Source organism: Lynx rufus, unplaced genomic scaffold (genome assembly GCF_022079265.1).
Source record: "Lynx rufus isolate CCGP_SWC_20201006 ecotype Redwood Valley unplaced genomic scaffold, mLynRuf1.p SCAF_2, whole genome shotgun sequence".
In the NCBI taxonomy this organism is placed as follows: domain Eukaryota; kingdom Metazoa; phylum Chordata; class Mammalia; order Carnivora; family Felidae; genus Lynx; species Lynx rufus.
Window position 1 is genome coordinate 34,785,910 of NW_025814834.1, and position 112,570 is coordinate 34,898,479.

At 38.2% G+C, this 112,570-nt stretch overlaps 4 protein-coding genes across 6 annotated transcripts; 3 read left to right on the top strand and 1 right to left on the bottom strand.

The window, feature by feature from the left end:
- The first annotated feature begins 883 nt into the window (after positions 1-883).
- On the top strand, positions 884-45,313 carry ORC2 (origin recognition complex subunit 2). Of its 2 annotated transcripts, XM_047084312.1 has the most exons (18): positions 884-1,368; positions 4,527-4,575; positions 5,527-5,630; positions 6,099-6,242; positions 14,951-15,040; positions 18,656-18,748; positions 19,174-19,205; positions 22,041-22,101; positions 24,227-24,420; positions 25,430-25,528; positions 29,020-29,129; positions 31,392-31,524; positions 32,302-32,398; positions 35,564-35,710; positions 36,329-36,500; positions 40,256-40,317; positions 41,444-41,562; positions 43,562-45,313. In XM_047084312.1, exons 3-18 carry the CDS (start codon positions 5,534-5,536, stop codon positions 43,646-43,648), a joined length of 1,737 nt encoding a protein of 578 aa, XP_046940268.1. In that variant the 5' UTR covers positions 884-1,368; positions 4,527-4,575; positions 5,527-5,533; the 3' UTR covers positions 43,649-45,313. The 2 variants fall into 2 exon arrangements, with proteins under 2 accessions (XP_046940268.1, XP_046940267.1); XM_047084311.1 differs by lacking the exons at positions 884-1,368; positions 4,527-4,575; positions 43,562-45,313 and adding an exon at positions 4,608-4,658 and having other exon boundaries at positions 41,444-41,757.
- A 3,867-nt stretch (positions 45,314-49,180) lies between these two features.
- Positions 49,181-69,494, bottom strand: NIF3L1 (NGG1 interacting factor 3 like 1). Of its 2 annotated transcripts, XM_047082552.1 has the most exons (6): positions 68,968-69,494; positions 67,992-68,154; positions 64,765-64,891; positions 62,733-62,871; positions 53,444-53,527; positions 49,181-49,592 (listed from the first exon to the last, which is right to left on the bottom strand). In XM_047082552.1, the coding sequence occupies exons 1-6, from the start codon at positions 69,398-69,400 to the stop codon at positions 49,408-49,410; spliced, it is 1,131 nt and encodes a 376-aa protein (XP_046938508.1). In that variant the 5' UTR covers positions 69,401-69,494; the 3' UTR covers positions 49,181-49,407. The 2 variants fall into 2 exon arrangements, with proteins under 2 accessions (XP_046938508.1, XP_046938509.1); XM_047082553.1 differs by lacking the exon at positions 62,733-62,871 and having other exon boundaries at positions 49,506-49,592.
- A 2,386-nt stretch (positions 69,495-71,880) lies between these two features.
- PPIL3 (peptidylprolyl isomerase like 3) lies at positions 71,881-84,191 on the top strand. The gene is made up of 7 exons (XM_047082554.1): positions 71,881-72,150; positions 72,707-72,785; positions 74,057-74,131; positions 75,605-75,698; positions 76,607-76,674; positions 79,907-80,025; positions 83,344-84,191. The coding sequence occupies exons 2-7, from the start codon at positions 72,783-72,785 to the stop codon at positions 83,468-83,470; spliced, it is 486 nt and encodes a 161-aa protein (XP_046938510.1). The 5' UTR covers positions 71,881-72,150; positions 72,707-72,782; the 3' UTR covers positions 83,471-84,191.
- A 4,430-nt stretch (positions 84,192-88,621) lies between these two features.
- CLK1 (CDC like kinase 1) lies at positions 88,622-96,682 on the top strand. The gene is made up of 13 exons (XM_047082551.1): positions 88,622-88,700; positions 90,525-90,685; positions 90,979-91,207; positions 92,187-92,277; positions 92,676-92,742; positions 93,831-93,947; positions 94,034-94,200; positions 94,727-94,821; positions 94,918-95,047; positions 95,191-95,273; positions 95,765-95,844; positions 96,080-96,170; positions 96,302-96,682. Exons 2-13 carry the CDS (start codon positions 90,525-90,527, stop codon positions 96,443-96,445), a joined length of 1,455 nt encoding a protein of 484 aa, XP_046938507.1. The 5' UTR covers positions 88,622-88,700; the 3' UTR covers positions 96,446-96,682.
- Positions 96,683-112,570: the final 15,888 nt, after the last annotated feature.

The window sequence follows — 112,570 nt, forward strand, 5'->3', positions numbered from 1 at the left end:
CATTTAACTTCTCATATGGTAGCATTTTTCTCATTGTCCCTTCATTATCTTCTCCTACAGTATTTACTGTGACAGCAGAGATCGTGTTTGTCTCAATAGTATATCGTTATCTAGTATGCAGGGTATTCTGTAGTGCTTTTTGTTTTGAATAAATGCATCTAAACGAAATATATTCTGTTAGTGGGTAATACCGTATCTTAGTAGGTCCAATCCTTTTCTTCTTCAGTATCTCTTTGTATATACTCGTTCTATTTTACCAGTATCTCCATCCCATTAGGAGTCCGATCCGGATCATCTCCGTATTCAGTGCCCCGGCCCTAATTCTCTTGTTTACAGAGAAGACTGTCTCCCTCTCCCCTACCCCCAAACCTTAAGATGTACGCAATCCTACCTTTCACCCCAAACGAAATAAATGTTTAAAAACGACATAGGGGCGCTTGGGTGGCTCAGTCACCTCACGGTCCCTGAGTTCGAGCCCCGCGTCGGGCTCTGTGCTGACAGCTCAGAGCCTGGAGCCTGTTTCGGAGTCTGTGTCTCCCTCTTTCTCTGACCCTCCCCAGTTCATGCTCTGTCTCTATCTCAAAAATAAATAAACGTTAAAAAAAAAAAAAATTTAAAAACCGCAAACTCATTCCCATTATCTTTTTGCTCAAAAGAAGGTGTCTAGAGAAAACAATGAAGGCTTTTAAGATTGTCTCAGGGCAGACCGCTCAACCTGCTACACCTCTACAAATGCCTCCAGGTGTAAGCAACACTTCCTTCTCCTTTCCCCGGAAACGGAAAGAGACTAGGAAAGGCCCAGAACCCGAGTTTAGGGATTCGTTTTCCTCAGGTTTCTTGATGGGCGGGGCCGGCAGGCCGAAACCGACTGGCGGGCAGAGACGTCGCTCTCGGCTGACTACGCTTTCTATTGGCTTTCCTGGACTCCGCCCATGGACAGGGCGGGAGATTCGGTGTGCCCAGGCAGGACCCCCATCCCCCAGCCGTCCTCCCGGCTTCCCTCCTCGTCTCTACGACTCTGAGACCCTGCGACCCTGCTCCGGCTGTGCTTAACAGGCATCTGGCTTTTCCTGCTGGGGCCGTAGCCACCTCACCTGGAGTGTCCAGTCAGCGGGGTACCGCCGGCAGGTGCTGGGCGGCCCGAGCGGCGCCTGGCGGAGACCTAGCGTTGAGTGGTGGGACGACTGGGCAGCCCGCTTCCCTCTCCCGCTTAACTCGGGGTTTGTGAGGTGAGTCCGGTGGCGTCCAGCTCCGCAGTCTGAGCTGGGGTACTCGTCTCGAAGAGGGCTCCCCCTCGGCTCTCCGGGCTGGGTCGTTGCCCTCCCCACGCAGCCCGAAGGCCCCGAGGACCCCCGGCGCGGCCAACTGGTAAGTGGCTCGAGGCCCGGGCCAAAGTCCATAAATACTTGTTGGGGTGACAGCCTCTTTCTGGAAGTACCGTTGGTCGGTTTCTCCAGCAGTGATAGGCCTTCTGTGCAAGGGGCGCGTTGCCAACGTATCAGTTTCTCGGCTTAAAGAGCCTTGTGCTCGTAAAGAGAGAACTGTGAAAATCAGTAACGAAAGTGTAAAGTGACCAGAGAGGAGCAGGCACAACGAGGAACAGATTTCGTCCCAGAACTGCCACAGGAGTGAGAACCTTTGATGGCATCCCAGCCCGGATGCCCCAAATGAATCCTGCTGCCTGGTCGGTCACCCTGGCACCATGCTTGGTTGTAAAATGTTGATGAACCAGGCTCTTCTGGTAGAGCTTTTTACATTAAAAGGATGTTGATGCATTAGTTTTCGTCTTACAACTGAAATCCTAACAAAACCATCATACCTACACCCTAGTTAAATGGCAATCTGAAGGAAAAATAGCATGGCTCTACTACACCGTTGTGTATTGGCACTGCACGTTAAATAGATATCATTTATTTGTCATTTACTGAGCACCTTTTCTATTAGACGAGATGTAGGGATGTCAAGAAATCTACATGGTTAAGTTGAAGTTAAAAAAAAAACAGTGATAAGGAACATTTAATTAGTATTTTCATATGCCATGCACATGAGCTCATTTAATCGTTTTGTCCACAGTTGTGAGTGTGGAGTTAAGATCAGAACCTAGGCTTATCTGATATCAAAATTAGTGCTAATCTATGCCACCTTTTTTTTAAGGATTATGATTTTAAAAATTGTAGCAAATCCTTTATTTGCTCTCAGAGGAGAGTGTTTTGCCATTAATACGCCATTGGTGCTGCTGTATTACCTGACTGGTTAACTCCTTGTAAGGAGTCCACTTAAAATTCAGCACCCAAAGACAGTGCCTTGAAGAGTAAATGGTCACTAAAAATTTGCATTTTATTGTGTGGTTGTCAAGTAGTGGATTTTGTTTGTTGTTGTTTTGTTGTTTTCAGAAATCTTTGGAAAAAGAAGGAAAGATTTCTTTCAAAGTCTTTATAGAAGTTTCTTCAGTTTGGTGATTCAGTACTGTGTAATAAGATGGCTTAAAATCTAGAAAAGGAAATGCTTTCAGCCACAAACAATATTAAGTTAGGACGCCTCTGTCCAGGCAATTCTTACGTAAAATACCATAGGGAAATTGCGAAAGACGATATTCAGTTGTCTAAAATTTTTGTTTTTAAATTTTCCTTGAAAATCTTTCCCCAAAGGAACTACTAAACTTTTGTGAATGAGAATTATGCAACTGACCTTTATTCCTTTTTCACTTTGGCTGCCAGTTAGCTCCGAGCCACTGTTCTTTGTATGATGTATTTTCTGCTTTCTTTGTATTTTCCTGGATCCAGACTCCTATTACTATTACAGTTTGTCGTTTGTTTTATTGCATTTGCTTATTGTCAGTATTTCAAATCCTTTGTAGAACATAGCTGTTTATATTTTAAACAGTTGTTTATATTATGTTTAAACATAGCTGTTTATATTTTAAAACAATATACATTAGAGTGAATCTGGCCATGCTCCTAAAAATATGCTTGATAGGGGCGTCCGGGTGGCTCACTCGGTTAAACGTCTGACTTCGGCTCAGGTCATGGTCTCATGGTTCTCACGGTTCATGAGTTCAAGCTCCATGTCAGGTTCTGTGCTGACAGCACAGAGCCTGCTATGGATCCTCTGTCTCTCTGCCCCTCCTCTACGCTTGTGCACCCACTCCCATTGTCTCTTAAAATTAAACAAACATTTTAAAAAAAGAGATTAAAAACATGTATGCTCGATAGAACTAGGGGTGTTTAACTTAATGAACTGGAAACCTGGAGGAACTGTAGAAATCTTTGGATGTTTGAACTGCCAGATGGGAAAATGACTAGATATATGATGAATAGTTTCCAGAGGTCAAAACAAGCATTCAGGATAACAGATTTGTATTTAATGGCAGGAAAAGTGTGTAGTAGCATGATCAAGGACTTTGGAATCAAACTTGGGTTTTAGCCCTTAAGACACTTTCTAGTTGCATGAATTTGGATGAGTAAGAGGATTTAATGGTCTACTATACATGAAAGTACCTAATAGAGTGCCTGACAAACAGCCCCTCAGAAAAACTTTATTTTATACATATATAAAGAAATCATAAGTTTCTTTATTATATACAAATGTCATGTAGATGGGGGCACCTGGGTGGCTCAGTCAGTTAAGCATCCAACTTCAGCTCAGGTCATGATCTTCTGGTCTGTGAGTTCAAGCCCTGAGTCGGGCTCTGTGCTGACAGCTCAGAGCCTGGAGCCTGCTTCAGATTCTATGTCTCTCTCTCTCCCCGTCCCCCACTCACGCTTTGTCTCTGTCTCTGAAAAATGAATAAACCTTTTTTTTTTTTTTTTTTTTTAAATTTTTTTTTCAACGTTTATTTTTGGGACAGAGAGAGACAGAGCATGAACGGGGGAGGGGCAGAGAGAGAAGGAGACACAGAATCGGAAACAGGCTCCAGGCTCCGAGCCATCAGCCCAGAGCCCGACGCGGGGCTCGAACTCAAGGACCGCGAGATCGTGACCTGGCTGAAGTCGGACGCTTAACCGACTGCGCCACCCAGGCGCCCCTGAATAAACCTTTAAAAAAAATTTTTTTTTAATATGTCATGTAGATGCATTAAACTTTTTCTGTAATATGTCCAAATTCCCCATGGTAGAAAGCAGTATCATGACTAGAAAAATGGCCCAAAACGATATGGTCTGCTGGCAGTGGTCATATAAATTATAGATGAAGTATTATCTTTATACACAAAAACCTAATAGAGTTGGTGAGTGTTAAATGAGAATATGTATAGAATATTCAAAACTGTGTCCAGCATATAGTAAGTGCTCAAATTTTGGCCTCCTCTCTCCAGCCACCTGCCCCCGTGGTCCAGATCTTCTCATCTAGTACTTCCTGGCCAAAATACTGATGGCTGTTTTGCCCTTTCCTATGCCTTCATAATAACGTTTGACTTTGTAAGAACTGTATTTATGTATTCATCTTGTTTGTTAAAACTCATGAACTTGTTTGTTTCTTTTATTTCCTATTAGCTGACCTTGACCAAGTTCTTTTTTTTCCAATTGCAGGGGACTCTACCTGAATTTTCCAGCTGCAGAATGTGTAATACCTTTAAAGGTAAATGAAAATAGAGACAAGTCAAAAAAAAGAAAATAGAGACAAGTCATTTAAGTGTGCAGAAGAAAATTTCTCAGCATTTAGTAAGTTATCTTCACGCAAGTAACTGACTCATGAGTGATGTAGTCAGCCTCTTATTAGGAGAAAAGACAAAAATAGGATTTATAGAAGAAGGAGGAGAGAAAAAAAATTCACTTTTTGGGTAAACCAATGAGCTAGCAGCTAGTTAGAATCACAGTTGGTTTCAGGCCATTAGTATTATAAGTTCTGAAATTAAGTTTTTTCAGAGTAGGCAGAGTTGATCAAGGTTTTGCTTGCCAAACTCTGAAGTTTGATCAGTGAAGAAGTGACTATCAAGTATTAGAAAGATTCATGTTTAGTGTTTAGTTGCCATGATACCCAGAAAGCCACGTTCATAATTGTGAAGTTTGGTAAGCATGCAATAATAGTACAGAGAGGTGCTTGAGGATTGTTTGATCCAGGTTTGGTATAACAGTGAAGTACATAGACTTTCGCCAGTGGACTATTTATCTCCAATGAATAGATACTAAAATCTACCAAACCATTATTCTTTGCTTGGCTGTCCCTTTTCTAAACTGTCATGTATTAACCACCCCCTTTCTGATAATGTTATCATTCTGTAGATTGGTTATAGCTTTCTTTACAGGAAGCATTGGTTCCCTGTTATTATACTTTAGTTGCCTTGTTTGGATTGAATTTGTTTTTTTTCCAACTGTCAGTTGCCTCTTCCTGTCTTTTCCATTTTTCAGATAAAGAACTGAGTTACCTATTATCAAAAAAACAGTATTAATACAATAATGTATAATATATTTTTCATACTTAAGACTTTAAGTGTTTTGTACAAATACGTGTGTTTGTTACGTGAATGTTTATTTGGCTGTTGATAATGAATTTTTCATCACTTTGTAGTGCTTTATTGCTTTTGTTTAGGTTGGCAATGATGAGTAAACTGGAATTAAAAGAAGACAAGATGCTGGAGGTTCAATTTGTGGGAGATGATGACGTTCTTAATCACATTCTTGATAGAGAAGGAGGTACAGAGTGATTATACAATTGAAGAGATGCTTATGTGATGGTTATGGATTATTTCACTTTTTAAAATATTTTAACCTTCTATTTTGAATATATAGCACAAAGTATTTGATCTAGTAAGACTAAATAAAAACCACTTTTTTAGTTTACTCCAAACTTTTGACAATTAAAAATAATAAAGCTTTATCTGATATGAAATGCTTAATAATAGGGATAAATGATAACTACCCATTGTAATTAAAATGTGTAGTTATTTTGACCCCCCCAAAATAATACACTTTCAGGGTTTTTTTTTTAAATTATATAAACTGTAGTGAAGAGTGGTATATACTTTCATCAAAGAGAAAACAGTGAATTTTCTTCCAGATTTTAAATAATGACAATATAAGTAGTACAGTTTACTTATTTAAATGTAATATTTAGAAAGAATTTATACCTGTCATGTCCTAATTCTTTGGATGTTCTTATAGGAGCTAAATTAAAAAAGGAGCGAGCTCAGCTTTTGATCAACACAAAAAAAATAATAAAGAAGCCAGAATATGATTTGGAAGAAGGTGACCAGGAAGTCTTAAAAGATCAGAACTATGTGGAAGTTTTAGGACAAGATATTCAAGGTATTTTGGGGACTGGGGAAAGGGAATGTACACTCAAATTTCTGCTAGTAGCTAAAATTGCTTTGCAGGATACATAAAAATAGTCTGGTAGGTTAGGCAGTGGTGTACCATATTATTATTTTCTAATTGTAAACTACATATAATATAAACTTTACCATCTGTAACATTTTTAAGTGTATAGCTCAGTTGTATTAAATGCATTCATAACGTTGTGCTACTATCACCACCATCCATCTCCAGAAGTCTTTTCGTCACGCATGCTATATTATTTTATTTCTCATCAGAAAAGCACTTGCTTCAGTTTTTTATGTACAGTTGGAAAAGTTGGAAGCACTGAGTTTCCATTACATTTTTTTCTTCAGTTTTTTTCCCCCACAAGCAACCAGTCCTGCATTTAATTATTTTTAGAAAAATTCTACAGACCAATCTAAAGTTATTTTTTAAGATACCTATATATTTTTAATTAATTTGAAATAATTTCATAAAGCAAGTCACTTCATTATTACTTTGGTCTTTTTTTTTTTTTTTAATGTTTGTTTATTTTTAAGAGAGAGAGACAGAGCACAAGTGGGGGAGGGCAGAGAGAGAGGGAGACACAGAATCCAAAACAGGCTCCAGGCTCCAAGCTCTCAGCACAGAGCCTGATGTGGGGCTCAAACTCACAGACCATGAGATCATGACCTGAGCTGAAGTGGGACACTTAACTGACTGAACCACCCAAGTGCCCAATTTGGTCTTCTTTATAGAAATAGAAGGGACATTCCAAGAAGTAATGTTTGAATGTAGGCATGCTGATGTTCTGGGTTTTTTTTGCTTTTTGTTTTTTGTTTTTTACATCTAAACCAGATTCCTGCCAGATTATATTTTAAAAATTCTAGGCTTATTATCTTATAGTTAGGGCTCAAGGAACACAGATCTACTTAAGTTGGCTTAGTAAATAAAGACTAAGGAACAAAATCAGTATTGTTGGGCACTAGGGGCATTGGAACTGAGACAACATTAAAAACCTAGGGACTTTGCTTTCATAGATCTCCCAGTCTCCCTCATGTCATCTCCGTGCATCTGTTCTCTTTGTATGCCACCTGTCTCTCTCGTGTATGTGTTTTTTACTCTCTCATACTTGGCTTATAAATGGTCATCTTCACTACTCCTGACCTTTTTGTCACTTCTTGAGTAATAACACCTCTGGTTTAGTTCCCACTGTTAAATGGCATGATACAAAAAATGACTGTTGTTCCTCAATAGACTAAGTGGACAGAGTAGATTCTTTTAAAAGTTTCCCCAATGGGATAGTTGACATTTTTAGGGCATGTTCTGAATAGAACTTTGAATTCTTGACTCCTATTACGCTAGACCTAAGAAGAGATTGAAAGTGTTTTTGTTTTATTTCTTGTTGTAAAAGTAATACATATTTGTGGGGCACCTGGCTGTGACTCTTGATCTTGGGGTTGTAAGTTTGAGCCCTACGTTGAGTGTAGAAATTACATTAAAAAAATAAATAAAATCTTAAAAAAAAAATACATATTTGTAGTAGAAACTCGGTGCTTCCAAGCTTTTTCACTTAATAGCACTTACAGCAAATGATATTTGGAAGCACACTGGAATAAATGGAGGAGAATGCCCCAGACCAGGACAAATGCCCTCGGGCTTCTAACCCTTATTCCTGCTCTTTCTGCAAGCCCTGACTGGCATCCACAGAGGCCTGAGAGGATCATTACTCAGCCTACCTATAACCTATGCCTTTAATTTTGCACACTTAATGGGAATCTTTGCCTTAGAGCAGTGTTTCTCAGCCTATTTTTTACTATCATCCCCAAAAGAGCCTTCTTTTAGACATTTTCTCCTAATTGCCCCCACCCATGAATTTTTGATACTATATATATGATATATATCTGTTTACATATCTGTTTGCATATCTGTGGCTCTTTGGAGGACCACAGACCATTGTAATATCTAAGATGTTTTTCACATTTTCACATTCTTCCTCCCACCGAGAGCCAATTTTTAATCCATCTGGAGCAATATATTCCTGTTGAGAATGCATGCTTTAGAGAACCTGGAACTGTTAACAGTTGGCTGTGTATTTTCTGTCTGTATGTGCAAGACAAGTCTATAACTTCACGATTAAGTCTCACAGACGTGACTCTTTCTGTTTTGATTTTTTTCTTGTTTGCCAAAATGTGTATTGGGGAGAATGGTGTTCCAGTTATGGTATAGGAAGGAGAGTTTTTTGTTTTTTTTTGTTTTTTTTTTTTTTAGTTTTTTTTTTTTTTTTAACAGTTATTTATTTTTGAGACAGAGACAGAACATGAACGGGGGAGGGTCAGAGAGAGTGGGAGACACAGAATCTGAAACAGGCTCCAGGCTCTGAGCTGTCAGCACAGAGCCCGATGCGGGGCTCAAACTCACAGACCACGAGATCATGACCTGAGCCAAAGTCAGATGCTTAACCAACTGAGCCGTCCAGGCGCCCCTAGGAAGAAGAGTTTTTTAATGTTTTCTTCAGAGTGGAAATGGTGACATCTATTACAGTCTTCTTTAGCCTCCTTTGAGATAATGAACAATAAGCTTCTTTCTAATCTTTTATTGTAATAGAAAACAAATGTGCATTTTTTTTAAGTTAGTTTATTTATTTTGAGAGAGAGAGAGAGAGAGAGCACAAGCAGTGGAGGGGCAGAGAGGAGAGACAATCCCAAGTAGGCTCCACACCATCAGTGCAGAGCCCGATGCGGGACTTGAACCCACCAACCATGAGATCATGACCTGAGCCTAGATCAAGAGTCGAATGCTTGGGGTGCCTGGGTGGCTCAGTTGGTTAAGCATCCGACTTCAGCTCAGATCATGATCTCCTGGTTCATGAGTTCAAGCCCCTCATCAGGCTCTGTGCTGACAGCTCAGAGCCTGGAGCCTGCTTCAGATTCTGTCTTTGTCTCTCTCTCTCTCTCTCTCAAAAATAAACATTAAAAAAAAAAAAGTCCAATGCTTGACTGACTGTGTCACCCAGGTGCCCCCATATGCATTATTTTTAAAATATAGAAGGACATTTGGCAAAGAATCCTTAGGAATAGTTAAAGAAAACAACCTTTCAACAATGACCTCTAAATATTTTATTAATCCCTTTACTTACTATCAAAGTGTAAACTGCTTCTTATAAAAAGCACACATCTTGACATACCTGGCGTCATTCTTAGCCTGTTAATCACATCTAGTCTGTAGAATAGTCACTGCATAGAGGTGCTAGGTGATCTCAGCCTTAAATAGAAGATTTTTCCCAAAGATCTCTCAAAGCAATTAGGTGTCCTCAAGAGCAATTTGTCTTATTGATGCTTCTCCTGAACAATTGGTTTGTTTTTTAGTCTTAGCAACAGTGTAACTCTATAATTGATTCTTTGTTAGTTGACTACTAGAAAATTCTTGGAAAACCTCTTCTTAGAAATGTGAGAAAAAAATAAAAATTGTGGTAAAATACATGTAATATAAAACTTATGATCTTAAAGTGTATAGTTTAGTATTAAGTACATTCACATTGTTTTGCAGTCTCCAGAACTCTTTGCATTTTACAAAACTGAAATTCTACCCATTAAACAACTCCCCAGTCCCTTCTCCTTATAGCCCCTGACAACCACCATTGTACTTTCTATGAATTTGACTACTCCAGGTACCTCATGTTAAGTGGAATCATACAGTATTTTTGCGTGTGTAACTGGCTTATTTCACTTAGCATAATGTTCTCAAGGTTCATCCATGTTGTAGTGTCAGAATTTTCATCCTTTTTGAGGCTGAATAATATTGCATTGTATGCATATACCATATTTTGTTTTTCCATTCGTCTGTCAATGGACTTTTGGGTGGCTTCGACCTTTTGGCTACTGTGAATAATGCTGCTATGAACATGGGTGTACAAATATCTTTTTGAGGCCCTGATTTGAATTCTTTTGGATATATTCCCAGAAGTGGAATTGCTGGATCATATGGTAATTCTATTTTTAATTTTTTGAAGAATCTCCATACTATTTTCCACAACAGCTACACCAATTTACTTTTCTACTAACAGGACACAACACAAGTGTTCTAGTTTCTCTGTATGCATACCAACACATGTTTTTCTTTTTAAATTGTTTTTTAATGTTTATTTATTTTTGAGAGAGAGAAAGAGAGCGTGAGCAGGGGAGAGGCAGAGAGAGAGGGAGACACAGAATCCAAAGCAGGCTCCAGGCTCCGAGCTATCAGCACAGAGCCCAATGCAGGGCTCAAATCCACGAACTGCAAGATCACGACCTGAGCCAAAGTCGGACACTTAACTGACTAAGCCACCCAGGTGCCCCTGTTTTTCTTTTTTAATAGCCATGCTAATGGGTGTGAAATGGTGTATTACAGAAATAACATTGCATTCTGATATATAAACAACATAGTTGGCCTTTATTAGACTTTTGGATTGTTTCTAACTTTTTATTTTAACTAATACAGTAGTGATTACCCTGGGACATAAATCTTTGTTTAGATCTCTTATTTCTTCATAAGAGAGTCCTAGAAGTAGAATTACTGGTGAAAGTGTATGAACTTTATAAAGCATACATGTTGCCAAATTGCTTTCTAGAAGGATTGTATCAACTAGTATTAGGATCCCTCATCAGAATTAAGTATTTTTTGTTACATTTATTACCCACTTTAATTTCTTTTGTGTTTTGTATATTCATAGTTTTTTCAGTTTTGTGCATTTTGAGTCATTTAAAACTTATTAAAAAGTTTTATATGTGGGAGACTTGGGTGATACAGTCAGTTGAGTGTCCGACTTGAGCTCAGGTCGCACTCTTGTGGTTCATGGTTTCAAGCCCTGTGTCAGGCTTGCTGTTGTCAGCGCCGAGCCTGCTCAGATCTTCTGTCCCCCTCTCTCTGCACCTCCCCACTCACGCTCTCTTCACATAAGCATGCTCTCTCTCTCTCTCTCTCTCTCTCTCTGTCTCTCAAAAATAAATAAACATTAAGAAAATAGTGTCCTTTAAAAAAAGAAAAATTCTATATATAGTAAAAACCTTCTTGGACAATATGATTAGAATCATTGTTAGTCAATCAAAATATCAGAACCAGAAAATCATAAAAATACTCTAAACATTTTGTTTTATATATAAGCATATATATACACACATATACACACACATACACAAACACATACCCACCAGAGTCTTTTCTTTCAATAGAAGTTTGCTAGAAGTCAGCTGGTTGAAGAACAGCATCACCTTTTGATTTTGGTGTTGGGTTTTTTTTAGACCGCATATCCATAATGCACCATTTGGGATTTCAGGTTTCATTTCCCTCCATTAGATTGTACATTTAAAGACACTTTTGATGCAGTATCAGTGTAGTGTGCTTTTGTGTTTTTTCAAATTTTTTCTTAAATCTTTTATGATTTCTCACCCATATCTGATTTGAAACTAACTCTGCTTACTAATAACTTTAATCAAATATTTCTAAAGCATTTAATTTAGTTTACATAGAAACTACTCAGTATCTTTAAATTCATATTTCGTCTCTGCCCCAGACACTTAAGGTACATAAGTACAGGTTTGCCATAAACAGACTTAAATGTATGTGAAAATTAGATATAAGAGAGAGGCAGCATTGCAGATCACTCTGCTAAGGATGAACTGGTCAGTAAACAGTGTTGGGACAATGGAGTATCATAATGAAAAAAAGAATTTGATCTCTACCTCCCATCTTAAACAAGTTAATTACCTTAATTTAAGATTTACGTATGAAAAGCAAATTGTAAATGCTTTTACAAGAAAATATAAGAATATGGTTTTGACTTGATTATAGATTAATTTCTTTTAATGTAATTAAAAAAGGTTGACACATTCACCTTATTAAAATTCAGCACTTCTCAGGAAGACAAACCACAGATTAGGAGAAAATATTTGCAAAAGACATCTGTTGAAGAAGTGTTACCCAGAATACACAAAGAGCTCTTAAAACTCAACAGTGAGAAAATGGATAGCCTGATTTAAAAATGAGCAGAGGCTCTGAACAGGACATCTCACCTAAGAAGATATACAGATGGCAACTAGTGATTTGTATTTACTCAACTCAGAATATACTCAACATTATATGTTATTTAAAAATTGCAGATTTTGGGGCGCCTGGGTGGCGCAGTCGGTTAAGCGTCCGACTTCAGCCAGGTCACGATCTCACGGTCCGTGAGTTCGAGCCCCGCGTCAGGCTCTGGGCTGATGGCTCGGAGCCTGGATCCTGTTTCCGATTCTGTGTCTCCCTCTCTCTCTGCCCCTCCCCCGTTCATGCTCTGTCTCTCTCTGTTCCAAAAATAAAAAAAAAATTAAAAAAAAAAAAATTGCAGATTTAAACAACGATGAGATTGCCACTTACACACCTATTAGAATGGCCAAAATTCAAAACACTGACAGCACCAAATGCTAGCAAAGCTGTGGAACAAGAGGAGTTCTCATTTATTACACAATGGTACTGCTCTTTGAATGACAGTTTGGCAGTTTCTTACAAATTAAACATATTCTTACAATATCATCTAGCAATTGTTCTTCTTTGTATTTACTCATATGAGTTGAAAACTTATATCCATTCAGAAACCTACGCGCATGCATGCACACACACACACACACACACACACACACACACACACACACTCTGCACACAGATGTTTACAGAAGCTTTGTTCATAACTGCCGTGGCTTGGAAACAACCAAAAAGTTAACCAAGAATAAATTGATATATCCATACAGTGGAATATTATTCATCATTAAAAAAAAAACATACCAAGGCATGAAAAGATGTGGAGGAACCTTAAATGCATATTACTGAGTGAAAGAAGCCAATCTGAAAAGAAGCCAATAGCTATGATTCCAACTGTGTGACATTATGGGAAAGGCAAAACTGTGGAGACAGTGAAGAGATCACTGCTTGCCAGTGGTTAGAGGATGGGAGGTCTGAATTGGTTGAGTACAGAGGATTTTTAGGGCATTGAAACTATTCTGTATATTATATTACAGTGGTGGATACATGTCATCATACTTCTTTCAAAGTCTATAGAATGTACCACATCAAGAATGAACCTTAATATAAGCTGTGGACTTGAGGTGATAATGAAGTGTCAGTGTAGGTTCAAGATTGTAACAAATCTACCACTGTGGGGTGAGATGTTGATAGTGGGGGAGGCTGTGCGTTTGTGAGGACAGGAGGTATATAGGAAATCTCTGTACCTTGTATTCAGGTTGGCTCTAGACCTAAAACTGCTCTAAAACATAAAGTCTATTTGAAAAAGTATTCAGTACTTCTCTTCATCAAATGACACCCTAAAGAAGTGAAAAGACAAGTCATAGGATAGAGAAAAAGATATTTCCTCTTTAGAAATAACAAACATGTGAAAAGACGTTCAACCTCATTAGCAATTAGGGAAAGGGAAATTAAAACAACTGGCCCCATATGATTCATTTTATACCCACTCAATTGGCAAAGATTAAGGAGTTAAGATAATGCCGAGTATTAGGGCATAGACAGTGGGTACTCTTAAATAGTAAGGATAGTAAACATCAACTTCGGAACAGTCTGGCACTGTTTTATAATAACAATAATAAAATCCATTAGATGTTAACCTGAATTACATATATTTAGATTTGAAAAACAACTATTTCCAAAAAGAAAATTAGTGAAGAAGTCCTTGTTTTACATTTTTGCAAATCTCTTTAATGTCTGGCTTAATAGAAGACAGCTGAATTTTCATATCTGCTTCACACATTCCATTAGCCCACAGGATGGTGTTGTCATCACACATCATGTAGTCTCTGGGATACCTATGATCTACTCTTGATTGCGAAAAAATCGAATAATATCTTAGTGTTGTTATGAAATAGTTTTGGCCCCCAGTCCCCCATCACACTTTGAGAATTACTATGCCAGAGAGTAGGCTACTAGCGATGAGTATCCGGTATGTTGTAGGTAGCTGTTGTTATTAAAAGGGATGATTGAATGGGGCTCCTGGGTGGCTTGGTCAGTCAAGCGTCTGACTTTGGCTCAGGTCATGATCTCACGGTCCGTGAGTTCAAGCCCTGCGTCGGGCTCTGTGCTGACAGCTCAGAGCCTGGAGCCTGTTTCAGATTCTGTGTCTCCCTCTCTCTCTGCTCCTCCCCTGTTCATGCTCTGTCTCTCTCTGTCTCAAAAATAAATAAACATTAAAAAAAAAATAAAAAAAAAAAAGGATGATTGAAGAATGAAAATTAGGTCATAGTCTTGATAGTAAGAGAGCTTCCACCATGTAACAACTGTTACCTGTCTCAGTGTCAATTAACTGAATTGTACTTGGCAGTGTTTACTTCAAGAAGAAAACAACTAATAGAGCCCCTTCTGTTTTCCCTCAGGGGCAGCAGTATCATGAATTGAATGCATATACCTCTAGTCTGGAGGGTTTGGGGAGGAGGGGAGGTGGGGCGTGCATGCGTGCGTGCGTGTGTGTGTGTTTATATGTTTATTTTTGTGTACTTGTGAAGAATAATGTGTTTTCTGTGTTTCAGATTTATATAAACATAGTCTGTCATCTATTTTTAAATATTTTATGTATAAATATGTATTGTTAAACCTTTATGCAAGACAGGGGTATAGATCTTAAATTTTTAGTTAAAATTTTATTTTTTCTGTTAATTTTGCCTATTTTCCCAAAATGCATATTGCTTTTTCTCTTTCAGAATCTTTGAAAAATGGCTCTGCTGCAGATGGTGGGAATAAAGTTTATTCTTTTCAGAATAGAAAACACTCTGAAAAGATGGCTAAATTAGGTATGTTGTTTTTCTAAGAAGGTGTATTTAACTACATTCCCCACAGTTATCATCCTAATGCATTCCCTAAAAGAATGAGGGATATCGTTTTGTATCATATTTTCAAGCATATGTAAAACCAATTATTTTTCATACTCAGATGTTTTTTCTTTGTAATGTTTGTTTACTTTTGAGAGAGAGAGACAGAGTGCAAGTGGGGAAGGGGCAGAGAAAGAGAGACAGAGACAGAATCTGAAGCAGGCTCCAGGCTTGAAGCTGTCAGCACAGAGCCGGACGTGGAGCTCAAACTCACATACTGGAGATCATGACCTGAGCCGAAGTTGGATGCTTAACCCACTGAGCCACCCAGATGCTCCTGCTCAGATGTCTTCTGTTCTCAGCTAGATTTTAAGCTTCTCACAGTAGGAATCCTGTGTCTCTTTTCTTCCCACATCTAGCCATAGGTCCTGAACAAAGTTTTAAGTAAATGAGCGTCTTAAGTCACAGATAATCTGAATTTAATGACTAAGAATTTTATACCATATATAGAAAAATGTTTGTATTGTAGAAAACTGTATAAAATTGTTACAAATGGGCTGTTGTAATATTTTTTCTTACTCAAGTTACCACTTATACTAATTTTACATGGATTACTAATTTTCAGAAAACTAGACTAAAATAAATTACATACAACATTAAAATTAAACTATCAATTCAATTCTTTTAAAAAATTCAGATTGCACTTTATTTGGGTCCTGTGGTATGAGGGGTCATTTTTGAAAGCTTTGAGGAAAGGAAATAACATATGAAAGTAGTTTGAAAATTAGATCCATAAGTATATGAAGGTCTGGGAACAGCAAGAAGTCAAGACCAAGGGAACAATAATTATCCAGTAAAATGTCAAGTTGTATAATAGGGCTTATAATCTATAATTACAGAACACCGATATATGCAGTCATCCTGGCCAGTAACCAGGTAAACATTCAAGATCAAGTGAAAAACTTAAGTGTTTACATTGATGAGGGATATATAAGAATTATAACATCTGTGTTACTGAATATTAAACATTATAATATTTAATCATTTGCAGTATTCAGCTTTTCTGAAAAGTATAATATGAAATTCATTATTAATTCTGAACCTAACATGGTACATACAATAATTTACATGAATTGATCTGTTTCTTAATGTTCATAATGCACATTAAGAAATTAACAGTTTTTCAGTCTGTAAAAATGACTGCATTCTTTATAGGATCTTTGAGAAACCAGAGAAGAAATGCTAAAGTAATTATTAGAGAAAGGATCAGATAGACACCAAGACTAACCTGAAACCCCAAAACAATGAAACAGGACAAAGAACATTGGAGAAAGAGAACTAATAGTGAAGAGAGGAGCCCCAGAGGAGTAATCAAGTAGAAGTTCTTCAAGTAGATAATCCACATGCACATAATAACCATGATATATGTCTTATATTGTATGGGCTGCAAGAAACTTCAGTACTGTTATATTAGGCATTTCTGTCATCACAAATGAAAGAAATTCACAGTCACAAAAAGATGGCTTTCTGGATAATTTGAGACTGATGGTACTTTCCAAAATCTGTATTTAGTTTGGACTTGTGTTTAGTTGTGATTTTCTTTAAAGTGTATCCTTGGGCACCTGGGTGATTCAGTTGAGCATCCAACTCTTGATTTCGGCTCAGGTCATGATCCCAGGGTCGTGGGATCAAGCCCTACACTGGGCTCTGAACTGAACGTGGAGCCTGCTTAAGATTCTCTCTTTCTCTCTCTGTCTCTCCTCTCTCTCCCCCCACCTCCTGCCTCTCCCCTGCTTGTACGTTCCTAAAATTAAAAAAAAAAAGTTTCTTTGACTTATTTATTGTTGTTAATTGTGTTTACATCTAATTGTATCAATGAAGTAGAAGGCCTTAGTATTTTTAAAATAATTATAACCTGCCAGAAAATCACATGTTATTATGTATAAATGATTCAATATAATTGGTCTAACCAAGATACAGGTCTAGAAACACACTAGGAGTTAGATTGGGAATCTTTGTAAAATACATATCTGTGATGAGTTAATAAATGCAAACAAAAGAGCAAAGGTAGAAATACCAAGTAGAGAGGACAGTAAGGAGTTCACCAGCTTGGAGAAAGATGACTTTAGGGAAATTGAAAATAGATTGGTTGATAGGATCAAATAATAGCCTAATGAGAAGCTATCATTAGGCAAAGAGGATTTTAAAATTTTGTTTTAAAATTTCCAATATGGGGGCACCTGGGTGGCTCAGTTGGTTAAGCCTCTGACTCTTGATTTCGGCTCAGGTCATGATGTCACAGTTCATGGGATCAAGCCCCACATCAGGCTCTGCGCTGACAGCACGGAGCCTGTTTGGATTCTCTGTCTCCCTCTCTCTCTGCCCCTCCCTCACTCATTCTCTCTCAAAATGAATTTTAAAAACCTTTTTAAAAAAATAAAAAAAATATATTGTACTGTAGTTACTTTCTCAGTAGTGTGAGAGGCATGTGGAATGGAGCCTAACTAAGGAATAGATTTACATTTCCCAACTTAACACACACTGGAACATTGTTCACTGAGAAAAAAGGTATATTTTTGAATATATATGCTATTCAAGTTATATCCCTCTTTTTTAATAAAAAATATAGTTGAATTCATGTAAATTAAAGCCACTTTACTGACTCAAGCTCTTTCTAACTTGTTTCACACAATTTATCCTCCAGACTTGAAATTGATCCAAAATATGACAGTCCCCACAAATGTACTACCTTTTTTAATATGTTTATTTATTTTGAGAGAGAGAGAGAGAGAGAGCAGGGGAGGGGCAGAGACAGAGGAAGAGAAGAGAATCCCAAGCAGGCTCTGTGCTGTCAGCACAGAGCCCAACATGGGGCTCAAACTCACAAATCATGAGATCATTACCTGAGCCGAAATCAAGAATCAGATGCTTACCCGACTGAGCCACCCAGATGCCTCAAGAAAGTATTTTTAAAGGTAAAGATTATATTTTTCATATAAAATGGCCTTTTATGTTTAGAAGCCAACTTTTTAATCTGATGCTCCATTACAGAAACAGCTATCCACTCAATGCTATATTTTATACATTATTCACATGTATTATAGTTTTAGACACAAAATATACCACATGTTATGGGAGATTTAAGAGTTTTTAAAGTACAGTTTTAAATATACACAGCTTCCACTTGATTTAAATCCCATTTTCTGGCCATTCTTTCTTACCCTCTGACAAAGATATGCCTCAAGTATATATGATAAAGAAATTGAAGGAGTGTAAAATTATTGATGGAAAGGACAGGGAGAGAGAATGACAGTTTAGAAAGCAATAAGGTCAAAGCCTTATTTATTTATTTATTTATTTATTTAGACAACCTATAGATATTTGAAAGAAGATTTAAGGTAAAAGAGGCAGTACTCTTAATATAGATAGGTTTATTTATATTCCTGGTAGTAGTAGCAGGCAGGGTTTCCCCCCCCCCCGCCTAAGAATTTATATAAGTGAAATAAAGTGATTTCCCCCCTTCATCTGCTTAATCTTAATCCACCCCTTAATCATCTGTTAAAGATTGCTTTCTACATTTCTTTTGTCTGTTTACAGCTTCAGAACTAGCAAAAACACCAAGAAAAAATGTTTCAGTTAATTTGAAGAATGATCCTGAAATTATGATAAACATTCCTCAATGTAGCAAGGGTAAGATTTTACCTTGGTTCTTCGATAGTTTTCATAGTTGCTTCAAGTTATATATTTTTTACTTGTCTAAGTGTGTTTGTATATATTTTCTTCTTTTCTGTTCTGAAAATTTATTCAACCAAATGCAGTTAATACCCCCAATTTGTGCCTTCACATACCCATATTTAGCTATCAGTAAAAGGGGGAAATATCTGCTGATTGAAGTTGATTCATAGGGCCAATTAGAAACACCCTTAAAATCCTGTTATTTGCTTGAGTTACCCAAATGTTCATGGAAGATTTGCTTTGCCACATTCTATTTGAAATAAGGCTTTAGGGATTTGGAAGTCTTATAGTTTGTGGACAGTTGTGGGGCAGTTGAATGAAACTAGACTATGATGAAAAGTGAAGTATCATGGTAAGTAATGTCTTTTTTTATTTTTTAGGACATTCTGCTTCAGACAAAGTTCAGGTGAAGGTAAGCAATTGACTGAAACAAGCAAAAACCTTAGTGTTTCAAAGACATGAAAAATATCCACTTCATCTCTTAAATTATATAGTGCTTTATAATACACAGTATTTGCCAATTACACACCTTACATTAGATGAAGAATCTGAGGTTCAGAGAGGTGAAGTGACTGGTCTGAGTTCGTCTAACTGGGAAGGAGGAAAGCTGGAAAATGAAGCCAGGTCTTCTAGACCCAACTGTTGTGCTATTTCTATGTCAGAACTATCCCTATGTCAAGTTAGTGGAGCTGGCCTGGAAATATTACGGGTTTTGTTTTGTTCTGCTTTTATACATAATGTTCTCTTGTTTCTTGAGGGACTAATAGCAAGATCCATTAAATCCACCTTTCATAAGGTGGATTATTTATCCTTTCATAATTTACTTTTTTTCATAATTTACTTTTTTTTTTTTTTTTTTTTGAGACAGAGAGAGACAGAGCATGAGCAGGGGAGGGGCAGAGAGAGAGGGAGACACAGAGCCTGACATGGAGCTCGAACTCATGGACTGTGAGATCATGACCTGAGCTGAAATGGGACACTTAACCAACTGAGCCACCCAGAAGCCCCCATAATTTGCATTTGAAAACAAAGTTGGTTTTGGTAAACTCTTTCCAGGGTAGCTGAAAAAAAATGACAATTTTTATCCTCTCTTGTGTTTGTGTGATTTTGTTTTTTCATTATGCCTTGTCAAGTGGCCTGCCTGGATATGAGCAAACCCAGATGGGCATGAATGAATCCAGGGCAGTGAGTATGTGAGTGTGGAGTGTGTCCAGGCCTGGGTGCCTATAAATTTAGACATGCCTGGACTTATGTATAGGCTAAGTTTGGGGAACCCATTGTAAGAATGTGAGTGTAGACATTCAGGGCCATGGTTATGGCCTGTGACATGTGAATGTCTTGTTTAGGCAAGTCTAGATGTGAGATTAGACATGTCAGAGCCTCCTTTGTCTTTAACAATGCTTTTTTCCTGTATTATATCTTGTATACTGTATCACTATAAAAGAATAAAACCTATTCCCCTAATCCAGTCAAGAATTCAGAAATATTAGGGCGTCTGGGTGGCTCAGTCGGTTAAGCGTCCGACTTCGGCTCAGGCCATGGTCTCACAGTTTGAGTTCGAGCCCTGCATCGGGCTTTGTGCTGACAGCTCAGAGCCTGGAGCCTGCTTTGGATTCTGCATCTCCCCCTCTCTCTGCGCCTCCCACGCTCATGCTCTGTCTCTGTCTCTTGATAATAAGTAAACACTAAAAAAAAATAAGAAAAAAAAAGAATTTAGATATATTAATGCATTCTTTTTCAAGGTATGGATCACAGCACATTAGTGGATCTTGTCACTTCCCTAAGAAACCATCACAAAACCTACCACAATGAGAGACAACCTCTGTAACAGATTTAATGCACTGTCTTAGAAGGGAGAGTTCAGGAGAGAGTATGTATAGGGCTTGAGGATCTGGGCTTAAAAGGTTTAAGGCATGACTATCAAGATGGGGAATTGATCTGTATTAGACAAAATTCATTACATGTATTTGAGGATTGGTGGATGCAGTAAGGAGAGGGTCTTGAACTGCATCTTGATGAATGAACTATTATGTGATAAGCTGTTTGCCCTGTTGAGTAATCTATTATCTTGATTGGAGAACAGGTTACCCAAATTGTCTAGGTAAATCAGTTTGCAGAAATTTTTGTAGCAAACACTGAAGTAAGTTATAGCCTTACCTTTTTGAGCAAGAATTTTCTGAAACGGTTATTTTGACATTGGTGTTCTCAGACCTGATAATTAAGCTATATGGAGGCAGGCTGTCTCAACTCACGGTCTTGAGATGAGCTTAGTAGGACATGACCTACAGTTTAAAAAGTAAGAGACTGTAAAATTGAAAATTTCTATTTTGTAAGTATTACTTCATTATAATTTATTTCAGTTATATAACTGTGCACATGTGTACTGGATCAAGATGGCAAAATGTAAAAACATTTTTTAAGGATCTGGATCAAAAAAGTTTATGTTATATACTCATTGGGCTCAGTTCATTTATTATAATACTGTTCTTAGTATTCCCAAACCAGAATTCATTAACATTTGAAACTAGCACCAAGAACCTATCACAAGACAACAGACTTAAGTTTTTTGTCCCAATTTCATATTGCCAAAATAACACAGGGTACTTTATCTTTTTATCAGTATTGTTAAAAATTAACTTATATACAACAGTGGGCATTTTAATGTGCTAGCAGTTTACTGGTATTTAAGTATTATATTCTGTGAGGAAAAGAAAAATAGACTTTATACTTCTGTAAAGAATTTAAAAATTTTAAAATAATGACATAAAATGTATAGATCTCTGTTTCTCTCCTCCTCAAAGAAGGTAATACTTTACCACCAGTAAATTGCTAACACATTAAAAGGTCCATATGCATAGGTGTGCCTATTTTCTTGCTTACTCATTATCACTGGATATTATCCACTTTAAAAAAAAATATTTTCATCTGATGGGTGAAAATGGTTCAAAAGGCTCATATACATTTTTTCTTTACATACTTTATAGATGTCTGGCATTCAACTTGTAGAATTACTTTAAAGAATCCTTTGGAATTTGTTGTATTGTTTTGTTGCTGTACCGTTTTTTCCTGACAGATTAATTTGTCATTGTTTTCTACTTCTAGGAACTAGGCTCATCTAATTCAAAGGGAGTCTAATGAAAAGAAAATATTTTTCTTCTTTTCTAGCCTCTTCCAGTCATCCATCATTAATTTCTATGTCATCATTATTATTTGATAATTGAAACTATGTTGCTTTATTTTTAAACAGAACAACGATAAAAGCGAATTTCTATCAACAGCACCTAGTGGTATAAGGAAAAGATTAATAGGTATGTATTTCTTTTTAAACAAGAGTTTTTTGGGGCAACTGGCTAGCTCAGTCAGTTAAACATCCAGCTCTTGATTTTGGCTCAGGTCATGATCTCACGGTTTGTGAGTTCAAGCCCCGTATTGGTCTCTGCACTAAAGTTAAATATTTCAAAATCTCAAATCTGAGCTATTAGTGCAGAACCTGCTTGGGATTCTCATTTTCTCTCTCCCTCTCTCTCTGTCTCTCTCTCTCCCCCTCTTTCTCTCTCCTCCCCTCCCCCTCTTTCTCTCTCCCTCCCCACTTGCTTGTGTGGACACAGTCTCTCAAATAAACTTAAAAAAACAAAACAAAACTGAGTTTTTATAAAAAGAAGCACCTAAACGAGGAGCAGTAATAGTTAAGTATATAGGTTCTAGTCTTAGACTGCTTGCTTTTTATCTTCAGTCTGCCACTTAGAGACCTCTCTATGCTTGTTTTTTTCATTTGCAAAACAAGGACAATAATGGTACCAGCCCCATAGTTCTGAGAGTAATGGGAATAAAAGATGTCAAAAATACTTAGTATAGTGCTTGACTTTAATATGTGCTTAACAGGTGTTAGCTTTACTGTCTTTTTTTTTTTTTTTTTAAGTAAGCTCTGCACCCAACATGGGACTTGAACACCCCAAGATCAAGAGTCGCATGCTCTACTAACTGAGCCAGCCAGGCACCCTCCTATTAGTATCTGTTATTGTCACTACTTAACTTCTTTTCATGAAAAGATATGTTCATTTCTTCAAGTAAACTGTAGATTCCTTCAGGCCAAGAACTCTCTCTTATATTTTTAACTCCAACACTTAATACTTATGTCTTTTACATTATAGTCAATAGATATTAAGGTTAGTTAAAATGTCTCTCCAATAAAATAACACACCTTTTAGGGTTTTTTTGAGACAGTTTTGTAAGTGGTTTTATTGATTTGCTTAGAAATTTTATAATGAAACCAGTTTAAATATTCATAGTTGTACTGAATGCTATACAAAGCCAAGTAAACAGACATGGTCCTGCCTTCTAGGAAATTAAAAGTTATTTTAAGGGTGCTTAGGTGGCTCAGTCAGTTAAGCGTCCAACTCTTGATTTCAGTTCAGGTCATGATCTCACAGTTCGTGGGATTGAGCCCTTCATTGGGCTCTGTGCAGACAGTGGAGAGCTTGCTGGGAATTCTCTCTCCCTCCCTCCCTCCCTTTCTCTCTCTCTCTCTCTCTCTCTCTCTCTCTCTCAGAATAAATAAACTTAAGGAAAAGCAAAATTATTGTATCAACTCTGGGATGGAATGTGCCTATGTATTGATAGTTTTTATAGTAGCTACCATTTATTGAGTCAGGATGGCGTTTCCAGTGTAGGCAGCAACAGAAAATTCTATGATAATGGCTTAAGCCATAGACATTTAATTATCTCACATCATGAGAAGCCTAGGGATACACAGTTCCATGGTTGAGTTAACTCAACAGTGTCGTAAAAGACCCAGGTTCTGCCTGTCTTCTTGCTTTGCTACCAGCATTTTTCACCTTTTGGTTTGAATGCTTCATATTGCAAAATGGCTTCTATAGCTTTAAGCTATTGGTATAAATAAATGGCTTCCATAAGTGAGGGAAATCTTTCCCAGAAGCTTCTAGCAAATTTTCCCTCAAGTTTCATTGGTCAGAGGGTTACGTAGCCAATCCTAGATGCAAAAGAGGCGGGAAAACAAGTATCTGGCAAAGGAAAAGATAATTACCATGATTATTTATCCCTTAGGGTGAGACACATTGCCACATATTACAAAACTGTTCTGTTAGCAAGGAAGAAGGAAAGAGAATGATACTAGGTATGATTGGCATTTTCTGCCACAGTTCCTGGGTGTCAGGCATTGTTAGTTGCTTTATATACATTTCAATGTAGTCTTCACAGTGGTTCATTAAATTAGGCACTTTGAGCCTCATTTGATAAATGAGGGAACTAGTGCTCAGAAAACTTTATATAACTAGCTCTGGTGAAATCGTCAGCAAATCAGGACAAAACCAGAAGTGAAATTCTCTTATTTCAAAGTCCATGCTCTTTCCGTTACCCTTCAATGCCTCTCTTGTCAGACTGTCAAATTTTCCCAATTGCTTTTTTGCCCCACAGTTCCAAGGTCTCATTCTGACAGTGAAAGTGAATATTCTGCTTCCAACTCAGAAGATGATGAAGGAGTTGCACAAGAATATGAAGAGGACACTAATGAAGTCATATTGAGCCAAAAGATTCCATCTCAGAATAGAGTAGTTTCAGCTCCTGTTTGTAAAGGAACACCTTCTAAGAAAATGAAAAGAGATAAAACAGTAAGTGGAGACTTTAATCTTAAAGAAAAATTGTGCAGTATCTTAAAGATAAGCTACCCTAAGAAAAGAGATCCAAATGGGGGATTAATATATTTTTTTCCTTTACTTTTCTCTATTTTCTCAGTCTTTCACATAAGTGCCCGTATATATTTGTGTCTATTTCTGACCTTTCTGTTCTGGCCTGTCTGCATCCATATTCATGTATCAATGCCATGTGCTAAAGCTGACATCTCAATTCAGTTGTATAAAAAATGAGCTTTTAAATAAATTTTTTGATTGGATAACTGGAAGCAAGACTTCTCAGTGTATACCTTTTTATATAGTTTTGTTTTTGTAACATTGTTGATATGGTCAAGTCAGTTTAAGTAGTAAGTGAAGTGGCTGTGGGTCCATGTTGAGTTGTTTGGAAGAACATTGTAAGCACCATGACGTGAGGAAAGGCTAATTATCTGGTGTTTGGTGTAAAGAATCAGAGCAATGTAGGAAGCCTACTGCTTGAAAGGTTTTCCATCCCTTCTTACCACCGTGGAGGTTAGTCTAGCCCCAAGTTCGTGGAAGAAGTAGTAAGCCATTTTACTGGAATGGTAGGCAGCTCTTTTTTTTTTTTTACTCTGCTGTTGAGTTCTTCCTCATTTTCAGTTCCTTAGCTGTACTAATATTAACAGATTTGCTAGGACTGTGTGAGGCAAAATGAAGGTCCTGATCGTTAGCCACCTCCCCCCCCCCTTTTTAAGTCTAAATAGAAATTTTATGTTGGAACTTAGGAATCATTTTTGTGAAGACTACTTCAATGTAGTCATTTCTTTTAACTTTTATGATCCTAAGAGTTACTCAGTTTTACTACTAGAATTAAATAGAATTAAGTTTGCTTGGTCCTTAATCTGTATTATCGCTGCAAAAAGAAAATGCTGCCAAATATTTCACATATCTTATTCTGATATTACTGTCTAGTTTTGATATAAAATAAATATCTGAAACTAAGAATTGATTTTGCTCTATCCACTTTCAGAGTGATTTAGTAGAAGAATATTTTGAAGCTCATAGCAGTTCAAAAGTTTTAACCTCTGACAGAACACTACAGAAACTAAAGCGAGCTAAACTGGATCAGGTATGTTGCAAGAAAAGTTACTTCTACATTTTTTTTTTTTATTGTGAGCTAAAAAATATACTGCATAAGCAGCAAATGTGAAGAGTGAGTTTACACAAGCAGAATTATTATCCTGATAAAATGAAACACAAATTAATGTAACATAACTATTATATGTTTCATTATATGTAAATGGTTCAATAGATTTGAATTCTGTTTGATATACTATAATTACATTTTTTTCTCTACTTTATCATTTCTTCAGGATTTATGATAATCATCAGGGCCATAGTTTTTTTGTTATCCATTAGCATTAATCTCTGTTATTCTTTAACTCATATTCATTGAATTTCACACTGGTCACAAAATAAAGACCTTGACTGGACTCTTTTAGTTACAGACCTTTAGTTACAAAGAACAGAGGGAAGCTGCTTCTTGATATTACAGAAAACCTGTTCGGTACAGTAAGATAAAGTTACTATATACTATGGTTCTGGTATCTCATTTAATAAAAAAATACCAGTTTTTGAGGTATTTTGACTGAGGGTTTTGACTGGTATGTCCCTAACAGAGAAGACAGAACCCATCTGAGAAATGGGTAGATTTCTTTGAGTAGAAAGTGGGGTTGATAATCTGAATCAAGAAGAGATGATTGTCATTGGCTCAAAGAATATTGAGACTTTTGGGGCGCCTGGGTGGCTCAGTCGGTTGGGCATCTGACTTAAGCTCAGATCATGATCTCACGGTCTGTGAGTTCGAGCCCCGTGTGGGGCTCTGTGCTGACAGCTCAGAGCCTGGAGCCTGCTTCAGATTCTGTGTCTCTCTCTCTCTCTCTCTCTGCCCCTCCCCTGCTCATGCTGTGTCTCTGTCTCAAAAATAAATAAAAACATTTTTAAAAATAATAAAAAATGCTATCTTAAAAAAAAAAAGAATATTGAGACTTTTTGCAGTTTTCGAAGGTATACAGGGCTTTTCACAAGAGTTTTCAAGATACGGAAAAGAGGAGAATATAGAGTAAGCTGCCATGAGCTGGAAGACATGATGCTATGTGGTTGTTTTTGTCTTTGTCACCTGGTGTATTGGTATTGAGACTCAGATCAGAGACTGATGAAAACATATCAAGAAGCCAAGTTGTTCTAGGGAGGAGATGGCACTAACATCTACTTAGTGCATAGATTTCTGTATAAGCAACATGGGAGGATAAATGGGTCTAGAGTCAGAACAGGACTTCATAGGACTGAGAGGCAGAAAGACCTCTATTAAACACCTGTTACCAATAATGAGGGAGGGGAAGGTCTTTCAGTGATTGTGGACATAGCTAACCAATATAGTCTCAGTAGCATGTATCATTCAGCATTTATGTTTTCTTTCTCATGTCTGTGGGTCAGGTGGGGGTTGGCCGATCAAGGATTTGCTCCATATGTCTCTCTTCCTCATTGGACCAGCAGGCTAGCTGTGGCATGTTCTTCTCATGACGATGCCAGAGATGTAAGAAGTGGAAAAACACAAGACCTCTTATAGCCTAGGCTCAAAACTGACCCAGTGTCACTTCTGCCTTGTCCTAGTGGTCACAGCAAATCATGTGGCTGCAAAAAAAGTCAAAGAGCAGGGAACTAGGCTCCACCTCTTTAGTGGGAGGCAAAGTCACATGGCAGAGGGTGTGGATATAGGGAAATGGGAAGTATTGGCGCCAATAGCGTGATTCTCCACAGACACTAAAGTTTGAAATTAAAGTTTATAGATAACTTTCCGGAGTTCACATTCAAGTGTGAGTATGCTCTGATAATTTGCTATAATTGACCTCTGGAAATGATACCAGTGCTTCATCTGCTTTTTCAGAGCTCTAAACTTGAGAAGGAATGAGAGAAAATTTTTAAAACTACCCACTTACCAGTTACTTAGAACTTGTCCTGTTTCTCTTTAAGTGTGTGGATAAGTAAGACCTAAATAGACCCGAGTGCCTGGGATGTTAACTGCAATTCTAGCCTTTAGTATTAAAAGGATATTTTAGGGACACCTGGATGACTCAGTCAGTTGAGCATCTGACTTTGGCTCAGGTTGTGATCTCACAGCTTGAGAGTTCGAGCCCTGCGTGGGCTCTCTGTGCTGACAGCTCTGAGCCTGGAGCCTGCTTTGGATTCTGTGTCTCCTTCTCTCTCTGCCCATCCCCCCCTCCCTCTCTCAAAAAAAAAAAAAAAAAAAGACATTTTTAAATGTCTGGTTTAAAAATAAATAAATAAAAGAATATTTTACCTAAAGGGTAGAATCACGGAAACACGGTAGTGCCAGGGTAAAATGCATATACAGGTTTTTGCTAGGGTTTTCATTCTAAAAAGTGAGCTGTATTTGATTCACCAGCATGAATTTCCAAGTTTTGGGTACAGGGCAGTGTACCTTCCTCAGCTGATTTACATTATTGTTTAAAAAACTTTGCCATACTGGGGCACCTGGCTGGCTCAGTGGAGCATGTGACTCTTGATCTCGGAATTGTGACTTTGAGCCCCACGTTGGGTGTGGAGCTTACTTAAAAGTAAAATCTTGGGGTGCCTGGGTGGCTCAGTCGGTTAAGCGTCCGACTTCGGCTCAGGTCATGATCTCACGGTCCGTGAGTTCGAGCCCCACGTCAGGCTCTGTGCTGACAGCTCAGAGCCTGGAGCCTGCTTCGGATTCTGTGTCTCCCTCTCTCTCTGCCCCTCCCCCATTCATGCTCTGTCTCTCTCTGTCTCAAAAATAAACAAACATTAAAAAAAATTTTTTTTTTAAAAAAATAAATAAAATCTTTTTTTTTTTTTAAGTTTTTATTTATTTTTGAGAGAGAGACAGAGCATGAATGGGGGAGGGGCAGAGAGAGAGGGAGACACAGAATCCGAAGCAGGCTCCAGGCTCTGAGCTGTCAGCACAGAGCCTGACGTGGGGCTCGAACTCATGGACCGCGAGATCATGACCTGAGCCGAAGTCGGACGCTTAACTGACTGAGCCACCCAGGCACCCCAAAAATAAAATCTTAAAAAAAAAAACTTTGCCATACTTACCAAAGATGGATTTGTTAGAAGTAGCTTTGATACTTAGAGGAGCAGTGATACAAGTTTATTTTATTAGTGATAATGGTGAATTATAAAGAAACTTTAATGTTTTCTGAGAATTCATATTGTTACCTTAAGCTTTCACATTTCTTCAAATTCATAGGTTTTAAAAAGTCTGTCTGGATTTGTTGTCAAACCTGGGAGGCAGGTTTAATCATCTTATGGTAATGATCTTTTTAGAAATTAAAGCCTTATATTTGGAATTTATAATCATAGATATGGTTCTAGACAAAAAGTTTTAAGAAAACAAATACTTAAACCGTAAATAGTATGTGTATTCAGTTGATGCACTCATTACCAAGCCTGGTTAAAGTAATATTTCCACTAATGGCCTCTTCTAATGTCTACCTCTAAGGAAATATTTTTAGTTTCTGTTGATTTTGATGTATGTGGTTTGAAAGTGATTTTCTTCCCTCTTTTTTTTTAAAGCAAACTTTGCGTAACTTACTGAGCAAGGTTTCTCCTTCCTTTTCTGCTGAACTTAAACAACTCAATCAACAGTATGAACAATTATTTCATAAATGGATGTTGCAGTTACGGTAAGTACTATTATTTACATGTCTGTGTGTTAAAATCAAAGCAATCTAACATTTAATTTTCTTTTTGCAATCAACTTGATATATTTTTACATATAAAATTATGAAAAAAATAGGTGTTTTCCTAATTTGATGACTCAGATGTAGAAATGTCATATTGTATGACTCATCTCAGAAAATCTAGTTTTCAAGAAATGTGTCTAAGTTTATCATATATGAAAGCCATTGGTAAAATAGCCTTTATTAGAGTTGTTATTACTTGTAAAAATATTGAAAAATCTAATCTGTCAAGACTGATAAGATATATCAATTAGATTTTTTTCTTTGTTTTTAAGAGAGAGCGCAGGGGAGGGTTAGAGAGAGAAAGAGAGAATCTTAAGCAGGCTCCACGTTCCATGTGGAGCCCCCATGTGGGGCTCAGTCCCATATCCCTGGGATCATGACCTGAACTGAAATCAAGATTCGGACACTTAACCACCTGAGCCACGCAGGTGCCCCTCAGTTAGATTTTAATCCAGTTTTCCACAGCAAAGTTTCTAAAAAGAATATATATATATTTTAATCTTATTCTGTATTCATGTGCTATAGATCTTCAGGTTTTTATCTGTCCTATAAATACCATTTTACCATTTTAAAATTATTTCCTTGAATATTTTTTGAATTTTACCATTTTTCAGATACCTCAGGTTAAATTTCAAATTCCCATTAAAACAATTAGAACAATGATTAAAATGAAAACTTTTTTTTTTTTACTATAATTACTTTTACACTTTTATTAAAAAGGATCTTAGTATAAGGAAGTGCTTAAAATGTATGGTATTGTACATGTATACTCACAGTTACATAGTCATAGGGATAAATAAGAAGTCAGGTCCACCAAGCAGTAAAACTAGAAATTGACACAATTTTCCTCAGTTGATCCTGGCTTTCTTTTGCCAGTAATACATCAAAGGGTTATGCCTATCTTCATTGCTAGGACCTCAGCTTCTCCTAATAACTTTTTATAGATCTGTTCATTATAAATTTGTAAAGTAGCTCTTCACTCTGATCCCATCCCGCAGCATCCACCAGTTCCTCCTTCCAGTATGTCAACTCTGATAACTTGTTTGACTTTGCTTCCCAGCCTATACCTCATTCAACTACTTAACAGAATTGTCGACTCTCTGAATTCCCTTACTTTTTTTTCTGGTGCTGCTACCTTGCACCATCTATCTCTACTTTGGGGGTTATTGCTTTTCTTCTATCCTAGGCTCCCCTGCATTGCTACAGAGCATCACATAAATACTGTTTCTGATACACTTCTATAAACAATCATGGAGTTGAGTTTTAGCTTGACCCCTAGGTGCTTGGTGTTCTAATCTTCTCATTCACTCTCTGGGCTTTGGTTGCTTTTTGCATGTGAATAACTCCCATGATTTCTCCAGGCCAGCCCAGATCTCACTCCTCAGCAGCATATACAGGTACATCAGTGTATATTGGAGGGTTTCCATGTTGATGTCCTGTAAATAATTCAATATATATAAAATTTAACTCCTCTTAAACCCCTCATTGCCACCTGCCCCTGCAGCCTGGCACAGTGAAAGTCACTTCATCCACATAGTTGCCTAGGCCAAAAAAAAACAAGTTATTTTGAAATATTCCCTTTCTCTCACCTTCTACATCTAATCACTCTCCAAATCCTATTGATTTGACATGTAAAGCTCTTGATAACTTCTGTTTTTCTCCATAACACCTAATTCAAGCTCATCATCTTTGGCAGTTTTCCCCTTCTTCTGTGAATTCGCCCTATTCAGCCAGGGTGAAAATATCATGCTACTTTCCTACTTAAAACCTTTCAGTTAACACCTGACTAGTTACTGTTAAATGGTCATTGTCCTTTAAATAAAATCTAATGTCTTAGTTGACTTAACAAGACCTTTGTGATTTGGCCTCTGCTTACTTTTCCTATTTAATCTATTAAAACTCAGCTTCAGCCTGTACAATTGTTTAGTGCCTTGTGCCTCCTGTTGTTCTCCCTTGCCTCCAGCCATCCATCACCTGAAAGGTAATAAGAGCTGGAGAGAAAGTTACTGATGCCGGACCCGTAAGTTTGGTGTACAGATAATAATAAAATTGCGCTTTTACCTTGTATAAGTTGAGAATCAATGTAGTTCTTTAGTCATCCTAGTTCTTTCTGTATTTTTTATAAACTTAAACTAGTTAATTCTAAAAAATTAAGTAAGAGGTACTGAACTTTAATTTCATGAATGCTATCTTTCCTAACAGCCTGGGGTTCAACATTGTGCTTTTTGGTTTGGGTTCTAAAAGAGATTTACTAGAAAGGTTTCGAACCACTGTGCTGCAAGATTCCATTCATGTTGTCATCAATGGCTTCTTTCCTGGAATAAGTGTGAAATCAGTAAGTTTCAAAAATGTTAAAAGGAGCAACATTATATCCCCTGCCATTTGATACCCATACCATTTACATTCTGGAACATTCAAATTTTTTTAGCCTTGACACTAGTAGGATTGCATAATGCTTAAGATCATGTGTTGGGACTCAGGGTTCTAGCTTTGAAACCTCATCTCTGAATTTCCTACTTTGTAACTGATAAATATAATAAATCTTAGAGAAATGTTGGTTTTGTTTACCAAATACCAACAACAGTACTTTTGTGAAGGACAGGATTATGGAAGACTTTGATATTATTATTGCTTTTATGTCACTTTGGTACTCTAATAAGTAATAGTTTGTAGTTTTATAATGTATCATAGGTCAGTTTTAGTTCAAATGCTTGTGTCCTTTCATCATTTGAAAACAAAAACCTTTTGGTTCTAGATATTAATAATGCAGTATTCCTTTTGAAAAGTGTCTTTAATGTGTGTATCCCATTTCCTTTGATAAATATATAGTTTTCGAATGTTTCCCGTTTTGTTGGAGGGGGGTTATTTTTGCTACCCTCTTATCTTTATGTCTTTGGTATTTTTCCATGTTTCATTTTTGCCATAACTTAATGCCAAAAATGAATTTGATATACTTAAGTACCAGAAGGATTTTTTAAGTGGTTTTTTTAGACTTGATAGGAAATCTAAATTCATTTTTAACTTATAAGAAAAGATTGATTTGCTAGTTGTATTTATCCTATATGATAGAATAAGTAGTAATTGATGTACCTCTTGCACTTTTATGATATAGATCCTGAATTCTATAACAGAAGAAGTCCTCGATCATATGGGTACTTTCCGCAGTGTACTGGATCAGCTAGACTGGATAGTAAACAAATTTAAAGAAGGTAACATGAAGTAGATGCTCTAGTTTTAGGGTAAAGCTAAGCATACACTTATACTTATTCACGTACAGATAGGAGGTCCCCAATTTAAAATGGATTGACTTACCACTTTTGATGTTATGATGGTGCAAAACCAATACACATTCAGTAGAAAACCATACTTGAAATTTTGCATTTTTAATCTTTTCCTGGGCTAGGGGTATGTGGTGCTGCACTCCCTTGTGATGCTGGGCAGTGGCAGCAAGCCACAGCTCCCCGTCAGCCACATGACCATGAAAGTAAATAACTGATATAACCATTCTGTACCCGTACAACCATTGTTTTTCACTTTCGGTACAGTATTCAATAAATTACATAGGATATTCAACACTTTATTATAAAATAGACTTTGTTTTAGATGATTTTACCCAACTGTAGGCTGTTCTGAGCACATCAACAAGAATGAAATCTTACCATTTGCATTGACATGGATGGAGCCAGCTAAGCAAAATATTTTGCTAAGCAAAATAAGTCAATCAGAGAAAGACAAATACCATACGATTTCCTTCCTATGTGGAATTTAAGAAACAAAACAGATGAACATATGGGAAGGTGGGGGGGGGGAAGAGAAGAGAGGAAAACAAACCACAAGAGACTCTTAACAACAGAGAACAAACTGAGGGTTGATGGAGGGAGGTGGGTGGGGAACAGTCTAGATGGGTGATGGGTATTAAGGAGGGCACTTGTGATGAGCACTAGGTGTTGTATGTAAGTGATGATGAATCACTGAATTCTCCTGAAACCAACACTGTACTGTATGTTAACTAAAATTTAAATTAAAAAAACTAAAAAGGTGGGCTAGGCTAAGCTATGATGTTCAGTTGAGTGTATTAAAAGTATTTTTGACTTCAATTTAGAATGGGTTTATTGGGATGTATGCCCATCTGAGACTGAGGAAGCTCTGTATTATTCTGTACAGGGGATTATTTCAATAACAACACTTCTCTCAATGATGATTTAGATTTCTCAGAAGTAATTTGCCCTTTCTTTTTCCATCAACTTTTTTGTGAACTTCACTTACCTAACAGGAAAGAATTACCCCAAACACCTTGAATTTGTATAACCAAAAGCCTATTATTTCAGAATAGTTTTCAGGTTTTACTTGGCCTGTGTGAAGTGCCCCCAGTTGATACGTGCATCTTTGGTGTTTTTATATTGTTTAATATTTTTATAAAACACTTTTCTTCTTTATTCTCAGTAAATATTACTGCATTTGAATAATTTCATATACTAAAATCTGCAGAATGGAAAAAAAGCATTTTTTTTTTTTAAATAGGCTACATGCCCAACACAGAGCTCAGTGTGGGGCTTGTACTCATGACAGTGAAACCAAGACCTGAGCTGAAATCAAGAGCCGGACACTTAACTGACTGAGCTACCAATGCACCCCTAAAAGCATTTTTTTGTTATTCTTTTGGTGTGAGTGTTTTGGCTATGTGAGCATTTCAGAAAACTAAAAACAAAATTATTTAGGGTCCAACAATTGTCACTTAGTTACTACTTAATAAAAAGGAGTAACTTAAAAAAAAATAAAAGGAGTAACTTAATCTGATAGAGAATTTTAGTATTGTTATAAATTGTTTAAAATAGGTGCCTGAGTCATTTTTCATGTATATATTCATTTATGTAATGCATATTTGGTTATTTATATAAAATATATTTGGGGGCGCCTGGGTGGCTCAGTCGGTTAAGCATCCGACTTCAGCTCAGGTCACGATCTCGCAGTCCGCGAGTTCGAGCCCCGCGTCGGGCTCTGGACTGATGGCTCAGAGCCTGGAGTCTGCTTCCGATTCTGTGACTCCCTCTCTCTCTGCTCCTCCCCCGTTCATGCTCTGTCTCTCTGTCTCAAAAATAAATTAAAAAATAAATAAAATAAAATAAAATAAAATAAAATAAAATAAAATAAATTTGTAATTATATAAACTATAATTAAATAAAAGTTTTCACATATGGGTATATAATTTGAATATATGTAACTAATTACATAGTTCATAAATATAGTGTAATGCATATGATGTAAACATATAATTTTATATAATTATAAAATAGAATTATATGTCTATATAGAATTTAAACACTATTGATTATGGTGGCTTCTAGAATTTAAGGAACCTTGGACTTTCAAAATGTTCTCAGAATCTTTGTTGCTATAGTCTCTCTTGTCCCTGTAGCCCCAGTGGGAGAGAAATTTACTTACTCTAGTAGGCTTATTGTCCATTATAAATGCTAAATGTCTCATTTCTTACCAACTCCTGAGAGACTTACCAGTGGCTTTTAAACATATATAGGACTTCTTCCATCATAAGAAAAGGTTCACCTGATTCTGCTGCCCTTCCACACTGTTTTATTTTCTTGTTTCAGTGATTTCAGAGTTTTTGAAGACATGTCATGCCTTTTTACCTATTTCCTCAGTTTCTTGCTTCTGTGCTACATGAAATATATGCTTGATTACCTGTGTAATTTTCTTACTAAACACAGTTGACCTTGGCTCATCCTTTATCTTGATCTCTGCAGTAATTAATGGTGTTAACAGCTCCATCCTCCAAATTCTTCCTTCATTAACCTTTATGATACTATTTACTTCTCTGACTTTCCTGATGCCTTGAGCAATATCCTAAATTTCACTCCCTCCCCTTTTTTTGTCTTCTTTGGCTTTTATGATAATCAGGGTTTTCTATCTTGCCTCTTAATGCCTGGTAAGAACTCTGTGTGTGTGTGTGTGTGTGTGTGTGTGTGTGTGTGTGCGCGCGCGCGCGCGCGTGCACCAGCTCTACTTCTACCTTGCAATGCAACATGCACAGATTTACCTCCAACCCAATATGCATCTTGCACTATTTCCTGTACCTGATTAAAACTGCTTTCTTTATGATGTGATTTGAGCACTAACCATTCCAGTTAAGTGTCTAACCACCCAGTCCCCACTGATTTTCAACCAATTTCCTTAAAACTTTAATAATATGTTGCCTATTTTTGAGAGACTGCTATCTTCTCAAATATATTACATACTGCTATGCAGTAGTTACCCTTGTCCTATACTACTTTGATACTTTTTAATTTACAGGCATTTTGTGTTGTAAGGACTTTACAAATACTCCTTGTAAATAATAATTGAGTTGTCTTTCCTTTTAGATTCTTCTTTAGAACTCTTCCTTCTCATCCACAATTTGGATAGCCAAATGTTGAGAGGAGACAAAAGCCAGCAAATTATTGGACAGTTGTCATCTTTACGTAATATATACCTTATAGCATCTATTGATCACCTCAATGCTCCTCTCAGTAAGTTTTCCCTTCTCTTTCTTGAGATACCAGTCTTAAAAAATTTTTTACTATTGTAAATCAACATTTTTATTGTTTTTTCAGTACACTTTTTTTGTTGCATGCTTAAAGACATGGGTTGCTAAAAATAAAAGTGTCCTCAATCTGATTTAGAGCATAATTCTTGGAAATAAAATTCAGATTCTAAAGGGGGTATTCATTTCATGAAGGAGGAGAGGCCCAACTATTATATTGGTCTTTTTCTACTCTTTGTAAGTACTGCAACATTGATTTTATGCATTTAATTCAGAGACTTTGTGATGATCCTATAGAAAAAAAAATGTTTAAAACACAAAAAGAACAGTGTTATTAAATTTTTTCAAAAGAATGCCTTGGTGTAGCACTAATATATTTTACTTGTATTCAGCATACAAATAAAGATTCAGATATAGATGTTGACTGACAATGAAATTAGATTGTGAGGTACTGATTTGGATGGAAAAATGGCAAAAATGAAAATTTTTAGGATTCATTTATTTCAATGCTTTCTCATTCTTTCCACTTCCTAGAGTGGAATCTAGTAACATGACAGTATGACAATAATTAATAACTCTTGTTTTCTTTAATCACATGCCGTAGTGTGGGATCATGCAAAGCAGAGTCTTTATAACTGGCTCTGGTATGAAACTACTACATATAGTCCTTATACTGAAGAAACTTCCTATGAGAATTCTCTTCTGGTTAAACAATCTGGATCATTACCACTGAGTTCTCTAACTCATGTCTTACGAAGCCTTACCCCTAATGCAAGGTAAGAATTAAAACTACAGTTTCTTTTTAAAAACTCCATACATTTTAAGACATGCAGTAGTAGGTTTTAATGGTAATAATAAAGTCTCTACTTAGTTTGAAGGATTAAGAGAAATAGTAAAAACTAGTTGGCAGTACTGGGTTATGCAATAGGCAGACTCCTCAACAGTAGTGTCAATATTTTTTTTTCTGAATTTTTATATTTCTAAATTTTTTTTGAGAGACAGAGAGGGCACAAGTCAGCGAGGGGCAGAGAGAAAGTGAGAGAGAGGGGGATAGAGAAGCAGGGCTCACCCAAAGTGTGGCTAGAACTCATGAACCGTGAGATCATGACCTGAGCCACCCAGGCACCCCATTAATTATTATATTTCTAAATAAGACATCTCAAGATAGTGGTCACTGGAGGAAAAAGAATTTTGATTTTACTTAAATCTGAGGGTTATTTTTAATTATATACTGAACATTCTGATTCAAACATGGGGCCCTTCACATGAAATAACTCATTTGATCCTCACAGCTACTCCAAGGTAGATAGCAATGGGCAGAGATTTTGATCCACATCTGCTGGGCTCCAAAGTTCTTGCCCTTAAAGATCTTTGTATAATGTCTCTAGTGGAGCCCTTCCAGCAGCCCCACCAAGAGGTGTATCTGAATTAAGAAATGCTAAGAAAAGCTGGATATGGCATAAACTGGCAAAACATAAAGGGCATGATAACCTATTGAAAAAGGCTTTTAGTACCAGTTCCCCCCCCACCAAAAGAATAGAATTCTAGAGCAATTTTTAACAAGATGAAGTGTTTGAAAACAATAAACCCTGTTAAAAATAATTAAGATTTAAGGGGCGCCTGGGTGGCGCAGTCGATTAAGCGTCCGACTTCAGCCAGGTCACTATCTCGCGGTCCGTGAGTTCGAGCCCCGCGTCGGGCTCTGGGCTGATGGCTCAGAGCCTGGAGCCTGTTTCCGATTCTGTGTCTCCCTCTCTCTCTGCCCCTCCCCCGTTCATGCTCTGTCTCTCTCTGTCCCAAAAATAAATAAATGTTGAAAAAAAAAATTAAAAAAAAATAATTAAGATTTGAAAAGATGAAAAATAGTGTGTTCTTGGATGAGTGGACTGAACATTATAGAGGTAGCAAGTGAGAATGTATTGGACCTATAATCCAAACATCAATTTTTCTTGTGTTTTAAATTTGACAGAAAAATGCAAAGTTTCTTAAAGCAGATGAGACTAGCAAGGTCTTTTTTTTCTCCCAAGAGCAATGGACACATCTAGTCAGGATGGTACAATAGTTTTCACACTTTTAATTCATCCCCTTTTGTTCCAAACACATAGCATTAATAGATAAAATATAAAAGGACCAAAGGAAAAACAAAAAAAGATTATAGCCTGACTGAAAATATGAACATCTCCATGAAGCAATCATAGAGCAGTGAGAGAATGGAAGCCACAGCCCAGCTGTGTTCTGGATGTAAGAGCAGCAAAGGCAGTTGGGAGTCTGACTTATGTGGGGTAACAGTAGTAGGACAATACCACGTACTGTCCAAACCCAGACATTTCTATTCAGGACAAATGTTAAACCAGACAGGATGGTAGACATGAAAAAAAGCATGTAAAACAATACTTTATAGTACTGTAATACTTTATGTATTATGTAGTATTGTAATACTCTATGCATATGTCATTATGGTTAAATTTTAAAATGTGCACAGAAATGAAAAATACCTAATTCAGGATAGTACAGACTGTATAAAAGGGAGGGGAATAACTAGGGGATGGGATAGGCAAAAACTTTCATATCTTTTCATTCTAGAAAAATTTTTCCCATTTATTTTTCTTTTATGTGTTTGCTTTTTTTTTTTTTTAATTTTTTTTTTTTCAACGTTTATTTATTTTTGGGACAGAGACAGACAGAGCATGAATGGGGGAGGGGCAGAGAGAGAGGGAGACACAGAATCGGAAACAGGCTCCAGGCTCCGAGCCATCAGCCCAGAGCCTGACGCGGGGCTCGAACTCACGGACCGCGAGATCGTGACCTGGCTGAAGTCGGACGCTTAACCGACTGCGCCACCGTGTTTGCTTTTTAAAAAACTTTTGGAGTATTCACAGAAGGCTACAAAGAAATGTCCAGGAAAGTCCTGAGTACCCCTTTCCCAAATACCTCCCATCACAGTGCAGTATTAAAACCAAAACCAGACATTGGTAAAATCCATAGAGTTTATTCAGATTTCACCATGGACATGTGCACTCATTTTTATGTGTGCAAGTGTATGCTTATAGCCCTTGCAGTTTAGTCACATGCGGAGCCTTACATAACTATAACCACCACAGTCAAGATACTCAGCTGTATCGGTACCACAAGACTCCCTCATGTTAGCCCTCAATTACTGATTTTAATTAATTTTGTTACTCTGTAAAGCTGCTTTGTAGACCTGAATATTAGTATTGTACTAGTATTGAAATATGCATTAAAGTGGTATCTAATCAAAATTTCTATTAAATTGCAATAGAAAAAGGTTTCAATCTTCTTATGTTTACTGTTAATGGACTATTGCAAGTTGCTGTGTATGAAGGTGGGAATCCATACAATATAAGTACAACGTTAAATAGGACTCTGCTCTAATGCAAGCAGTTTTTAGTTTGGCATACTTAAATGTCTATGTATTAGCCTCCAACGCTTTTTTTTTTTTTTTTTTTTGAGAAAGAGAGTGAGTGCGAGTCGGGGAGGAACAGAGAGAGAGGGAGGGAGACACAGAATCCGAAGCAGGCTCCAGGCTCCGAGCTGTCAGCACAGAGCCCAATATGGGGCTCAAACCCATGAGCCGTGAGATCATGACCTGAGCCAAAGTCGGACGCTTAACCGACTGAGCCACCCAGGTGTCCCTGATGCTTTTTTTTTTGTAACTATGAAATTTTGTTTCATTCTGCAAACTCCTATATCATTTAGTGTTTACTTGGTATGAATGTGATAAAAAAATCTTAACATTTAGCTGTGTAGTCAGTGGCAGTATCTAGTTCTAACATGGTCAGATGATCCAGAAACACTTATGTGATTATTTTCTAAATCATCTTAAAAATGAAAATGTAAAGATTTAAAATTTTTGCCACACCCAAGGACTCCTGAAAATCTCAGGGTGTGTAACATGCTTCCAGCCCCATAATTCGACTTTGTGCAGTCTCCTGTAGAAATTGAGATGAAAGAATATGTACAACTTAATGTGGAGTTATTTTTAATAAAATTGGAAGTAAACATCCAAAACAGGTAGGGCAATGGTAACTGTGCGGTACACGGTATGACAGATGAGCAGCCATTAAAAATTTAGGAAGACTTTTTAATGATATGGGAAAATCAGTAAGTGAAAAGGTGAGATATAAAATGGTATATACTATATATAAATGCATGAATTTGTGTTTCCACCCTGCTTTATTCCACAAAGATTTGAGAAGGCAGCATACATAAATATGATTTCCACATCAAATGTTTGTGGTTGTTATTTTAGGGTTATGGGATTAATATTCTCTTTACATTTTATTATATATTCAAAATTTTCTAACCTGAACCAACCTGTAGCCTTAAAGAAAACTCCTAGATTTTCCTTAAAAGTCTATAAAAAAGCTTCTCTTTTTTAAGTAGGCCAGGTTCCTTGGAGAAAAGAACAGAAGAGAGTATGTATAAGCCAAGTATTTCAAATTATCTTTGTGTATTTTACTGTTACCTTTTGATGTTAACGTTCTGGATTTGAATTTTTTTTTTTCCTTAGGGGGATCTTCAGGCTACTAATAAAGTATCAACTGGATAACCAGGATAACCCTTCTTACATTGGTATCCGATATTTATAATATTAAATTGTTTGACTTTGTTTCACCCCATAAATTCCTTTTTCTGGAATCTAATAATAGCACTGCAGTGTTTCAAAGGAGCAAATAAATGGTTTGGTCTGTGATCAGTTTGTCTGCCACATAGCACATTTTCAAGAAGCCCCATAGATAACACCGCTTAACGCACTGTTTGCCAATGCACATTGAAAGACCCCATCTGGCCGCCTTTTTTTTTTTTTTTTTTTTTAATGTTTTATTTATTTTTGAAAGAGAGAGAAAGCAGGGGAGGGGCAGAGAGAGGAAGACAGAGAATCCCAAGCGAGCTTCATACTCACCGTCAGTGCAGAGCCCACGAGCCTCAAACTCACAAACTCTGAAATCGTGACCTGAGCCGAATTTGGGCGCTTAACCAACTGAGCCACCCAGGTGCCCCATTTCCGGCCTATTTTTAAATTTCCTATGGTAGTTACTGTGGACATGTGTCTACAGATAACATATTTCATATGCTGGGCATCTTAGCAGATTTTCTTCCCCTTGGGTAAAACCGTTAACTTAGATAAATATTTTAATAATCGTTCAGCTCTCCTGACTTACTAGTGCCTTCTTTAAAAGTCAGCGTTATTCACGCGTTTAAAGCTGCCCAGAGTTAGGTTTTACTTGGTCAGTTGACTACTTTCAACCAATCAGTTCTCTTTAAAAATAGATATATCTAGGGGCGCCTCGGTGGCTCAGTCAGTTAAGTGTCTGACTTCGGCTCAGGTCATGATCTCACAGCTTGTGGGTTTGAGCCCCGCGTCAGGCTCTGTGCTGACAGCTCAGAGCCTGGAGCCTGCTTCGGATTCTGTGTGTCTCTCTCTCTCTGCCCCTCCCCCACTCACACTCTGTCTCTCTCTCTCAAAAAATAAATAAAACATTAAAAAAAAATTTTTTTTTAAATAGATATATCTAAGTCATGGTATATAATAATTAAGTTTTCTCTAGTTCGTTTCTTCCAGAGGTACTTAAAACTGACTACTTTGGTATACTGTGGCAATAGCACTTTTTTTCTGTGTTCTTTGGAATGGGTAACCATATATGGGGTGACGTCTTAATTGCTAACTTATGTTCACATCTCCTTTTGAACTCTCTAGGACTTTCTTTTCAAGATTTTTACCAACAGTGTCGAGAGGCATTCCTGGTCAATAGTGATCTGACACTTCGGGCCCAGCTAACTGAATTTAGGGACCACAAGCTTATAAGAACAAAGAAGGTGAGACTGCTGTTACAGATTATATGCCAGGAATACCTTATCTCTTGTTTAGTTAAGGATAAGTATGCCTTTGAGTCGACTTTAGGAAACAAATAGAGGTTCCATGACGGGTCACAAGGATCCATTTAGGCCATGTACCATTTAAGTTCTATAGATTAAGTTCTATAGAAAGAAGTACTCAGCTTCAAAGCAGAAAGCCAGGGTAACAGACCATTAGAAATATAAGTCAAATAATTGTATTCCCTTTTCCCTCTTTTTCTTCTACCACATCACCAATTGAGTCTACATGGAGCACTAACTGCATATCAGATATTGCACTAAGTATTAGGATACAGTAGTAAGCAAAAACTGAATTTCTTTTCTGATGGAGCTTAAAGTCTAATGGAGGAGATGGGCATTTGTCAAATAATCACACACATGTCAATTTTTAATTGTGGTTAAGTCCTATGATCAGAAGGGTACATGGTTCTGAAAGAGTGTAATATGTGAATCCGACCTAATTATGGTTATCAGACCACTGAGCTGAGATCTCAAGGAATACTGGGAGATAACTGGTCAGAGAAAAACAAGGCCAGCATGGCACAGAATGAGAGGCTGAAAAGACAATGGTATACTGCTTTTAGGCCACGGAAAGGACTCTAATCTTCATTTGAAGATTAAGGCAAGTCATTAAAAAAATTGTTCTGACTCTGGTTATGCAAAGTGGAATGGGGCAGGGTGAGGTGGGAATTGCTAAAAGTCAATTCCCAGAGACCAGTTAGGAAACTGTTAGTAGTCTGGGTGCGATGATGGTAACTTGATTACGATGAAGAGAGAAAAGGGGTTGGAATCCAGATATACTTAGGAGGTAGAACTGACAAGAATTGATAATAGGTTGGATGTGAGAACCAAGGGAAAGTGTAAAGAATGATTTCTGGTGCCTGGTGTGCATAACCAGAGAGATGGTAAGATCACTGGATGAGAAACATTTTTGGGTAGACAGATCATAAGTTTGTGATTGCAGTATATTTGAACTTACTCTTTAAGATTCTTTCGAGATTTGCAAATGGAGATGTCAGCTAGGCAACTGGATATCCTGGGACAAGAAACCAGAGGAAAAATTGGGCTAGAGATAGAAGACTGATCCTTGCATAATTAGGGTGTAATGGAAACCAGGCATTGGTAGGACTATCATGAGAGAGGACATACAGTGAGATTAGGAGGCCAGGAACTAAGCCCAGAAGTGTGACATTTAATGGCTAAGTAGAAGATAAGCTTGTAGAGGTGGGAATAATAGCCAGACAGCCAGGAAGAAAAACAGGATATGATGTCACAGAAGCCAAGAGAGGCATGTTTTAAGAAAGAACAGTCAGCAGTGCCAGGTTCTGCAGACAGGCCAAAAAGATGAAAACTGACAATCTGTATTGGACTTAGGAATAAGGAATTCCTTGGTGGTCCAAGCAAAAGTTCTTTTGATGACATATAATGGTGGTAGTAGCTAGGTTGGACTGGGTTGAGTGAAAGGTGAAGAAGTGGAGACCACCAAATATTGATGACTCTTCTGGAAAGGTACAGAGGTTGGGTGATAGAAATAAGAGTCTAGTGAGGGTTATTTTAAAAAGGTGAGATACCTGGGGGACACCTGGCTGGCACAGTCAGTAGAGCATGGAACTCTTGATCTCAGAGTCATGAGTTCAAGCTCCACATTGGGGGTAGAGATTACTTTTTTAAAAAGGGGATTAGGGGAGATACCTGGATAAAAGAACCAAGAAATCAGTATGTAAAATTCTAGAAAGACCAGGAGGGTAAAGAAATCTACTTACTCTCCAGTCTTTCCCACTATGAAGTGGTTTAACTATGAATTCAGTGTATTTAAATATATATGCCTGCCCTTTTGCCTTAATCTTTACATTTCCATATTTATGTAAAATATTAAATCTATTTTTCTGTTTAACCTACAACAAGATTCACATATATCTTTACAAATGACTAACATCCAGGGTATTCTCACATCTTTTAGGGAACTGATGGAGTAGAATATTTGTTAATTCCTGTGGACAATGGAACATTGACCGATTTCCTGGAAAAGGAAGAAGAAGAGTCTTGAAGCTGCCCTTTACTCTTCTTCTGTAGAAGGGTTGTTGGACCCCAGCTGCCACTCCTCTAAAGTGTTGTGTTTACATCTAACATTAGACTTTTTTCCAGTGTATAAGACTTAAAATTAGGAGGGGGAATGTCATCGATTAGAACCTTGATTAGCCTGGCTGGTGTACCATCTCTAGTACTATGCAGTGGTCCTCAAGTAGGAGAAAACGTGCCTTTCATTCATTACCTCTCTGGAGACTTCATGCTGGAATGAACAGTGTGCTCAGGGACTATTTGGAGCTGGTTGTTTTTGAATTCTTTTATACTAGAGATGATATTATTCCTAATTTTTTGAGGGCCTTTTAAACACCCCCCAGAGCTGATTGTTTGCAAATGTGTTTATTCTAGAGTATGGAAGTACAAAAACATTGGCATCACATAAATCTACTTTATTTGCTCTTCTGTCAGAGCTGATGAGTATAAAGGAGAAGGCAGATCATCTCCCTGTTCTTGAAAGGCTTAACAAAAGGTGTGTAAGACTGGGGAAGAGTAGGTGATGTCGCTTTCTCCTTTTGGATTTAGATTACATGCTGGTGGGGGTAGGGAGGAAGAGGGCATGACACTATTTCGTTGGGACAGTGGGAAAAGCATAATGAGTATATAAGATGTGTACCCACCTTAGAAAGCACATGAACAATAATCATGGTACTTGGAACAATTAATATCTGTGCCATCATCCTCATGACACAAGTGAGAAGCCAGGCTACAGAAACACAATCCTGAATTACATTTTAGTCATTGTTTTCAAGAAGACAGAAAATAAAAATTCAGTTATTCTTCTATTGACATTTTTTTCTTCAGTAACATGCAAATGAGTAGCATATAAATGGCTGCTTTAATCTTGATTTCTCTATCAAGTAGACCTAAAACTCACTGTAAGACTTTTCAGTTTTTTTCTTAAAGTAATAATTTCAAGCCTTCAAAATATTTACACAAGTCTTTTTCCTTAGGAAAGAGAAAAAGGCTAACCTTGGCCACTGGTCGGCTTGTAGTCTTCACATACTCCCTTAAAATTATTTCATACTTGAAAAAAAATTCTTCATTGAAATACCACTGTAATAAGATAGGAGTGAAAAATGCTGATGCAGTACATACTTTAACTTGTAAACCCCTTTCATGAAAATATTTCCCTAAATGCTCAGAGTTGGAAGTCATTTATTTGTGCCATCTAATTAATTTTGTTAAATCCACATGAGAGTTTAGTCTTAAATATAATCAAAATATTTAAACAAATCTGTACATGAATTTGATTCTAAAAATTTTTGTCACCGAAGGATATTCAATGAAAAGTGAGTTTTCCTTCCAGTCCCTATGCCAACCAGTGATAGGAGTTTATTCCTCCAGAGGTATTCTATGCACATGGAAGAATATGTCTGTATCTCCTTTTAAAAACACAAATGGTAGCATATGATTCGTACTGGTTTGCACCTTGCTTTTTTTGCTTAATGTCTAGTTTATAACTTATAGTATTATAAAGTATATAAAATCTTTAATGACCTAATATGCAAGTTTTGCATTTGCCCTTAAATATCTACTGGTTTATTTTTATAGTTTTTGTGTCCATACTACTTGCAAGCAGTTATGTGTCAATAGTCTATTAATAAATAAAAAGCCAATTTGGATAGAATCATTTTTTTAGTACTGATTTTTTACTAAAAATAATTAGAAGTCCTTCAAATATTTTATAAGTGCATCTTACAGACCTGATGAAGATCTTAGCAGAATTATTCTACACTCTTCATTTACTTGTTTCAGTATTGATGTTCATTATACTGTCAGTGAAGAGCTTGACTGCTAAGGCTCCAACTTCTGTTGTTACTTGCTTCTGACAAGAAATAACAGACCTGAAAAACTTGATTTTTTCTGGCTGCTCTTAATAAAATGGCCAAATAATACAGGCCCAAAAAAGGCACAAGGGATGTGGAACAGGCATTCTTACACTCCACAAAAGTTGATACGACGCTGAATCCCTGATGCAGAGTGCACTAAATCAGCTCTTGTGATGCTCTAAAAACTGACTTTCTTAGCATGTTTGTCATTTTAATACATGAACATTTCATTCATATAAAATCAGTTTAGGGGACAGCTAATAGATTTTTTTTCTTTATCTTTTAAAAAAGTTACTTACTTTAGAAGTCTTTGTTGTCCCCCTGATTCAAATGTGGAGCCAGTAACATTGTTCAGAATGTATTTTCCTACATTCTAGGTGAGAAGACTCTTCCAGCCTAGTCCTGAGTAGCCAACAGGTGACAAAGTCATGAGGGTCTGCCTTATCACAGACTGTATGGCCTCTAAAACTAAGGGATAAAAAAAGTGTTATGCAAATGACTTTGTTCTAGGCTTTCTACAATTCTCCCTTAGGAGAGTCTCCTACATTTTTTCAAATTGCTGCTAAAACATTTTTAATCCATGTTTGTTGAACGCTCATTACACAGAAGGCTCTATGCTAGAACAGTTTTAAGGACATGAAGGTCAAGTACAAAATATCTATTATGAGGTTTTAATAGCGTTAATAGTATCCTTACTATGCTCAATAAAATAAACTTGAAATAACTGATGCTGTAGACAATGTGACATTAAATGTGAGTATAATAAAAGAAAACTACAAAATTTTCATAATTTTGGCATGTAGCACACTTTGGCCTCAAGCCCTCCCAAGTATTCATGTCACCATTGTTACTTTTGCTACCTCAAGTGTAGTCCTCAAGATGGCAGCAGCAGTATCTCTTGGGAACTCAAATGCCTGGGCCCTACTCAAGCATCTGAATCAATCTGCATTTTTTGTAATGCATTTTTTTTTTACATTTATTCATTTTTCAGAGACGGAGCACAAGTGGGGGAGGGGCAGAGGGAGACACTGAATCCAAAGCAGGCTCCAGGCTCCAAACTGTCAGCACAGAGCCTGACGCAGGGCTCGAACTCATAAACCATGAGATCGTGACCTCAGCCGAAGACAAACGCTTAACCGACTGAGCCACCCAGGCGCCCCTTTTGTAATGCATTTTTTAAAATTTTTTTTTTCAACGTTTATTTTTGGGACAGAGAGAGACAGAGCATGAACGGGGGAGGGGCAGAGAGAGAGGGAGACACAGAATCGGCAACAGGCTCCAGGCTCTGAGCCATCAGCCCAGAGCCTGACGCGGGGCTCGAACTCCCGGACCGCGAGATCGTGACCTGGCTGAAGTCGAACGCTTAACCGACTGTGCCACCCAGGCGCCCCTGTAATGCATTTTTAAACTACATCTCCAGATGTTCTTGTGCACATTCAAGTTTGAAAAGCAATGATAACACCTTAAAGTTAACAGTTCAGAAAATTTGACAAGCAAAAATAAAGAATTCATCTTCAGTAGTACTTTATGTTTTAAAAACTACAGAGGATATATTTGGGAGTACTTTTAGTTACTTAAAAATGCTAGCATGCCAGTAAAGAAACTTAAAAAAAAGTGACATCGGGGCGCCTGGGTGGCGCAGTCGGTTGAGCGTCCGACTTCAGCCAGGTCACAATCTCGCGGTCCGTGAGTTCGAGCCCCGCGTCAGGCTCTGGGCTGATGGCTCAGAGCCTGGAGCCTGTTGCCGATTCTGTGTCTCCCTCTCTCTCTGCCCCTCCCCCGTTCATGCTCTGTCTCTCTCTGTCCCAAAAATAAATAAACGTTGAAAAAAAAAATTAAAAAAAAAAAAAGTGACATTACTACTACAATTTTTAAAGCTTATTTTGAGACAAAGAGACATGACAAGTTGAGAGGGTGGGGGTGGGGAGCGGGGAGATTGCCAAGCAGGCTCCACACTATTAGCACAGACCTGATGCGGGGCTCAGACTCATAAACGGCTAGATCATCTTGACCCCAGCAAAAGAGTCGGACACTTAACCAACTGGGCCACCTGGGCACCCCAATAATGTCATTCTTTAAAAGAAAAAAAAAACTCTTTAGCAATAAGTATGTCCAATCATGAATTCTTCGATCCATTAAATCCCCTCTGGAACTCTATCCAAAGGAATTAATCCACAACCTTCAGCATGAGTAACTGTTAAGTGTGCCATAAAGAGAAAAAAACAGTTTGAGAAATTACTGGCCCCAAGCTATTTCTTAAGTACCATCTCTGACAATACCTTTCATGCCTCCTGCTTTCTGCCCTGACAAGTGAATTAATTACTTGGGCTTTTTCAATGCATTGTGTGGTTCCTCTTTACTTGGTGTTTGTTCACGCTGTACCTCTTGACTGAAATCTATCCCCATTCCTCAGATAACTTTCCCTGTAAGCCCTCTGCATATCCTTAGCATAGTTAATTACAATATACTCTAAAATATCATCCAAATTTCTGTCCTATTCTCCCCACTTCTTTATGGGCCCAGCACATAGAACACAATGACTGAGGCAAATGCCATTGAGATGGTCTCTCAAAGCTGTCTGCTATCTCATTCTCTCTACTTTGGTGTCAACCATCCCTCATCCAAGCTTTCTACTTGGGCTTCTGAATCTTTTCTGGTTCTCCTCCCACCTCCTCTCTTGGCTCCTCCTCTGACTCTAACTGGGGACATTTCTTAAGGCTCAGTCCTATCGAGTTACTTCTGCAGTGAATCAATATTACAGCAAACCACCAAGAATAATTTGTGAGTCAGGATCCCAAATCCTCTGGGCGATGATTGGTAGGAAAAGGGTCCTACAAAAAATGTAAAATCCTTTCTCAGCATTTTATAAGATTTGCTTTCATTATTACCAAAGTAAAAAGCTCAGCAGAGAAACTGGAAATATAAGTATTCAAACAAAAAACCTCCCATACCAGCCAGAGAAAATCCCAGTGAAAATGGATTTCTTTTCCTTCAGAATTCCTTATATAACTCCTATATCAGTTTTACCGTCAGTGTTAAGAAGTAAAGAACACAGACCGTGAAGCAAGGCTACCACATTTTGTGTCCTAACTCCTTCACTCCCTATCTACGTGGCTTTGGACAAACTCCTTAACCTCTGTTTCAGTTCACTCATCTGTAAAATGGAAATAATAATAATACCTGTATTCTTATTTATAGGGATTGAAACTGTTTATAACATACCTGAGAGGGCCTAGCACAAAATTAATACTGTATGATAACTGGTATTATTTTGAAAGCTAACCATCTTTTATGTATTACTAATAAAATTACAGGTAAGTTACCCAAAAGCAATAAAACAACAGTTATGAATAATGGTCATGTATATTAAGAAAAAAACCACAAAAACAAAACCTCATCCTGATTCTGAAATTTATGTGAGACATTAGTGATCTATGAACAGGAACATACAGACATACCTTATCACCCCCTAGAGGCTGCTACCTAGAACTCAGTAATCTCAAGTTTTTTAAACTAACCAAGAGCAGAGAGATCTCAAATGACAGATCTCATCTATAATTAAGCTAAGAAGAAGGTACTTACCAAGAATGTTAAGTAATCTTCCTGGAGTTGATAAATATGTACTTCACATTGTATCATAATCTTAATTCATCTTATAATAAATATGTTAATAGTAGTTTGTTTAATACGTTTAATTGTTAAGTGTTTAATACATTATGGTTTTTACCATACAAGCTACAGACTATTTGGTGAAGCAGATTTACAAACCAGAAATAGTGTACATTCTAAGACATTCTTCCAGACGGATACTAAGTCTGCTGATTCCTGTTACGCATTCAAGTTGGGAGCAAATCAATTTGTAGACTCTGTCATCTTGTTGTCCCTGTATGCTTTAAATCACATGAAGAGGGTCCCTGTCTCTTTCTGACAGGATAATATTAATCTTATTTTCCAAGTGAGCACCCAGCATATCTCGAAGATCAGAAAGAAAACCTCGTTCAGTGTTGCTATGTTCACAGAGGATGACATTTATTCCTTGGGATGCAGCATCCAGAATATCATGATGGGACATCTCACCTGCCAACAAAGGAAAGAGCAAATACTTAAGTATTAGACACAGAGTCTGTGGAATGCTGAACCATAACTGCAGAAACACCAAGAATTCATCGTGTAAAAAGCAGAACTTTACACATAAATCTAGAAAGTAATGTACAGGTTTCTTAGGTGTCTTCCAATTTAGAAAGAGACAGATCATCCCAATGAGAATTCCAAATTCTTCCTCCTTGGCAGACTCAGACAAGAATCTAAACTCCCGTATGCAATAGCATCTAATACCGCCAGAACCAGATCTACAAGAACACCCATTCAAAATGTTTCCATAAGAAGATAAACGAGTACTGCTAAGTCAACTGGGGCTTTCAGAAAATTTCTCATCTATATCAATATCAAATAACAAAATATCTCCAGAAAATCCTAGGTATAGTTCCCAAACACTTCTTTATGCTTTGTGAACACCAAAATCTTCAGTATCGGCTCTAATAAGGATAAAACAAGCTTAAGGTTACTTCTAAATTAAAGACAAAGTAAATAAATAAATAAATAAATAAATAAATAAATACAGGGTATTTATTTTCCTTTAACTTAGGCAAAATTCCTAGAAATTCTGAAGTTGCTGGTAGAAGAGGAGCTCCTCTTTTGTAAAAAGGTTTAAAAAAACTCCAGTGTTCTGTATTTTTTGTAATGTGTATTTAGAGAAGAAGCACAAGCACATGCATGGGTGGTGCAGAGAGAATCTCAAGCAGGCTCTGTGCTGTCAGCGCAGAGCCCCACAGTACAATCTCACTGTTCATGAGATCTTGACCTGAGCCGAAATTAATAGCCAAGACGTTTAACTGACTGAGCCACCCAGGTGCCCCAATAGTTGCTTTTTCCTATTTTAGAGAGAGTGTGTGTGTACGCAAGGGAGGGGCAGGATAGGGAATCCCAAGCAGGCTCCATGCTCATTGCAGAGTCCAACAGGGCTTGATCCCATGACCCTGGGATCATGACTGAGGCAAAATCAAGAGCCAGATGTTCAACTGACTGAGCCACCCAGGTGCCCCCTCAAGTGTCTTGAATTTTTTAAAAACACTATTTGTGAATTTGAGGACTTCTGATTTTACAGCAAAAATACACAATTTAGCTTGTTCATAACAAGTCTAATTTTGAAATATGTTTAGAGCCCTGAAAACATCAAAAAATAAGGTTCTTAGGGAAAGGTTCAATCCTCCACGCTTTCCTGCTCCCCAATACATGTCATTTCATATATGGGATATTTTTTATTCAATAATCTTTTAAAATATCTTAATCTGTAATAGTAAAGGTAATAGTAAATAGTAAAGGTAATAGTAAAGGTAAAAATAGTAAAGGTAAATAGGAAAGTAAAAAGAAGAAAGATACTAAGGGGCCCAGTTAGAAGCCATGCTTCAGGAGAGACAAGTCTGGTGACCTGGACAATTATAAATGCTGTGAGGAGAAGGCATGAAAGGCAGGGCAGGGACAGGGGGATCTGCAAAGACTCTGTACTAGCTGAAGGCAAAGGGAAGAAAAGCCTAGCTTAGGAGGGTAGCTGTGGGAAAGAAGCAAATGAGAATTTATATTTACAAGGAGCAAATCTGCTGGTCTTTCTAGGATACTACCCTTAACACCCTGATACTACCATGTTACACTCAGAATAAGGGTGATGAACATCAGGGGAGGCCTATATGCACCTTTGACCTGGTGCTTTTCATCCCTAAAGTTATACTCAAAGCGACGCCTCACAGATCATAGACATCTAAGGTCAGCCAAATAAGAAGATACTTTCTATTTCCCCAAGTAACCAGATAGGAAGGCTATTTTAACAATTTTGAACTGCATGAATTTATCTTATGCACATATTGCTTAAAAGTGTAAACAAAGAAAACTAGGGGTGCCTGGGTGGCTCAGTGAGTTGAGTGTCTCTTGATTTTGGCTCAGGTCATGATCCCAGGGTCATGGGATGGAGTCCCACATCAGGCTTCATGCAAAGTATAGAGCCTGCTTAAGATTCTCTTTCTCTTCCTCTGCCCCTCCCTCCCACTTGTGCACTCTCTAAAAACAAAGAATAATTAAAAACAAAAACATTTTAAAAGTCTCTTTCAAGCCTATTAAAAAAAAAGAACTAGTTTTAAGAAAGTCATTATTTATAAGGAAATAATCACATCCCCCAAATTTAGAGATATACCACAAAACAAATGGCCTATACTCTTCAAAAATGTCAATGCTCTGGACAGAGCCGAGAAACTCTTCTAGATGCAGTGTGTGCTCACAGATTAGGTATCAATCAGAAAAAGATACGCAATTCTAATCATTTGGCAAAATTTAAATATAGACTACATATTAAGTAAGTGTCTTAACAATCCTAAATTCCTGTATTTGATCATTGGTCATAAAAGAAAATGTCCTTAGTTCTTAGGAGATATATGCTGATGTTTCTGGGATAAAAGGTCATGTATGAAATTTATTACAAAATGGTTTCGGGGGAAACACATAAATAGAAATATATTTATATGCACACCCATAGATATATATTTATACACATACACACACAGAATATGTATGTAACACAGAATATGCAAATGTAGCAAAATACAACCATTAGTGTACAAAGTGCCTCCAAATCTTCTGAATGATGGGCCTTGTACCTATTAGATGTTACCCTCAAGGACAGAGTATAAAGCTGAACAATTACCATCTGATAGAAATGCATACTGGAGGTTAAAGAGAAAGCAACAGGAGGGGCACCTGGGTGGCTCAGGCAGCTGAGTGTCCAACTCTTGATTTCAGCTCAGATCAGGATCCCAGGGTCTTGGAAATGAGCCCCACGTCAGGCTCTGTACTGACTGTGAAGCCTGCTTAAGATATTCTCTCTCTCTCTCCCCCTTTGCCCCTCTGCCCCTCTCCCCTGCTCATTCTCGCTCTAAAATTAAAAAATGAAGAATTAAAAAAAAAAAAACGATAAAGCAATAGTAATTGGAGAGGAAGGCATGACCATCAGGGCAGGAGCCAGACAGTGTCAGAAAAAGCTTCTCAGAGGAGGTATCTTGAGCTTATCACTAGAAGTAAAGGGCAAGGAAGGCATTCTAGCCAGAGAAAACAGCAGAAGGCTGCATGAAAGAGGATGAATGTTCAGGCCTGACCAGGACACGTGAAGGAAACCACTAAAGACTTTTTAGCTAGGATAATATTATATACCATCAAATTTGTACTTTTGAAAAAAAAGTTAATTTGAGGGTTGTATGTGGAAGACTTAAGATTAGATTTAAGTATTTCATGTAGAAGATGATGCTTGAATAGAGATAAAAGGAAAGGCTCTATAAAGATTCTGGATGGGGTGCCTGTGTGGCCTAATTGGTTGAGCATCCAACTCTTGATTTCGGCTCAGGTCATTATCTCATGGTTCATGGGTTCAAAAATAAATAAACCTTAAAAAAAAAAGATTCTGGAGCTAGAACTGATAGGAACTAATGATTGGCTTTAGTGGCTTTAGCTAAGGTGGAAAGGTAGAAAGTGTCCCATTAACAGACATGAAATCTATGAGAATGTTTAGGAAGAACACAGGTTAAATAAATACTGAACACAAGTTTTTAAGATAATCTAACAGTAAATTGTTTAATGACTTTTTTTCCCTCTAAAAGAATATGGTTTAAATTTACTAGTAAAAAAATAAATAAAAAAAAAAATAAAAGAATACGGTCTATCTCCAATTTCAGTGCAGTTCCTATTTAGTTCAGGTTCAAACAACAGGTATTAGATCCATCTATATGCCGGTGCTGGCTTAAAAACCTGTTTTTTTTTTTTTCCTTATAAAAAATAAAGCTGGGAATGATACACACAAAAAAGAAAAGGAGACCCAGAGGCTATCGTACCTGTGAGGTAAAGGTCAGCCTCTACCCCCTGCAGCACGGTGCTCCCAGAACCAGCACACAGGGCCACGACTCTGACTGGAGACTCTTCAAAATAAAGGAAACAAGAGACCAACACATTACAATTCCCCTTCATTTTAATATTATAATTTGTATCAATAATCTTTCACATAATGCAGACTTTACTCCTGGTCTCATTACCAGTAAATGAACTTTGCTTACTGAATTTAAAAAAATAATAAAACACATCTTCATATAGACAGATGATTCTTTGGTATTGCAAAAATAACCCAATACAGGGCTATTAATTCCTTCAAACAGACATAGCTGTGCACAAGCCCACATAAGGCTGGTAAAGTGACCATCCTGGTTTTCCAGGCAACAGCAAGAGATAGGCAGGTACCAGCTCCTTCTCAGGTGAGGGACTAAAAGGGCTAGTTATAGGAATGCTACAAACTCATTTGACATGTATTTTTAAATATCATATTTAACTCAAAAGAACAACCTCTGCAGAGTTGCTGTAGAGTAAAATAACAGAAACTTTGAAGCCCAAATCCAACAAGTATTTAGCACTTAAGGCTTCTAGAATGGACACTTCATTACTGGTCATTCCATCAGTGGTATTTTGAGAGAGAGGCTGAGGGTGCCCTCTGCATGGAGAGCTCTGGGACCCCCTGGCCTATACCTATTTCAGGTACAGCTGTGCTGCCAGGGTGCCCCCCGTGCAAAGCACTCAGGTTCCCCCCCACCAGTCCATGCCTCACCTCAGCTCCACAGAGCGCACACAGCACCCTGGAACACTTGGCTTACATCCACTTCAGCTTCAGTTATCCTGCCAAGGCATTCTCTGAGAGCCTTAGGACCACCCCAGTCCATGCCCACTTTAGCTCCAACCATCCCACTAGGGCAGCTCCAGCACAGAGTGCCCTGGGAGTCTGCCCATGCCCAACACCATTCCAGCCAACCAAAGTCACCAGGCACACAGTCTACTCAGGGATGACCACACATAAGACCATTCCTTCAAGTTGGGGAGAAGCAGCTGTTCCGCATAATTCATAGAAGTGAACACAGAAAGTCAAGCAAAATGAGAAGACAGAAGACAGAAGAATATGTTCCACATGAAAGAATAAAATGAAACTTCAGAGAAAGAACTAAATGAAACAGGGAGAAGTAATACTCCAGGTAAAGAGTTTAAGGTAATGGTCATAAAGATGCTCACCAGACTGGAGAGAAGAGTGGAAGAACTCAGTGAGAACTTCAACATAGAGACAGAATTTTTTTTTTTTTAAAAAACCTATCAGGGTACCTGGGTAGCTCAGTTGGCTGAGCATCAACTTTGGTTCAGGTCATGATCTCGCGGTTTGTGAGTTCAAGCCCCACAATGGGCTCACTGCTCTCAGTGCAGAGCCTGCTTCAGATCCTGTGTCCCTCTCTCTCTGCCCATCCCCCACTTGTGCTCTCTCAAAAATAAACAAAACATTAAAAAAAAACCTACCAGAAATGGAGAATATAACTGCAATGAAAAATACATTAGAGGGAATTAACAAATGCAGAACAGATCAGTGATCTGAAAAACTGATAATGGAACACAGCCAACCTGAACAGAAAAAGAAAAAAAAAAATTTAATGAGGATAGGTTAAGGGATCTCTTCAACATCAAGTGAACAATCATAGCATATATCGGTCTCAGAAGGAGAAGAAAGAAAAAGGCAGAAAATTTATTTGAAGAAATAACAGTTGGGAAGCCTGGGTGGTTCAGTCAGTTGAGCGTCCAATGTCAGCCCAGATCATGATCTCACAGTTTCTGAGTTCGAGCCCCATGTTGGCTTTGCACTGACAGCACAGAGTCAACTTTAGATCCTGTCTCCTTCCCTCCCTCTCTCTCTCTGCCTCTCTCCCACTCATGCTTGCTCTGTCTCAAAAATAAACATTAAGAAAAAATTTAATAAAAAATAAAAATAAATTTAAAAAAGAAAGAAAGAATAGCTGAAAACTTCCCTGACCTGGAGAAGGAAACACAGAGAGTCCAAACAAGACACACCCAAGGAGATCCACACCATGACACATAATAACTGAAATGTCCAAGACTAAAGATAGAGAATTTTAAAAGAAGTAACTGAGAAGCAAAAAGTTATTTATATGGAAAACTCTGGAAGGCTATCAGCTGATTTTCAGCAGAAATTTTGCAGGCCAAAAGGGAATGTATCATGATATATTCAAAATGCTAAAAGGAAAAAAACCCACCATCAAGAATAATCTACCCAGGGAGTACCTGGGTGGCTCAGTTGGCTAAGCATCCAGCTCTTGACTTCAGCTCAAGTCATGATCTCATGGTTTCGTGGGTTCAAGCCCCACATTAGGCTCCATGCTGACACTGCGGAGCCTGATTGAGATTCTGTCTCCCTCTCTCTGCCCCTCCCCTGCTCATGTGCTCTCTCTCTCTCTCAAAAAAAAAAAAAAAAAAAAAAAAAGAATAATCTACCTAGCCAGATTATCATTCAGATTTGAAGGAGAGATAAAATGAGTTTCCCAGAAAAGCAAAAGTTAAAGGAGTTCATCACCACTACACCAGACTTACAACAAATGTTAAAGAACTTCTTTTAAGTAGAAAAGAAAAAGCCATAATTAGGAAATAGTTATGAATAAAAAGATGTAAAATATGATGCCACACACAACATGAGGGAATAAAAAACAAGTCCTTTTAAAAGGTGTTCCAACTTGGGGTGCCTGGGCAGCTCAGTCAGTTGAGCATCTGACTTCAGCCCAGGTCATGGTCTCATGGTTTGTGAGTTCAAGCCCCACATCAGGGTCTCTGCTGTCAGCACAGAGCCCGCTTCAGATGCACTGTCTCCCTCTCTCTTGGCCCCTCCACTGCGTGTGCGCGCTCTCTCTCTCAAAAATAAACATTAAAAAAAAAAAAAAAAAGGTGTTCGAACTTAAGTGACCATCAATTATAGATGGCTATATATTTAGGGTCCTATAGAGAAACTTTCTGGTAACCACAAACACAAAAATCTGTAACAGATCCACAAAAACTGAAAAGAAAGCAAGCCAAGCATAACACTAAAGAAAATTACCAGTGACAAGGAAAGGGAACAAGAGAAGAAAAAAGGAACAGAAAAGAACTACATAAATAACCAGAAAACAATTAACAAAATAAAAATAAGCACATACCTATCAGTAATTACTTTAAATGTAAATGGTGTAAATGCAACAATCAAAAAATATAGGATGAAGTGAGTCTCTTGTAGGCAGCATATAGAAGGGTCTGTATTTTATCACTTCAGACCTAAAGATACATACAAACTGAAGGAAAAGGGATGGAAGAAGATTCCATGCAAATGAAAGCAAAACAAAACAAAGGTAGCAATACAAAATAGACTTTAAAACAAAGATGTAACAAGAGAGAAAGAAGGCATTACATAATGGTAAAGAAATCAATGCAAAAGAGGATATAACAATTATAAATATCTCTGCACCCAACATTGGAGCACCTAAATACATAAAACAAGTATTAACAAATATAAGCAGAAAGTTTGACCGTACTATCATAACAGTAGGAGACTTTAACACCTACTTATATTGATGGATAAATCATCCAGGCAGAAAATCCATAAAGAAACAGTGTCTTTGGACAACACATTAGTGTTAGCAGATATATACAGAACATTCCATCCCAAAACAACAGAATATACCTTCTTTTCAAACGTACACGGAAGATTCTCCAGGATAAAACATGTTAGGCCAAAAAAGAAGTCTCAATCGGGGCGCCTGGGTGGCTCAGTCTGTTGAGCGTCCAACTTCGGCTCGGGTCATGATCTCACGGAGTGTGAGTTCAAGCCCCGCATCGGGCTGACAGCTCGGAGCCTGGAGCCTGCTCTGGATTCTGTGTGTGTGTCTCTCTCTCTGCCCCTAACCCACTTGCATTCTGTCTCTGTCTCTCTCAAAAATAAATAAAACATTTAAAAAGAATTAAAAAAAATAAGTCTCAATAAATTTGTGAAGACTAAAATCATATCATGCATCTTTTCCAACCACAATGGTAGGAAACTAGAAATCAATCACAAGAAAAAAACTGGAAAAAACGACAAACATGTGGGAGCTAAACAACCAATGTGTCAACAAAGAAATCAAAAAATACAGAGACAAATGAAAATGAAAACATGATGGTCCAAAATCTTTGGGACACAGCAAAAGCAGTGAAAGGAAAATTTACAGTGATACAGGCCTACCTCAAGAAACAAGAAATATCTGAACAATCTAACCTTACATCTAACAGAACGAGAACAACAACAAAACCCAAGGTTAGTGGAAGGAAATAAAAGATCAGGACAGAAATAAATGAAATACAGACTAAAATAAAAAAAAAAACAATAGAAAAGACAAGGAAACGAAGAGCTGTTTCTTTGAATAAACAAAAATTGATAAACCTTTAGCCAGACTTATCAAGAAAAATAGAGAGGACCCAAATTTAAAAAATCAGAAATGAATGAAGTAACAACTGACAAAACAGAAATCCAAAGAGACTACTATGAAAAAATATGCCAACAAACTGAACAACCTAGAAGAAATAGATAAACTCTTGGAAAAACACAATCTTCCAAAATTGAATCAGGGATTAATAGAAAATCTAAACAGACTGGGGCACCGGTGTGGCTCAGTCAGTTGAGTGTCCGCTTCTTGATTTCAGCTCAGGTCATGATCCCAGGGATGTGGGATCAAGTCCCATGATGGACTGAGAGTGGAACCTGCTTAAGATTCTCTCCCTTCCTCTGCCCCTCTCCCCACTGATGCACACACTCTCTCTCTAAAGTAAAAACAAATAAAATCTGAACAGACCAATTCAATGAAATTTAATGGGTAATCAAAAAACTCCCAACAAATACAAGTCTAGATATATAGATAAATTTACCAAACAAGGAAGATTTGATAGGTATTCTCCTTCAACTATTCCAAAAAATCGAAGAGGAAGGAAAGCTTCAAATACATTCTACAAGGTCAGCATTACCCTGATACCAAAACTAGACAAAGACACTCCCAACCTACAGGCCAATATCCCTGGTGAATGATGCAAAAATCCTCAACAAAATACTAGCAAACCACATTCACCAATACATCCACCACAACCAAACTGAATTAATTCCAAGGACACAAGGATGATGCTTCAATATTCAGAATATCAATGTAAAACACATTAACAAAGGATAAAAATCATATGACCATCTCAATAGGGGCAGAACAGGATAAAATTCAACATCTGTTCATGATAAAAACCTCAAAGTGGGTTTAAAGGAAACATACCTTTAATAGGAACAAGACAAGAATGCCCACTCTTGCCACTGGAAGTCCTAGTCATAGCAATCAGACAATAAAAGGCATCCAAATTGTTAAGGAAGAAGTGAAACTCTATTTGCAGACAACATAATAGTATACACAAGAAAACCCCAAGACTCCACCAAAAGTAATAATAAATGAATTCAATAATGTTGCAAAATACAAATTAATACACAGGAATCTGTTGCATTTCTATACACTAATAACGAAATAGCAGAAAGAGAAATTAAGAAAACAACTCCATTTACAACTGCACCAAAAAGAATAAAATAGGAATAAACTCAACCAATGAAGTCAATGTCCTATACTCTGAAAACTATAAAACACTGATGGAAGAAATTGAAGGTAACACAAAGAAATGCAAAGATATTCCACTATCATGGATGTGATGAATTAATATTGTGAAAATGTCCATACTACCGAAGCAATCTACAGATTCAGTGCAATCCCTATCAAAATACTAACAGTAGTTTTTACAGAACTGGAACAAATAATACTAAAATTTGTATGACTGCACAAAAGACCCTGAACATTGAAAGCAATCTTGAGAAAGAACAAAGCAGGAGGCATCATCATACTACCCAATTTCAAGATATACTACAGGGACACCCGGGTGGCTCAGTCGGTTAAGGGTCCAACTCTTGATTTCAGCTCAGGTCATGATTACACAGTTCATGGGATTGAGCCTCACATCAAACTCTGTGCCAACAGCGCAGAGCCTGCTTGGGATTCTCTTTCTCCCTCTGCCCCCTCCCCTGCTCATTCTCTGTCTCTCTCTCTCTCCCTCAAAATAAACATACGTTAAAAACAAGATATACTACAAAGGTTTAATAATCAAAAATGTATTGTGCTGGCATAAAAATAGACATATAGATCAATGGAACAGCTGAGAAATATACCCCCATTTATATATGGTCAATTAATCTTCAACAAAGGAGGCAAGAATATCCAATGGGAAAAAGTCTCTTCAACATATGGTGTTGGAACAATCCTAAAGTTTGTATGGAACCACAAAAGACCCGAATAGCCAAAGTAATGTTGAAAAAGAAAACCAAAGCAGGAGGCATCACCATCACAGACTTTAGCCTCTAGTACAAAGCTGTAATGATCAAGACAGTCTGGTATTGGCACAAAAACAGACACACAGACCAATGGAATAGAATAGAGAACCCAGAATTGGATCCACATATGGCCAACTAATCTTTGACAAAGCAGGAAAGAGTATCCAGTGGAAAAAAGACAGTCTCTTTAGCAAACGGTGATGGGAGAACTGGACAGCAACATGCAGAAGAATGAAACTGGACCACTTTCTTACATGATACACAAAAATAAACTCAAATGGACGAAAGACCTAAATATGAGACAGGATACCATCAAAACCCTAGAGAAGAAAACAGGCAACAACCTCTTTGACTTCAGTCCCAGTAACTTCTTACTTGGTATGTCTCCGAAGGCAAGGGAAATAAAAGCAAAAATGAACAATTAGGACCTCATCAAGATAAAAAGCTTCTACACAGCAAAGGAAACAATCAACAAAACTAAAAGGCAACCAACAGAATGAGAGAAGATATTTGAAAATAACATATCAAATAAAGGGTCAGTATCCAAAATCTATAAAGAACTTGCCAAACTCAACACCCAAAAAACAAATAATCCAGCGAAGAAACGGGCAGAAGACATGAACAGACACTTTTCCAAAGAAGATATCCAGATGGCCAACAGACACATGAAAAGATGTTCAACATCATTCATCATCAGGGAAATACAAATCAAAACCACACTGAGATACCACCTCACACCAGTCAGAGAAGCTAAAATTAACGCAGGAAACAACAGATGTTGGCGAGGATATGGAGAAACGGGAACCCTCTCGCACTGTTGGTGGGAATGTAAACTGGTACAGCCACACTCTGGAAAACAGTGCAGAGGTTCCTCAAAAAATTAAAAATAGAATTACCCTACAACCCAGCAATAGCACCACTAGGAATTTATCCAAAGGATATAGGAGTGCTGAATCACAGGGGCATATGTACCCCAATGTTTACAGCAACGCTATCAATAGCCAAATTATGGAAAGAGCCCAAATGTCCATCAAGTGATGAAAAGATAAAGATGTGTTTTATATACACAATGGAATGAATACTACCTGGCAATGAGAAAGAATGAAATCTTGTCATTTGCAACAACATGGACGGAACTGGAGGGTATTATGCTAAGTGAAATAAGTCAGTCAGAGAAAGACAGATACATATGTTTTCCCTCATATGTGGAATTTGAGAAACTTAACAGAAGATCATGGGGGAAGGGCAGGGGGAAAAATAGTTTCAGACAGAGAGGGAGGCAAACCATAAGAGACACTTAAATAGAGAACATACTGAGGGTTGATGGGGAGAGGGGAAAATGGGTGATGGGCATTGAGGAGGGCACTTATTGGGATGAGCACTGGTGGTGTATGTAAGGAATGAATCATGGGAATCTACTCCCGAAGCCAAGAGCACACTGTATACACTGTATGTTAGGTAACTTGACAATAAATTATATTTTAAAAATAAATAAATAAAAGAAAAAAAAATAAAGTTGGTTATCAATAGAAAAAACAAAGAAACAAATGGTGTTGGGTAAAGTGGACAGCTATATTCAAAAAAATGAAAATGGACAGCTTTCTTATACCATACACAAAAATAAACCCAAGACAGTTTAAAAACCTAAATATGAGCCCTGAAACCATAAAACTCCTACAAGAACACATAAGCAGTAATTTCTCTGACACCGGCCTTAGAAATACTTTTCTGGATAGGTCTCCTCAGGGAAGGTACACAAAAGCAAAAATAAACTATTGGGACTACACCACAATAAAAAGCTTTTGAACAGCAAAGGAAACCATCAACAAAATGAGAAGGCAATTTGCTCAATGGGAAAAGATATTTGCAATGATATATCCAATGACAGGCTTACATCCAAAATATATATAGAACTTCTACAACTCAACACTATAAAAAAACAAATAATCCAATTTAAAAATGGGCAGAAGACCTGAAAAGACATTTTTCCAAAGACATATAGATGGCCAAAAGACACATGAAGAGATGCTCAACATCGCTAATCATCAGGGAAATGCATACCAAAACCACAGTGAGAGATCACCCACACTTCTCAGACTGGCTGAAAACAAAAAGACAAGAAATACCAAGTGTTGGCAAGGATGTGGAGAAAAAGGAACCCTCATGCACTGCTAGTGGGAACATTACTAAGTGCAACCACCGTGGGAAACAGTATGGAGGTTCCTCAAAAAATTAAAAACAGGAATACATATGACCCAGTAATTACACTACTGGATATTTACACACAGAAAATAAAAACACTAACTTGAAAAGATATATGCACCCCTATGTTTACTGCAGTATTTAAAAGCCAAAAACCAAGACTACAAGACTCGGAAACTGCAGTGGATCACTTGGCACGTTGCTGTAAAATGCCATCAGTATTATAAAATAGAATACTTGCATTGTAATTGGAATAATAAAAACTTCCAGCGCCCTTCCTGGCCCATGGTAGGACTGTGCTTCATGCCCTGACTTGTGCTCAAAATGTGATTCATTCTAGACAATGATTTGAACAGAAAATGTATCATTTCTGGGTTAATGTTTAACTGATGGTCCAAGACCATCCAAAACTCCCCCTCTGCAACAGCAATCAGTGTACGATGAGTAGACTTCTCCTGCTGACTTGAAATGAACATGGAGTAGGAGTGAGACATAAATCTTCCTTGAGCCAAATGAGATGTACACCACAGCATAACCTAGCCCACCTGGATTGATAAAATAAATCAGTCAGCCCCCCGTGAACTAACATGTTTCCTGTCACATTACTACAACCCAAACCATCAACTTTTGCCCAAATACTATGTAATACTACATTATTAGTAGGTACACTGGACAAATAAATGGGTCATATTTACCTAAGGTCCTTCCTACCCCAAGAGCAAGGCGAACATGAGCTAGTTTAAGGTGCCTTTTGATTCGCTCAATCATGGTTGCCAAGGAAGCAGGCTCATCCAGTGTGCACAACCGTCCCATCCCAGTTTGCGGAAGTGGAGGCTGAAGAGAAACACAAGTTAGAAAAACTGTCCATCTCAGTCCTAGAAAACATACAGCAAATACTGAGATCAATAAAACATGCACACTGTGAGCTTACTACAGCCAGGTCCCGGTTGAAGTTCAAGGATGCAAGCCTGACAAAAACATTCTCTGACTTCTAGGAGCTCAGTCTCCTGAGAGGCAAATGTTTAGATAACTAATCACAATAAAAGTGTTTAAATACAAGACAGGAACCATTTTATGGGAGCACAAAGAAATGACAAAATAAATGAGCTGGGACTTGGGGTGGGGATACTTGGAGAAAGTGGAACCAAAGGTTTTGCAAAAACGTAGGCCTCCCAGACCAGAAAAAAGTAAAAAAATGTATAATAATAATAATAATGTGATTTCAAGTATAGTGTGGTAGGAAAGGGATAGGGTGAGATGTGGAAAGGTACGAGCTCAGAGCGGTTCCAAGAGCAGACGCTACAGCTGATGTGCAGAGCAAGGGATGGAGACAGAGGCCATGGCCAGTACACTATGAGAAAAAGCATGGACTGTCGCCCTTCCGGTGCCCACTAGGGAGACTACTCTTCTTTTGTTACCTGGGATAGGAGAGTTTCAACTACTGTGGTGACAAAGCACAACTTTTCAACTACTGTGGTGACATAGAGAAGAGAAACACTCTATAGATTTGGGGACAGAATCAGCAGGCATGGATTTATGAGAGGCAAGGGAGAGCTGTGTTAACTTGGAAAATCAGGCAGAAGATGATGCCACCAATGAAATAGAAAAAAGTAATATTCAAAGGGGAGATGTGGGAATAAGGTCAATATTTGTATATACTAAATTATATGTGGGATCCATTAAGTGGAACAGAGAGTTCCAGGAAATATGGGTTCATTTTTTTAAGTTTTTACCTTAAGAAAGCATTCTGAGTCAGAAAGTAAAGATGCAGAAATCACCATATGAATAGCTGTCAAGTTAAAGGAGCAAATAGAATGGTCCAGGCAGAGGGTATAAAAGAGATAGAACCTGTAACCGAGTCTCTAACCCTAAAAAGTACTATATGATACTGGGTTTCAACCATACTTCAATAAAAAAAAAATTAAAAAAAAAAACTACTACACTGGGGCACCTGAGTGGCTCAGCTGGTTAAGCGTCCAACTTCGGCTCAGGTCATGATCTCATGGGGGGGGTTCGAGCCCCACGTCAGGCTCTGTGCTGACAGCTCAGTGCCTGGAACCTGCTTTGGATTCTGTGTCTCCCTCTGTCTCTGCCCCTCTCCCACTCACACTCTGTCACTCTCTAAAAAAAATAAACATTTAAAAAAATACACACAAAAAAACCACACAATACTACACTTCTATAACCTGAATGTGTCTGCCCCTGCACAAATTCCTATGTTGAAATCCTAACCCCCAAAGATGATGGTATTAGCAGGTGGAGCCCTTAGGGGGTACTTAAGTCATGAGAGGGGAGCCCACATGACTGGAATTAGTTTATAAAACAGATTCCAAGAGATATCCTTAGTGCTTCCCATTACGTGAGGACACAGAGGGAAGGTACCGATGATGAATCAGGAAGTGGACCGTCTCCAGATACCACTCCAAATCTGTCAGCACCATAATCTTGGGAATTCTCAGGCTCCAGAATTGTGAGACATAAATTTCTGTTGCTCATAAGCTATCCAGTCCAGGGTATTTTGTTATAACAGCCTGAATGAACTAAAACCTCTACCAACACTTTTCCATTCCTGGAATGTCTCCCTTTCTCAGTACAGTATATTTTCCAGGGTATCTTATGCCCTCAACACTACCTTGTGCTTCTTTAGGTAACAGTTGACAGTGTGTTGATATAACAACATACAAATGAATTTGCCAAACAAAAATGCACAGTATATATTTTTATTACCTTCTCCAGTAACAGAATTTCAGTCTTCTGATAGAATTGTCTGTTCTGGGAAAGAAAAGCCATCACCTGTAACAAAGCCTCCTGACTACAATTCAGACTAATCCGTGTTTGTTCTTCATCATCAGTCCTATTAAAAAAAAAAAAAAATCACTTGCTGTTCTAGGATGAATATAAGTAAAACATATTATAAACAATCCACATTTTACAACCTCCTATAATTAAGATTAGATTTACATGAAATTTAGGGGACGCCTGGGTGACCCAGTCAGTTAAGCCTCTGACACTTGGTTTCAGCTCAGGTCATGATCTCAGTTTGTGGGTTCAAGCCCTGCATCAGGATCCTTGCTGACAGACAGAGTCTGTTTGGGATTCTCTCTCTCCCTCTCTCTCTGCCCCTACCCCACTTGCACTCACTCTCTCTCAAAATAAACAAACTTAAAAAAAAAAAAAAAAAGATTTACATGAAATTTAGGTTGCAATCCCAAACCATTTTCAAGAATACTTTTTTTTTTTATTTTTTTATGTTTATTTCTGAGACAGAGAGAGACAAAGCATGAGCAGGGAGGGGCAGGGAGGGAGGGAGGCACAAAATCTGAAGCAGGCTTCAGGCTCTGATCTGTCAGCACAGAGCCCAACGTGGGGCTCGAACTCACAAACTGCGAGATCATGACCTGAGCCGAAGTTAGTCGCTCAATCGACTGAGCCACCCAGGTGCCCCAAGAATAGTATTTCTCAAGGGACACCTGGGTGGCTCAGTCGGTTAAGTTTCAAGATTCTTGACTTCTGCTCAGGACATGATCTTTCAGTTTGTGAGTTCCAGACCCCAGTCAGGCTCTGTGCTGACACTGCGGAGCCTGCTTGGGATTCTCTCTGTGCCCTTCCCCTGCTCGTGTTCTCTCTCGCTCTCTCTCTCAAAATAAGTAAACTTAAAAAAATTAAATTAAATAAATAAAAATATTTTTCAAACTTCAGCATGTATCCAAATCTCCTTGTAGACTTATTAAAATAGAATGTTGAGCTCCACCCCACCTCCCCAGTTTCAGATTCAGTAGATCTAGGTGGGGTCTTAGAATTTACCTAACAAGTTCCAGGTGATGCTGATATTGCTGGTTCAGGGACCTCAATTTGAAACTACTATTCTAGAACTGTTCCTAATCCCAGGTATGCATCAGAAATCTGCTAGCTTCTTAAAATGATAGCTACTGGACCCTTCTACAGATCCAGTGAAATAGAACTTCTATGAATGGGCCAAAGCAAATCGAATTTTTTTCCCAAATGAAGGGCTTTTTATTTTTGAGAGAGAGAAAATGCGCGCGCACGCACGCACGCACAAGCTCGGGGCAAGGGCAGAGAGAAAGGGAGATAGAGGATCCAAAGCAGGCTCCAAGCTGACAGCAGTAAGACCGATGTGGGGCTCAAAGTCACAATCATGAGATCATGACCTGAGCCAAAGTTGGACACTCAACCAAGCCACCCAGGTGCCCTCAAACTGAATTTTTTTAAGGCCCAAAGAAGTTAATTTTTCAAACCACTGAAACAAGAATCTCCTGGACAGATTTTCAGGCAAACCCCATTCTAATTACATAGCTTTAGGATGAAGCCAACATTCTGCAGGGGGTCTTGAATGACCCTGAGAAGAAATGCCCTGAAGTGTCTCCAAAAACCCTGGCATCAGAAAAGTTTTGTATTTAACCATAAACTCTAAAAATATCATAGAATTCTAGAGCGAAAAGACACCTTAAAAGAATCTGGAAGAGTAGTTGTCAACACTGGAATCATCTGTAGAGCTTTGACAAGAAAAAGGGAAAAAGTGCCTGGACCCCAATCTAATCACAAAACCCAGATATCACCTGTAATAAGGAAAAACTAAAACCAAACTAAATGTGCATCAGTTTTAAAAAAGGGGGTAAGGCACCTAGGTGACTCAGTTGAGTGTCTGACTCTTGATTTCGGCTCAGGTCATGATCTCTTGGTTTAATGAATTAGGAGCCCCACATTGGGCTCTGCGCTGCCTCCTTGGGATTCTCTCTCTCCCTTTCTCTTTGCCCCTCCCCAGCTCACACTGTCTCTGTTTCTCTCAAAATAAATAAACTTTTTAAAAAAGGAAAAATCTCATTAGTTAGGAAGAGAAATGCTTAAAGAAAGTCCAGTAGATCCATAAGAAACACTACATAGCAGTTAAAGAGATCTTCTATACCTACATAGAAAGATCTCTAAGACCTCTTGTTCAGTAAAAGAGGCAAATGCAGCATGCCATTTAATTAAGAAAACAATAAAAAAAAAACCCACAAAAATCTGCATTTCTCCATGTTCCTGTATGTGTTTAGAAAGATACCCACTTCTCTGAAAACAAAGGAAAAGGTAACACGAATTGAAGATACTGGAAATGAGTAGAGGGAACAAGGAGGACTTTTACACTGTTTGAAATTTTCATGTGTATCTTTTTAATTTCAGTACTTACACAGTATTTCAATATGGTAAAAGACATCCATAACTGGAATCTATACAAAGTCCTGGAAATAATTTTTCTTGAGGTTTTTTAAATCCCTCAACACTATTAGAAAGCATTTGCAATAATTTTATTACAAGGTATCTACACCTAAAAACCACTCACAAGAGTCCCTTTTTGTTGCAGCCTGGAACACATCTCCATCTTCTTAAAGTTATTATATTCATCTTTGTTTTTTTAAACAATTATTAAGTTCCAGCTTTGTCTAACTTGTCTCTTAACATGCTTCAAAAGATGTTCGGATAAATTAGCTTCAAAGAAAATCCACTAAAGGCACCATTTTGATATCTCTGCCCTAAATAAATGATTGGCTTTATAAGAGGCACCTGAATGTCTTCTTCCATTAAAGTGTTTGAGAATCACTGATTTGCTTGAAACTGGTAAGAGTAAACCTATGTAATCAGTGAGTCAGTAGGGTTTATCTATATGCTATAAAAACCACCTTTCAACATTATCAGGGGAATTAGAAATGTTGTAAATAAAAGGCATAGTATAGTCCCTCCCACCTAGAAAATAGTAAGTGTTACTTGTCATTTTTATTGTTTCAGGAAAAAAAACCCATGGAAAAAAACCTACATGCAAATGAGAAGTATACTGCCTCGTAAACCCACCCTGGGGGGAAACAATTTGTTTCAGTTCACAATACTAGAGTTATAGAATTTACAAAGAAGATCCTTACAGATAAGTACACACAAAAAAGAAGAAAAATATATCATACCTAGTAGAAAAAGAAGTGATAGAAATATTTGCAATTTCTTTCACTGCAGAAATGACTTTGTCCAGGTGTTGGGTGGAGTTAACACTGAATTCTACTCTGTGCGTTCCCCCCGTTGGGTAGTTGGCAGCTTTGGAAGGATGTATGGGCCTGGAGGTGCAAACTCCTAGGAATAAAATTGTGTTGTTTTTTTTTTAATTAAAAAGATAAACTATTATGGGCAAAATTTTAAGAAATAAGCTTTTAGAAACTGATGTTTATATAATATGCACACATATATATATCCCTTACATATACATCCAAAAGTCCCCATAATCTAGTGATTTAGTATTGACATAAAATCAAATTTATTTTCAGAATTATTTTCCAGAAGACTGTTAAATACCACAAAAACTGGACTCATGAAGTTTTAGACGATACATAAAATTGTGACTGCTTACTAAATTTATTCAGGTAAATTATCATTCAGGTTGCAAATGCTCATAACCTACTTGACCACATTAATTCAGATTATGTCATCATAAAAGTTTCAACCCCAAATGAGTAAATGAAAATAACTAACTAAAAATAAAGCTAAAACACATAGGCTGAATTCCGTCATTGTGCTGGGCATGAGTAAGCATTCAGTGAAAATCTGATTTCTATCTAACTGACATACAAAGAATATCCTGGAGAGATCTGAGATTTCAGAGCTCAATTTAACAAGCACTTCTTGAATTTCTGGGTGCTAGGCACTGTGTCACGAGTGAGGACTCACAAAGCTCAGTCCAGCAATAAAGATTTCCTATGCTCTCCTTACTAAGGATGAAAATTTAATTTCTCAAATGCAATTTAATGGCCAGATTTCACAACATTTTTAAATATATAAAAATAGAATGGTACCCACATCTAAAGCAGTTAAAGTTCTACTAGAAAGACATTCTAAAATTTCAAAGCATTCGTAGGGAAAATATTAAACATGAAAGAAGAGGCTTCTCACCAAGCCCTTTAGCCAACCAGCTATTGACTCCCTGGGGTGCAGCATCATAGGCTGTGTGAGGAGAGTAAATACCAACTCTGTTTTCCAGAGCCTGAATCACCAGGCGCTCCTTCCATGTTTTCCAGGTTATGTGCGTCAAAGGTCGGAAAATAGGCGGATGGTAGGAGAGAATAAGATCCGACTTCTTTTGCAGCGCCTCCTCCATCACTTCCTCGGTCAAGTCATTGGTAAGGAAGAGTGTGTTTACAGTGTGTGGTGGGCTTGGTTCCACCAGTAATCCAACATTGTCCCAACTCTCAGCAAGTGAGAGGGATGCAAAGTCATTCAAGGAGGAAAGGAGAACCTTCAAATCCATGAAGGAACGGGAAGAACTGCAGATCAGGGAATGAACAAGCCGGATTGTTGTGGGAGTGAGGAGTACACGAGATAACATACAGAAATTAGGTAAAACTGGGATGCTTGGGTGGCTCAGTCAGTTGAGCGTCTGACTCTTGATTTCAGCTCAGGTCACGATCCCAGAGTTGTGGGATCGAGTTCTGCACTGAGCTCCCCACTGAGCATGAAGCCTGCTTAAGAGTCTCTCTCTCTGCCCCTCTCTCCGGCTTGCACACTAACAACAACAAAACAAAACAAAACAAAACGGAGAGAAGAAATCAGGTAAAATTGAGTATCTGAAGTCAATACCCAGGAAATGGTACACATGGTTACACTTTAAGCCTGGACCTTTGAGGTAGCAAAGCATATGAGCAAAAGAACTATAGTCACATATCCCTGGGTTCAAATACTGATTCTGCCACTTACCAGCACATGATACCTTAGGTAAGTCACTTAGCTTCTCTGAGGCTGTTTTCTCATTTACCAAATGGGAGCTACTATAACCAAAATCAAAGGCCATCCATAGAAGCAAATCAATTAAGATGTGTAAATCACCTAGCACAAGCCTGGTACATAGTACACATTCATCCCCACTTCCTCAGCCCCCAACACAAAGTTCTTTTTCTCCCCATCCTTGCTTCAACCACCCTCAACCCTTTTCCATTACTCTAAATACTATCTTTCCTTACAAGTTTCCTTCAACTTTTTATTTATTTTGACAGAGTCAGAGACAGTGCAAGTGGGGGAGGGGTGGGGAGAGGAATGGTGGGGGAGAAAGAAAGAGAGACTATCCCATGCTGTCAGCACAGAGCCCAACTCCGGGCTCTCACAAACTGGGAGATCATGACCTGAGCTGAAATCGTGTCGGACACTAACCAGCTGAGTCACCCAGGTGCCCCATCCTTTAACTTCTTAAATAAAGCTTTTTTTTTTTTTTTTAACATTTATTTTTGAGAGAGACAGTGTGAGCAGGGGAGGGGCAGAGACAGAGAGGAAGAATCTGAAGCCAGATCTGTGCTCACAGCAGAGAGCCTGATGCAGGGCTTGAACTCAGGAACGGTGAGATCATGACCTGAACTGAAGTTGGACACTTAACCAACTGAGCCACCCAGGTGCCTCAAATAAAGTTTTTCTTAATAAACATCTTCAGTGTCTAGCCCCTATACAAAACACTGTTAATTCCATTAAGATTCTAGGAACATTTCTGTTTTTGAAGAAAAGCATTCATTGTATGCACAATAATTAACAAGAAAAGCATGGCCAACTGTAAATTTTATCAAATTAGTCATAACCCAGTAATTTCAAAAACAAATTCTTTCAACAAAAATGTTTAACAAATTTGTTGAAAAAAACTATTTTTTTCAGCAGAAATGTTTACTAAGAGATGTGAATACTTGTTCAGTATCTGATTTGAATGGGGTGCCCGGGGAGGGGGGGGGGCTCAGTTGGTTGAGTACCCAATTCTTCTTGATTTTGACTCAGGGCATGATCCCAGGGTCCTGCGATGAAGCCCCGTGTCAGGCCCCACGGCGCCTGCATGGAATTCTCTCTCTCCCTCTGCCCCTCTCCCGCACGCTTTTTCTTAAAAACAAAAACAAAAACACAGAAATGATGCAGAGCCTACAAAATCCACTGGAGCCTAAGGTCTCGGAAGACCTTCTAAAGGTCCTTATACCACTTCCACTCTCGAATTTCCAAGTTCTGATACTGCCCCACTTTCCAGACTCTTCTAAATCTGGCAGGCCTTGAAAGTGAAGCCCTAGTGGGCCACCATACCACTTTTGAGTTATTTACTGCTACATTTGAAAGAACCCTTGTAAATAACATAGAACACCCTCCATTTTTAGAAAACCGCGAAGCTTGATGCCAACAATTAACAATGGGAGGCGGCATAGCATTGTGGGTTGGAGGACCCATTCTGAAACGCAACGAACTCCCAGAACCACAGCTGTGTAACAAATGTCTCAACCTCTGCTGTCTCACCTTCTCTAGAATGAGAATAAAAGTGCCCTGCTTATAGTGTTGTCACAAGATTTAACCGTACAGCTGGGAACAATGCCTGGCCTAGAGTAAGCACTGTTTTTAAAATACATTAGTAGGGACCACTTTACAGCCTGCGAACTGCACCCTCTTACGTTACTTTATCTACCTGACATTTCAGTCCCACTTCAGACCTTTTCCAGGACAGTGACGAGACCAGGCACTGGCAGAAACTCCTGAGTTAGGACCCCTGCTCCCCTGGTGCCCTATGCTCTTATGCCACAAGCCAGTTTCCTGCCCCTGTCTCCTCCTCTGCCTCCTTTCACAGACGCAATCTCACAACTCCCACAATTTACGCTAACCTGGGCCTGGCCAAGCGGGAATAAATAGCCCAGGACTCACCAATTCTCCTCTAGCACCACTTCCGGTCCTGCGCAGGGACTCTTGGCATTGCAAGATGGGGCGGGGGAATGGAGCTGGGCGGAAGTGGTCCTTCCCGTTTTACGTCTGAACCCAAGGCACTTCTGGAGGTTGCCCAGAATAGTTCCGGTTTACGTTTTGTGTCTTTGTATTATCATTAAAAGAGCTCCCGTTCACTGTCAAAAGCGTACCAGGTGAAGATAAATGACACTGTCTTCCTAGTTCTAGTCATTTTGGTTTGAGATAGCAATGAGGCTGGAAGGGAAAAGGAGGCGAGCAGGAGAGGGGCGTTCTCGCTAATGGGTCCCGCGCTCGACTTCCGGTAGCCCTAAGACACTTGTTTCGAAACATGGCCATCTGCAAGGAACGGCATGCGTCGTTTCAATTAGAGCTGTGCTAACTGAAGTGGTAAGTAATATCACACACTCTTTCATTCACTTATTGAGACACTTGTCAAGCTCCGTGTTTTAGTTCTTGGGCTTGCGTCAGCATTCTGGGCGGGGAGGGTGGTGTTGGAACAGATTTAATTAGAAAAATATGTAGTATATTAGTGATAAGTGCTATGAAAAAAGGAAATTGGGCAGGCACTAGAGTCAAGGCAGTTTTAAATAGAGTTATCAGGCCAATGAGACCTGACTTTTGAGCAGAGACTTGGACGTGAGGAAAATAGCTGTCCAGATGTCTAAGTATAAGTGTTCCAGACAAAGGGAACACCCAGTGCCTAGATCCCAAGGCGGAAATGTACCTGGCTAGTTGCGGAGTTTGCGAGGAGGCTTTTGAAGAAGAGTGACCAGGGGAAGTAAGAGATTGAGGGGCTTGAGTCGGATAGGATCTCATCATTTCCATAACCAAATTTTTATTACTTAGAGGGTGCTATTGTAGGCATTTTAAATATGCATTAAAAATGAGCACGTGTGAATTAAGAGAGGAAAATGAACTTAATTCTTTTCTCTTTTGGGAATAGAGATTCGTTTTCTAACTTCTCTCAGGGAGACTGAGAAATTAAGCAATAATACTTCCCGAAACCATCAGGAAGAAAAATGGTAAGTTTTACACAATTCTTATGAATGCCTTTCATTATAAATAATTTTTAGAAATTCATTGAAGGGAAATAAAACTGCATGAACTTTCAATGGCAAGACAGAAATGATAAACTGTAGAAGCATAAAATATATGATGCCTCTAAACAAAGCCAGAAACAAAACTACTTTTAAATTCTTCAGTGTTTTCACTTAAAATGCATAGAATTTACTTTTTACAGAAAAAGACTGATTACAACATATAGATGGAAAGAGGGAGTTGAAGCTTATAGCCAGGTGTGATCATTTTAATTGGATCCTTTTGTTTGTTCTAAGGTGGGCAACTAGAGCTTGAAGTAGAAGCAATGAGAATCATGCTGTCTCCCCCCCCAACCCCACCTCACACATACTCCTGCCCTCTATCAACCTGAACATACTCTCTGACTGCTGGATACTACTGGAAGAAGAGAAATGAAAAAGGAAGCCTCAGAATAACCCCGCCAGGGGCGCCTGGGTGACTCAGTTGGTTAAGCTTCTGACTTCACTCAGGTCATGATCTCGAGGTTCCTGAGTTTGAGCCCCGTGTCAGGCTCTGTGCTGACAGCTCAGAGCCTGGAGCCTGCTTCAAATTCTGTCTCCCTCTCTCTCTCTGCCCCTCCCCCCTCAAAAATAAACATTAAAAAAATAATAACCTCTCAGAATCCCACCCCACAACGGGTAACAAAAGGAATGTTACTCAACATCAGATAAACAAAAAACAAGCAAGCAAGAGTCATATGGTTATCTCTGCACATTTAGAATCTAGAAAAACTGAGAATTGTTGTCTTTAGTGAAGAAAGGAATTGTTTTTAACACTGCCTCTCAATTTAATTACATTAAGGGAAATGGTGCAGACTATGTTTTGAAAAGTCATTTTCTTACTATTTTTCAATATATATTAATGATGTTGGGGAGTTGCTATTTAAATCAGTAATACTAACTAACCATTGTTTTCATTTTTATTGATGAAAAATTCAAACTTTAAGTATTTCCATCACAGTATTTACTGTCAAGTTTTTAGGGTGGATACTATTTTACATTAACATGTATTTATCATCTGGAGTTTTTTTTCTACTGCTGAAGTAAATTTGGAAGAAGTACAGCTTCTCAGCTATATGGATAGGTCATCTCTGAAATGGTATTTCTTTCTGTGTTTTCATTCAGATTGTCATCTTTAATCTAGTTTGGGAAATAATACAATGCATAAAGTCATCCGAAGAAATCTTAATTGTTCTCACATTCTCTCTCCTTTTTAGTCAGTGACACTGCATACAGATGTAGGTGATATTAAAATAGAAGTCTTCTGTGAAAGGACACCCAAAACATGTGAGGTAAGTATCATTATGTACATATTAAAAATGAGTTAATGCAACAGGATAACCATTTTGAAATCAAATTATCTTAACCTAAAAATATAAACATAAAAAAAAATTGTCTATAAAACCATTGTCATGGGGCGGCTAGGTGGCTTAGTTGGTTAAGTGTCTGACTTCAGCTCAGGTCCTGATCTCATGGTTCAGATTCTTGAGTTCCAGCCCTACAACAGGCTCTCTGCTGCCAGCATGGCAGCCCTCTACCCCTCCCTCACTTTGCCCCTCCCCTGCACACACATGCATACATGATCTCTCTCAAAAATAAATAAACATAAAATTTAAAAATACAAAACCATTGTCAGGAAAAACTATCCATTAGAATTATTGGCCTGGTTTCCACTTAACCTTTGAGGATCAAAAAAAGAGTAGATAATTTTTCTCTAACCATAGAGTGGCTGGTGTCTTTTTCTTTTGACTTATTTTCCTCTGGAAATATAAGTAATCATTAGCATGTTAGGTAAGATAACTGTTTCTTATGTTATTTTACTTGTTTAAATGACAAAGAAGGAAAGAATTGGCTCTCTCTATATATTCATTCAACATTTATTTATGGGGACACCTGGTGGCTCAGTTGGTTAGGCACCAACTTGTAATTTTGGCTCAGGTCATGATCTTATGGTTTGTAGGATCAAACCCCAAGTCAGGCTCTGCTGCTGTCAGTGCAGAGTCTGCTTGGGATTCTCTCTCTGCCCCTCATGCACATGGGCATTCGTTCACACGTGCACTCTCTCTCTCTCAAACTTAAAAAAAATCTACAATTATTTATGAAAGGCTATCTTGCCAGGGTCTGGGAGTACTGTAATGACCAAGAGACATTCCTTGCCTTCGTGAAACTGATATTCTAGCTGAGAAGATAAGCATTGGAGGAGGGAGGGGGGACAGGGAGGGATTCATTCTAGAAAAAAAAAGTGATTCTAGAACGTGATAATGTCTTGAAAGAAATAAAGTGTTGATGTAGGGACTAACAGAAAATAATTATTTAAAAGAAGGTGAGGGCAGGCCTAACCAAGAAAGTGATACTTAAATCACATGCAGAAAAATAATGAAGGCATCTCCATAGAAAGACATATAAAAAGAATATGCCAGGTATAGAGATAGCAATACAAAGGCCTCAAGGTAGGAATGCTTACCTCTTGTGGATGATTTTCAGAAGGATGATGGGGTTAACACAGTAAGTAACAGAAAGAAGTTATTATCACATGAGATGCAGAGGTAGGCCAGGTCATGAAGGGCCTATTAGGCCCTACTGAAGATTGTGTGTTTTATTCCAAAAACAGAAGGAAGCAAAGTGTTTTAGGCAGAGAAGTGACATTATCCAATGTAACGCCTAAAAGACATAAATACATTGTTATATTGTTTTTAGTAAATACAGTTTGTTCTTTAAATGTTTCTGCTATATCATTTCCCAGTTATTATTTTTACTCTTTTCAGAATTTCTTGGCTCTTTGTGCCAGTAATTACTACAATGGATGTATATTTCATAGAAATATCAAGGGTTTCATGGTTCAAACAGGAGATCCAACAGGTAAGTTATTCTATTAATATCTAGAGAATTGGGTATATAGTGTGAAAAAGAGGGTAGACAAAGAATAGAAAAATATATAATGTAATATTGTGTGTCAACTATACTCAAAATTTTTTTTTTTTTAACGTTTATTTATTTTTGAGACAGAGAGAGACAGAGCATGAACGGGGGAGGGTCAGAGAGAGGGAGACACAGAATCCGAAACAGGCTCCAGGCTCTGAGCTGTCAGCACAGAGCCCGACGCGGGGCTCGAACTCATGGACCGCGAGATCATGACCTGAGCCGAAGTCAGCCGCTTAACTGACTGAGCCACCCAGGCGCCCCTCAAAATATTTTTTAAATAAAATTTATTTAATTTTTATAAAATAGATAAAATATAAGCATGTGGATTGTTGTGTTGGGGTTTTTTTTTGTTTTTTTGAGAGAGAGCGAAAGTGGGGGGAGAGGGGAGGAGGGAGGGAAGGAGGGAAGGGGAGAGAGAGAGAGAGAGAGAAAGAGGGAATCTTAAGCAGGTTCCATGGTGAGCATGGACACAGAACTTGATCCCTTGACCCTGGGATCATGACCTGTGCTGACATCAAGAGTCAGACGCTTAACCAACTGAGCCACTCAGGAGGCCCTACATAGAGTTTTTATAACCAGGCCCCTTGCCCTAGCAAGAAATTTTTAGTCGAAGCTACCAGCACTTAGGTTTAAAGTAAAATATGAACAATATTGATAAGGAGGGGATTGGGTTTTTTGTAGAGATACTTTATTTTTCCAGTCTGTAAGGTGAAATTTTGAGGAGAGGACATGTCAAATTTTATTTGTATTTAACAAGTTATAAAATAGCCCTTTTGTTTTAGAAAATTAACCCTTTCTCAACTTTAATTAGATACTTCTTTTGATTTGCTTGTCTTGTAATATAGGTACCGGAAGAGGAGGTAACAGTATCTGGGGCAAGAAATTTGAGGATGAATATAGTGAATATCTTAAGGTATATCTCCAATGCATCAACATCTGGTTTCTAATGCCTTGTTTACACTTGAAACCTTTAATACATATGTTTTAGTAACACAAGTTAATGTTATTAGTATACAAACATACTTTTTTTCTAGTAGTACACTTGATAAATGCCAGGGAGAAATTATAAATGGCAGTTGTTGCCTAAAATATATTCTAGAATCTCATGATCACATGAATCTTGATATTAAGTGAGCTTATCTGTGGGCCCAACCTGAAATGTTTTAATCAGTAATGTACCAAAAGGGCCTAATGTCTCACTATAAAATTTATGTTGAATGACCTGAATCATTGGGCTTTTTTTGATAGTAGGGAGGAAAGACTTCCTGGTAGCAATACTGCCCATTATCAATGTCCAACTTTCAACATTTTCTGTTAGATCTTTGAATATTCCTGTATTAACTTAATACCTGTGGTAGATCCCAACTACGTTAAAGAGAAATGCATAGCATGGTAAAATTAGAGGTTTTTATTTCCTTTGTCATATTTTTCTGTGTTTTTCAAACTTTTATTCCTTTTTTTTTTAAGATTTTATTTTTAAGTAATCTGTGTATCCAACATGGGGCTCGAACTTACAACCCGAAAATTAAGAGGGCATGCTTTACCAACTTAGCCAGCCAGGCACCCCAAGAACTTTTTTTTTTTACTAAAAAACTAATGCATGCCTATTTTTAAAAAATCTTATTTTAAATTAAATTTAAAAAATTAAAATAAATAAGTGTCATTTCCCAGAGGTGACATCTGCTAACAGTTTATCATATGGTCTTTTAAGCTTTGTATCTGCATAGAATGATAACTTTAGAAATTAGAAAAAGAGAGATAAATTCTGCTCAGTAAGAATATGTAACTTAGGGGGTGCCTGGGTGGCTCAGTCAGTCAATCGTCCAACTTTGGCTCAGGTCATGATCTCATGGCTTGTGAGTTCGAGCTCCGCATCAGGCTCTGTGCTGACAGCTCAGAGCCTGGAGCCTGCTTCAGATTCTGTGTGTGTCTCTCTCTCTGCCCTCCTGCTCACACTCTGTCTCTCTCTCTCTCTCTCAAAAATAAATAAACAAAAAAAATTTTTTTAAAGAATATATAATTTAGTATTGTATTTCAGTTACATTAAAATATGCCCAAGAAAACTCTGAAAAAAATTCATTGCGGTGTTTATGTCTGGATGGTGGTACTAGGAGTAATTTTTTTTTCTTCATTTTGTTTTTCTATCATAAGGAAACATTACTTTGGTTATAGGAGTTGGGGTTGGGAGGTGATAAATTATAAGTCATTCTTTTCATGAATTACAAACAAGAACTTTTTAGGCATTAATTAATAACTAACTGCCTCCTCAGCACTAATCCACCATCCTATACCAGTGATTTTCAACACTGGCTATTACAGACTCACGTGTAGTTGTAAAAATATAAAATATTAAGGTCTTACAACCCCCTAAATGTAGAGAAAAATAGGAGGACTGATTAGGACCTAGATTATATTTTCAGGTTTCCTGGTGATACCTACAGTCAAGATTAAGAATCATTACCTTTAGGGGCACCTGGGTGGCTCAGTCGGTCAAGCGTCCAACTTCAACTCAGGTCATGATCTCACACTTCATGAATTCCAGCCCGGCATCAGGCTCTGTGCTGACAGCTCAGAGCCTGGAGACTGCTTCAGATCCTGTGTCTCCCTTTCCCTGCCCATCACCTGTTTGTGCTCTGTCTCTTGTCTCTCAAAAATGAATAAATGTTAAAAAAAAAAAATTTTTTTTAAAGAACCATTATCTTGATATGCAGAGTTGAGGGTGTGTATTGAATATTCACATACCCTGATCCAGCAATTCCATTCCCAAATGTTTACCCTAGAAAACTCTTGTACAGATGCATCAGGAAACAGTACAAGTGTTCCTAGAGTGTTTTTTTAACAACAAAAATCTAAAAACAACCCAAATGTCCATTGATCATAAGATGTACACTGTAGTATATTCAGTTGTGGAATAATATAAAGCAGTAAAAATCAGAACTACACACATATGTGTGTAAATCTTAGAAAGAAAATGATAGTGTAAAAAGTACTTCCCAGAAGACTACAAATAGTATGATACTACTTTAGAGAGCTCAGAAACAAGAAAAAGGAAACAATATATTTTTTAGGCATATATAAAGATAGTAGGATAATGGTTCACTTTTGGAGAGGCTGGGGTAATAGATGAGAGGAGTAGTAGGCATATGCAACAGTTTGGTAAATTTGAATTCTTAAATCTTAGAAATAGGTTATTAAGTATTTTATTAAGTTATAAGTGGTACTTACATTCTGGTGCATGTATCAAATATAACATTTGACTGGTAGTCACCTTTAGGAAGTCAATAAAGCATTAATATCTTGATGCAGTTGTATCTCCATTGCTTGTGTCATTAGTGTCCCCTGATGAATAGATAGAGAATAATCATTAGTGTTATTTATGATCTTTTATATTGCACCTCCTTGTAACACAGTTCTGTCACATCTTCAATCTTATCAGTAAAGTCTTTTTAATTCTTTTACACAAGTCCCTTTTATAACAAATAGTATCATAAATATTAAAGCTATAGGAGACCTTCCTTAGATCATCTAGTCCTGGGTTGTGAACTGACTGCCCTTGGGTGGAAGATCCACAGATGTATTATCTATGGCCATTGGTTTAAAAAAAAAATTAGGGCCATTAGGCAAGAGATAACACCATTCCTTTTGCCAGCCTCTGTAATGTTTACATTCTGTTCAATTAATTTATTATTTGCTTACCCTTGTGAGCATTTCAATTCTGAATAAACCCCTGAACTAGTCCAACCTCCCTCGTTTTACAGATAAAGAAACTAGCCACAGTCCAGTGTATGTGTGAAGAGGTTATGGGGATTTTGGTTTTATTGTCTGCCTGATTGTTTCATGCCAGCACACTGTTCCTTAATGTAAATGTAAGGATTCCTATCATACATTGGTATTGCTAAGTGTTTGTGACTGTACTTCTCTAAAGTGAAAATGAAATTAATTGGGGCACATGATTTGATATAAACAATTTACATACAAGGTTTCAGAAATATAGATAATCCAGAAACTGATCATTTAGATTAGCCCTAACAGAAACTGATTGTTTTCTTGGTCCCTGAAAGAGTTCAGGTCTTGTTTCAGTCCTATTATTTGGAACATTTATATAAAAACACAGTTAAATCAATATTTTGGCCTGTCTTTTACAGCACAATGTTAGAGGTGTTGTATCTATGGCTAATAATGGCCCAAACACCAATGGATCTCAGTTCTTCATCACCTATGGCAAGCAGCCACATTTGGATATGAAATACACAGTATTTGGAAAGTGAGTATTCTGGTTATGGTTTCCTTTGGAAATTCCTTTTGGAATTTATTTTTTAAAATAAATCAATGCTTAAAAAAAAAGAAAGCTAAATATACCTGGTAAGCCCTCCACTTACCAGCCCTGTGACCTTGGGAATTTATAACCTCTTCAAGCCTTAATTCCTTTATTTTGCGAAATAGGAGCTAATACTTTTTTCAGGATCGTTATGCAAAGTATCAGTTATATAATGGATTTCTTCTTATGAAGAAAGATGGTTCCTTTTTGTCACCAATATTCTAAGTGGTGCCTCTTCTTCCTCAACCATCTTTATCGTCCATCCCCAAGCTCAGCTCATGGTCATAATGTAAGCAGCACAGCTCCAGTCACAACATGGGTTCCAGGCAGAAGGAAGGAGGAAGAGCAAAAGTTTACTAGTTGCTTGTCAGCTGAGTAAACCCCTTTTTATTTTTATTTATTTATTTAACATTTATTTATTTTTTCAGAGACAGAGCGTGAGTGGGGGAGGGGCAGAGAGAGACGGAGTCACAGATTCTAAAGTAGGCTCCAGGTTCTGAACTGTCAGCACAGAGCCCGACACAGGACTTGAACTCACAAACTGTGAGATCATGACCTGAACCAATGTCGGATGCTTAACCACCTGAGCCACCCAGGCACCCCAAGTAAGCCCCTTTTTAAAGACCTTCCCTAGAAGGCCCAGAACTTAGCAATGAGGCCTCCTCTTACCTACAAGGGAGGGTAGGAAATGTTTTTTGGCTAGACACATTGCCATTCTTAGTAAAATGAGGTTTCTGCAAGAAGAGAGGGTGCCTGACTCCTAGGGAGGCATTTAGCAGGCTCTGCCAGAATATTCACTATAAGCACTATGCCTGGGAATTGCTTTCATAAATCAGCAAGAAGTCAACTTGTCTGTTTATTCAACAAATGTTTACACGCTCAATAAACCAAGGTACAGTTATAGTTTCTTTTATTTAACAGTTTGAATTCCAAGTTAGGTTAATGAAAAATAGAAGACTCAGCAACTCTTCTATTTCATTCCATATACATATGTCTAATTTATAGATTAATAACCAGTGAAATTAATGAAATATTACATCCTTTAGTAGTATTTGCCTGGACGTAAATAATTCAGGTTCTCTTCCTTTTATTTTCTCCTTTAAGTCACCATTCAGAATTATTAATCATTAATTACTAGGGTTTATGTTACTAGATTTGTGATAAAACTAGAGTTAAAAACAAAGTTTCTTGGGGCCCCTGGGTGGCTCAGTTGGTTAAGCATCTGACTTTTGGTTTCAGCTCAGGTCATAATCTCAGTGTGTAAGTTTCAGCCCTGCATTGGGTTCTGCACTGACAGTTTGGAGCCTGCTTGGAATCCTCTCTCTTTCCCTACCTGCCCCTCCACTCCCCACTGTCTCCCTCTCTCTCTTTAAAAATAAATAAATAAACTTTAAAAAAAAGTTTAAAAAGGGGCACCTGGGTGGCTCAGTTGGTTAAGCGTCTGACTTCCGCTCAGGTCATGATCTCACAGTTTGTGATTTCGAGCCCAGAGCTGAGCTCTGTGCTGACAGCTCGGAGCCTGGAGCCTGCTTCAGCTTCTGTGTCTTCCTCTCTCTCTGCCCCTCCCCAGCTCATGCTTGCTCGCTCGCTCTCTCTCTCTCTCTCTCTCTCAAAAACAAGTAAAAACATTGAAAAAAAAGTTAAAAAAAAAATTCTTAACCTTAGGTCCCTTAATTCCTTGCAACTGTGTTTTATATATATACAACACATTTATTTCTGGGAATACGGTACATAGCTTTCCTTTGATTCTCAAAGGGGCCCATGTCCCAAAATACTTGACCTACTGGCCTCAATTTTACATGCCCTTTTTTGCCTGAGATCTGTTTCCCATATCCTCTGTTTCTCTTATTGACCCAGGAGGAGAGACAGCTTTTGAAACTTAAAATTTAAAGACTTTAATGGTTCTACATTTGGAAGTAAATTCAAAAGGTTATTAGAAATGTAGGGGTGCCTGGGTGGCTCAGTCGGTTAAGCGCCTGACTTGTGCTCAGGTCTTGATCTCGTGCGGGGTCTTGAGTTCCAGCCCCGCATTAGGCTCTGTGCTGACAGCCCAGACAGAGCCTGGAGCCTGCTTCACATTCTGTGTCTCCCTCTCTCTCTGCCCCTCCTCCACTCACATTCTTTCTCTCTCAAAAATAAACAAACATTTTAAAAAAAGGCAAAATAGGGGGCACCTGGGTGGCTCAGTTGGTTAAGCATCTGACTCTTGGTTTTCTGCTCAGGTCATGATCTCAGGGTTTGTGGGCTCAAGCCCCACATTGGACTCTGTGCTGTCAGTGTGTAGTCTGCTTGGGATTTTCTCTCTCCCTCTCTCTCTCAAAATAAGTAAATAAAAAAATTTTAAAGAAGAAATGCAAAATAAAATGTAAATCTGTTATCTTTTTTTTAAACATTTTTTTAAATGTTTATTCTTGAGAGAGAGAGAGAGAGAAACAAGAGTGTGAACAAGGGAGAGGCAGAGAGAGAAAGGAAGACACAGAATCCAAAACAGGCTCCAGGCTCTGAGCTGTCAGCACACAGCCCTATGCAGGGCTCAAACCCAGGAATCGGGAGATCATGACCTAAGCTGAAGCCGGATGCTTAACCACCTGAGCCACCCAGGCGCCCCTCTGTTATCTTTTTTTTTAAGTAATACTATAAGTCTCCAGAATTGATTTGAGTTGAACTAGGAGGTATAATCTAAAGCCACCTTTTCTTAGCAAATGTTTTAGACTAACTTGCCAGAAGGATAGCTGTCAATATTTCTTTTTCTTGGTGAAAACATGAAGTGGGTTTGCTGTAAATGGGTTTAAGTGTCCCATTTCCCCTCCTCTTATTTTATTACTACTGTTTTTTGTTGTTGCCCAGATGTAAAAAAGTATAAAAATACCATATTTACACAATAAAGTGCAAAGTGGCCACCCACTTCAGCACCTTCAGTATAGGGCAGTACTGATTAACAACAGTGTCACCCTTACATAGTTTCTCTGGGTATTTCCCATAGTAAAGAAAATCTGTGAATGGTTATATTAGACCCATTTGTAGCTATGCTGTGGGAATATTTTAGTGGTAATATTCCTATTCATTGCTATTATCTAAAGGCATAAAAATGAATTCTTGAATTTTGGCTCATATCTGTGGTAGAAAATCAAATCAGTATTTTATTGTACACTCAACTAGGAAATTCAAAGAACTTTGAGACATTATCCTTTTCTTTTAAGGAAACTCTAATGCTATAGGTATTTCGATAGTATGTTTCATACATTTATATGGTTTCTCTTTCAGGGTAATAGATGGTCTAGAGACTCTAGATGAATTGGAGAAGTTACCAGTAAATGAGAAGACATACCGACCTCTTAATGATGTACACATTAAGGACATAAGTATTCATGCCAATCCATTTGCACAGTAGCTATAATAGATCTGGAAGAATATTTGGCAGACTATTCAGAGGAACACACCTATTGTGGTTTACCCAGTTTTAAATTATGTCAAGAGACTGCATCATCCTTCTGCTTGTTTACAACTAAGATCTTCTATGAGTTGGTGGTACCAAAGGGCCCTACACAGCTTTTATTCCCGTTATTAGAGCATATTCCTTACTAAAACTAGCATCTAATGTATTTCTTTAAGTTTAATTTCTTTTAAGCCCTTTTGTTTAATTATTACATATAAACATTCATTCTTAAATGCTGAGCCTCGGGGCACCTGAGTGGCTCAATCAGTTGAGCGTCCCACTTATGCTTAGGTCATGATCTCGTGGTTGTGAGTCTGAGCCCCACATCAGGCTTACTGCTGTCAGGTCGGAACCCACTTGGAACCTCTGTCCCTTTCTCTGTGCCCCTCCCCCACTCACACTCTCTCTCATAAAGAAACATTTAAAAATAAAAAGACACTGAGCAAAAAAACAAATTCTGAGCCTTAAATTCAAGTATTTTTGAGCACCCTAGTTACATATTCCTGCCATATCTAGTCCATATCCTAGAAGTATCCTTCACTTTGCATAGTTAGAAAGGACAAGATACAGAGATGGTCTAGAAAAACCAGCCAATCCATTTGCTATTTTCTGGTCTTTAGAATTACAGTAAAGGCACAGAGAAGTCCTATAGTACAGCAAACACTCAATTTCCCAATTTGCCCATGGAACATTTTTTTTAAGGCCTATCATTTACAGTACTGTAGGACAGAATTCTACAGGTGATCATTTTGAAAATGCGATTAGTTGGTTATAAGCACCAGTTGTGGAGTCCTGGACTGTTTGAATCACAGCTCTGCCCCCTACTAGTAACTTTAGGCAGGTTAACATCTCCAAGTTTTCTCATCCCTAAATAATATTCCCTCATAAAACTATTGCGAGGATTAAATGAGATAATGTGTATAAAACTTCTGGCATGCGGTAAGTGTTCTGTAGAGTAAATGGAAGCTGCTCTCCTAACATTTATCTCGACCATAGGGCTTTCACTGAATCAGGCCTTATCATTTATCAGGCTATCCCATTGGTTTCATCAAGAACCATATTCCACACCTTGATTAGGTTTTGGGTATTCTAAAACTGATGCCAGGTATTTACTGGTTTGTATCATTTCTGCAAATAGTTGATCTAAATAATATTTTCTTTCTTAACTACAGTTTAGAAGTTAGCTTGCAATACCCTCTTATTACCATTTATACCTTCTACTAAACTGATGTGCCAATTATACTAATAACCCTCACTTTTTAAAGTAAGCTCTACACCCAACATGGGCTGACCCTGCAATCGAGTCACACGCTGTAGGGGCACCTGGGTGGCTCAGTCAGTTAAGTGTCCGACTTCGGCTCAAGTCATGATCTCACGGTTCGTAAGTTCAAGCCCCACATAGGTCTCTGTGCTGACAGCTCAAAGCATGGAGCCTGCTTCAGATTCTGTGTCTCCCTCTCTCTCTCTCCCCCTTCCCTGTTCATGCTCGCTCTCTCTCTCAAAAATAAACATTAAAAAAAATTTTAAGAGTCACATGCTGTAGCTGCTGAGCCAGCCAGGTACCCCTAATGCCCTCACATTTTGAGTCACCCTTTTATTTTAATCATTTAGGTTTCAAGAATTAATATTAAAGCCTCTTTTGGGCCAGAATTTGGTTTGACATTTCTTATACCTGATATTTTTCTTCTCCAACTGAATGTCATTGAATTTTTTTGTCCTCACTCTTAAGAGGCTTTTACTGTCAAAATGTTCTTGTATTGACTGGTATTCCCTCAATTTTTATTCTAAACTGTCCTTTTTTTTTTTAAGTACCAATATGGTGGGTATTTGGTTCTTAGATCTCATTCTTATAATGTCTTTATTATTTTTTTAATTTTTTAAATGTTTATTTTGAGAGAGAGAATGCTTTGCCCCACAAGTGAGGGGAGGGGCAGAGAGAGAGGAGAGAGAGAATCCTAAGCGGGCTCCACACTGTTAGCTTGGAGCCCAACGCCCGCCTTGATCTCACAAACTATAAGATTATGACCTGAGCCAAAATGAAGATTTGGATGCTTAACTAACTTAGCCACCCAGGCGGCCGAATAGATAAATTTTAATACATAGGATTCAACTTTTAATCAGTTTAGAAAAGTTGATTAGTTACCATTTCACTATTGAATTTAAAAGAAAACTGATGGTTCTTTTCAATTCAGTTTGTACCAATTGTGGTAGAGGTAGAGATGGGAACTCAACATAATAACTGTAAAGCACATCCAGAATAACTGATAATGGAAATTTTAAAAAACAAATTACAACGAAAATGTTACTAGCTGCAAACATCAAAATGGTGTGGGGGAGGGGCGCCTGGGTGGCTCAGTCAATTGTCTGAATTCATTTCAGGTCACGATCATTCAGTTCCTGAGTTCAAGCACCATCAGTCTCTGCTGTCAGCACGGAGCCCACTTCAGATCCTCTGTCTCCCTCTCTGCCCCTCCCCCACTTGCTCTCCCTCAAAAATAAACATTAGAATAGTAATAATAAATAAAATGGTGTGGGGAATATAGCTAGAATAGTATTTTAGAGAGTAGAGTATAAGAGTGTAGAGTAGTGTATACACAGGAGTTTAATATATAATTAAAGCAATATCCAAAATCATTAAAGAGTTACTCCATAAATTGTGTTAGGATAACCAGTAAATTATATGCAGAAAAATAGCAAAAGAATCTTGCCTCACATGGTGTACCAAAATTCCAGATGGATAAGTTTCCGGGGTGGCGGGGGTGGGGAGAAACACCTCCAAAGAGGAATTTCTCAGTTCACAAACATGACAAAGGTAAAGATGAAACAGGTTTAATTATATGAAAATCAAACTTTATTGCAATTAAAAAGCTTAAAAGATAGAACTGTACATTCAAAAAAGCAATGAGGTATGAATGGACAAGTCACAAGAGAAAAGAGAAAATGTTCAACTTCACTAATTAGGGAATAAAGTTACAAGGTTCCACCAAAATACCATTTATTTTTTTATGAGACAAAGACTGAGTGGGAGAGAGGGACCAAGGGAGAGAGAGAATCTCAAACAAGCTCCAAGCTCAGCTCAGAGCCCAGCTTGGGGCTTGATCCTATGACCTGAGCTGAAATCAGGAGTCAGATGCTCAACTGACTGCGCCACCCAGGTGCCCCTCACCAAAATACCATTTTAAAATCTTTGCACTGTATTAATTTGTTAGGGTTGCCATAATAAAGTACCAGAAACTGGGTAGCTTAAAATTCTGTTATAGTGACTAGCAGTTAGGAGGTCAAGGCATGGGCAGGGTTATTTACACAAACGTCTCTCACTTTGGCTTGTGGATGACCATCTTCTATATTCACAAGATCCTCCTCAGTGGGTAATTATGTCATAATCTCTTTATAAAGACGTCAGTCATATTGGATTAGGGCCCATCCTAATGACCTCATTTTAACCTTAAGTACTTGGGTAAAGGCCCTATCTACAAATACAGTCACAATCTGAGGTAGTAGAGATTATGCGGGGGGGGGGGGGGGGGGGGGGGGGCATAGCATGCCCCAAACAATCATAAGCACTAACACACAAAATAGTTCATTTCATAAATGTAACTTTGGGTAAATCTCACATTAGTAACTGGCTAGGTGTGAGAGGGTTTGCTAAATTTAAAACCATTTTGAAAAAAAACACATTTTAGAAACTAATTTTGGTAGTATATATAAAATTTTTTCAATGTTCATTTTCTTTCACCCTTATAATCTTACTGTAGGGATTCTAAATTGCTCTCTGCACATGCACTGCAACTTTTATCTGTAATAGAATATAGTTGATGCCTATCTTGCAGGTTGTTAGGATTAAGTGAAAATGTATGTACAGTGCTTGGCACAATAACTAGCCCACTATGATTAGCTATCATCCTCCAAAGACCAGGATTCCCTAGGTTTGTTTAACATTTAAGTGTGCTAACTGTATCCTGAACAGCTACAAATTTCACAATTTATTGTGATTTCTCCCTCTGAAATATTTACCTTGTATTTGGTGATCTTGGCCCCAATGTAAAGATTTAAGTATTAATGGTTTTAAAGCATCTTCAAATCCATTAAGAAAAGGGGCTTAAGAAATGCAAACTACCACAGATACTTTGGAAATATGTATTCCTCATCACTTTTTATCCATAATTGTGCATCTGCATAGGGCTGGGCAATATACGTTGCTCTCCTGTGCAAGTGTGAGCAGTAAAATTATGCTTAATCGTTAATGTTTGATTTTATACATTTTCCACTAAGTTTGGAATGAATAAGCAATCATTTTGTTCAAGAAACAAAAGGGGAGGAAGGGTGCGAGGTCAGGACTGGCAATTATTTTGGTCCATTGAAGTGTAGTTTGAAGATTTTGTTGTTCAGAGGTTGTTTCCTGGCGCTTTTCCCTCACGACCTTCCATTTCCTTTTTTTACAGTTCATCTGGCCTTAACACTGAAAAGGACCGGCTTAATGCCAAAATGTTTTAACTGTGTAGGGTATCCACTTCCTGTCTCCAAAATGTTCACTCGTTTAAACTTTCAAAATCTTGAAAATTCTTCCAATCCAATTTCAGTGTGTGTGAGTCCCAGCCACTAAAGCCTTAACTAGTTTAAAATAGGTCTCAGAACCTTAGCAAATGCTGAAATCCAGACAATAATTTAGGGCTACATGATAGAAGTGGTGCTTTTCTTTTTTTTTTTTTTTTTAAACATTGTTTAGTGGTTGCATTCAGGGCGCAGGATATTTTGTATCATGCTTGCCTCACTTCTTCTTGTATCCAGCGTTCCCAAATATTTTTAAAGAGCATGGACGAGACTTTTCCACAGTACTTACGTTATTTCCTAAGACCTAGACAGTGGAAAACATGGCCGACAGAGCCGCCGTCCGCAACTCCCCCACCTCCACCTTCTGTCGCTGAGCTCCCCACCCGGCGCCTGCGCACACGGCTCCTACGTTAGTCTCCTCCCATCCCTGCGCTCTAGTGACGCGCACGCGCCGCCCCGCCCCGCCCCGCGGCGGGGACGCGCTCGCAGCGTCACCAATATTTTCGAGGAGAGTCCAGACGCTGCGGCTGTCAGCTCCATTTTGTTGTTGGAGCTCGTGGTAGCCAGCTGGGCTTATTCTGTCGTCGCGTTGCAAGCTTTTGTCTTCTTCGGCTTGGACGCTCTGGCCAGGAAGGTAAGACTCAGGAGGAAGCGGGCTAGGTGTCAAGACCCTTTTTCTGTGCCCGGAGAGCGCCCTGTGGTGCATACAACCTCTAGTACGACGACCCTTCCCCCTCCCCTCTTTCACCCTCTTGGGTCGCACGGAGGCGGCCCGCTTGTCTTCTCTGCCGAGACTGTTGCCGCGAATTTCTCCTTGAACCGCGACTCCCCGGACACGGGCGAGGCGTAGTACTTGGCTGAGCTGGCAGGGCTTGGCCGGACGCCCGTAGGCGCCATTTTGTCGTCGGCGGCCCTGGCCACCTCGGCGGAACTGTAAGATGGCGGCGGGGCGGAGGAGGCGAAGCTTCCTGCTGTGGGTGGTGTTTACTTGTCTCGTGGAATGTGCATGTCAGCCTCCTGTGAGGAACTGTGTTCCTAGCAAACGGAGAGAAAAACGCATTGAGCTGATACGAGGAGACATCACCTAAGGTCTACTCGAGTCTTAAAAGATTTAATAAAGTGAGAATCACGAGTGTCTTTGCCCTCGGTGGCGTTAACAAAAATAGGGTTTAGGAAAAGGAGAAATAATAGGATATATTTGAAGGAGGTGTGAGAGCAGTCAGGCTATCAGACATCTTATGCGTTGGAGTTTTTGCGCCCTCGATCTCCCAATATGTTGAGAGCAACCTTTAGAATATTTTGACTCCCGAGTTGTGTGCAGAGACGTGGTGGAGCCCCAGCAGTTAGTACTGGTAAGAACGATAGTGGACAATGAAAAGTCATTTCTGTGTGTGTGTGTGTGTTTTTTTTTTTTTTTCCAAGTTGTTAGGGATTCTTCTTCGAAACATTACTGGAAGGAAGGTGCTGCCCTCCTCTAAGTTGATTATGTAAGATTGCTTTTAAGATAAGCTAGGTTTTGTTATATATATACATGCCGGGGGAATGGTCATCGAAGATGGTATTTTGTGGTTTTCTAATGCCACCATTGATTTGTGTATAGTAAAAGGCCTTGGCGATTTATCTCCTTTACAGAAATACACAATAATGAGTGTCGCAAAGAACGTTTCGGATTGCATTTGATTTGGGAGGCTAGTTTCTGATACACGTTTAAATGGGGAGAGTTACATATGTGGACCTATAGTAAATTATGCTACTGACAGGAAAGGGGTAAGGTTTTTACCAAGTTGATGAATTGGACTTTCCAGCCCTCTCCCCGTTTTTTTCTTTTCCTACACACTTTCAATAAGTCTTAGCATAACATGGATAATGCAGAATATTGTTAATAGTTTGGACTCCACATTTTGGCGCAGTGCTCTCATCGGATTTATCGGTGATTTTAGATTGGCTGACAGAATTTTGAACTTCGATTTAAAAGAACAATTTAGGGGCACCTGGGTGGCTCAGTCAGTTAAGCGTCTGACTTCCGTCTGGGTCAGAATCTCATGGTTTTTGAGTTCGAACTCACATCGGGCTCTCTGCTATCAGCACAGAGCCTGCTTCACATCCTCTGCCGCCACTCCCCCCCCCCCCCCCCCCCCCCCCGTCTCTTCCCAGCTCACACTGTCCCTCTCTCTCTTTCAAAAACAAACAAACATTAAACAATAAACATACAAATAAAAGAACGATTTAGGGACACCTGGCTGGGTCAGTCGGTGGAACATGCGACGCTTGATCTCTACATGTGAGTTCCATCCCGTGTTGGGTGTTGAGATATTACTTAAAAATAAATATTTAAAGAAACAAAAATAAAAACAGTTTAAAAATCACAGCTAGAACGAATTAGCAAAGAAGAGTTTTATTAATTGAAGTGTTCAGTGCTGACAGGTGGGATACTACTTAAAACTTCTCTTTTATGTAGATGAGACACTCGAAGAGAACTTATTGCCCTGATTGGGAGGAAAAAGATTGGGACTGTGGAAAATGGAGAAGCAGCAGCAGTCATAAAAGAAAGAAGAGATCACATAGCAGTGCCCGGGAGAATAAGCACTGCAAATATAATCACTCTAAAACATCTGATAGGTAAGAATGATAATATATATGAATATATATTGCATCAAAATGTTGTATGTCAGTAATACCTCAGTAAAACGGTGGAGGGGGTATATTTTCATGATTAAAATTACAGCATCACTTAAATAAGTAGCCATGAATACCATTTGTTTCTGTTTCCAATGATGGCTTATAACGTTTCTAGAATTGCATGGGATTTTTTTGGGTTTTTTTGGTGGAGAAAGCAAAAGGTATTAAGAGTACTGTCAGTTTGAGGATATCTAGTATTAGCATAAATCATTAAAAATATGTTTTGTTTTTAGCCATTATGTGGAAAACAGGTCCATAAATGAGAAAGATTATCATAGTCGACGCTACATTGATGAATACAGAAATGACTACAGTCAAGGATGTGAACCTGGACATCGCCATAGAGACCATGAAAGCAGATACCAGAACCATAGTAGCAAGTCTTCTGGTAGAAGTGGAAGAAGTAGTTATAAAAGCAAACATAGGATTCACCATAGTACTTCACACCATCGTTCACATGGGGTATGAGCTCTTTTAAAACATTCTGTAAAGTTTATTTCCCCCTTGGGACAGGAAAACTTGAATTTGATTATTTGAGAAAGTTGTGTTTAAAAAGAAGTCATCTCAATTTAACTTGCAGGATTCTTTCTGTGTTTGTGCATTGCATAGGAAACTCCTGAATACAATACATATTAAGTAATAGAGTAACATTTTATTACTAGTTAGCAATTAATTGTCATTCCAGTGAAACAGTGGAGGTGATTAACTTAGTTTTGTGGTACTTCAAGAAATCTGATTTGTTTTGATAAATTGAAGTTTATCACAAAAGTAGAATAGGCATTTTATTTTTGTAAGATTAAGGGTTTAGGCATGCCTTTTTCTAGCAAAGCATGCTAATTCTTTTTTCATTAAGCAAACCACTTAACAGATTGGAACATTATGGGTTATGGGTTAATTTGAAGATAGTTCAGATGACATTTTAAATGACATAGTGTTATTCTTGTATGCCAAATCTTTTTTTTTTTCTCCCCAAAATTAGGACTTTAATTTTATTTACTGCTTCAATATTTGTTAGATTAGCTAGGAAGTCTTAATTTGGCCACAGTCTACTTTGACCAAGTAACTATTACATCCTACAATTTTGCAACATTAAATTAGAACACTAGAAACTTAAAATTATGTTTCAGTGAATGCTACAACTAAGCATTTTTTTTTTTTTTTTAAGAAAAACAATTGTATTATGTTTTGTTGCCTTGCCACTTTGAGTATCTTATCTGAAAATCTGTTCCTTGCCATGTTTTTCTCCTGTTAACATAAACTATGTGCCCTGTGAATTTCTGGGGACTGAATTTGAAATTGCTCCTGCCAACCGTTTGTGGCCTGGCGTGTATCTGAATGCCTGAATATCTCCCCGCTGAATGAATTTCGTATTCTGCCCTGAATTCACTCGGGTATATTGATTGGCTGGATGATCTTGGTGCCGCCCACTTGACGTTTCCAGAAGAGTCACCGAAGGAAAAGAACCAGGAGTGTAGAGGATGATGAGGAGGGTCACCTGATCTGTCAGAGTGGAGACGTACTAAGTGCAAGATGTATAGAATATTTTTCAACACTTATTAACTTTTCAGATAACATAATCTATATATAAACATTTCAGGGATTTGGAAATCTTTTTTTCTTTCTCTGTTTTTTGTTTGTTTGTTTTCCATTTCTTTTGGTGGGTGGGGATTGTGTTTTTTCTTTCTTTAGAAATTTAATATTTGTTAAGCAGAACTTCCAAAACAGTAAATCAAGTTAATAAAATGAACTTAAGAATGAAATTAGACCTAAAAATAGTTATAAATGTTTTTTGACAGTGTTGACCAGTAAAATGTCTAGTGATAAGGAAATTTGTAGCATCAACTAGAATAATGTGCATTGATAGCATTTATTATGATAAGTAAATTATTTCCACTTCTTGGTATGACTGAGCTTTATTTCTCTCTTTTAGATGAAATTGTTGATACTTTAGGAGAAGGAGCTTTTGGAAAAGTCGTGGAGTGCATTGATCATAAAGCGTAAGTTTCCTACTGTAATTGCATTTGGGGAGGTCATCAGCATTAGAAAATTTTTTTTAGCTTTAGACTGTGGTCTGATCATGAATGAGATATATTATTATATCCTTTCATTTGGTTTTTTTACTGTAATGTGGGAAATTCCCAGTAAAAGGTACTAGCACTTCGCATTTTTTAAGTATTAGTGTGTACGTAGCCTTTAATTTTAAGCTGAGAGCGGGTTTTATTGTTTTAGAAAGTATTCTTTTGTTATCCCACTGGGAAATTGTGATCCCCCCTGCCCCACATCAGTGATATAAATCAGAACTTTTCAAAGCCTTGGTTTTATGTGAGGGGTATTTGGAATTTTGCTTACCTAAGGCATGTTGAAACAATTATCAGAGTAGTTAACCTAGGAATCTGTATTTTTAGATGCTATCATTGTGATTACACCATTAGGGTTGAATACTCTTGTAAAATGGTATTACATGTTGGTTTATTCATGTTCTTCAAATTAAAATTTCTTGAGATAACGTAAGAACTCTCCTTGTACCTTTTTTGTCCTCTATTTGAATTTTTCCCCCCTTTTGAATGGCAGAGTTTTCCTAAACAAATGACTAGAGAAGGCTTCCTACTATTGGTTAGTAAGGTTTTGAGAGCTGGAGCTCCATACTATGTTCCTACTATCTCTAAAGTTTTCTGGTAACGTAGACAAAGGAAGAATTTGATAAAATATTTGCTAGGTACTATAAGGAGAAACTGTTATATGTACATGTTTTGAGTCTTAATTGGAATACAAACTGAAGTGGTCATATCCCCAATGTTCTTATTAAATTACAACTATTAACATACATTTTAGTAGAAGGACCAAAAAATTCATGTGAGTGGTGGTTTGATGAAAAAAATATGCATCATTCACATTGAGTTGCAGTTATAAGAGAGTACTTCCATATAGTACATCTGATAAAACCAAATGTTAGACCACAGATGTAAGAAGATAAATACGGTGGGTCAAAGTAGAAGTCGCACAGTTTGAAAAGAGTGATAGGAAAATGGAGTAGGACATCATCTTTAACATTTTTTTTTTTTTTTACTTGGACTTTTTCTAACAGAGGAGGTAGACATGTAGCAGTAAAAATAGTTAAAAATGTGGATAGATACTGTGAAGCTGCTCGCTCAGAAATACAAGTTCTGGAACACTTGAATACAACAGACCCCAGCAGTACATTGTAAGTATAAAAACAATTCAGAAAATTCTGTCACGTAGATTTGAATTGTAAGAAGCTGTACTCAGTTATTTTTCATATGTTTATAGCCGCTGTGTCCAGATGTTGGAGTGGTTTGAGCATCATGGTCATATTTGCATTGTATTTGAACTACTAGGACTTAGTACTTATGACTTTATTAAGGAAAATGGTTTTCTACCATTTCGTCTGGATCATATCAGGAAGATGGCATATCAGATATGCAAGTCCGTGAATTGTGAGTACTTGGCATATCTTTGAGAATGAGAATCTTGAGTTTGTTGAGACTGATCTAGTGCCAGACTGATTGGGATTTTTAAATAAAAAATGGGATCTAACCTATAGGTCTTAAAAACCTGGCCTAAGAGTAGGTATGAGGAAGATGTTGATAACCAGCTGCTGGTCAGTTCATTGCGTTTCATTCAGTAAGTAGTATATTGTCTATCGTACAATAGTACATTGTCATAGAGAAGACTGTAATTTAGCTTGATTCTTAAAAATATTAACCCGGAACCACTGGGTTAAAGAATGATAAATCTTGGCTTTGTAAGAGAAAGATACTTCTTTATTTACTTTTTGACTAGTTAGCTGTTAGCTGGCAGTGGACTAACTCTGAAGGTAGTGGGTGGTTTTCTAGCCAGCTGTTGGATGTTGACAACTTTGGATATGTGCAAAAGGCATCAGAGAGGTTTTTTGTTGTAGGGCTTTGAGTTTGGTTAGGTTTTTGATTTTCCAATTACAGCAGTTGTTTGTTTCATTCTCAGTTCTGCACAGTAATAAGTTGACTCACACAGACTTAAAGCCTGAAAACATCTTATTTGTGCAGTCTGACTACACAGAGGCATATAATCCCAAAATGGTAAGTCTTCAGTGTATTAGTATTTTCATAGTTAGAAATGAATATTTTATGCCTCAAGGTATTATGCCTCCTTAACCCATGAATTACGATTTTCAGAAACGTGATGAACGTACCTTAATAAATCCAGATATTAAAGTTGTAGACTTTGGAAGTGCAACATATGATGATGAACATCACAGTACATTGGTATCTACAAGGCATTATAGGGCACCTGAAGTTATTTTAGGTAAGTTACTTCTTAATTATGGTTTGGGAACTTCTATATATATCTTTATTGAAGCTCAGAATTCTAGTCTTAATCTTTATGGCATTTTTTAGGTCTTCAAGGAATATTGAAGTCTTTTTCTGACAGTTTGCTTTGCTTTGCAGCCCTGGGATGGTCCCAGCCGTGTGATGTCTGGAGTATAGGATGTATTCTTATTGAATACTACCTTGGGTTTACAGTATTTCCAGTAAGTGACCGTGATCTGTTTCGATGGCTTTGCTCAAGAAAAGTGCTTGTTTGTGTGGATGAGCCCTTTATTTATTTATTTATTTATTTATTTATTTATTTATTTATTTAATGTGAATGAGCACTTTAATGCAAAGTATGCACATTTAGGTAGCTTTTTTTCTCCTTGTAGACTTAACTGTAGATGAGTATAAAGAAATGAAAGTCCTGTGACTGATGCTATTGGGTATTTGTATTTCCCTTTGTAATTTATTATTTTATTTAAAAACATTTTTAAGCATTTATAAACAATTATGCTGTTGATTTAGAGAAGTCATTGGTGACCTTGTTCTGTGTGCCTTAATATTTGTTATCAGCTGTAACTTGCTAAAAGTTTGCCCTTTTTTAGTAATCACCTTCCTTGTGACCTCTCTCTGGACTAGAAGTGTAGCAGCTGTGTTAAATGAGATCAAAGTGCACAATGTGCTTAACAAGTTCTGTTTGTTATTTTAGACACATGATAGTAAGGAGCATTTGGCAATGATGGAAAGAATTCTTGGACCTTTACCAAAACATATGATACAGAAAACGAGGTATGTTTAAGAGTAGGTACATCTTTCGTACCACTTGGTTTTATATTCTGGTTAGAATTTTATGAAATGGTGAAGTTTGACAAATGCATCTTCACTTAAGTAATCTTCCAAGTCTCTAGAAAAGTGTTAATCTTTGATCAATAAAATCATCATAAGTGATGAAACCAATCACTTTTGCTAGATGTTTTTAAGTTTTCATTGTCAGCATTATAAATGAATGGGTATTTACTTTTAGGAAACGTAAATATTTCCATCATGATCGATTAGACTGGGATGAACACAGTTCTGCTGGCAGATATGTTTCAAGGCGCTGTAAACCTCTGAAGGTGAGCCTGGCCCATTTAAGCTTGGGCTTAAATGATCAAAACCTTGAATTTCCCTTCTTTTTATGGTAGAAAATAAAACGGTAATAAATGGTAGTAGAAAAGATTGTTGACTGTATTTCTTTTCCTTTCAGGAATTTATGCTCTCTCAGGATGCTGAACATGAACTTCTCTTTGACCTCATTGAGAAAATGTTACAGTATGATCCAGCTAAAAGGATTACTCTCAGAGAAGCCTTAAAGCATCCTTTCTTTCACCCCCTGAGAAAAGATACATAGATCTGTAACAGTATAGCTCTCTTGAAGAGATTTTATAGACTGTATCAGTCTAATTTTTAAATAAGTTATTTTGTATAGCTTTTGTAAATTTCTTACATTTTTTTTTATTGCCATGTTTATTTTGCTTGGATAATTTGAATTGTTAAGTAAATAGCTAAAGTAATGAACATTTTTTCCAGTAATTACTGTATAAAATGATTTATTCAGAATAAATTTTTTGCGCTTATGAAATTTAAAGGAATCTATAACTTGGTTTTAGCACCATTTTTCTTCGTGCATAGATTTCCATTCTTGGAGGTTTCCTTAAGTCTTCAGAAATAGCTGTGTTTGCATTTTAGGGATTGCCAGCATTGGAGCTTCTTCGTTCCTTCTTAAAACCAAATGTCAATGAGCCCACATTACAGGACACAAAGAAGTAGAAATTGGTCCCCAGTTTTCTTCCTCTCTTTATTCTAACCTCCCCCCCCCCCCAGTAGGATACTACAAATGGCCTCATGTCCTATGCTCAAGACTGATAATGAATGACAGAAAAGCTTCCAGAGGGGTACCTGGCTGGCTCAGTTGGAAGAACATGCAACTCTTGAACTTGGGGTATTGAATTGGAGTCCAACGTTAGGTGTAGACATTACTTAAAAATATAAAATCGTAAAAAAACTTAATAAATAAAAATAACTTCCAGAATACTCAGCAGCCAAGTTTAAGTTATCAAGTAACTTGACAAAAGGGTTTTGCCGATGGTTTCATTTATACTTGATCCATTTAGGACTCTGCATCAGGGTTTTTATTTTTTGTTATTGTTTTTTAAGACTTTGGGATGTATGGGTGATTCAAGCATTTGACTTTTAAGAGCAAGAGAGGGCACAAGAGATAAAGGGGCAGAGAGCGAGAGAAGCAGGACTCGCCTGGGGCTCGTGTTTTTACCTGATGTCGGACTCAAACTCACCAACTGTAAGGTCATGACCTGAGCCAAGGTCAGATGCTTAACAACTGAGCCACCCAGGTGCCCTAAGCATCTGACTTTTGATTTTGGCCCAGGTCATGAGTGAGATCAAGCCCTGTGTTTGGCTCTGCCCTGGGCATGGAGACTGCTTGAGATTCTCCCTGTGCCCTTCCCCTGCTTGTGCACATGCGCTCTCTCAAAAAAATTTTTAAAGAGACTTCTAAGAGTTGTAGTAGGTTCACAGCAAAATTGGGAGGAAGGTACAGACATGGATGTACCTTCTGCCCCCACACGTACATAGCATCCTTTGTTAACATCCCTCACCAGTGGGTATGTATTACTGAATCTATGTTGACATAATCACCCAAAGTCCATAGATTGCTCTAGTTCACTTTTGTGTAATACGTTCTTGGGTTTGGACAAATGTGTAATCCATCCATCGTTGTAGAATATGGAGTATTTTCATTGCTCTAAAAATCTGAGCTCTGCCTATTATCTCTTCTTCCCCATCCATACTCTGGCAACCACCAATCTTTTCACTCTGTAGCTTTGGCTTTTCTAGAATGTCCTATAATTGGAATCAGTATTGGCCTTTCAGATTGGCGGCTTTCACCTAAGTAATGTGCATTTAAGGTTCCTCCCATCTTTTCATAGCTTTATAGTTCATTTTTTAGTTCTGAATTAGTATTCTATTGTCTGGGTGTAGTGTAGGTTATCTACTCACCTACTAAAGAACATCTTTCTTCCTAGTTTGACAATTTTGAATAAAGCTGCTAAAAATGCCCATGGACGGGTGTGGGGTTTTTTGTTTTTTTGGACCTAAGCTTGCAATTCTTTTGGGTAGAAAACAAGTGATTGCTAGATTAAATGATAAAGATACATTAAAGAGTTCTTTGTAAGGCACCTGGGTGGCTCAGTTGAGTCAACCAAGTTGACTCTTGGTTTCCATTCAGGTCATGATGTCAGACTGCATTCGAGCCCCACATCCAGTTCTGCACTGACAGTGTGGACCCTGCTTGGGATTTTTCTCTCTGTCCTTCCCCTGTGTGTGCATATGTGTGTGGTCTCTCAAAAATAAAAAAGTTACTTGTAGACTTGGGATAAAGTCCTTTATTAGACCTGTGTTTTGCAAATATTTTCTTCCAGTCTGGCTTGACTTGTTCTCTTGACCTTTCACAGAGCAGCAGTTAATGTTTAGAGAGTCTAGATTGTCAGTTTTTTTCATGGGTTATGGCATTACTGTCTCTAAAAAGTCGCCATACTCAAGATCATCTAGCTTTTCTCCCTAGGAGTTTTAAAGTTTTGTGTTTTGCATTTAAATCTAATCCGTTTGAGTTAATTTTTGTGAAGGATTAATCTTTGCATGTGGATGTCCAGTTCTTGCATTGTTTGTTAAGAGTTTTGGGGTTTTTTAGAAATTTAAAAATAAAATTAACACTAAGAGATTTTAAGCAGATTTTTAGGGCATAGTATAAATTTTTGTTGATTTAGTTAGACTGAAAACTAGCCCTTACTATAAGCTGCATGACTTTGGAATGTCACTAAGTCTGTTCTTGACTATATTATTTATAAAACTAAGGAATATTACGGTATTTATCTCAGAGTTACAGGTATGTTTAATAGATGAAAAGCACAAGTGGAATAGTGGCCTGGATTATACAAAAGCTATTAGCTCTGGAAGGAGTCATATATTCTTAACTGGTATTTTGCATGTTCCTTTGGTCCCCTGCAATACAATAATCTTAGGGTTAATTCGCACTCAAAAATTACATTAAGGTGGCCTGTGCAGAGGATTTCTCTGATTTTTTTCTTAAGAGTACACTCTAAATGATAGTACATTTTAAATAAATTGACCTTAGATAATCTCAAATTACATACTGTAGTCCTAGTTTTTGAGTTACATAAATTTTGCCATTGCAGATGGTGACCTGCATATTCAGTTGTACTAATTAACAGCCTTTAAGATGTAAGAAAAGTGGATTGGTTACATGTTTGAAAGTGAGATGCATTAGATTGAATGACATAAACCTTTAAGGGCCTATAGATCTTTGGGGTGCCTGAGTGACTTGGTTAAGTGTCCAAGTCCAACTCTTGATTTCGGCTCAGGTCATGATTTCACGGTTTAGTGAGTTTGAGGCCTGAATCGGGCTCTGTGCTGTTAGTACATAGCCCGTTTGGGATTCTGTGTCTTTGTCTCTCTCTGCCCCTCCCCCACTCGCAGTCTCTCAAAATAAATAAACCTAAAAGAAAAAAACATGGGTTTAGATATCTTTAAAAGCAAGGCAGTTCAGGCTTTGAGGCTTATCCTGCCCCTCGGGAATGGTGTCCTAGGGCCAATTTGCTAATAACCCATTGGTCAAAGAAAGGCATGTGGCTGGGTGCTAGCATCTGCATCGGAGGATATTACAAGATTACATGGCAAAAGGTGGGGACAAAAGCAGTGGTAGAGAATTTGGACCATCAGTGGAATCAATCATCCATCTTAACTGTTCCCAATCTACAAACAGAAGTCAGAGTGAGCCTGTTAAAACTCAATGTCAAGTTACCCATCTCAAAAGCCAAAGGCTTCCATATCAGTCTACCAAAGTCGTTATAATCACCTTTACAATATCTACTGTCTGGGACGCCCAGGTGGCTCAATAGGTCAAGCGTCTGACTCTTGATCTTGGCTCAGGATGTGATCTCGTGGTTCGGGAGATTGAGCCCTGCGTCAGGCTCCACACACCACACACAGCCTGCTTGGGATTCTGTCTCCCTCTCTGTCCCTCCCTTGCTTGCTCTCTATCTCCCTTCCAAAAAAAAAAAAAAAAAAAACTTTAAATAGATAATGATAACTTCTATGCCACTACATCTTTCTGACAACAATGCCAGCTACTTTCTCTTCTGTAGTTCTGTGGCCTCACTGGCCTCCTTATCCTCAAACATACCAAGTATTGTCCTTCCTGTTCTGGATATGCACATTTCACTCTCCTTCAGATGTTTATATCAGTGAGTCCTTCCCTAACTACTTAAAATTGCCACAACCTCCCTTGTTAACACCATCCATATTTCCCTTCTCTGCTGTTTCTCTCTAAGAGTTTACTTTTACACCTTTGAGAGGTAAGCTCCGTGATCCCAGAGATGTTTTAATTTGTTCACTGCATATCCCAAGAACCTATAACAGTGCCAGGAAGATTGAAGGTGCTCAGTAAATATTGAATAAATAGGTAACCTTTTTTTTTTTTTTTTTTTTTGGAGTAAAATTCTTAGGAAATTAGGGAGAGGCCCATGTAGATAATAACCCAGGGAAGATTATGCAAGCAGAGGAGATAGTAATTGCCACAGAAGCAGAAGCATCCTTAGTATGTTCATCGTACAGCAAGGAGACCAGTATAGTTGAAGCTGAATGGGTGTTAGAGTGTTAGGAAATGAGGTTAGAAGAGAGATCCAGGGGCTAGATTATGTAGGGCTTTGTAGATCATTGGGGGGGGGGGGGGGTGTTAAGATTTTATTTCTAAGTAATCACACCCAATGTAGGGCTCAAACTTCAACCCCAAGATCAAAAGTCACATACTCTACTGACTGAGCCAGACAGACACCCCTGCTTTGTAGATTATTTTGTTCTGGATGAGATAGGAAGTCACCAGAACGTTCTGAATAGTTGCAAAAGTGGTTGCTTGCAGTCCTGGATTATATTCTACTAGTGGAAGAAAGAATATTGCCTCCCTTTCAACAGTTACAGGAAAGGATTCCTGGAAAAGTTACGGTGCCTTGGTTTTGCCTTAGAATAATCCCAGAGGGGTTGGGAGAAGCAGAAGGGAGGAGAGGGGGAGTATAGACCAAATAAGATTGGCTGTGAGATAATAGTTGAAATTAGGTGATGAATCAATGAAGGTTCACTGTATTTTTTCCTCTATATGTTTTAAGCGTATATGTTTGCTATCGTAGTGAGAAAGTAGGTAACGTGTAAATGAATGGGTGTCACTGCATTCTAGTAAAACTTTACAAAAAGTAGTGGGTGGCTGGATTTTCAAAAGATGTTTGACTATGTGTCTTAGTATATATTCTTTGGGTTTATCTTTTTTAGAGATGCATTCAGCTTCTCAAATCTGAAGGTTTAGATCATTTGCCTAATTTGGGAGTTTTCAACCATATGTCTTTGAATATTTTTTCAGCCTTGCCCACTTCTTTCTTTCTGGGACTCTTGACATGAATACTAGATCTTTTGTTATAGTTCAAAAGGTCCTTGATCCTCTGGTCATTCTTTTCCCATCTATTTTCTGTTATTTAGATTGGATAATTTCTATTATTCAAGAATACCGATTTTTTTCCCTCAATTCCTTCCTTTCTACTGTTTAGCCCATCCCGTGGGGGGTTTTCCCCCCAACTGTCGTGTTTCTCAGCTACAACATTTCGATCTTGTTCCTCGTGTCTCATATTTATTTGCTGAGACTTTCTATTTTTCTTTTTTTTTTTTCAAGTGTTTTTGTAATTGCTCATTACAGCATTTTTCTGATGACTGCTTTAAAATCATCGTAGGGGGGCACCTGGGTGGTTCAGTCAGTTGAGTGACCAACTCTTGATTTCGGCTCAGGTCATGATCCCAGGGTCATGGTATCGAGCCCACGCCCAGTGTGGAGTTTCTCTCCTTCTGCCCCTCTCCCCCAAACTCGCTTTTTCTCTAAAAAATTCAAATCAAATCAAGTCATCATCGGGTAATTCCAAGATCTGTTATCTTGGCATCTGTTGACATTTTTAAATTATATTTTCTTGATTCTTGGTCTGACAAGTAATTTTTTTATTATTATTGAAACCTGAGTATTTGGGGGCATTTATAAGACTCTGGGTCTTACTTAAATATTCTATTTCACTAGGACTCCTCTGATACTACCCTGGTGGGAAAGGCAGGGGAATGAGGAGTCCAGGATCTCCACTCAGCTTATGTTAACACCCAGGTCAGAGAGAAGTTCCACCTCACCTCTGGGCAGAGTTGGCAATTCTGACTCCACACTAGGCCTCCAGCCCTGCATGGGAGGGGCAGGATTGCTTCATTACCTATTACCTCAGATGGCCTGACTGACCTTGAGTGGAGTGGCCTCAGTCCATGTTGTCTGTGGACAGCATGAAAGTTCTGACTCTCCACATGGCCTCAAAATGCCACACCAGCAGGAAGAGGGAGGGGTATCTCATTACTACAAATGAGGATGAAAATCTCCAGATGGATACAACAGGGAGGAGTGTTATCACCCAGCAGAGATGAAAGCCCCAGCTCCCTACTCAGCCTTCTCTGGTACCACCTAGTCAGAGGTTGAGTAATTTTGTCAGAACCTTGGTAGGGTGGAAATCTCAGATCCCCACTTGAATTTTGCTAGCAGAAGTGGAAGTAGAACCATGTTTTTTTCTGTGGTGTTTGGAGTAGAGCAATCAATTGTATTTTTAAAAGTTTTCTATTAAGGGGGCACCTGGGTGGCTCAGTCAGTTAAGCATCTGACTCAGGTCATGATCTCACAGTTGGTGAGTTCAAGCACTGCATCCAGTGAGCTAAAGTCCCGCTTCAGATGAGCACAAGCCCTGCTTTGGGTGAGCTCATGCACCACTCTGGGTGAGCTCTCTCTCTCTTTCTGCCCCTCATGGGATTCTGTCTGTCTCCTATTCTCTCTGCCCCTCACTCACTTGCGCCCCCCCCCCAAAATAAAGTATTGGGGCACCTGGGTGGCTCATTCGGTTAAGCCTCTGACTCTTGGTTTCGGCTCAGGTCATGATCTCACAGTTTGTGAGATTGAGCCCTGTGTTAGGCTCTGTGCTGACAGTGTAGAACCTGCTTGGGATTCTCTCTGTCTCCCTCTCTGTCTCTGCCCCTCCCCCACTTGCTCTCTCTCAAAAATAAATAAATAAACTTTAAAAAATTTAAGCGAAGTATCTGGTACTAAGTTGTAGCAATTACTAAAAAAAAAAAAAAGGTTTTCTGTCAAGGGCACCTGGGTGGCTCAGGTTGAGTGTACAACTCTTGATTTGGGCTCAGGTCATGATCCCAGGGTTGTGCAATCAAGCCCTGCATCAGGCTCTGCACTGTGGAGCCTGCTTGAGATTCTCTTCCTTTCTTTCTCTCTCTCCCTCTGTTCTTCCACCATCTCAAATTTGTTTTTGTTTTTGTTTCTCTTTTTTTCTTTTCTTGGCTGCTCTTTTCCTGGCCCTTTGGCTAGAGAGAGCAGACTTTATTGAGGATTTTTGTCTGTGCTTATTGATGTTTCCAGGTTGCCAACTTCTCCAGCATCAAGTCTAGGATAAAGAAAAGCCAGGGAAAACTCACAACCATGTCATTCCTAAGATCCAGATAAGGTCTTCTTACTTTTGTTTTATATATAGTGCTTAGGGATTTTAGTTGTACTTAGTGGAAGGAGCAAAGTACTTCAATCTGTCTTTCTGGAAATGTCTCTCATACTCTTTACATTTCTGATCTCCATGTTTCAATTTGGGGATTTTCTTCTGGTTTGTTTTCCAGTTTACTAATCCTCTTTAGTTTGTCCAGTCTGCTGTTAATTTTATCTATTGAAGTCTTAATTTCAGATATATTTTCCTCTAAGATCAGGAATAAGATAAGGTTGTCCACTCTCACCACTTTTATTCAACATAGTACTGGAAGTCATAGCGTCAGCAATCAGAGAAGAAAAAAATAAAATGCATCCAAATTGGTAAGGAAGACATGAAACTCTCACTATTTGTAGATGGTATGATAATACATGAAGAAAATCCTAAAGACTCCACCAAAAAAAAAAAAAAAAAACCTACTAGAACTGATAAATGAATTCAGTGAAATCACAAGATAAAAAATCAATATACAGAATATTGTTGCATTTCTATACACTAATAATGAAGTAGCAGAAACAGAAATTAAGAAAATAATCTTGGGGGCACTGGCTGACACCAGCGGAGCCATCCAACTCTTGATCTGGGGGCAATAAGTTTTAGCCCCATGTTCAATATAGAGATTACTTAAAATCTTTTTTAAAAATCTCATTTACAATTGCACCAAAAATAATAAAATACCTCGGAATAAACTTACACAAGGAGGTGAAATACCTGTACCTTGAAAACTATAAAACATTGACGAAATAAATTGAAGATGACACAAATGGAAAGATATTCCATGCTCATTGATTGGAAGAATACTGATAAAATGTGCATATACCCAAAGCAATCTATAAATTTAATGCAATCTCCCTCAAAATATCAACAGAATTTTTCATGGAACTAGAACAAATCACACTCCAATTTATATGAAACCACAAAAGACCCCAAATACCCAAAGCAATCTTGTAACAGAAGAACAAAACTGGAGTTATCACAGTCCCAGATTTCAAGATATACTACGTTGGTGTAGTAATCAAAACAGTATGGTACTGGCATAAAAATAGACACATAGATCAATAGAACATAATAGCCCAGAAATAAGCCCACAATTATATGGCCAATTAATCTTCAACAAAGGAGGCAAGAATATACAATGGGAGAAAGACTTTCTTCAAAAAAATGATAATGGGAAAAGTGGACAGCTACATGCAAAAGAATGAAACTGGACCACTTTCTTACACCATACACAAAAATAAACTAAAAATGGATTAAAGGCCTAAATGTGAGACCTGAAATCATAAAATTCCTAGAAGAAAACATAGGCAGTAATCTCTGACATCAGCCAAAGAAACATTTTTCTAGATCTATCTCCTTTGGCAAGGGAAACAAAAACAAAATTAAACTATTAGGACTATACCAAAATAAAAGGCTTTTGCATAGTGAAAGACACCACCAACAAAACACAAAGGGAACCAACCCACTGAATGGGAGAAGATATTTGCAAATGTTATATCTGATAAGGGGTTGATATCCAAAATATATTTTAAAAAAACTTATATAACTCAACACCAAAAAAACAAATAACCCAATTAAAAATGGGCAGAAGACATGAACCGACATTTCTCCAAGGACACCCAGATGGCCAACAAATGCATGAAAAGATGCCCATCACTCATCATCAGGGAAATGCAAATCAAAACCACAAAGAGATACTGTGTCACACCTGTCAGAATGGCTAAAATCAAAAACACATGAAACAAATGTTAGTGAGGATGTAGAGAAAAAGAAATCCTTTTGCACTATTGGTAGAAATGCAAACTGGTGCAGCCACTGTGGAAAACAATACGAAGTTCCCTCAAAAAATTAAAAATACAATTACCATATAATCCAATAATTACACCACTGGGTATTTACCCAAAGGAAACAAAAACGCTAATTCAAAAAGATACATGCACCCTTATTTTTGCTGCAACATTATTTACAATAGCCAAATATGAAAGCAACCCAAGTAACCATTGATAGATGAATAAAGAAGGTATGGTATATACACACAATGGAATATTATTCAACCATAAAACAATAATGAAATCTTGCCACTTGCAACAACATGGATGGATCTAGAGGGTATAATGCTAAGTGAAATATCAGTCAGAGAAAGACAAATACTGTATGATTTTACTCATATGTGGAATTTGAGAAACAAAACAAAACAAAGAAAAAAAGAGACAAGCAACAACAATAAAAAACCAGATTCAACTACAGAGAACTGCTGGTTACCAGAGGAGAACTTATGGTGAACACTGAGTAACGTATGGAAGTGTTGAATCACTATATTGTACACCTGAAACTAATATAACACTGCGTGTGTGTTAATTATACTGGAATTAGATAAATAAATAAAAGAAACCTTAGCCTCAAGTGAAAACCAAGTGGTAAACAATTGCAAACTGTTACACCACAATTCTTTAGATCAGAAATTTATGAATACATTTTATAATTTTTTTTCATAGCACAACTTTCAGTAAATCACAAAGCAGGTTTACCAACAGACCCAAGCATCCTCAGTGTCTGTGCAATAAGAAGCCAAAAGCAGACAAACCTATGTTCAGTAATCAATGCTTTAATATTCTATCATATTTGAGAAAGACTTAGCCAATGAATTCAACCCAATTCATCATTTAGCTTAGCAAAACTCCAAAATTTCAAATTTTGAAAGCTTTAAATAAAACTTATTACTCAACCTCCTTGTTCTTAACAATTGTCCATGAAAACTTTAGGAATAGACAAAACTATCATTTGAAGTCATCTTTTTGCTGACAAATTGCAACACAAGTAACACAAGTTTATTTGACCTTTAGTAAACTTGATAGAATAAAAGTTTAATTTTAATGCTGATAACTCTAAAGACATGTCTATTTTAAGTAAACCAACAAACTTAAATTACCTTTAATACCGAATATGTTGCACCTGTGTCCACTAAAAATCAATTATTCCCCACCATCAATTTCATTTGGGACTCCTGTGGGGAAGTCTGAAGTGGGTGGTTTAAAGCTGAGGAACTCTTGGGCCCCTTCATGTTGACTTGAGAGGAGCTACAGTTTGAACCTCATAAGGAGGTGGCCCAATGGCTTGGGGTGCATTTTGCTTTTTGATAGTGAGGGCAAGGAGCAGGACCTAATGGCATGGGGGACACTGAGGACTGTATAGGAGGGGGCAGAGCCAGGCATGCTGGGGGTGGAGCAGGAAGTGGCGGGAGTGGGGGGCAGAGGTGGCAGGGGGTTCAGGAGCAGAGCCCAAGGTAGATTTAAAATTTGGACTAACATTCCTTTACCCCTATCTACTATCTTTCCCTCCTGCAAAATAGGCTTTTTCTCTGGTTGTTTTTCAGCCCTCTGCACCATCTATTCAAAATATGTCCTAATGACTTTAGTTGGGGACAGGAGTATTCCCCATCTTCCTTGTCAAAAGTTAAGAACAAAGAAACAAATCTATAACTAAGCCCAGAGTTTCCGCTGTTAGCATTTGTTCTCCCCCAAAAGTCGGGAAGCCTTTATCAACTGAACCAAACAGCTTCCTAGACAAGCTAAGAGAGCCAAACCCAAACCCCCTGTTTGGAGGCAAGCGAATAGAAGGAAGAAATCCAAGAGAGCCATTCATGGCCATTCTTTCCTCTGAGCTTAACACATATATAGACCAGCTGGTATTCCAATAAAAATCATTTTCCTCTTGGTCATAAGTTTATAACTAAAAGTAGACCAGTCAGTTGATATTCTCTCTCGGGGGCTTTGGGAGGGGATAGAACTAGCATTCCCTATTTCGTGTATACATACGCACACAAACACAATTCCAACAGAGATCTCCCCAAAGCGACCCTGGCTTCTCGTTCACCTCCTTCCTCTTTCCAATGGTACCTTTACAAATTACAAGGGTTCCTGCCACAACTCAAGCTACGCTAGCCTGAACAAACAGATTATGAAAACCCAGAACAAATGGTTCAAAAGAACTCAACAGCAGGAAACCAAGCACCGATGGGGTCCAATGTGCAATTATCAGGGGAACTTACCAGGAGTCAGATTTCTAAGGCCCGCCAATTCTAATTTGTTTTTCTGCTTCACCAAATGCTGCTAAGGCAGTCAATGCCGGCTCAGGGCAAGCAAGCAAGTCCTCCAAACACAATAGGTTTCAGCAGCTGCCAAGGACTTCTTTCTGTCCTCCCCATCCAGGGTCAACTAGCAAGGAGTAGCTGACTCTGACCTCTCACGGCCACTAGCCTGAGAAGCAAATGAGTGAGCCCTGGTACGCAGCTGAGGCCAACTGCTCCCTCCAGGGAATCCCTAGTGGGCTGGACACATGGAAAGCATAGCTCCTGCCTGGCTCCCCAAAATTGTAGCGGGGCCATCTATGGCACTTAACAACAAAATAAGCCTCAGTTTTTATAATTATCATTGCCACCTTTCAAATGCCAGTGATGTTGTATAAGCCAGCACATCCGCCCTAACACCTGAATTCTATCCCAGTTCACAGGTGAGAGTCTTAGTGGTGGTGCCACAGCATTCCGGGGATTGTCAGCACCCTACATATGGTCCTTGTTAACCACCTGGTCAGTGATCCAATCAAGAGTCCTTTCTTGGAAACCCCATTGTGTAGGACCATTTCTTGGCCCAAATGCTTTAGTTTGGGGTTTTTCCAGAAGCAGAAGCTCTGAAACATGATTTCAAATACAAGTAGTTTATTTGGGAGGTGATTCCAGAAGGCACCGGTAAGAGAGTAAAGTGAGCAGGAAAGGGATGGCATCCAAAAACAGAATGCATTATCAAGGAAGTTCCTATTGTGAGTACCTGGAACTTAATGCCTCTGTGGACTTCTGGGAGCTCCCGAAGAAGAGCCTCTAATTATTCTACCAAAGGGGCAATGCTGAGGACTGCTAGGGTGGAGAGAATAAATTCTTGGCACTTCAGCCTGCCAGACCTAGAGTGGGCTCTGATAGCCTTCAGACAAAGAAATGCAAATGAGATACTGGTAGTTGGAAGTTAACCTCCATCCACTGTAATGGGAAGGCCTGAGGGAAATGGGCAGGGCACCAATGGTATCTGCTATAGGATCCCAAGTGAAAGACCTGGGGTCCTCCTTGGCAGACTTTCACCACCCATTTCCCTCTCAGCCCATGCAGCTACCTAAAATTCTGCTCAATCTTTCAGCCACTAGTGGTAAATTCCCTAATACTTTGAAGGGTCACTTCTTTGGCCCTCCCTCTTCTTTTCTCAAGGATGTTGGCCCCTCAAATCATCACAGCCTTGATAACTCTCCAGTGTTTGCAAACTTACATCTTTTACAATTTGTTCAGGTTTTCTAGTTATTATTAGAGAGTTTGTTTGGAATAAGTTTTCCTGCCTTTGCCAGAAGCAAAAATCACAGCCACAAAATATTGGAGAGAAAAATGAGCACGGGAAGATCCTCAGACTTTGTTTAAACCAACAGAAACTTTGGTACTTTCTTCTAAACAGCAAAACTTAGGGTTTTCATTTTGTATGTAGATAAGCAACTAAACATTTGTAAATCTATATTGCCCACTGTAAGTTCTTAGTTTTCTTCCATCATGTGAAATTTATTCTACTGCTAGGTTTGCAAATGTGGTAAGTGCCAAGCATGGAATAACTCCCAATGCTCTGCCTTTACAAAGAGCTTTGAATTGTAGGTTCTAGAAAGTTCCCTTTCATATTTCTCATATGCCTCTGAAAACCCGTTTTTAATCCCTGAGTCCAAATCAATGGCATTATGTAATGTCATATATGTGTGCCTCTCTTTTTTTTTAAATTTTTTTCAACCTTTTTTATTTATTTTTGGGACAGAGAGAGACAGAGCATGAACGGGGGAGGGGCAGAGAGAGAGGGAGACACAGAATCGGAAACAGGCTCCAGGTTCCGAGCCATCAGCCCAGAGCCAGACGCGGGGCTCGAACTCACGGACCGCGAGATCGTGACCTGGCTGAAGTCGGACGCTTAACCGACTGCGCCACCCAGGCGCCCCTATGTGTGCCTTTCTTGATCAGATGGGGGCCACCAGATGTGGGGCAATGATCAGGTGGGAGCCGGTGGTGTGGGCAGTAAAAGAATTCACCTGAGGCAGAACAAAGGCGATAGAAGTTTATTGAATACACAGCAAAGGAGTGGCAGGAGGATCGCAGAACAGCAAAGCAGAGACTGTCAGCCAAGAGGTGGGGGCTGTTTTTAAAGAGGGAAGGTGAGGAGGTATGGAACATCTGGAATTTTCCTTTTTTTGGTAAGTGTGCCAGGTTCTAAGTAGCTCATTGGTTAGTTAGGGCCTATGGATATTTTGAGGTGGGTCGCCTGATGGGCCTGTCTTTATTTAGCCAGGTGGTCACTGTGGGCCCTTTTGACTTGTAAGTTAAAAGCAGCCTCCACAATATACATGTTGCCTTAAATTACTCTTTTGTCTGATAAATTGAAGGCATCCATATATTAAGTAATTTATTTATTTAATATTTTTTAAACTTGTTTTATTTTTTAACATTTACATCCAAATTAGTTAGCATATACTGTAACAATGATTTCAGGAGTAGATAACTTAGTGCCCCTTACCCTGCCTCCCACAACCCCTCCAGTAATCCTCAGTTTGTTCTCCATATTTATGAGTCTCTTCTGTTTTGTCCCCCTCCCTGTTTTTATATTTTTGTTTCCCTTCCCTTATGCTCATCTGTTTTGTCTCTTAAAGTCCTCATATGAGTGAAGTCATATGATTTTTGTCTTTCTCTAATTTCACTTAGCGTAATACCCTCCAGTTCCATCCATGTAGCTGCAAATGGCAAATTTCATTCTTTTTGATTGCTGAGTAATACTCCATTGTATCTATATCCACATCTTCTTTATCCATTCATCCATCAATGGACATTTGGGCTCTTTCCATACTTTGGCTATTGTTGATAGTGCTGCTATAAACATGGGGGTGCATGTGTCCCTTCAAAACAGCACACCTATATCCTGTGGATAAATGCCTAGTAGTTCAACTGCTGGGTTGTAGGGTAGTTCTATTTTTAGTTTTTTGAGGAACCTTCATACTGTTTTCCAGAGTGGCTTCACCTGCTTGCCTTCCCATTTATTTATTTATTTTATTTTTTTTCCCCTATTTATTTTTTTTAAAAGACAGAGAAAGAGTATGAGTGGGAGAGGAGCAGAGAGGGAGACACAGAATCCGAAGTAGGCTCCAGGCTCTGAGCTATCAGCACAGAGCCCGAGGCCGGACTCAAACTCATGGACTGCGAGATCATGATCTGAGCCAAAGTTGGACACTTAACCGACTGAGCCATCCAGGTGACCCTGTATTACACCATTTATTAAAAACTGATATTTTCAACATAGATATTTTATTTATTATGCAAATAATAGATTAATAATTCTCATTGTAAAAGATTCAAACAATATAAAATAATGTAGATCAAAATATATGAAAGCCCAGCTTTACACATCTTCCTCACCCCCATCCCTGAGATAACTGGTATAGATATCCCATTTCCTTCCAGTTCTCTCTGTATGCATTTGTTTCTGTATATATGTACACATTTTAAAACTTTACAAATAAGATTGTGCCTGTTGCTTTTTTTTACTTATCAAATACAAGTTTTCTATAAGATAGGTGTGGCAGATTTTTTCTAAAAATGTCTTCCACAATATTTCCAACTCCACATGTTCTTTGGAACTGATAACTGCTTCAAATAATAGACAATAGCAGAAGTCACACGAGGTCAGTAAAAGGTCATGCAGCTTCCATCTTGTTTTCATCAAACACTTGCTCTCAGCAGCTCCCTCTTGAGAGACTACCTTTTGGAATCCAGCTACCATGCTATGAGAAGACAAAGTCACTGAGAAGGGCCAGACACATGTAGGTGCTCCAGTCAACAGCCCCAGTATCCAAGTCATCTGAGACCATCTTCCAAATGTTTCCAGACCTCTGTCATTTGAGTTATTTCCCTCTCCCAACTGTTTGAATTTTCCTGGATTAGGAATCCTAGACATGAGATAGAGGCAATTGGTCTCTACTGTGCCCTAATTCCTGAACCACAGAATCTGTGAACATAATAAAAGTTGTTATTTCATGTCACTAAATTTTGGGGTGATTTATTATATAGCAATATATAATGGAAATAAATTCCTGGGATTGGAATAGCTAAATCAAAAGATATGCTTATTTAAAAATTTTATTATAATGCCAAATTTCCTTTCACAAATAACTAACTCAAGAAGAAACAGAATAGGAGTACCTGGCTGGCCCATTTGGTAGAGCATGTGACTCTTGATCTCAGGGTTGTGGGTTCAACCTCCATGGTGGGTGTAGAGATTATTTAAAAATAAAATTAAAAAAAATTCTTTTTAAAACAAAATATTTAAAAAATAGGATAGAAGAAGAAATAACTGAATAAATTTATAGCAAGAGATTGAATTAGTAATTGAAAACCTAGCACAAAGAGGGGTGCCTGGTTGTCTCAGTTGGAAAGGCATGAGACTCAATCTCTGGGTCATGAGTTCAAACCCCCATGGGGACAGAAATTACTTAAATAAATAAAACTTAAAAACAACGACAACAACAACAACACTTTGCACAAAGAAAAACTCAGGCACAGATGGCTTCACTGGTAAATTCTACCAGTGTTTACAAAATTACCATCAATCCTTTGCAAACTCTTAGCAAACACAGAAGAGGGCCACTTCCCAACTTATTCTGTGAGGCCAGTGTTAGCCAAATACCAAAACCAGACAATGACCTCACAGGTGAAGAAGACTACAGACCAATATACTTTATGAATACAGATGCAAAACTCTCAAAAAAATACTAGAAAACCA

Excerpts from the sequence above, each read along its gene's own strand:
- ORC2 (XM_047084311.1), top strand. The coding sequence starts at position 5,534 with ATGATGAGTAAACTGGAATTAAAAGAAGACAAGATGCTGGAGGTTCAA. Across the intron at positions 22,102-24,226 it reads TATAAGGAAAAGATTAATAG|TTCCAAGGTCTCATTCTGAC; the intron begins GTATGTATTTCT and ends TTTGCCCCACAG. Across the intron at positions 24,421-25,429 it reads AAATGAAAAGAGATAAAACA|AGTGATTTAGTAGAAGAATA; the intron begins GTAAGTGGAGAC and ends ATCCACTTTCAG.
- NIF3L1 (XM_047082552.1), bottom strand. The coding sequence starts at position 69,400 with ATGTTATCTCGTGTACTCCTCACTCCCACAACAATCCGGCTTGTTCAT. Across the intron at positions 53,528-62,732 it reads TGGGGTAGGAAGGACCTTAG|AGTCTCCAGTCAGAGTCGTG; the intron begins GTAAATATGACC and ends TTTATTTTGAAG. Across the intron at positions 49,593-53,443 it reads GGCTGACCTTTACCTCACAG|GTGAGATGTCCCATCATGAT; the intron begins GTACGATAGCCT and ends CTTTGTTGGCAG.
- PPIL3 (XM_047082554.1), top strand. Across the intron at positions 75,699-76,606 it reads TCAAACAGGAGATCCAACAG|GTACCGGAAGAGGAGGTAAC; the intron begins GTAAGTTATTCT and ends CTTGTAATATAG. Across the intron at positions 76,675-79,906 it reads AATATAGTGAATATCTTAAG|CACAATGTTAGAGGTGTTGT; the intron begins GTATATCTCCAA and ends TGTCTTTTACAG.
- CLK1 (XM_047082551.1), top strand. The coding sequence starts at position 90,525 with ATGAGACACTCGAAGAGAACTTATTGCCCTGATTGGGAGGAAAAAGAT. Across the intron at positions 92,743-93,830 it reads GAGTGCATTGATCATAAAGC|AGGAGGTAGACATGTAGCAG; the intron begins GTAAGTTTCCTA and ends TTTTTCTAACAG. Across the intron at positions 93,948-94,033 it reads ACAGACCCCAGCAGTACATT|CCGCTGTGTCCAGATGTTGG; the intron begins GTAAGTATAAAA and ends ATATGTTTATAG.